General features: G+C 32.8%; 6 protein-coding genes, 2 long non-coding RNA genes and 1 pseudogene across 10 annotated transcripts; 5 read left to right on the top strand and 4 right to left on the bottom strand.

Annotated features, from left to right (window-relative positions):
- The first annotated feature begins 21,906 nt into the window (after window positions 1–21,906).
- Window positions 21,907–23,119, top strand: LOC128291491 (uncharacterized). 2 transcript variants are annotated; one of them, XR_008281295.1, is made up of 3 exons: window positions 21,954–22,273; window positions 22,720–22,780; window positions 22,943–23,119. It is a non-coding gene; the product is annotated as an uncharacterized LOC128291491 (long non-coding RNA). The 2 variants fall into 2 exon arrangements; XR_008281296.1 differs by having other exon boundaries at window positions 21,907–22,273; window positions 22,720–23,119.
- A 13,511-nt stretch (window positions 23,120–36,630) lies between these two features.
- LOC108460954 (protein LNK1-like) lies at window positions 36,631–42,622 on the top strand. 2 transcript variants are annotated; one of them, XM_017760676.2, is made up of 9 exons: window positions 36,632–37,250; window positions 37,795–37,911; window positions 38,893–39,446; window positions 39,677–39,837; window positions 39,961–39,998; window positions 40,408–41,118; window positions 41,242–41,390; window positions 41,840–41,975; window positions 42,057–42,622. In XM_017760676.2, the coding sequence occupies exons 2-9, from the start codon at window positions 37,888–37,890 to the stop codon at window positions 42,168–42,170; spliced, it is 1,887 nt and encodes a 628-aa protein (XP_017616165.1). In that variant the 5' UTR covers window positions 36,632–37,250; window positions 37,795–37,887; the 3' UTR covers window positions 42,171–42,622. The 2 variants fall into 2 exon arrangements, with proteins under 2 accessions (XP_017616164.1, XP_017616165.1); XM_017760675.2 differs by having other exon boundaries at window positions 36,631–37,250; window positions 39,677–39,998.
- A 4,580-nt stretch (window positions 42,623–47,202) lies between these two features.
- On the bottom strand, window positions 47,203–49,497 carry LOC108458071 (uncharacterized). Its single transcript, XM_017757312.2, has 4 exons — window positions 49,198–49,497; window positions 48,771–48,897; window positions 47,992–48,163; window positions 47,203–47,814 (listed from the first exon to the last, which is right to left on the bottom strand). Exons 1-4 carry the CDS (start codon window positions 49,426–49,428, stop codon window positions 47,595–47,597), a joined length of 750 nt encoding a protein of 249 aa, XP_017612801.1. The 5' UTR covers window positions 49,429–49,497; the 3' UTR covers window positions 47,203–47,594.
- A 1,278-nt stretch (window positions 49,498–50,775) lies between these two features.
- Window positions 50,776–52,916, bottom strand: LOC108459509 (dihydroneopterin aldolase 2-like). Its single transcript, XM_017758894.2, has 3 exons — window positions 52,771–52,916; window positions 51,275–51,473; window positions 50,776–51,183 (listed from the first exon to the last, which is right to left on the bottom strand). Exons 1-3 carry the CDS (start codon window positions 52,787–52,789, stop codon window positions 50,979–50,981), a joined length of 423 nt encoding a protein of 140 aa, XP_017614383.1. The 5' UTR covers window positions 52,790–52,916; the 3' UTR covers window positions 50,776–50,978.
- A 4,449-nt stretch (window positions 52,917–57,365) lies between these two features.
- On the top strand, window positions 57,366–58,728 carry LOC108459078 (peroxidase N1-like). Its single transcript, XM_017758442.2, has 3 exons — window positions 57,366–57,835; window positions 57,912–58,077; window positions 58,165–58,728. Exons 1-3 carry the CDS (start codon window positions 57,434–57,436, stop codon window positions 58,584–58,586), a joined length of 990 nt encoding a protein of 329 aa, XP_017613931.1. The 5' UTR covers window positions 57,366–57,433; the 3' UTR covers window positions 58,587–58,728.
- A 2,605-nt stretch (window positions 58,729–61,333) lies between these two features.
- Window positions 61,334–62,260, bottom strand: LOC108459387 (uncharacterized). Its single transcript, XR_001867351.2, has 2 exons — window positions 61,977–62,260; window positions 61,334–61,673 (listed from the first exon to the last, which is right to left on the bottom strand). It is a non-coding gene; the product is annotated as an uncharacterized LOC108459387 (long non-coding RNA).
- Window positions 62,261–69,958: 7,698 nt separating this feature from the next.
- On the top strand, window positions 69,959–71,638 carry LOC108459751 (peroxidase N1-like). The gene is made up of 3 exons (XM_017759155.2): window positions 69,959–70,435; window positions 70,776–70,938; window positions 71,025–71,638. Exons 1-3 carry the CDS (start codon window positions 70,034–70,036, stop codon window positions 71,438–71,440), a joined length of 981 nt encoding a protein of 326 aa, XP_017614644.1. The 5' UTR covers window positions 69,959–70,033; the 3' UTR covers window positions 71,441–71,638.
- Window positions 71,639–72,753: 1,115 nt separating this feature from the next.
- LOC108459077 (chlorophyll a-b binding protein CP24 10A, chloroplastic-like) lies at window positions 72,754–74,485 on the bottom strand (annotated as a pseudogene).
- A 24,838-nt stretch (window positions 74,486–99,323) lies between these two features.
- On the top strand, window positions 99,324–100,961 carry LOC108459356 (non-specific lipid transfer protein GPI-anchored 31-like). The gene is made up of 3 exons (XM_017758716.2): window positions 99,324–99,890; window positions 100,018–100,044; window positions 100,569–100,961. Exons 1-3 carry the CDS (start codon window positions 99,515–99,517, stop codon window positions 100,736–100,738), a joined length of 573 nt encoding a protein of 190 aa, XP_017614205.1. The 5' UTR covers window positions 99,324–99,514; the 3' UTR covers window positions 100,739–100,961.
- The last annotated feature ends 15,831 nt before the right edge of the window (window positions 100,962–116,792 follow it).

The raw sequence follows: 116,792 nt of genomic DNA, 5'->3' as shown, positions 1-116,792 counted from the left end.
AATTGACTAATAGATGAATCAAGAGCTCCAAATTTAATTTTTATTTTCTAATAAACATAATAAATATAATAAAAGTTATAAAAAGTTATTTTAGTAAAAAATTAAAAATAAAATTGTAAATTGTAAAAATTATATTTCAAGAAGTTCTAACTTCAAAGAGGATAATTAGTCACAGCATGCTATTCGGTGAGATTATCCCCCGATGACTTATTTGTGGTTCATGATACGATGGGTGTTAAGTTGATAGATACACTCAAGATCTTCTAGTTAAGTAACTCCCCACAGAGATTTACTTAAGTTAGAAAGATGGTTAAACATTACATGATTATTAGTACATGTGAATGCCTAAGGAATTAGGTTTATGTTATTACTAGTTGATCATTATCATCTCACGGTGGTTTGATTCAATGGGTGTGGGGATTATCGTTGCAAAATGTTTTCAAATATTTGCTTAATACAAAGATATTAATATATGAATATTTTATTTTCAGTTCAAGAATGACACCAACTTCCATATTGAACATACCCACTGAAAACAAACTGAACAAAAATAACTATAAGAAAAGGAAAAGGAACCTGATAATTGTCCTAAGCTATGAGAAACTTAAAACAGTTCTTGATAATAAGTGCCTACCGACTACTCAAGTTGAGGCTAAAAAAATTAGGAGGAGTCTGGTGAGATAGCTTGTTGTTATATGCTGGCAAGTGTGACCAACACCCTATATAAGCAACTGATGAGCTGTAAAAATGCCAAAGTGATTCTTGATAAGCTAAAGGACATGTTTGGAGGCCAAGCTACCTTGGCTCAACAGTCTATCATAACTAGCTTGATAAATGCATGGAAAAAGCTCGGTACTTCGGTAAAAAATCATATGATAACTCTTATGGGATACTTTATTGACGACGCGAAAAATGAGGCCAATTTGGACCAAAACACTCAAATTGAGATAATTTTCAAGAGATTACCCAAGGACTTTGTTGGCTTTCAAGACGCATATAACCTTGGCAACTAAAACCTAATCTTACATAACTCATGAAGGAATTACAATCCTATGAGTTGATGTTGAATGGTGGTCAGTTGGTCCGAAGAACAAAAGCAAATATAACTATTGTTTCTTCCTTAAAAAGGAAAGGAAAGCACACTAAGAAAGACAAAACTAAGGTTTCTAGGCCACCAAAAGTGGAAAGGAAGAGAACCAGAAAGTGAAAAGACTTATCTAAGTTTAAATGCTTTTTCTGCAGAAAGAAAAGGCACTACAATGCGAATTGTAAAGAGTGGAACGAATATTTAGCCACCAAAGGCAAATGTATGAAACTCTTTATGATAGAAACTTGTTTAGTTAATGATTCAATAGACCACCGGGTCATTGGTTTAGGAGCCATTAATCATGTTTGTGTTTCTCTATAGGGGTTCGAGGAGACGAAAGATCTTAAAAATAAGAATCCATCGTTGTGGATTGGAACCGAGACAATTGTGGTAGTTGAAGTAGTGGGAGATGTACATCTTTATTTTGATAATTTTAGGAAGATTATTTTAAAAGACATTTCTATGTACCAAGTTTCAAAAAAAACTTAATATCAGTTGCATGTTTATATAAATACAACTTGGCTGTGACTTTTAATAATAAAATTGCAATATTTAGAAATCACAATCTTATTTGTAATGGATGAATGCTACATAATCTTTATTTTCTCAAACCAAAGATGTACACACTGCTTGAGACTAAAATAACGAATAAAAGACTTAAAACTTCTCACTCTAATGAGGCGTACCTTTGACATTTGAGACTTGATCATATTAACCAAGAAAGAATCATTAGACTTGTGAAAGATGACATCTTAAGTTCACTTAAAGAAATTGATCTTCCATAATATGAATCTTGCTTGGAAGGTAGGACGACCAAGCAATCTTTTAATGCAAAAGGAACGAGGACCATAAAACCCTTAAAACTTGTGCACACTGACGTATGTGGCCCCATGAGCGTCAGTGCAAGAAAAGGTTACAAGTATTATGTAACTTTTATTGATCATTATTCCAGATATAGGTATGTATACCTTATGCACTGCAAAATTGAAACCTTTGATAAATTCAAGGAGTTTCCTGCGAAAGTGGAGAAACAATGAGGTTTACCCATAAAGACACTTTGATTTGATCGATGTGGGAAATATTTATTTGATGAGTTCTTAGAGTACCTTATAGAGAATGAGATTCTATCTTAATTAACCGCATCAGGCACTCCACAATAGAATGGTGTGGCAACGTTGTTAAATATGGTAGGTTTGATGCTAAGTTATTTGAAGCTGCCAATATCTTTTTACGGATATACGGTACAGACAACTTGTTATACTCTGAATGATGCGCCAAGTAAGGCAGCATCAAAAACTCCATATGTAATAGCCCTAATTTGACCCTAGTCGGGAAGTGGTTTCGGAACCACAAAATCGAGTTATAAAAATAATTAAATGTCATATTCTATGTTTTTGATGTGAGTAAATGCATGTGTAAAAGTTTCATGCTTTGATTTGGTCATTTGTATGTGAATTTATTTAATAGGACTTATGTGAGACACTTTTGAAATGTGATAGGCTAATTTTATAATGGTCTATTAATGCATGTATTGAAAGGAATGGTTTTGCATGTCAAATTAACCATTTTAGATAGTGGCCGGCCATGTTATTAGTTAACATATAATATATGAATTTTATATTAGCATTATTTTAATTAAATGGCTTTATATTATAGAATAATAAGAAATAAAAATGGGAAAAAGGGTGAAGAAAACAAGGTGTTCATCCTTGTTCCTTCTTAGCCGATTTTAAAGAAGAAAAGGGGGCAAACCATTCGATGATTTTAAGCCTTAAATAAGGTAAGTAATTCATGTTATCTCTTGGATTTTTAGCATATTTTAAGTTAGGTATTAAGTTCCTTACTTAGCCCATGACAAAATTTTTAGTTGTGTGGTGTTTTGAGCATTCGGCCATGGGAGAAATTGAAGTGAATGGAGTGTTGTTGTTATGGTTTAATGGAATTTGAGCTAGTTAATACTTGATTGTTAGCATTTATATGTGAAAGGGATGAATTTGGACTTGTTGAGTTACATGAATAAATCTTTTGTTTTTTTTTCTTAGTGTTAAATGAGAACAAATACCGTTGGGTGATTGTATGAAATAATTAGAGATTTTCATATCAAGAGGTTCGACTTTGTAAATGAATTTAAGGGTATAAATCTTGAATAATGTTATGTATAGGTTTCGGCTTTGATAGTAATTATATAAGTATAATTAGTCATTTTGATAATATGGTATGAAGCGATAAGTAAAAATATAAGGGTAGCTTAAGTTAAATAACTTTCGCTATGAATTTTCATGTTTAATATTTTTATGTTGATGTTCAAATTGAAAATGGATGTTAGTTGTGTTATAACACTTGCTTAATAATGAAAAGATCATGAGCTTAAGGCTTGAGTGGCATTTGGCTTTGGAGTAAAAAAAATAAAATTAATTAGGAAATGAATTCCAAGTTAGTGAATTATGTGTTAAGAGAGGATTTAGGTTATATATATATATATATATATATATATATATATGTGATTATATTGAATTTAAGAGGCTATGTTAGCTAATTGAAGATTTCGGCCCTAATATTATAGTGAATATTATTTTGAACAAAGGTTTTAAATTATATAATAAAATTGGTGAGAATGTTTTGAGAGAGGTATATACAATTAAGTTTAGTTGGGAAATGATTTCTCAAATGTCTAAATGATATTCGGCTTAGGCTTGTAAACATGTCTAGTCAGTGGAGATTGTTTTTAAAATGGGGAAGGTTATAAGCCGAGTTTAATGTTAAAAGAAATATTTGAACTGATACATATTGCCGAATGTATTCGATTGTGACTTACCAAGTATACAAATTTGATAATGCTATAATAGTAGACTTAATTGGACTTTAGCATTTTGAGTGATGCATTTGACTTGTGTGTCGACCTTGGATGATATGTATTATTATATGAAATTAAGTGGTGTTTATGAAACTCGAAATTTCAAGGTGATTAGCTAGTAATATGTTCGGTTGTAATGAGTGGAGCATATGCATGATGTTAAAATAGTAGTTAATAAGGTCAATTGTACTTTAATTGTACGATATACATGCATTAAATTGAGTTGCTCAATTGATAAATAATTAAATAAATTTATTTGTTTAAATTAAGCTCAAGAGCTAAGAGGATCAAAATCGATAAGGGAAAGCAGATGAAATCGAGTAGCCTATCCAGAATCGTTCAAATATACTCAAGGTAAGTCTTTGAGTAATGAAACTTAGCTTATGATTTGATAAAATCATGGTATATAAGCATAATAAATAAATTGTGACCTATTGGTTCTACTTGAATTACGTAGTGGGATAAATAATTTGTGTATATGACTTGTAGCCGAATGGTTATAGAAATCATGTTGGATAGCGAAACGAAATCGTGCTCTTTGTATGTGGCTATTGAGCCGAAAGTGGAATGGTTGATAAGCACGTTGTGCTTGTGTTCAAGTAATGCAAATAAAATGCTAATGTGTTATGATATATATATATGTGCATGATAATGGAGAATTATATCCGGCTAAGTCCCAAGGCATTCGTCTTTGGTGTTATATCCGGCTAAGTCCCGAAGGCATTCGTCTTTGGTGTTATATCCTGCTAAGCCCCGAAGGCATTTGTGCTGGTGTTATTTCCGTGCTAAGCCCCGAAGGCATTCGTGCTGGTGTTATATCCGGGCTAAGCCCCGAAGGCATTCGTGCTGGTGTTATATCCGGGCTAAGTCCCGAAAGCATTCGTCTTTGGTGTTATATCCGGCTAAGCCCAAGGCACTCGTCTTTGGTGTTATATCCGGCTAAAGTCCCGTAGGCTTTGTGCTGGTATTATATTCGGGCTTAAAGTCCCGCATGCTTTGTGGTGGTGATTGGATTTGGGTTTTAAACCTAGCAGACTTAATGCCGATGATTGGAGTAAGATTATGATTTGAATGTTCGTAGTAAACTACCATTGAATATGTCAAATACATTAAGTTGATCGGTATGTATTATATACTTTTATATGTTAGATTGATCGAATTGAATCATGATTGAGAAATGAGAAGTATATGTGAAAATCTCATATGTGTATGTGTGTATTCAGTTATGGTGAAAGGTTATATGAGATTGATTTGGTGATATACATGTTAAATAATATGAATGCAAGAATGGGTAATAAATCGCTTGGGACAAAGCGATAACGTGATTTCGGAAAATCACCATAAATTGTGGAAGTTGAGTTAGAAGCTGAATAAAATATGTCATGAAATCTTAATGAGTCTAGTTTCTTATAAAAGAAACCATGTGAGCAAAAGAATTCCAATAATGAGATATTTGAAGTGGCGTGGAATAGAGTCAAAATGACTTCGAGGTCCCCTGTTCTGTATTCAGAAAAGCATTATAAATGGTACAAAAATGGTTATAAGATAAAATTTATATCCTTAGACTCTTTAATGAGTCTAGTTTCAAATGAAATAAACGATAACATATTTCGAATTATGTATAATGAGAAAATTGATTCGTAGTGAAGAGTGGTCAGAATAGTCAAATAGTGAAACAGGGGAAACTTCAATAAAAATATGGTATTGATTAGTCAAACCAAAAATTCTGAAAATTTGATGGATGGAAGATATATGAGTCTAATTTCAGGGAAAATTAACGGCACTTGATTTGGAGTTTTTTTATCTCCAGTTATAAATAATTTAGTAACTGTTGCTCAGGAAGACAGCTTGTAGTGAATTTGTGATTTTGTTGCAAACATGGTTAAAACTTGTTAATGAGATGCTTTTCGAGTTCTTATGATCTTATTTGTGATTTCAATATTTGGTTTTAATTGAGTTCAGATTCAAGTGAGGTGAATTTGCTAAATATGCATTATGTTCATGGATACTTGGGCAAAATGGCAATTATCTAGGAATGATTTCTTGAAAATTTGAAATAATCGATCTATACGTAAATTAATTGTTTGCATTGCTTAAAACTTACTAAGCATTGAAGCTTACTCCGTGTTCTCTTTTCCATTTCTTATAGGTTTATACTTTAGCTCGAGTTGGAAGGGCCGGAGATATCATCACACTATCGAGTCATTATGTGAGTTGAGAAGATTGTATATCATCATGGTTTAAGGCATGTATAGGATAGACTATAGGTAGAATGATATTTCGACTTTGTATACATTATAGCCATGCGAAGATGGCTTGCTCATTTTGTATGGCTTGCTCATTTTGTTTAGAGAAGCCTTATAATTGAACTAATGTGGTGATATGTTTTAGTTATAACTTGACAGTAGTTAATTTGTTATTAGATATTCGGTTATGTTTTGATAGTGAGTATCTTTGACCTTATAGAAGTTTTGTTCAGTCAAGTAATACCTCATAACCTTATTCCGGAAACGGATACAGGTTAGGAGTGTTACACCATATGAATTGTGGCATGACAGGAAGTCGAATTTTAATCATTTAAGAATTTGGGGATGTCTGGCTCATGTATTGGACAAAGATGCGAGGAAGTTGGACTTACGGACAAAATTATGCATATTTGTAGGATATCCAAAAGGAGCAAATGGTAGTTTGTTTCATAACCCGAACGACCAAACTATAATAGTGTCAACTCATGCTACTTTCCTTGAAGAAAGTAACATGAATGACTTCAAACCTCGGAGTAAAGAGGTACTCGAGGATATTTCGGGAAATATACAAAACCCTACAGAAACGATTCCAAAACCAACTCCTAATAGTAGACTTGTAAACGATCAGTAGTATAGGGTGCTTCATCACAGTGGGAGGGTCTCTTGTAGACCTGAGTTATTCCAATCTAGCAGAAGTGTTTTTAATATTGAGTCTACTGAACAAGAAGATAATGACCCACTTACGTATAACGAAGCAATACAGAATGTTGATTCCAAGCTTTGAGAAATAACTATGAAAGTTGTGTTGGATTCAATAGATTCCAACTCAATGTGGGAACTTATAGAATTACCGGAAGGGATAATACCTATAGGATGTAAGTGGATCTACAAGAGAAAAGAAATACGGATGAAAAAGTGGAAACTTATAAGGTCAGAATTGTAGTAAAATGTTATACTCAGGAAAAAGGTATCAGTTACAAAGAAACCTTTTCTCCGGTTGCCATGTTCAAGTTAATCCGCATATTGTTATCCATTGCGGTGACTCTTGATTATGAGATCTAGAAAATGGATGTCAAGACAATATTCTTGAACGACTATCTTGAAGTGAGCATCTACATAATGCAACCCATCGAATATAAAACTAAAAGAAATGAGCATAAAGTTTTAAAATTGCTTAGATCTATATATGGAATTAAGTAAGCATCTTGCTTATAGAATCAAAGATTTGATCAAACGATCACGACTTTTGGATTTGAGCAAAACGTAGATGAACCTTATGTTGAGCAAAATGTAGATGAACCTTATGTTTATAAACATTTAGGGGATGAATCTTCGATTTGATCAAGGGTCCTAACTAGGTGAACAACATAATATTGCTCATATTGTAAATGTGCAAGTGATAAATGATGATTGTTTTTGTTAGAGTATGCCCAAAGACCAATCATGAGATGACTATAATCATATACTCGTTTTACCTTGTTTGTTAATATAAGACATTGCCATTGTTATTTAAATTTCTTTTTATGTGTGTGTAAATAACTTGATTAATAATAAAGTCCTAAGAATAATATGATTATTCTTAAAAAATCCTATTCAAGTATTACTGTTGGCTTGAATAATAATGCATTGAGACTAATGTGTAATTGATCGATGGCAAAGTGTTATCATTGACATAGGGATGTCAAAATCAATACATGAGTATGTGTTAGAGAACAACATATTGGGCTGACCCGCTATGAGTATGTTTCTTGGATTATTATGTAATAGTCACAATATCACTCATTGTGAAAACTATGTATACAGTCCTCAGACTTGAGATTATCATTATCCTAACATTGTGAGTCGTATATTTTGATATAGTCAAATATCTACCGTAACGGGTTGAACTATAAAAACTAACGTTGGTTATGTCATAATCTATGTAATGGGATATGATTGATCAATATAATATTTGTCTTTTCTACATAATGGGAGCAATATCTTAGGTTACTTGATAGAGTGAAACTAGAAATGCATGGTCATGCTCAAATAAGTTGATATGAGATATCACTCTTATTTTTTATTATAGTCTTTGTAGAAGCCCAAATTGCCCGGGCCCGATTTCATCAAAACCCAACCAAACCTCTAAACCCACTAAAACCCTTAACTCATGACCCATTTACATCTACCCAAACCCATTACAAAACCTAAACATTAAACCCAATTCAAAAGCCCATTAAGCCCCCCCCAAAAAAACCTAACCAAAAAAAAAAAAAGAAAAAGAAAAAGAAAAACCCCAAAAAAAAAAGAAGAAAAAAGAAAAACCTAACCAAAATAAAAAAAATAAAAAAACCTAGCCACCTAACCACTTTCCCACTTGCCCCATGTTTCCTCCCATTGTCTACCACCACCACCTACAAAATAGAAAAAAAAAAATAGAAAATCATGTAAAAGATGGCTATAAAAAGCCATTCAAAAATCATGTAAGGAGGATTTTACAAAGATTGAAAAAAAAACACAAAAATCCCTTCAAATTTTGAACACAAAAGAAACATCAATAAAAAGGTTGCATCTTTTTCTTTTTTCCTCTTCTTTCGAATCTTTTTTTTCTTTTTTTTTGTGTTGTTTTTTTTTTCTTTCTTTATATATGCATATATTGTTAAAAAAAATTTTTAACTTTTCCGGCCACCGTGGGCGGTGGCCGGCGGTGGCCAACGACGGGCGGCGACCGACGATCGACCGATGACCGGCCCCCCCTTGGCCGGATTTCCTTCCCCCCTTATCTCTTCTTTCCCCCTTCTTTTTTTTAGGTATTTTATATATATTATGTATATATTTTTTAATGCCATTAGTTATATATTTCTTATGTATATATTCTTAAATACTATTATATATACATATATATATATTTTAAATACCATATTGTGTATATATTATTATTACAAATTATTACTATTGCTAGTATTATTATAACTATTATATTAGTGTATATTTTATGTACATATGTATATATATATATATTTGTACATATCATTATTTTATATTATTGTTGTAAATTTTTATGTATATATTTTTATGTACGTTTCCTAATATTTTCTTTTATTGTAGATATTATTATTATTATTACATACTTTTATTATATGCATATATATATATATATGTATTTTATGTACATATTATTTTATATTATTATTACCAAATATATCACTTTTCCTATTTTATTATTAGTACATGATTTGTTTTTATTTTGTAAATATCATTATTATTGTTATTCTAATATTCTAGTATTCCATGTTAATGTTTTTCATTAATGATATCATTTTTTTATGTCCTTTATCTATTTTAATTTCTCACTTTAGGAATAGTTTTTCTCATGTTTTAATTAATTTCAAAAATAAGGCAATGTACCGATTTAATATTAAGCCATCGATTTCATCGCTATGTTGGGTGAAATTAGTGGCTTGTGTTAAAAAACGGACACCCTTTCTAAAAAAATTGAAAATTAAAATTCTCATTTTCAATCGGATCACGATTAAATATTATATTGAACTCGTATTTTTGAAAATCAAGTCAACACATGTTTATGAGATACCAATTTTGGGCGTCGCGAGGGTGCTAATACCTTCCTTGCGCGTAACTGACCCCGAACCCCAATTTTTCTTTGGACTTTCACGTAGACCTAAATTTGGCCTTCTTTTTGTTTTAAAATAATTTTATTAGGTGTCCGATCACACCTATAAAAAAGGATCGGTGGCGACTCCCTTTGTTAATAAAATCGAAAGTTGGTTTTCAAATGTTTAATAAATCGCCACAATTAGCGACCAAGCGAAACTAAAATTTTTTTTTACGTCGCTACAGCTGGCGACTCCACTAGGGACCCTTTTTGAGAGTCGAGTCAAATTAAACTCGCGTTGTCAAAATTTTCAAAGTTCCTTGTTCAAATTAACATTTAGTCGTGATCCTCAAATTTTTGTTTTCAAAAATCATGCATTTGCATCGTGTTGTATATATTCTAACTTGTTTTATCCCATTGTTTTTCAACTTTAAATTTTTGTGATTTTAGTTTTGGTTTAGTTTTTTAAATAAAACGTAAAGGTTTGTAAGTTTCTCCCCACACACCGTGCACATGCATTTTGTAGCATAACATGAGCTCTATACCCGGCTCGTCCCCTGTTAAGTGAAAGTAAACGCTACGCCTTCGTGAGTTAACTCGTTCCTCCGCACAAGCTAGTGAATACTTTCGGGTTACATATGACTTATGCTTTCGTGAGTTAACTTGTCCCTCCGCATAGGCATAAGTAAATGTAATCCCTAGAATTGATCTCGTAAGCCTATGATGGGCCATGGCCGAGGCTCTGTACTAATCTTAGTAGATGACAGTGCAGACGATTCGAGTACTTATCTAGAACCAAAACCGCATATAGTGAACCATACGATCTATCCAACTAGAGCCATGCTGAACCTCCGTCCGTTTAGTAGTCACCAAAATAAGTGCACGGGAGGAACGCCTCTTACCTTTTGCACTTTCGCTTTCTATGCAAGGGAATCGAGTCCATTGGACCAAGTAGCATAATTTGTTAGATTTTCCACAATTTTTCTCTGATCATATGTGTTGTGCTAACCAAGTTTGTTTGTCTGTATTTCTATTTTTCATCATGCATCATAGACATCTTGTTAGGAAGGTGTTGATTAGAGATTGGTTGCCAAAAGGGTTTTCGATGGAGGAGTCAATTACACGAGTGACCAAACGTTGTGTAATAGACTCTTTGATTAAAAATGCCTAAATAGGGGCTATCTTGAAATTAACACCAATTTCTTGCATTTCTTTCATGACTAATATCATTTGACATTCATGCATTCATTTATGCATTCATTCATTCATTGCATATTCCATACTGTCACGAGGTTAAAACATACAATTCGCTAGTTGTACATACCATACGGAAACCGGGGACATTCCACGTAAAACCGCTTAGCCTTTAAGAGAAGAGTTCAAGGACTCATTGATGCGGTATCCTATGATTCGATAGTGCCGAATGTAATCGGGAACCCATTCCCTAACCATACCCGAAAGGGATGTGAGCATAGTAGGGAAAGTGGACGAATGGAAAGTCAGAAGATGTGTTTCGGAAATAAGGACGGCTCTGTAGAAAATTTGGGAGGTACTGGTTAAGAAAGGATTACTTTGTCACCCCGATAGAATTCTCGGAGAAGAAGGTCAAAGTTTTTGCAATTTCCATGGAATTGTGGGACACGACATTCAGTCGTGTGAGGAATTTAAAAGGTTGCTTCAAGACCGGATGGATAATAAGGAGATTAAGGTTCTTAACAAAAGGGAAGAGACTAATGAAAGAGAAGTATGCGCCTCTGATAGCCAGTCATCAGGTCCCCCTTATAGCGCTGATCGACCTGTTAGTAATTTATTACGATGCGACGAAAGAGCCGGTGAAACCATAGTCGAAGTACCGTCTCCTTTCCCTTACAAGGACAATAAAGTAGTACCATGGAAATATGACGTTAATATTGTCACATCTGAAGATGAAAAACCCAAAGCCATGACTGGAAGCGTCGGGGAAGTAGGTCATTTCACTCGTAGTGGAAGATGTTATTCGAATGAGATAAAGAAGAACAGTGACTTGAAACAGAAAGGAAAAGCACCGATGCACGTGACCGATGATGAGCATGAAACTGCGCCTGAACAAGAAGCTAAAAATCCTGTGGACGAGGAAGAAGCACAGGAATTCTTAAAATTTATCAAGCAAAGTGAATACAATGTGGTAGAACAATTGAGTAAGCAGCCAGCGCAAATCTCGGTATTATCTCTGCTGTTGAATTCGAACCACAACGAACGCTCTCACTGAAAGTGTTAAATCAAGCTTATGTGGCAAACAATGTATCCGTTGAAAAACTGGATAGATGGATGAACAACTTGAATGCGAATAATTTCATTTCTTTTAGTGATGATGAAATACCGCCCGATGGTAGAGGTTCAGTGAAAGCATTGCATATCACAACCCGTTGTAAGGGCTATATAATACCGAACGTGTTCATCGACAATGGATCGACACTCAATGTCATGCCTTTGGCCACACTTTCCAGGATGCCGATGGATTTGTCCTATCTAAAGCCCTGCCATTCTACAGAAGGGTATTCGATGGAACAAGACGATAAGTTATGGGAAAAAATCGAGATCCCTCTAGAAGTGGGTCCCTATATATACGATGTTGAGTTTCAAGTCATGGACATTACACCATCATACAATTTTCTCTTGGGAAGACCTTGGATCCATTCTGCTGGAGCAGCCCCATCATCACTCCATCAAAATGTGAAATTTATCATGGATGGTCGTTTGGTCACCGTCGAGGAGAAGAAGACATTGTAGATCTATTTCACGACGCATATATATTGAAATGAGTAAAGACGCTATGGAATGTTCTTTCCGATCTCTTGAATTTGTCAATGCCACATTCGTCGCTGAGGGAAACAGAATTCCCGCGCCAAAATTGTCAAGAAATACCAGGATGGGTGTCAAACTGACTGTAGGAAGGGAAGCTCGAGCGAGAAAAGGTTTAGGGAGATATTTGCAAGGAATAGTCAAGGCTCTAAATCCAGTGCACCACAAGGCCCGATACGGTTTGGGGTTCCAGCCTGACATGCGTCAAAGAAGAAGACAGTGGAAAAAAGATCAGGAAAGAAGGATTGTAAGAACTTTGGGCCGAGAACCAGAATGGGAACCAATAGAGTACCCTCCTTTGTCAAAAACATTTACGTCTGCGGGAATGATGTACCCTGGACAAGATGGTCCACGAAACACGCTATGGTTAATTGAAAAGGGTCTTCAAAATGTCAGTATAAATGTTATTGACAAAGGGGCTGATGTGAGTAAAGACGCCTCGAGGATACTCCTTATCCCCGGGTTTTAAGTTGAACAATTGACCGCCGAGGATCTTCTTGTAGTTTATAAGTCTTCGAGTAATGCTCAAACGTTAACATTCGTTATGTCCTTAGATATAATAGAATTCTTTTATAAGAGCCTACATTCGCTCTTTATCATTTAAATGAATACCAATGAAGATGCATTTCGTCATAATCTTTCACATTATCACTAATTTCATAATCATTTTCTTATGTCATAGCCAATCCTTACATTTGCCTCATCCCATGCCATAACATTTCATTTTTGGTTTCAATACTTGGATGCCCTCTATAGTTCCTTTTCCATTCAACTTTCAGTGCTCGATGTCAACAAAGATGAACAAACCCGTTACGAGTCCTGAAATTGATTTTGAGAAGGCTGTTTGTTTAGGAGAATTCGAAGCCGAAGAAAACGTTGAAGACTATGTCTCATCTCCTGATTTGCTAAGAATGGTGGAACAAGAGGATGAATAGATTTTGCCTCATCAAGAATCTGTTGAAACAATAAATCTGGGAACTGAAGAAAGGAGGCAAGAAGTGAAGATTGAGACTTCTATTTCAGGGGGCACTAGGCATAATTTGATTGCTTTGCTCCGCGAATACAAAGATGTATTCGCATGGTCATATCAGGACATGTCAGGATTGGATGAAGATGTAGCGGTCCATAAGCTCCCATTAAAGCCAGAATGCAAGCCTATTCAACAAAAGCTAAAGACGGATGAGGCCTGAGATGTTGCTGAAGATAAAAGAAGAAGTCAAGAAGCAATTTGATGCTGGCTTCCTACAAGCCTCCAAATATCAAGAATGGGTGGCTAACATAGTCCCGGTACCAAAGAAAGACGGCAAAGTACGAATGTGCGTGGATTATCGTGACCTGAATCGAGCAAGTCCTAAAGATAATTTTCCCTTACCACACATTGATACGTTGGTGGATAACACGGCAAAACATTCATTATTTTCCTTCATGGATGGATTCTCGGGGTACAATCAGATCAAAATGGCCCCGAAAGATATGGAGAAAACTACCTTCATAACGATGTGGGAACATTCGCTACAAGGTGATGCCTTTTGGGTTAAAGAATGCAGGGGCAACATATCAGAGGGCTATGGTGACGTTATTCCATGATATGATGCATAAAGAAATAGAGGTCTATGTCGACGATATGATTGCTAAATCCCGAGGGGAAGAAGAGCATGTAGTGAACCTAAAGAAGTTGTTCGACAGACTGAGAAAGTTCCAGCTAAAGCTCAATCCGGCCAAATGTACTTTTGGAGCTACCTCAGGAAAATTTCTTGGTTTCATTGTCAGCGAGAGAGGTATTGAAGTTGATCCAGATAAAATAAAAGTCATTCAAGAGTTACCACCTCCGCGCACGCAAAAGGAAGTCAGAGGATTTTTAGGGAGATTAAACTACATCGCCCGATTTATTGTTCAACTTACCAACCAATGCGACTCAATCTTTCGACTCTTTCGAAAACATAATCCCGGAGAATGGAACGAGGAGTGCCAAGTGGCTTTTAACAAGATAAAACAGTATTTGTCTAGTCCTCCAGTACTAGTACCGCCAACTCCGGGAAGACCATTAATTTTGTATCCGATGTTGTTCGAAAATTCAATGGGTTGCGTCTCGGGGCAACATGACGAGTCAGGAAAGAAAGAAAAGGCAATCTACTACCTCAAGAAAAGTTCACCAATATGAGGCAAAGTATTCATCCATTGAAAAATATTGTTGTGCTCTAGTTTGGGTAGCTCGGAGGCTCAGGTAATACATGTTGTATCATACGACATGGTTAATTTCAAAGCTAGATCCAATAAAGTACATGATGGAATCACCGCACTCTCGGGAAGAATGGCACGGTGGCGATCTTACTATCGAGTACGGCATCGCCTATGTGAGTCAAAAGTCAATAAAAGGAAGCGCAATAGTGACTTTTGGCGAATTCAACAATGGATGAATATGAGCCATTGAGATTTGAATTCTCGGACGAAGATTTGATGTGCATTATAGAAAAAGAATGCGAGTCACCAAAAGAGAAGTCATGGAAGATAAGCTTTGATGGTGCATCAAACGCATTGGGGCACTGTGGTTGGAGCGCCTTAGTATCACCAGAAGGGAACCATTACCCACTCACTACCAGGTTGAACTTCTTCTGTACTAATAACATAGCGGAATATGAGGCATGTATCATGAGACTCCGTGCAGCTATTGAACAAAACATCGAAGCTTTAGAGGTATACGGAGACTCAGCCTTGCTGATTTACCAAATCCGTGGAGATTGAGAAGTGAGAGACTCGAAACTGGTTAAATACAGAGATCTAGTGGCAGAGTTGATTAAAGAATTCGAAGAAATAACTTTTAATTACCTCCCACGAGAAGAAAACCAATTGGCTGATGCCTTGGCCACTTTGGCGTCAATGTTCAAAGCAAACTGGGAAACTGAAATAATACCTCTTCAAATGAGCATATACGAAGTCCCTGCCCATTGTTTCAGCATTGAAAAGGATCTAGACGGAGGCCATGGTTCCATGATATCTTAGAATATATCAAGAATCAAAAGTATCCTGAACAAGCAAACGAGAATGACAAAAGAACAATCAGAAGAATGGCAGCGGGATTTGTTCTTGATAGGGACATCTGTATAAAAGAGGAAAAGATCGTGCTCTTGAGATGCGTGATCTGCCGTTGAGGCTAGAAAAATACTTGAAGACGCCCATGAGAGAATTTAGGGACGATGCCAATGGTTTCACTATGGCCGAAAGACTATGAGACTCGGTTACTCTTGGTTGACGATGGAAAGCGATCGCATTAGTTTTGCCGAAAATGCCACAAATGTCAAATCTACTACGATAAAATTCATGTAGCCCTTCGCCCTTCACGCCATGACTTCTCCGTGGCCTTTTTCTATGTGGGGCATGGATGTCATAGGCCTATTTTCCAAAGCTTCTAATGGACATCGATTCATTTTTGTGGTCATTGATTACTTCACAAAATGGATAGAAGCCACTTCGTTTGCCAATGTGACCAAGACTGCAGTTTGCAGGTTTTTGAAGAAGGAAATCATTTGTCGATATGGTTTGCCTGAAAGAATCATTTCAGATAATGCCATGAATCTGAATAATAAGATGATGAAGGAAGTATGCGAGCAATTCCAAATAAAGCATCATAACTCATCGCCTTATCGCCCAAAGATGAACGGGGCTGTTGAAGCAGCCAATAAAAATATTAAGAGGATCATTGGGAAAATGACTGAGACGTTTAAAGATTGGCACGAGAAGCTTCCATTTGCTTTGTTTGCATATTGCACATCTGTACGAACATCTACGGGAGCAACTCCTTTCTCTCTGGTTTATAGAATGGAAGCTGTGCTACCTATCGAAGTTGAGATCCCTTCTCTACGAGTCTTAATGGAATCAAAGTTAGAAGAAGCAGAATGGGTACAAGCTCGATATGATCAGCTGAACCTCATTGAATAAAAGCGTCTCAGGGCAATTTGTCACGGGCAAATGTACCAAAAAAGAATGATCGCAGCCCATGACAAGAAGGTACGACAAAGAGAATTCCATGAAGGAGAACTAGTGCTGAGAAAAATTCTCTCAATACAAAAAGATCTGCGAGGAAATGGGCACCAAATCGGGAAGGATCAGACGTCAGAAAGAAGGCATTCTCGGAGGAGCTTTGATCCTCACCGAGATGGATGGGAAAGAGTTGTCGAATCTAGTGAACTCAGATGTTGTGAAAAATACTATGCTTAAGATGAAAACCCGAAAAGGGTATCTTAAAAAAAAAGAGATCAAGGCGAAAACCGAAAAGGCGCCTTGATTAGTACAAAAGATCGGATGAAAACCCGAGAGGCATCCTAATGAAACAAACTCAGCGGTCGAACGATAGGTCAAGCGGTGAGGCTACAAGATTTGAAGTATTTCAAAGCTCGAAATCTTCTACGCAAGAAGCCGCCGAAAAGATTTTTGATTGAGGAACGAGGAAGAGTTTATGTGTTGAATATCTAGAGCATTTGTATCCGCTGAATACGATCCTTTCTTTCTTTTGACATTTTTTACTCTCATTGGTTAACTTGCTTTGTTTGCCACATTTGAAATAGATGAATATGAAATATCATTTTTGTCCCTATCTGACCTTTTTCATGCATCTCATTATGTATTTATTTACATGATAAATGGTGAAATGACATACTCTAAACAAAAGAAATGTTAAGCATTACCTGGATGAAAATTTGATAAGCACAAGAGTCTCAAAGTAAGAACAAAGTTCAATCAAAGCGTAAGAGTGATATCTCGAGAAACGTCGATTATTCGTGAAGCTTGAAGACAGGTATAAGGCCTGAAGAGAAAGTCGAGAATCAAAGCAATGAACACAGATCCTCAACAATCGTGGCTAAATGGACATATGACAAACATGCTTAAGGAGCACTGCATAATCATGTAGGCATAAAAGCATTTAAGACAAACATGTGCATATCATGATAACATCATACATGGCATATACAGGTACTCCAACAGAGCAAGAAATCTTGAATGAGAGTCGAATTGAATAAAAGGAAAAGACACCCGAATTCTACCAAAGGACAGGTTTTGGTATTTTGATGTTTTTAATTCATGCTTTTCAAGGAAAATCAACTCATATTGCGAGAGATGAGTTGAGCCTCAAGACACGTTGAGGTATTTTTAATTTTTGTTTTCAAAATTAACTCATATTGAGAGAAGTGAGTTGAGCCTCGGGGCACGCTGAGGTATTTTTAGTTTATGTTTTAAATTGACTCATATTGCGAGAGGTGAGTTAAGCCTTTTAATTTTTGTTTTTCAAAATCAACTCATATTGCTAGAGGTGAGTTGAGCCTCGGGGCACGCTGAGGTATTTTCAATTTTTGTGTTTTAATTTCAACTCATATTGCGAGAGGTGAGTTGAGCCTCAGGTCACGCTGAGGTATTTTCAATTTCTGTTTTCAATTTACGTTATTCAAGAATCAACTCATATTGCGAGAGGTGGGTTGAACCTTTTAATTTCTACTTTTTCAAAATCAGCTCATATTGCGAGAGGTGAGTTGAGCCTCGGTTCACATGCTGAGGTATTTTCAATTTCGTCTTTCAAAAAAAATTCAACTCATATTATGAGAAATGAGTTGAGCCTCAAGACACGTTGAGGTAATTTCAATTTCTTTTCAAAATTCAACTCATATTATGAGAAATGAGTTGAGCCTCAAGACACATTGAGGTAATTTCAATTTCTGCTCAAAATGAGTTGAGCCTCGGTCCACATGCCGAGGTATTTTCAATTTCGTCTTTCAAAAAAATTCAACTCATATTATGAGAAATGAGTTGAGCCTCAAGACACGTTGAGGTAATTTCAATTTCTATTTTCAAAATTCAACTCATATTGCGATAAATGAGTTGAGCCTCAAGACACGTTGAGTTAATTTCAATTTCTGCTCAAAATGAGTTGAGCCTCAAGACACGCCGAGGTAATTTCAATTTCTTTTCAAAATTCAACTCATATTGCGAGAAATGAGTTGGGCCTCAAGACATGCCGAGATATTTTCAATTTTGTTTTTCAAAGAAATCAACTCATATTGCGAGAGGTGAGTTGAGCCTCGAGACACGTTGAGGTATTTTCAATTTCTTTTTCAAAAAAATCAACTCATATTGCGAGAGGTGAGTTGAGCCTCAGGACACGCTGAGGTAATTTCAATTTCTGTTGTCAAAAAAATCAACTCGTATTGTGAGAGGTGAGTTAAGTCTCAGGTCACACGCCGAGGCATTTTCAATTTCCGTTTTTCAATTTCTGCCTTTCAAAAAAAAAAATCAACTCATATTGCGAGAGGTGAGTTGAGCCTTGGCTCATGCGCTGAGCTATTTTCAATTTCTGTCTTTCAAAAAAATCAACTCATATTGCGAGAGGTGAGTTGAGCTTCAGATCACACATTGAGGTATTTTTTCAATTTATGTTTTTCAAAAAAATCAACTCACATTGCGAGATGTGAGTTGAGCCTCGGGTCACATGTCGAGGTATTTTCAAAATCTGTTTTTCAGATTCTGTTTTCAAAAATCAACTCATATTATGAGAAGTGAGTTGAGCCTTGGCTCACGTCTTTGAGCTATTTTCAATTTTTTTTCAAAAAATTCAACTCATATTGCGAGAGGTGAGTTGAGCTTTTAATTTCGCTAGAGTTGAGTTGAGTCTTTTAATTTCGTTTTTCAAAAATCAACTCATATTGCGAGAGGTGAGTTGAACCTTCATCACATATCGAGGTATTTTCAAAATCGCTTTTCAAGTTAAGTTTCAAAAATCAACTCATATTGCGAGAGGTGAGTTGAGCCTTGGCTCACGTCTTTGAGCTATTTTCAATTTCTGCTTTTAATGTCTGCTTTTAGAGAGTCAATTCATATTGCAAAAATGAGTTGAGCTCAGATCACATGTCGAGTAGAGAATAAAGATTGAAGCCGATTGAAGACGCCGATTCGTCTCTTTAAAGTTGCAAAGGAGTTGATCGAGGTATCGATCTTGCCTTTCCGAGTCGCAGAAGAAAAGACCACAAACCTTATCTCACAAGCGATAAAAAGTAGATTGAAGTTGTAGATCTCACCTTTCGAGTTACAGTAAGTAGATCGAAGCCATACATTTCATATCCTTGAAGTTACATCGAATAAATTGAAGCTACAAGGCGATATCACAAGATGCAAAGGAGTGAACCAAAGCTACAAGATGCGGTGGACTGAAAAGGACTAACTAAACAAGAAGAGTTCTAAAGCAAGTCAAGACCTAGCAAGACCGCAAATTTGGTCTTCCTTGAAAGTCTTTGCTCTATTCTGTTGTACGACAATGAGCAAAGAGGGCAACTGTAGAAGCCCAAATTGCCCAGCCCGATTTTATCAAACCCAACCAAACCTCTAAACCCACTAAAACCCTTAACTCATGACCCATTTACATCTACCCAAACCCATTACAAAACCTAAACATTAAACCCAATTCAAAAGCCCATTAAGCCCCCAAAAAAACCTAACCCAAAAAAAAAAAAAGAAAAAGAAAAACCTAACCCAAAAAAAAAAAGAAAAAAAGAAAACCTAACCAAAATAAAAAATAAAAAACCTAGCCACCTAACCACTTTCCCACTTGCCCCATTTTTCCTCCCATTGTCTACCACCACCACCTACAAAATAGAAAAAAAAAATAATAGAAAATCATGTAAAAGATGGCTATAAAAAGCCATTCAAAAATCATGTAAGGAGGATTTTACAAAGATTGAAAAAAAAAAACACAAAAATCCCTTCAAATTTTGAACACAAAAGAAACATCAATAAAAGGTTGCATCTTTTTCTTTTTCCTCTTCTTTCGAATCTTTTTTTCTTTTTTTGTGTTGTTTTTTTCTTTCTTTATATATGCATATATTGTTAAAAATTTACCTTTTCCGCCACTGTATGGCGGCTGACGGTATTAACGACGGCGGCGACCGACGATCGACCGATGACTGACCCCTTTGGCCTGATTTCCTTCCCCCTTCTCTTTCTTTCCCCTTCTTTTTTAGGTATTTTATATATATTATGTATATATTTTTAATGCCATTAGTTATATATTTCTTATGTATATATTCTTAAATACTATTATATATACATATATATATATATTTTAAATACCATATTGTGTATATATTATTATTACAAATTATTACTATTGCTAGTATTATTATAACTATTATATTAGTGTATATTTTATGTACATATGTATATATATATTTTTGTACATATCATTATTTTATATTATTGTTGTAAATTTTTATGTATATATTTTTTATGTACGCTTCCTAATATTTTCTTTTATTGTAGATATTATTATTATTATTATTACATACTTTTATTATATGCATATATATATATATATGTATTTTTATGTACATATTATTATTTTATATTATTATTACCAAATATATCATTTTTCCTATTTTATTATTAGTACATGATTTGTTTTATTTTGTAAATATCATTATTATTGTTATTCTAATATTCTAGTATTCCATGTTAATATTTTTCATTAATGATATCATTTTTTTAAGGCCTTTATCTATTTTTAATTTCTCACTTTAGGAATATTTTTCTCATGTTTTAATTAATTTCAAAATAAGGCAATGTACCGATTTAATATTAAGCCATCGATTTCATCGCTATGTTGGGTGAAATTAGCTTGGCTTGTGTTAAAAAACGGACACCCTTTCTAAAAAAATTAAAACTAAAATTCTCATTTTTCAATCGGATCACGATTAAATATTATATTGAACTCGTATTTTTGAAAATCAAGTCAACACATGTTTATGAGATACCAATTTTGGGCGTCGCGAGGTGCTAATACCTTCCTCACAGAATCGACTCCGAACCCCAATTTTTCTCTCGACTTTCACGTAGACCTAAATTTGCCCTTCTTTTTGTTTTAAAATAATTTTATTAGGTGTCCGATCACACCTATAAAAAAGGATCGGTGGCGACTCCCTTTGTTAATAAAATCGAAAGTTGGTTTTTAAATGTTTAATAAATCGCCACAATTAGCGACCAAGCGAAACTAAAATTTTTTTTTACGTCGCTACAGTCTTCTCGAAATATCAAGGAATATGAGATTGGACTATACAAATGTGACTATTCAATGACTTGTGTCCAATCTAGATATAAATGATAAAAGGATATACTACATGGAAAGTTTATCACAAAAAGATTATGTCAAATCAAGACTTCTTGTAACTTAGCTAGCAATGATGCATTATTAGATGTCAATAAAAAATCAGGCTAGAAAAAAATTGGAATAGTGGACTAAGAGATTGTCACTCTTTGACTTTTACTTATAAGTTTGTAAAATTATTACAAGAATGATCTATTAGCTTTATGGTTAATGATAAATAAGGAGATAATATAATTGTCTTAGAGACCCGAGTTAAAAAAATCAGATTCTCACTTTATTATCTCCTCCATAGTCGTCCCTCACATCTCCCTTTCTCTCTTAAATTTTCCCCTTTCTTCTTCCTTGTGTTATTGCTTTGCTTATTATTTTGCTGTCATTTTTCTAGCCATATTACCGTTATTTTTAATCTTTAAATCAACCTCTTTGCTGCCCTAAAACTCTCCTCTATGCCACCCAAATCAACCTCCTTTTGTTGTCCATTGCCGTCCACTTTCCCTCATTTGTGGTGATACCGGTTAGTTTTCTTTTCCTACTATTCTCTTTCCTTTTGTTTGTTGATTTTTGCTGCTATTTCTATTTCTAGCCCTAAAAATTGTCCCATTTTCTACCTAAAGATCTCTCTTTGTGTCGCCCAAGTCAGTCTCTTTTCTGCCAACATTTGTGGTGTTGCACTTTTGGAACGCCATTAATTTGGACTGTTGTTTTCTCTTCATCTTTCGCCCCTTTATAGCAGCGAGTTCTTTGATTTTTCCACTAATAAAACAACCCCTAATCTTGCCAATTGATAATGCATCTTGTCCAATCTTTTTCTCAAATCTAGTAACGGTGATAGTGTAAGTGCAGATTTAAGCAAGATCTTGTGTCGATTTGATTCTGTTAATGGTTGTTGTTTTGGTTGAATGCTTTAAGGCCTTAGATTAATTTTTAGTCACTAATTTTAAGTGTTGTTTTTGGATCTAGGCTCATCTAAGGCTTAGAAGCGGAGGTGCGGATTGGTAGTGCTACAATTTTTGAAACTAAGGTGTGGGATTTAATCTAAGTGAATAGTGTCTGCGTGTGTGAGTCTTACCTTTGTTTTAATAGTTATAAATTAACGTTGTATGATGAAAATTGCTAAAATTATGCTTGTTGTTTGTGGCATGGCCGAATGATCAAAAATCAAATAAATGGTGTGCCAAACAAGGTACGTACTTAAATATGTAAGTCGTTTATAAGAGGTTCGGTTTGAGGATTGTTTGATTGTGTATGGGATGTATGCATTGTACGAGTATGTGTCATAATTCTGATTGGTTTATGTAAGTTGTGATATACTTCATAATGTTTACTGTATAATGGATATTAATCATTGACGCGTGGAAAAGCATGCTAAAAACTGTGACACTATTTTCTAGTAGCTTACCTGCGACTTATTGATATTTTCTAGCAGCTCGTCTACACATACTGGCTGTTTATTTGCATTTTTTTGGTTCATCCACATTACCAGTAGCTTGATTGTAAATCGTTATTGGTGGTTTACCCACACTGAGCTACAGCTCCTAAAATTATTTTGGTGATTTGGTAGATGAGTCCTAGGGAACGTGTGGTGTGTAGCGAATGAATAGGTAGGCCTTATTGCATTGTCATTCTTGAGCACGCATATGCATAACTGTTGGAAGCACCATGATTCTGTGAATTTGGTGTACTACTGTAATTACTGATATGTTAGCTTTTGTGCTCAATTTTGTGACGGGTTTTTTGCATGATTTGTAAGCTTTTCATACTCTGTTTACCTTTGATTAAAACTTACACTGGACTTTTTTAAGCTCATCCCATTAGTTTAACATCTTTGAGGTAATCCACAAGCTTAAGACTTAGGACTTAGCATTTGGAGGACTCATCTCGATTTTTATTAAATAATCTATTTAATTTTATATTTTTCTTTATTTGGTTTGAAATAACTAATTTTACGAATTGTGGCATGAGTTTAGATTTTGAGATTTTTTTTTTATTTTTATGTATGAACGTTAAACAATAGGACTGATTTTAATAACTAATCACAATTGAATTATGAATTTATGAATTTGCTAGCAAATTAAGCACATCAGATTTTCCATTGCAAAATAGGTTTAAGCAAGTTTTTGAAACTCCAAATAATAATTTACTGATGGGATATGTTTGTAAAATTAATAAGAAAGCTTTTAATCGGTATTTAATTAAACTTGGCAAAAATATATGTTTTACAAAATAAAAAGAAGCCCACTATCGAATTTCTGAAAATATAATAAAATGATTTAGGAATACTGTCATAACCATTTTTTTGAAAAAAAACGGGAATCGACTTGGATTATGAAAATGAAAACAAAAAAAAAAAAACTGGAGTCGCCACCAATCCTTTTTTGATGAGGTGTGATCGGATCACCCTTGATTAATCATTTTAATAAAATTTAAGATTTACTAAAACGATAATTTTTTGGTCTACGAAAATCAGAAAATGAGTTCGGGAGTCGGTTACGCACGAGGAAGGGTTAGCACCCTCGATACGCCCAAAATTGGTACCTAGTTGATTAATTAGTGTCTCAATGTCGAAAATTTGAAAACTTAAAATACTTTGAAATACGATCCCACTCTTTGTAAAAAGGTTAAAGATCTTCCCGCCTCGCAATAATGAAATACCATGTCCAGTAAGTTAGGACACGATATCTCGAACTTTGAGGCTGAGCTTGCCTTTTATTAATGTATTTTAACCTTTTTTTAAAAATGTTCGGTTAGTTAGTGTGAACGAGGGAAATCGACACCCAGTAAGTTAGGGTACGCTTTCTCAATTCTCAAACACCGAATATCGCTTTTATTTTAAAACAAATTCTTATTTCGAGATGACTAAGTATGATACCCAGTAAGTTAGGGCACAACACTTCGTACCTTCGCGAATAAGTATTTTTAAGACTCAGATATGATTCAAAAGAATATCCCGTTATGTAGGTTAAATGAGAAAATCGAAACCCAGTGAGTTAGGGTACGATTGTCTCGGATTACCAAATACGGAATATTTACTTTGTGAAAGAATTACTATCGGGTTGGATAAAACCTAAATTCGTAATGAAACGAAATAATAAAGAATGCATAACAAATAAAGATTGACAACCATAACAGGATAAACATAAACACAAATAGGAATGATAACGATAAAAACGAAGATAAAATAAATGCGTCAAATGAATAATAAGAAAGGGAAATAATAAACAAGCTAAATGTTTGAAATTATTTTAAGAAAAACTATAAATAAAATAGATGATGAAATAATAATAATGAGAGTAAATGATAAATAAATAAAATAAATGTGCTAAAATACATATATATTAAATTAGTTAATGTAAAAATAATAACATATAATAAATAAAAGGAAATATAATAATAATAATAATAATAATAATAATAATAATACAATAGTAATAATAATAAAAGGTATCGTAATATAATAATAATAATAATGATAGTAGTGATATTAATAATAATAATGGAAAATACTAGTACCTTAATAATAACATATGTTGATAACAATAATAATATATAAAGAATAGGAAATAATAATGCGGTAAAAAGGAATAATATGCTAACAAAATAATAGTAGTAGTAATGATAATTAATGGTAAAAAAATAATAATAATGTAAATAAATACAAAAAAAATATATATATATATATATAGCGTAACAAAATCAATATAAGATTAGTTAGTTTAATAATATGATGATAGCAATAGTAGTACGATGAAAATAATATTATTGGTCAAATCATAAAATTAACAAATTAAATAAGATTGACTAGAAGATGAAATAACATGGAATGTATATGATGAAAATAGGTAAGTATCATGGAAAAAAAATGAATGGAGCAACAATATAGATGAAATGTATACATGAAAAATAGTAAGTAAATAAACAATATAGATGTACGTGATGATGATGGTACAACAAGAAAAAAATAAATAAAAATAAACAAATTTTAAAGCAAAAATACGGGATAATAATAAATAAATGAATAAATAAACTGAAATTAAAATGAAATTTAAAATCTTATATAATAGTAAAATGAGTGATTGGTCAATATATAAATAGGAAAATGAATGAAATAATAAAATAAAAAGAATAAAATATGTAAATAGACAAACTGATGAATAAATGTATATATAAAAAATAAGAAGGCTCAATTATAACTTAAATAAAATTAAGAAAGTAAATTGAAATAAATAAATAATAAAAGGGTTAAAGTGTAAGTAATAAAATAGTTGAAATAGGCTCAAGGACTAAAATGGAGTGCGTGTAAATGCACAAGGGCTGAAAGTGCCAATGTTCCCAACCCCGAAAAAGGCACTCAAGCGGGACTAAATTGGAGTGGCGCAAAAGTTTAGGGCAAAATTAAAGAAATGGAATAGTATTAAATTAGAGGTGGTACAAATGGAAGGGACTGTCTGCAAAATTCCCTTTTAGGTGGAAATGTGCAATTCCAGCCTGTTGAGCAGGTCAACACGCTGGCTCCCACTTCCTTAATTGCATCACTTTAAATTTAATATAGCTTTTATTATACATTCATATTTTTAAAGCTTTCAAAACCACTTTTCTAAGCAAAAACCCCCAAATTCCTTTCTTTTACTCCCAAAATCCTCTTTTCACTAGGATTTCACAAACCCATCATCGCTGCTGCTCACCATGCCGAACGGAGAGGAGGACTCGACGACGAGCCACAAGGTGGATCCGTAAGACTCTCTTCTTCTCTTTTTTTTTTGCCCACTTTCGCTTAATAGATTTGTAAACAAAATAAAAAGAAATAAAAGAAACTAAAGAACAAAATGAAAACCAAGAGAATAAGATCGAAATCAACCTTTTTTGGTTTTTTTTTATTTCTGAAAAATCTTCGGTACAAGAATGGGGATCCCTCCTTTTACAATTTCTTTCGACCTCTATTTTTAGCCAAAAAAAAATCAGATAGAATCCAAAATCCCCCCTCCCCATTTTAATGAACATAAGGCTTTTATATAGCCCAAAATCCAAAGAAAAAAATACAAAGAATTTCATTTTTGGTGTTTTTCTTTGTCTGTCCTTTGTCTTCTTTTGCAGGCATAGAGTGATGGAGGCAAGTGGGTGTCTGGTGGCGACAACCCAGTAGTGGCGGGCCAAGGTGGGCAGCTGCTAGGTTCTTCTCCTCCTTTTGCTGAAAATTGTTTAGGTTTGGGCTGGGCTTAGGGTTTTAGTTTGTTGGGCTAAATTGGGTTTGGTTAGGGTTGGTTTAAGTTGGGCCAAAATTGGGCCTCAACAAATACATTTATGAGAATTGAATCATTTTTACAAGGCCATTTCGGTGGCTAATGTGACCTTCATAATCCGATCATAACTTCTAGGTTGAGCTAGGGAGGTTGCACACTCATTTTTTGTAACATTAGAAATGTTCTAGTATTACTGCTAATGTTATAAGAGCCTATAGAGTCACACCTTATGGTTAAAGTGAACAAAATCGAAACACAGTCGATATTGTGTTTAGCTGTCACATAAATTAAATTAATTATTGAATAATTAATTTGACATTTAAATATTGAATGTATTATATGTACAAACTTGTACACAAATAGAGAACATAGTTAATATATATGAATTTGATTCATATAAAATATTAAATGAATATAGTTTACGAAATTATTAAAATAAATAATTATAATAATAATTTCGGTCAAAGATTAAAATATGAAAGTTTATATTTTCCGAAAAGGATATGATGTTTTAATACTTTTCATACGTTTCTCTAAAGGGATAATTCCTTATCTTTTTTTTTTGTGATATTAAATAAAAGGAATCGAATCTCTAATTTTATGTGGTGTTACCAAGAAAAAAAATATTTAAAATGGTCTAACAGTCAATTTCATCAATTCTCTTTGAGAGGTTCAAAGAAAGTTTATTGTTCGTTTTTTGACTGGTTGAACTACATAAAAATCAATACAATTTTATTGCGGCTTGTGATCGACATCGCACAAGAAGATCAAATAGGAAAGGATATATCTTCAATCCGATTCATTTCTCATACTTGTATTCATAATTGATGATTGTGGAAAAACTTTTTTCCACTACGTCACTTGATGTACCAACGTTCCAACAATCTCATCAAGAATTTATCTGTTAGAGATAATGACTCGCATGTTCCCTAATTTGTTATTGAATAACACCCGTGGTGGGGTTAAGCTGATGGAGCCAATGATGTCATACTTAAGACGGAAGTATTCTAGTGACGGAGGTTATCATGCATGACAATCTAACATTTATCTCGAATCCAAATAACGTGCCTTGTTGCTGCTTTTTGCTTGTTTATGTCAGGTTATTAGCAATGGAGGGGCAAAAACCATAAAGGACCATATTTGATTCCATCAAAGGTAGAATATCAGACAAAGTTGCCTAACTTGAGTCAAATTGATTCAAACGCTTTATATGAATGCTAACTATCAAATTTTCATTTAAGTTACAAACAAATCAAATTATTTGCTATTTTGGGTCTATATTTTCAAACTTTTTTAGTAAAAAGAAAGTCACAATCCAATAAATGAAAGATTGTGAGGGTTGCAAATGATAATATTTAAAATTTAGGTTAAATTTTATTATTAGTCCTAATACTTTGTGAAAGTTTTGAATTTATTCTACATACTTTAATTTGATCTTTAGTCCTTATACTCTTTGAATTCGTCAAATTTTAGTCTTTGTGTTTTTTGGATTTTGAAATTTTAGTCTTAACTCAAACAATAGCAGTTAAATCCATTTAGTTAAATTCAATTACTAGTATTGTAATACGCATACAATTGTAGATTTGGTCAATATTCTTCACTTGGATTATTCTAAACTCCTATGCTTTTTAAAATTTGAAATTTCAATCTTGATAAAAATGACAATCGTTAATCCATTAACTAGATTTCTAGTCAGTAATAAGATGGTATGTCATTACACATATGATAATATGATTGGCACATTAATTTTTTTTTTTTTTGGATAAGTATTTGTATTTTATCCAAGAAGCAAAAAACTTGCTACAAAGAACGAAGAAAAACAGTGTTCTGTACAACAAACCAAAGAATCAAAAAAGAACAAAAATCAGTTCAGCAAATTCCAGTTCAAACAAAGTTACCTATTATAAGGATCCAAAGATAGTATGACATTACACATATGATAAAATGATTGACACATTAAATTTTAGAAATAGCATAACTTAATGAATTTAACGATATTATTTGGTAACGATTGAAATTTTAAAATTTGAAAATACAAGAATTAAAAATGATCAAATTAAAATACAAAGATTAAATTCATAACTTTCATAAAGTATGGGGACTGAAGTACAATTTCACCTAAAATTTAAATTTGTCAAATACCTTAGAAAGATAAGTATATCTTGAGTTAGGCAGATGTTTGCATACCTTTGATGGGAATTTTGTCCCCTTTTGGCAGATGTTTCAACGCTTATGTATGCAGAGTTGGGATTATATCAATTATATATAAGATGCGGTATGGTGATGATTTATTTCATCTCTTAATTATTTGATCAAAAAATTCGATAATAAAAAAGAAATACATTTTGTAACCAATTATTTATTTTCTTAAAAAATATTTATAATGAAAAATTTAATCATTATAATTGGTGATGAATACCCGATTTCTTGAAAAAAAAAATCACAAGCCCTACATTCCATGTATCGATTCGTAGGATGAGTCAAAAGACGAGAAATGCTGTACGTCATCACAAGTCCAATATATATTGCGCGACACATTGTTTTGAGAAAAGCAGTACTACTTCACAGTGGGTGAATAAAATAAAATAAAAGTTAAAAGGTAAATTATTAAAATAATTATTTTTATTATTTCATATTATATTTTAATTTGAAATGTTATATTTTAGTCATTATGATATTATATTGTAATATTTTAGTCATTGAGCCATTAATTTCCGTTAACAGTGTAACGGTAAGCTGATGTAATACGTTAAATAATCATTTTAAATAAAAATTTTAGGTTAATTTATACAATCAGTCTCTATAATTTTTTGTTTTGAGCAATTCAAAATTTTTCTTTTATGCTCTTTTAACTTTCTTTATTTTCTATTCTCTCCTGCTTCTTCCTTTATTTTCCTCCATTCTCTATTTCTTTTAAACGTAATTTTTAATATTTTTATTTGTTAAAACTAGTCTTTATACTTTTATTTTTTTTAAATAATTTAATTTTTTCAAGTGAGGTGAACTTATGGACTAGTTTTAACAAATGAAAATATAGAAAAACTACATTACAAGAAATGAAGAAGGGAGGAAAACAGAGGAAGAAGTAGAAAAGAATGGAAAATAAAGAAAAAAAAAGGAAGTTAAAAGAACATAATAGAAAAAAATTAAATTACTCAAAATGAAAAAAAAAAGGACCAATTGTAGAATTTAACCTAAAATTTTCATCTGAAATAATGATTTAACATGCCACATCAGCATATTGTTACATGTTAACGACAATTAACAGCTCAATAACTAAAATGTTACAACATAATAACGTAAGTGACTAAAATATAACATAATGTAAACAAAAATGATTATCTTAATAGTTTACAACTATCTTTATCCTCGTCCATTTGTTATTCGAGACTAATTCTATTCGGATCAAAAGTGATATTCTATAAATCACTTATTATTATTTTACTAATGTATTATTTAATTTTTGTAAATATTTTATTTTATTTTTATTTGAATTGAAGTTGGATTAACTCATATTATTAAATAATTGTCAACTTTACCAATAGTATAAATAAATTTATAAATATTTTAATTTTATAATTTAAATTAGAAAAAAAGTATAAATGGTCCATTTTTAATATAGATAAATTGATTTTAGCTTTAAAAAGGTTCAGGTTAATTCTATTCGACGTCCTTAAATTGTGTTTGAAATTTTAAAATTAGTCTCAAAACTTTGTAACATTTTAATTAAGTCATCAATGTACCAACATCATATCAATCAAATCCTTCTTAGCTGTTAGACATTAAATTCTGGCTTCAATCTTATGTGGAGCATAAAATACATGAATTAAAATTTTAAAAAATGTTTTTACCTATCGTACGTATATCTTGAATATAACGCGTTATTAAAAAAAAAAAAACTATTCTAAATTGAGTTACATTGCAGTAAAAGTATCATGGGGAGACTATACTAAGTGTCTGTTTGCGTTTTGTCCATTCTGCTAAAAAAATGTCAAATTAGCCATTGCATGTTAAAAAAATATAAATTAATCGTTATGTTAAAAACCACCGTTAAATGATGATGTGAAGGTTAATATCCAAGTTGGAATTAATTTTTTATTTGAAAAAAATAAAATTCAACAAGGCATATTATGGAAGGCCTCTATATTAAGACTTAGATTGTATTTTGCCCCCTCTACTGAGAAATGAGCAAATTAGTCCCTCTAAGTTAGATCAATGAGCAAACTTGTACTTCTATCTAAACTTCCATCCATTTCTACTATCAGGTGTGATTATGGTTGATGGAGCAATCATATAATGACATGTGGCGTGCCATGTGTATCTCATGCTAACGTGACAATATTTAAAAAATCTTAAAAATAAATAAATTTTTTATAGTTATTTAAAAAACACATTCATGATGAACCTAGAAAATAGATGTCCAAAATTAAATGAACTTGAACAATCATTTGACTAGGTTCATCCTTGACAAAATTTTCAAATAATTATAAAATTATTTAAAAATCCAGAAAGAAACATAATTATAAGAAATTATAAATAATTATTAATTTTTTAAAAAATATTTAAAATTACAAAAAAGAATTATATATGCACACATATGGTGTGTTTGAAGAATTCAAATATATATACATATATATGTATCTTCTTAATCGAGTTGATATTTTTAGTTAATAAAATTGACGAGTCCTATTTTACTTTTTTTATAATTCTTGATAATTTTTACAATTTCTTATAATTCAAATAGATACATATTTATAATAGTAAGATTTCATAATAATTTTTATTATTAATTTTTAAGACTTTAATAATTATTTAATAACTATTTAAGAAATAATTCTATTATAAACCTACACAAATGGTTGTGTAACACTCCTTACCCGAGACTGTTTCAGAATCGAGCACAAGGCATTACTAAACTTATTCTATCCCTTAAATAGGTTTAAATTGTTTATTTAAGCATTTTGAATGTGCTGCCATTCTGCGTCAGAGTCGCCTAAAATTCATATCTTGAGTTCAAACTCAAATTAAGATCCATAAATTTTTCCTGAAACTAGACTCATATATCTATCTACTAATTTTTTCATAGATTTTGACTTGGCCAATTAGTACAGTTTATTAGTTAAAGTTTCCCTGTTTCAAAACTCGACTGCACTAACCTCTTGTTACTACGAACCATGTTTCTTCCTGTACAAAATTCATATCACTAAGCCGTTTGTTTCTATTAAAACTAGACTCAACAAGGATTATAACCATATAAAGTATACCTTCTAATTAGTTTTGTACAATTTATGGTGAATTTCCAAAAGTGAAACAGGGGTTCCAGAAATTGCTCTGACCCTGTTTCACTAAAACTCAGATATATAATGAAATATAATACCTTTACCTATTTTTCTTATTCCATAAGAAAATAGACATAATAAGCTTTAATTTCATATATTATTCATCTTCAAACTATGTTTATAAAATTTTTAGTGATTTTTCAAAGTTACGTCATTGCTGTTACTTGAATCTGTTTTTAGGTTACTTTCACATTTTTCATAATTTTCATGTGATAATCACCATTCAATCATACATATTAATAAACATGCATATCATCGGCCATTTTATTAGCTAATCACTAGCAAGTATTTACACATCATTCATTGTTCATATTATACCAAAAGTGGCTAAGTTTCTATACATGCCATACACAAAACAAAACGCCTAATTATACCGAAGTTATTTCTTTGATAGTGTGATCGGCCTCCGACGCTTCCTTCGATCCCGAGTGGCTAGATAAGTACTATAAGAAGAAGAAAATAAAGAGATTAAGCACTAGGCTTAGTAAGCTTACAAGCAAATAAATCACAACATTCAACATAATGGATAATTATGCATAATATCATCTAACATCATAAATTTCTTTACTTCTCAATTTCTATCTTCTTCTTTATTCCCTTACCTTCTTTCTTACCGACCTTTCCTTTTCATAAGTATAATCTACTTTTCCTTTGCTGTTAATTCACTGTAATTTAACTCGATCCTGACCCGTTGAACCACTCGGAATACTAAGGATACTAGGTCGCTCTCTGCTCTATCAATATCTCGCTAATGCCATGTCTTTGACATGGACTTACATGAATTATTCCTGCTCCAATGCCATATATAATATGGACTTACATGGCTCAATCCTGTCTCCAAAGCCATATTTCTAATATGGACTTACATGGCTCATTTCGTTCGTCTCATCCGTCAACCCTAATATCCTAACATTCCTAGGGTTCAACCGGCTTTCTAACACTTTTCCTCTGTCACTTCACCTTAAATTCGACTTTAAATATTTTCATAACATAAATATATAAATGCTGAAATTGACAATAATAATGTAAAATAAAAGAATATTGCATTTATTTACTGTAAACTTACCTCGATACAAAATGTGACTAAACTTTACAATTTAGTCCTTTACTTTTTCTTTTCCCCGATCTACTCTCGAATTTCGCTCTTCTTGATCTATAATAGCAAATTTAGCTTATTTAATATCAACATTTATCAAAACAACCCTTTACTCAAACTTTGGCAAAATTACATTTTGCCCCTAAACTTTCACATATTTGCACTTTTGCCCCAAGGCTCGTAAATTAAACTTCATCCTATTTTCTTATGTTTTATGACATGCTGATCATTTTTCCTTCTATGTCAACATCAAATTCACACACTAACATGTACTTATGACTATTAGGTATTTTTACCGATTAAGCCTTTTACTGTTTTCACTTAAAACCAAGTAGCACAAGTTGTCTAACATAATTTAAAACCTCATATTCCATCATAAAACATCAAAATACACAAATTTCACCTATGGGTATTTTTCCAAATTTGATTCCTAACTTAAATTATTGCTAGCATAAGCTTTATCGAGCTAACGGACTTAAAAACGTAAAGATCATTAAAACGGGCTTGGAATCACTTACTATGAAGCTTGAAAGTTGAATAAACCCCAGCTATGGAGAGAGGTAAGGTTCTTCTGGTAACTTGAAGAAGATGATACAATTTTATCATCTTTTTCACCTTTTTATTAATGTTAATAACCAAATGACCAAAATGCCCTCCTTACTAAACTTTCAAAAATTCCTTCCATGTCCTAATTTTGTCCATGAACTTAAAATTGGTCAAATTACCATTTAAGATCTCCTAATTAATATTCCAAAATAATTTCATACTAAAACTTCTAGAATGCAAGTTTTGCAAATTATTCGATTTAGTCCCTAACCTCAATTTAAGCACTTTATGCATAGAATTTTATCACGAAATTTTCACACAATCATGTAATCATACCATGAACCTCAAAATAATAAAAAATATATATATATATTTTTACCCTAAATTTGTGGTTTCGCAACCAATTTATTCCGCTTAGGCCCTATTTCTAATGTTACAGTTGTCTATGCTCATTATATATATTCTTTTTAATAATTTTTAAATAATGTTAATATTTTTTATAATTTTTAAATAATTTTGTATAATTATTAAAAAATCAGTGGCCAGATGAGCTTAGATAAATGAGTTGTCTAGGTTCATCCTGGACACTGGAATTTAAAAGAAAATTGATCAATTTATTTTTTTATCTAACGTACAAAAACTAATTTGCTTACTTTTTAAGTAAAAGGAGCAAAATGTTATTTGATTTCTAGTACAATGAGCCTTCGTGGTCCTTTTACCTAATCCTACTCATCATTTAATTCCACGCCACTTACATAATTTTTTTTGAAAAAACCAAATCATCACTTACTAGCAAAAATGGATGAAATTTTTAACAGAAGGACCAATTTGCACTTTTTTTAATGTACAGAGGTTGATATTTCAATTTTCTGAATAGATGGGGTAAAATGCAATCCAACTCTTAGTATAATGGGCTCTATGATACTTTTACCATAACGTTGCCTATTTTTAAACATGTCATATCCAAGTTGTCCATGCAAGATGTGTACATACATGTTTAAAGTTTGATCCACATATCTTAAATATACTCCACATTTAGGGATGGTAAAACTCGAATTGTCCAATGAATTTCCAACTAATCAACTCCGAATGGAGAAGATTTGTTTTTTGAAAATGGATACGGGTAGGTTAGGGTGGATTTTTTCTTTTGGATAGTTGGTAGGAAGTGGCTATAGTAATTACTTGCCTCACATTGCTCAACTATATGACATTACCATTTTATCATTGCATATATATAACTATTAAAAGGGTAAAACTGTAATAACTTATTATAGAAAAATCCATATTTTTTACTTTAAATAGATTGAAAATAATAGAGATAAATAACAAATGTAAAATTAAACCAAGTGGGGTGGGGTGAGGATAGATGCATCCAACATTCATTGAGGTAGTAGTGGCTTTCAAGATTATACATCCATAGTGGAGCGGGATGGGTGGTGGAGTAAAGTATGCTAATTGTGGAATGGTGATGAATTTAGCAAATCTACTTCCGCCTCACTCCATTGTTACCTCTATTCATGTCATATTCAAGTTAACATTTAATACTCCAACTAACATTATATTGATGAAAGAACATGATTGATACAATGCCAATTGTTATACCTCTCCCCAACCTAGACATGTGTCAATAAGATAGATGATGTTGACCTTCCTTTTAACTTCACCTGAGAGAACGCTCTTCTTAACCATCCACCCAGATGGGAGGATTGTAAATTTTCCATGCTTACAACCACACACTTGATAGGCCTTTCTAGGCTAGACCTGACTAGGGGTTGGGTAGCCTGTCCAACCTTAGGACGGGCTTGGATAAGGATTTTTGCATCTCAGACTTATCCAGCTCGGCCCGAATTCTATTTAAATAATAAAACATAATTTTATTATTTAAATTTAATTATAAAAATATATAAAATATCAATTAAAAAATATATATTAATATTTTATTAAATTTTGAATAGCGAAATAAGTTTTTTTGGGTGAGTTGAGCTAGCTAGAAAACGGGTCTGAACTTGAAATTTTTTTTGGAATCGAGCCTATACCCAACCTACCATATGGAAAACTCTACTCTTTACAAGCTCTTTTACTTTTCTTAGATGAAAAAAAGTACTCATTTTTTAAGTGTGAACACATTCTTAAAGCAATAAATGACTTACCTAGGCATAACAAGCTCGTACTGACAAAAGGCACAACAAGATGGGCCTATGAGGCACTTGCTTCATGTATTGCATGATGACAACTTCCTTCATAATAATTTGTCACGTCACATTAGCAGATAAGAGTGATATTACACAATCATCTTTTCTCTCAACAATTAACTTGTCTCCTTCTGTTTCTTTCCAACTCTTGGACTCTTTAGGTGAACTTGTCTCCTTAGCACCACCCCTTGCTTCTCTCTACTCTCCTCCTTGTTGTACATTGTATCAACACCAATAATTTAAAAACTCAAATAAAACATTTGAAGTGTAGGAACTAATTTAAAATCTAGACGATATTTGGAATATGTTTAGTGAAACTAACCCAAAAAATTTTCACTGTTCCTTTCATTTTCAGTCAGCAGTTTCTCTGCTACCCACAATAAAATCAATTAATTTGAAAAGCAACCTTCTAAATTTCTTTTATATACTAAAAAAATAGGGAAAAGCTGAAAGGTTGGGGCAAAAAAAAAAAAGTAGTTAAAAATACTCAACGCCACAATAAAAATAAAAATAATAAATGTAGAATTGTGGAACTATCAAAGCAACGCGAACCCACGTGAACGCCACATTTTGAAAATTCTCCTCGCCAAGGTGGTCCCGGGACACTTGTCAAAATTATGGAAGCCAAAACCAACGTGGACCAATCACCTCACTGAAACTGATCGGATCTCATCGCCCTACTCTCATCCACGAATTCTGATATCTACCCGCCGTTGTATTGATCTCCTCGCCACGTGTCAACCTTACAGTCATCCCCTTTAGGTTTTTTAACCTTTCGAGAAATATAATTAATAATAAAATATTCTTTAATCCCTGTTCAAAGAAAAAAAATACGATTTTTTTTTTTTTTTAAATCGAGTGCTCTCTTTGTTCTCTAGAACTTCCCAGGAATCTCTTAGTTTAAATTTAGGGTAAAAAAAGTTCGTACAGTTAACTGTGTGAATAAACCTTTGTACTCTGTGAATTTCGAAGCTTTCGTTTTAGTGAAGTTTTTGCCCTTTCATTGGAAGAAAATCAGTTTTTTTTTTTCTTCTTTGGAGTTTGGAGTATTTGATTTTCCGGTGAAAATAGTCTGTTTCAGGTGAGACTTTGTTACGATAATTTTTTTCCCGTTTTCATTTTTTTTTTTGTTGAAACTTATTTTTTTAGGTTAATTCCTTTTGATTTTTGTCTTGATTGTTGATTTCTTTTTTCGTTTGGTTGCTGAGAAACTGCAGGAAATGAAACGGAATTTTAGATATTTTTTAAAAAAATTGAGACGAAAGAAAAGAAACAAAGTAGTAAAAATCAATCTAAATTTGATGCAAATTTGCGCTTACTGATATTACTTTTTGCTGTTAATGTATTTTCTTCTAAATTCTTCTACCTTTTGTTGACTAGAAAAAATGGTAAGGAAATAGATTTACGCTAGAAAATAATGGATATGAATGTTAGATTACTGTGTATTTACTGCTGAAAAAGGTTATGGATGCGGTTTGGTGCTTTAATGCTGAAAAGTAATTTAGTTGATGTGATTCACAGCTTTTAGGTTTTCAACTTGAACATGTTACGCAAATTTGAAACTTAATTTCTGCTGAATGATTTTTTTTTCTAATTTATTGTGATTATTATGTTTTGTGTTTCAGAAAGCTAAACTAGGCACAAATAGTCCTCCATCGACATGACATCTAATCAAAATATTGGATTTGTGTTTACTGGTGGTTAAGGATCTGGAAGGCATGTCTGACTTGTACATGTATGAGGTAAGTTTCTTAGTATACTTTTTAAGTTTATTCATTTACTTTTATTTTCTAGTGGTGAAGTGCTTCAATTTCAGTAAAGCTTGTGGATGCAATATTTTCAGCTTGAGTTCTGGTTTTATTTTCAGTCGTTTACTAGATTTTATATGTCAACAGAACCTAAAAGTTTGATAGTGTGGATTACCGCCTCTTCTATTTTGATATTAGTGGATGGAGTTATTGAAAATTAGAGGGCGTGATAGATTTTTATGAACAAAGGATCTTAAGTACTTCAATTTGAAGATTTTTAGTTCCTTTATTTTCAGGTTTGCTGTAGCCTGTTTGATTTTGTTGATAATTAGGTCACTAGGGTTCAATTTGCTAATTATCTTTTGGATCTGGCTAGGTCTAAGTCATATTTAATGATTGTTGAATCTTGCTCTTTTGGTAGGAGATTGGACAATCTGATGAGTGTCATTTTACTCCCAAACTCATTTTTATTCTTTTAGTTTAAATCGTTTTTGAATGATTTAATCCAAGCTTGTCAGCAGGAGCCTAGTATCTTCTTTATATTTTATGTTAGGAGAGTATTATCATTGCACCAAATAACTATTCCCGTCTTCTTGGTGGGCTGTTCTGAATAAGATTTTATTCACTTTAAGGACTTGTTATGCTAACATAATATTTTTTTTATATATTGCCAATTTTTGGTGCAAAAAAGGCGATTATTTAGTGCTATGGTAAAAATGTTGTGGTTGAAATGTGCAAGAGCACGGCTTAAGCACAAGATTCCTTTATCAGAACTACCCGGGGTTTATGCTCATGGGATCATAATTGGATGGCTTTTCTTTTGTAGTATTGCTTTTCAGATTTTTGGTTGTATTACTATTTTAAGAATTGTGTTGTGCTAGCGAAGGGATGGAAAACCTATCACCCCTCTAATTTATTTTGAACTTCCTTTGGTGAAGAATGATTATTGTTAAACTTGTATAATTGATTTTACAGCTTGAAGATAATGTTTGGGATGATTTTGGTGCTACTGATGATCATATAGTGCCCCATACTGCTGATGAATATGGAGGTAGAAAAAAACCTCGTTATGAAGTGCTTGGAGTTACTAGTGATGCTGATAGTTGGAAGAAATTTGGTATTTTGAGGGAGAAGGAGAAAGGCTTACATATTTTGACCAAGAACAGAATGTTAGAAAAGGATCCGTGGTCTCGCATTCATGATAGCTTGTTTCCCACTTCAGGTGATAATGACTCACTCAAAGATGGAACAAGCATGGCTTCTGATGATCCCAGGATGTCCAGCCATGGTCTTGAAACTGGAAATATAGATTCAGTTGGAAATGACCTATGTGCCGATGATCCTATCTTGGTTGACAAGTGTGCCCCAGAGGACAATAATGATTACCATTTCCCACTAAATCACATAACTGCAGCTGATGATGATCTTAGGTTTTTTAATAATAATCATGAGGACAAAGAAAATAGTGATCTTTTATATTATGGTTGGGGAGACATTGGGAATTTTGAGGATGTTGACAGGATGTTCAGGTAGTTCTTGAAACCCCATCTTTGATCATTTTTCATGCTGTGCTTTACCATATAAAATGTGACACGTAGCTTTAGTAGGACCTTCCCGTTTGAGTATAATTTGAATATCTACATTTATAAATCCATAACTACCCACATGTATGTACGTGCACCCTGTATGGATGAATGAATATTTGTAGGTTTACAAAATACTACTAATACTTTCTCAACCTTTCATATTTTTCTTGCAGAAGTTGTGATTCAACATTTGGGTTGGGGGGTCTCAGTAATGAAGATGATATGTGCTGGTTTTCATCTTCACAAGTGGCAGAAGGATCTCAAGGTGCATTGAAGGCTGATGCTAAACTGAATGGCTTACAGGAGTGCCCAACTTCTAGGTCAGCCAGTGCAGGTCTGGCAACTGTTGACTCCATCAAGAAAAGTGAATTTCTAAATGAAAAAATAACTTCTGTAAATATGAGCAGTGATAATGTTGGTCTTGCTCACTTGTCTTCTGTGCATGTACCCAATAAAGAATCTGAAAGTAAGGATGGGTCGACACCCAGTGAGCAGGTTAGAAAAATCTTTCTTGCTCCTATATGATTGCTTTCTTCCTGATCTTTTGAATTTCACATTTTGTTTTAGAATATTTAGTTATCGTGTCTATAGCACCTAGAAGCTGTCATCCTTCAAAAATGTTTTAGGCACTTCTTCCTTTCTGAATATGAATTTAATGCTAGAATAAATTAAGGTCAGGAGTAGAAATATAACTATTGTGGCACTCCAAAGGAAAACGTTTCCTTCTATCATCATGAATTACTTTGTTTTTCTAGTGTATGTTCTATTTGATTTGGATAACAATCAACGTGATCAACTCTTTGTCTGATTCAGAATGAAAGGATCATTGTTATAATTTTTCCTTAACGCATTGTCGCCATGTGGACTTTTAATTATGTTGTTTTATTGCATTGCCAAATTACAGATCAGTCCACAAGAAAAGCATTCAAAGCAACATAGAGCATCAGGAGAACGAAAAGATCAACATCTGGAAAATGGTGGTTCTTTTACCCAATATGATAACATCAAGCAGTTTGCAGATGCAAAGCACCCCTTTAGCAATTCATCCTGTCAACTCTTCTCCTCCTTGGATGTTCAGCGGAGCAAACTAAACGATGGACCTGATTCTGTGAATTACAGACAGACAAATATTCCTTATATGCATCTCAGCTATAGTGGTTCTTTGGATCAAGTTTCAATCTGTCCAACTGTTTCTAGTGCCAAATCTGAAAATAATGGCCAATCATCTTCAAAAAACGAGTCATCTTATGCATCAAATCAGGTACATTCGATAGAGAGTTCTCATGGTCCTTTGTTTGAGGCTTCTGCTATTACAAAAAATGAGAAGAGGGGAAAGCTACATAGCCAACAAGATACACAAATCCCACATAACAGGAATGTCAAACAAGCAAAAACTGATACTCGGATGGCATTCTGTGATCCAGTTACTATTCAAAAGCAGGTCTGTATGTCTGAACAGGATGAAGGTCATAGTGAAGTTGAAGGAGTTAGTGTAGGAAATCCAGCAGAACTAGATTCTTCAAATGTAAGGGAGAGCTCTTGTGTAGTTTCTCCTTTTGATGAAGTCTCGCTGGAAGCAACTAGTTTTCGGCAGCTTCAACAAGTCATGGAAAAGGTGTAGTAGATGGAAAGGTTTTCTATGTGCAAGTTGCATGTGTTTTCATGTTGTGCATGTGCGTGTTCTCTTTGGTAATCCATAAAAATGGTAATTGATTAAGTTAAAACTCTGAATCTTCAGCTGGATATCAGGACAAAACTGTGCATACGGGATAGTCTGTATCGTTTGGCTAGGAGTGCCGAACAAAGGCATAATTGCACAAAAACAAAAAGTGGCATCGGTGATGGTAATGATCGAAGTGGTTCATCAGCGTCCGAAGAAACAAACAGGTATGTGTTCATTACTTGAAGGATTTCTTAGCACTTATCATTGTCACTGTTAGTTAAACTATAGCAGGTAGAAATGATTTTAGTATTTCAATGCTTTGGCTTCCTAGAGACCATGGATAATCCAATTATCTTGTGTGAAGGCACCGATAATTTGAAATTTGAACTATTGACCTCTCGGTTAAAAAGGCACTGGTAACGAATTGAACCTGGAAACGTAATCAGTTTAGTTAGGATCTAATAGAAAATTTCAATCTTGAACATATTGCTACAAGCTCTCTGGTTCATGTACATGAAATTTTATGAAGAAAGAAACTTATAGAGTCAAACTTGGTAAGAATCTGCTTGGCTGTACTAAGACTATTTAACTTTGCTTTTCCTTTCGTTTATCTTTGTTCTTAGTTAACTCGATCTTCCGAACAATTCTTAATTCTAAGTTTTGGTATATCCAGGTGCACTGGGTTTATGGATATGGAAACTGACACAAACCCTATAGATAGATCCATAGCACACCTACTATTTCACAGGCCTTCAGATCCATCTCAAAGGCCAGTTACTGATACTGCATTGTTGAAGTCTCATGGCAAGGTAAGCATTCCTTTATTGGCTATGGTTGTTCTTTCTATGTACTCGAAGAAAGTTCATTTTTTTAATGGATTGGGATGACAGATCCATGGCTCTATCACGAATCCACCTCTGGTGATGCCTGAAAAAGTCATTGGTCACGAAGAAACTGATGCCGTTTCAGATAAAAAAGTGCCGACAAACAGTAACAGCAGGTAACTGGGAATTTATTAATATCTTTGTAAAATTTAATCTATTTGTTTATGATAATGTATAATGGTGGTCGTTGTGAGTCCAGCCGACACATAAGATGCAGGTTTCCTTCCCTGTTTTAGACCCTTTTTTTTTTATATCTTAGACACCCCATGGTCTTTTATTAGTCTGTGTTGTTATTAAATCCTTGTAACGGTTTTTGATAAGCTACTTCCGGTTTGCGTTTTCACAAATCAGCCTTCCTGTCACTAATCTCCCGGATTTTCACGTTCTCTCTCTTTTTTTGTTCTTTTATTATAATAAATTTCCCTTTTAAGATTACAAATAGCCAACTAAGTTTTATCTTCATTGGTATCGTTGCTGCTGTAACATCTTGAAAGATGTAAGTTTAAACTCATGTAATAGCTTCCACTTTAAGGATTGGGAGAGTTTATGGTTTAAGAATTATATAAAAGAAAGATTATACATGAAGCTATACTATATAGGCTATAATACTAAAAAGGCCCCATAAGTTATACTGCTTTATTTAAACAAGTTCTTGTATATGTATATGCATATGTATTTACACCTGAATAAGCTATGTTTTTTTTATTTGTAGGACCTTATTTAGGTATAAGTTAAAGCACTTATTAGAATGAAAGTTAAAAGATTAAGGGCTTAGTTAGATGTACAAAAAGTATATGAGTTTTTATCTAAATTAAATGATAAGGTTTAAGGCTTTTTTATTAGTTTAGCCTTTATAAATTACATCATGGTATGGAATTTATACTCCAAAGAAAAAGTAGTTGCAAAAATAACACTTCCTCTTAAGAAAGATAATCAAAATTGTTACAATATTGGTCCGTCTGATTCGCCGAAGCTTAGACTATGTTTTGTAATAAAATTTCGGGAATGAAAAACTACTGAGTGGAATGTAAGATTATTTTATTTAATTCATTTGGTTGGAATGTGTTCTTCATTTGTTTGGTTGATGAAATTTAAAATTATTTAAAAGTAGATTTTATTAAATTGTCTGATATAAATTTTTTTGTTTTTATAAGTTCACCAACATTTTTAGTCTTGGGCTTTCATAAACTTATATTGACTTGATAATTTTTTATTACACCTTGTATGAATTCAATTTAACAACAATTGAACCTAAATATGATGGTTTGTTTATTTATATAATTTATAATTATTTATTTTAAAGATTTTGGTTTACCTTTAATGTTAAAAGATAAGCGAAACTCATAATATAAACTTCAAATTCTATAGTTTGGGGTACCCAATAAGTTTAGAAATTCTGTTGTTTTGACAATTTTATTATAGTTCTGATCACATTTGTCCTTTTGAGGTAATAATTAGAGTTGTTATTCATAGGTTTTTCTCAACCTATGAACAAGAGGATAATGTGTTTCATAAAACTTGAATTTACGTCCTTCTATATTGACAATAATGCTCATACCAATTGAATTAAAGATTCAATCGATAAAAACACCGTTTTTTTATGAACCATATACATTTTTTTTAAAAATTGTTAATGTTTGTGGTAATTTGAGTTTTATTTGGTAATGTAAGCTAGTATAATTTTATTTAAGATAAATAAGAGAATTTTATTTCTAGAAATTAAAACCACCATATAAGTAAATTAGTAACTAAGATTAAGGGTTGAATCATTTTCTAAAGTTGAATGTGGTAAATATTCACAAGTCAGGGTGTTCATCTTAGATTTTCATCTTAGATTTTGAACTGATAATTGTTTCAATATTAGGGCTTGAAATTTTTTTGTTCAAGTCTTGAACTTGAAAATTATTTTTACATTAGGATGTGATATGTTTTTTGTCCAAGTTAATTCTTGAATTGTTTTGGTCCCAATTTGAGGATAAACGTCAAGTACAGGCCTCAATATGAGAATAATTTTAAGTTTAGAAATTAACTTAACAAAAAAAAATTGAGAACTTGCTAAGTTTGAATCTCAAATAATGATTTGACATTTAAGATTAATAAAAGAATTTAGTAAAAGAATTAGTCAAATAAATTCAAGTTTCAAGTTTGTGGTTTTGCCAAACATTAAAATTCAAATAAATGAAGGCAAAAGATAATTTTGTTAAAAAAAATAGATTTTATTCAGAATTTGAGATAACCTAATAAAGAGGTTGAAATGATATCAAATTTATATTATGACATCTTGACACTATATATTTCACACGGCAACAAAAATATTAAAATCTAAATATTATAATCTCATTTCAAAATGTAACATTATTAATGTAATACTCGATGAATCGAATATCTTCTATATATTATTCATTATTGTATTTATTACATAACATGTAATATATTATGTAATACGAATTACAATATATTACTTTATCACATGATTTCTTACTACATACCCAATATATTTGGATATTTCTAGTAAGATTTTGTGATTTTAAAAAAAGTTATCTCAATATTTATCATATTTCCACTCAAAATCCTAGCAATTCTATGGAAAAGTCCAAACTATTAATCCATAATTACCCGTTTCCCAAAGACACAAGTTTTATAACTCATTCAACGGCATTAAGATGAGAAATCAAAGACTAAAAAATGATTTTCAGTGAAAAAATAGTAATAGATTTTTCAATTTTCGAATTTTAACAATTTTATTTTAAAACTCAAATCTTAAGTTTATAAAACCCAATTCGAAGCTTTAAGATATTTTATTTTATATAATGTGTTTAATTGAATTAGTATATAAATACACAAATTTAATTAAAATATAAAATTAAATAAAATTAAAAATATTTAAGTTTTATAATTTATTTTAAAAAACTATTGCTAAAACTTTCATGTAATATAGGCTTCATTCACTATTTAAAAATATTTTTAAAATTTTTAAATTTTTTTAATTAAAAAGAATGTTTGGTAAATAAAAATAAAATTTGATTTCAATAATGACAGCATTAATATATTAATATATGTTAGTCATTTTATATAAAAAAATCACTGATTCGAACTAGATACAAAATATATATTTTAAATTTAGTAATTATATTTCGTGATGTATTTACTATCTTCGATGTCTAAGAATATGTTTGATATAAAGGTAAAACTTAATTGTTAAATAATATAAACAAAAATGATATTACTCATTGACGAGATATGTAATTTTTTTTAATGAAAATGATGTATTAATAAAATAAAGCGTAAATCACTCGATTATTAGAAACTTTATTAGCAGGTCAATCGACTTTAACGTTGACTGATGCAGCTGTTAATTTAATGACTTATTATTTTAATTTTTATTCTTAATACACATCATTTACATATCATATAATAATTAAAAAGAAACTATCTAATACCGATTGAGTTTTAGCTTGATTGATAAGATGATTGGGATTTGAGTGCGCTGAACTGCATTATTCTCCTATTTATAAGTCGGGAAAGAGTTATGGCTTGGATTGGGTGTTTTTGTATTTGGGTTAATTTTTTAATTATTATATGAAATGGAAATGTTGTGTATTAAAATATATGTAAAAAAAACAAGTTATCAATTTATAGCCACATCAACTAATTATTAAGGACTTAAAAAAAATAAAAATAAGTCAAGTGATTATTTTGTAACTTTTAAAATTAGGTAATTTAAAAGAAAATTTTTAATAATTGAGTGACCATTTATGTAATTTACCCTAAAACAAATTAAATGTAGGTAGGACTAGTTCTTTGATGTTGTGGCTTGAAAAGTGTTATTAGTAAAAATACTATAGCAAAATACGGTAAAAAAAGTGATTTGTTAATTTTAAGTATCTAGATTTGCTTTAAAAAAACTGTGGTAAAAATGTTTTTTTTTTTCTTTGGTGACAATGAATAGATCCTATTTTTAGCTGCCATTGAGTTGACCCTGTTCTATATCTAATCCCGATTGTTGATGCAGTGGATGCCTATTTCTCTTTGAAGCATTTGAACATTCTCCATTAAAGGCTGGTGTTGCTCAATTAAATGTTACTCCACTGAAGGTTGATCACTTCTCCACATTGTAAAAGTGGTGGTGTCGACAGTACTCGTTGGGCTAAACTTGTAGGCTCTGTGAACATTGGCCAAGCTTGTTTGGCTAACAGGTGCATTATTCAGGATCTCTGTATTTCTGAAACCAAGGCCTCCATATGAGACGTGTCCCAATTACACACATGCAATTTCCATTGATCCAAACTATGTCTCCATCAGAAGCATTGCAGTATATGATCGATTTTATCGATGCTTTCATTTGGTGCCTTAAAAAGCAAGAAAATAGGTAAATAAGAATAGAGGATAAGATTGATCGGATTAGTGTATGTCTTTCATCACCTGAATTGAAGGTGGAAAATAAAATATTTATTTCAGATATTCTATTAAAAAGTTAAAAATAAATAATTTATATCATATTTAAATAATTTAATAAAATTTTACATCAAATAAAAAATTTAAATACCTCTTGAATGATTAATATAAATTATTAGATTATTTATCAAATTAATGATACATTGAATATTTTTAAAATTATAAAATTTTAATATAAAAGTATTTCTATAATTTTACCTCAAAATCAAAAGCTAAAATGCATAAATTTCCAGCATTTGAGTGAAAAACATTTTGAAAGCAATTTACCAGATATTTTACATTTTTTTGGGATTAAAAACTACTTTTGAAACAAAAAATAATGATAAAATAACCTCATAATCATAAGGCAAAACACTAATATAATTGTTGTCACCACTTAAATGCACAATAGTACCTTAATATAGCTAAGCTATTTAAAAATAAGCAAACCAATTAATCAATTTCAATGCAAACTTAATAATCATTAACTCAAAATGCATAGAGATTTGATTTCGTATAGACATTTGATTTCGTATATTAGAAAAGCTTCGTAGTCAGTTGAGTCTTAACTATAATATACAAAATCTTAGATTTAATATTAAGCTTTGTAGTTAATTGAATCTTAACCCTATTGGCACAAATATTACTGTCAGTAAAACTATAAGTAATTCTAAATATTGTGTAAAAAAATTAAATATGATCAAAACTTATTACGAGATTGTTAAAAAATATATATATTAAGCGCCTCTTCTCCACTTCTGACTTGCAAGGCACAAAGTTGTTGAAAACATATAAAAAAAACCACCAAAGAAAAAGCTGACCAAAACATTAAGCAACAACCCGACCAAAACCACTATAGAAAGAACCAAAGCCCTGGTCGAAACATTGTTAGATCTCAGCTCAACTGCGAAAAACAAGTAAAACACAGTATATAATTTAAACAAAAACAAGTTAGCTATGGTACATCACATTTCGGTACAAAGCTCAATATACCTACAACACAATTCATCGACAAATTCAACGTTCCCTACCAACTGATGGTGTTCATGAACTATATCGGTTGCATAATCCGGTAAACTCTAAAACACCAACATTTTCTGGAAAATCCAACTAGTCAAATTGTTGCCTGAGCTGCATCTCTGTTTCACTCTTCCAGGTTGCATGAGATGACTGACCCTTCATTCTCTTACTTTTCTCTTTGTCTTTGATAGTTGACCCCTTTTTCTTGGAGTCTTTATCGGCATCTGCAAGAGGACGATCTCCACACACCGGACAGACCATTCCTCTAGCACTGGAGTATGTCTTTGGTATTCCACATTGTAGGCACATCCTATAAACATAACAACGATAGGCTAAGATGAAATGCCGACAAAATTTATATGGAAAGAACTCTTTATCAGTGCATCTCATGTTAGACTCAATAAACTACTGCTCAATGTGGGGTACAAGAAAGAAAACAACAGTAAAACACCAGTCTGGATTTATGCTGAAAACAATTACGATGTACCTCAAGAGCTCTGCAGCATCTTCTGCATTTGGATTTGTTGCAGATGCGACCCTCTTTGCTCCATCCTGTTTGGTGCTTGGAACTGCTGAAACAGGAGGCTTGCTACCCTCAATATCACTTCTTACTCGCTCATGGATTCCAACAAGCTGAGCTTTTGCTTCTACCACAGCACCTTTAAACAATGGCAACGGAAATGATAATTAGGTTAGAGATAGGTTGATTAACCCTTAAGACCAATCAACATATGACGACGGCAAAGGAATCTTAATGTAAAATTTTGAAGACAAATGAACAACCAGATGCAAAGTGCCTTCAACAATATAGCCTAGAGAAGAGTATGGTTTAAACTTCAAATTTCTTAAAGAAGCATCACTTAAAGTTACAAGAACAAAAAGTAATATCTACAGTAGAGGCTAACGAACAGAATTGAGCATTGGAAAACCCAACAAATTAATCCATCGACCTTGTTCCACGCCAGAACTGTCAAAATGTAGCATCAACTTTAATCGAACATTTCAATTAATCAAAATCCTGAAGCCAACCACAGGCACCAAAGGAGAAAGATCTAATAGGAAACTTTGCTTTTCTACTCTCAAGGTTCTAACTTGTTACAAACTTCCTTTTCCACCATTTTTAATTAAAATACATATCATAATCAATTGAAGTTCAAAAAGCCCTCAGTTGACAAAATAAACACAATAATTGTAAACCATTTGAGCCCATATCTTAAGTAGAGATTTGTAAATAAACTTTGAAAAGGGGAATAGATTGAAAAATACCAGAAGGCATATCCTTCTTATCTTTGAAATCCTTCCGGTCACTGCGCCTTCCTTGCTGTTGGGCAGCATCACCTGCTGAAATCGGTTCATCAACCGCATGGTTTAAAAACTCTGGTGGCCCTGAAACCTCCAGAAACCAACAAGAGAACAAGTACACTAACAAAATTAGAAAAACCCTAATTCCATCACTATCAATTTCACCACTTCAGTAACATAGAAAAGGAAAAAAAAAGAAAAAAAAAAGAGAGAGCATTTTAAACCTAATTTCAGTTGGTGAGAAAGAAATACTACAACTAAAAAAGCTTTTAATTTTATTTGACAAAAATCTCGATCTTACTTTTTCTTCAAAATTCAAAATTTTCCTCCACATTATTAGCAAAGGTTTTATTTGCCAAGAGATTACGGGCCCAAAAAATAAGTTTTATACCTGCGAAAAAGCGTCGAATGCAGAAGGAAGATCGGATTTACGGGAGGGATCGGGGAAATCAAAGACGAAGGAGTCATATCGCTTGGGAGCGGCGGAATGGTTTTTAATACCACCGCCGCCGCCGTAGTCGTCGTCGTCGTCGTCAGAAGAGTCGCCATAATGAATATGGTCGGGCTCAGCCGGTTCTTCATCTTCGGCTGAAGAATAGCCTTGAAGGAGAGAGAGGCTCATTGCCCTCTTTCTTGTTCAATAGTATAAGGATTTCTTTTGCACCGGCAATGCTTTTTACCTTTTATATTCAGTACCATTTTTATCCCAAATCATATTCAAAATTGCTGTTTTAAAATGGGTAAATTACAAATTTAATCACTTATATATAGTTTAAAGTATATTTTGAATACCAAATTTTAAAATTTACAATATAATCACTAATGTTATTAAAAGTTACAATATGATTACTAATATTACATTTTAATCATTTAACCATTAAATTTCATTAACAACAAAACAAAAAGCTGATGTGAGATGTTATATCATCATTTTAGATAATAAAAAATTAGGTTAAATTGCACAATTATTTCTTATACATTTTCTTTTTCTTTTGAGGAACTTGATTCTACTAGTTATGATTTTTCTATAATTTTTTTATAATTTTTATAAATTTTTCGCTTAATTATTATTGAATTAAATAAAAATAAAAATAAATAATTTAATCAATTCAATCAGTTATTGAATTCTTATAACATTGTATAAAAAACTGCATCTAAGGACTTTAAACTTGTGGCCCATTTCTTTCGCCATTTAATCTAACTGGGTTCCTTTACGACACATTTGATAAATATATCCTTGACTTTTAACCCTTAACCCTTGTTCACTTGAGATCTTTTTCGTGGGAAGGTTAGTGAGTAAAACTCATAATGGTTGAGTCATTCATCCAAATTTGAAGGTTAACTCAAAATGTGTAAGAATTTAGACAAAAATATAAGTCCGAAAAATGGATTTAAACAAAAAATAAGACCCATTTTTTAAACGAGTTGAGCCTCGTGTAAAATTTTTTGCCCGAACTTAACCCAACCTAGCCCAAATAAACTGCTTTGCTACCATTTTGCTGCTGTTTTACTACCACTCGTTATTATATTGTTATTATTTTATTGTTATTGTTTGAATATTGTATAACTCTTGTTTTATTATAAATTAAGTTGCAACTATCTTAGTATTATTTTAGTATTTTAAATTTGTTCAGAAACATTTATTTTAATATTTTTAGTGTATTTAATTTATTATATTTTTAAAATTTATTTTTATATAAAAAATAATCTAAAAAAATTTAATACAAGCAAATCGAGTCAAGTTCGGATTTAGTATTTTTTGTTTGAACCAGGCGTGAGTAGAAATTTAAACTCATTTTTTGAACCATGATAAATTGGAGCTAGATAATGGGCCTGAATTTTACATCGACCTGAAACCAATCCAGCTCATTATCAAGTTTATTAGCGAGTGACTGATAGAGATGGCAAACATGTTCCATTAAGACGTGAAAAAAATGACAAGAATATGGCAAAAATCCACAACACAAAATTATTAGCACATCAAACTTTATAATATAAAAAAAATATACAAATACACCAATTGTCAAGATCTAGTGACCGAAAAACCCGAGAGCCGGGCCAGACCATACCAGGCATCGATGAAGACGATATATTCGTACATACCCTCATTCATACATACATATGTGCAAGCATACATACATGCATGTGTGTCTATATATACATATATGATGGTCAATTAGAAGCATCAATGCTTCTATATCTTATAATCTCAACGCCAAGGTAGTCAAGAGAACCGTGAACAGCAACATGAGGCTTACCAACTTTCACTCTAACAGCCCATATTTGAGAGTGATTTGTAAAGATTTTTGATGCAATCATTTGAGCCACCGATTCCAAAAGATCACGAGATTGCCCTTCCACAACTTCCTTCACTATACTATTATGTAAGTAGCCAAAAATCAAATTATCAAATTAAAACATAAGCTAAAAGGTTCATGCAATGTTTTTAAACATCTTCGGTTACTCACCGGTAAATATCAGTGTAGCTAATGGTATCGGATAAAAGGTCGGATCTACCGGCACTCCGAAGATCCATCCAGGCATCTACATCAACCAAGAACTTCTGACCCAGTTTTTTTTCTTCAGACTTTACCCCATGGAAACCATGAAATTTCAAGCCCCTCAATATGAGTTTATCTCCTGTTGGTATCCCATTTCCAGTTGTCTCTGTTACATATCATTTTCTATTAGCTATTATGCTTCAGGGGCTAAAAAGATAACAAGCAACAAAAACATCAAAAGAATTAACCATATTGGTTCATAAATTAGTCAGCTGTTTTGGTTTTTCCACCCTAAACAACATTGGGGCATTGAATTTCATTGTTTTTGCCCCAAATGTGCTTAAAGAAAGTTGTTTGAGCTTTTTATATTGTTTGAAGTATTCGTGTCTAACAAATATATGGATATAACTATAGAGATATGACCGTCTAAAAAGGTCCAAACACATAGAAAAACTTTTAAAAGTCAAATATATAGGCATGATCCACACAAGGAAATAGAACTACGTTATTATAAAACAGCAAATGTACTCCTATACTAGGAGTTGATCATGCATTATCGTGTACCATGTAGAAGATTCTTTGATAAAGAGAGGAAGCACCAATAAATGTCTTCTATAGAAGATTTTTCGGTGTGGTGCTTTTCCGTGAAAGTTACGTGAATGACACATAATGTGAAGGAGATAGTCTTGACAAAGAGTGTTCTAAACACCTTGACAAAGAGTGTTCTAAACACGAGTTGTTCCAAACATGAGTTATTCTACTAAACAACAGGAGTTTGAACATAAACAAAATTGAATACCAGTTTTTCTTTAACACAAAATGTTCGAAACACGAGCGGATTTGAACAAAACTTTTCTAGTGAAATAACTTTCAGTAAAATGAGATGGTTACTTGTTTTGGGTTGTTTTTGCTATTATTTTCAGAAGTGTAATTTCATGTAAAACAACCAACAAAATAAACCTCAATATGTATACACAGACATACTCATCATCAATAGAAATTTGTATCAGGGTTATAATTTATCACAGGTCTCTGTACTCTTTATAAATTTAGAATTTAATCCTTCTAATTTTCAGATTTCAAAATTCAAGTTCAACCATTAACCAAACAAAATAACAGTGTTAACAATTGCACCTAAATTTTGAATCTGAAAAGAAAGTATAAGGACTAATTTTCAAATCTATGAAAAGTACAGAACCTATACCATATTTTAACCTTGTATCAATGTACCCAAAAGATGAAGAATCTCCGGTGCTTAAATCATAGGATCCTCAAGAAAGCTATTAAACAAAATTTCTCAGAATCTGAGTAAAAAGACTAAACCCCATCTGTTTACTACTACATAATAAAGCTAAATTTCTAAAGACCCAATACTTATTTACAAGCAAACACTCCGTATGTAGTATAAAATCAAATAAAGCAACAGTAGGTCAGAGATAAAGAAATAAATAAAAAGCTCTTACCGCAACTGGGTGCAGCCATTGCAGTGCAGCTGCTTCCAAAACGTGAAATTGCAGAGAAATGGGAGATTGAAAATAATGGAGAATTTGATAGGAAAATATATATGATCAGGTTACAAGAAAATGGGCCAATTCTCCAATTCGGTTTGTTTAGATTTTTATGGCCCAAATTAACATTCCAATAAAAAATCAACCCAAATTAATTAAAATAAATAATAATTAATCATTGTTATTTTAAGGTTAATCTATTTTCTCCGTAATATTTTTGTTTTTTGACTAATAAATGAATTAATTAAATTTATGCTTCAGAGATAACTTCAAGATAAAGATTATTGGGTGCTACGTTATATTATTAGAGAAGCTAATCATGCTGTTGATCGAATTTCTAAAATGGTTTCGACTGATTTGGAAGGGGTACAAATTCCGGCAACAGCTCTTTTAGAATTAATTGAGATTCTTGATAGTGATAAGCTTAGTTGTACTTTCGACATTGTCAACATAGGTTAACTCTCTTATGGTATTAGTTAAAAAAAAAGAAAAGAAAAGAAAAGAAAAAGATTTGGATGTAAAAAAAAGAGGGGCTTAAATTTATGGGTAAATTTTCTAGTTGGTCACTCAATTTTTAGAGTGGTTTTATTTTGATTACTTAAAATGAAATCTTTGTAATTTCATCACTTAATTTTTAAGACGCTTTCATTTTGGTCACTCAACTGTTAAATCTCTAAAGACGGTTAACTATACACACTATATTATATTTACACTTTTATTTTGATCATCCAACTTTTTGATCACTTCCATTTTTGACACCAAAAAAACCAAATATTGTGAATGACATTTTTTTAAATTATACGTTGTTGTCCTTTTAATAGGAAAAGTCTGTTAATTGTTATTCAAACTATAATTTAAATTTTAAAATATTTTAATTAAAATTTAAAATATTAATATTATGTCAATTAATTCTTTTCGTTAATTTAACTATCAAACATTATATAAAAGATGTCACATCATCATAAATTATCATCTATCGATACAATCAAAACCCATTTTATGTACTTATTCTTTTACTGCTTTTTTATATAACTTTAATTAACAAATTTGGAAACATGAGATTTCTTCTTTAACAACAAATTATTTTAATTCTATATGTTTTGCATTTTTGGAATATTTATCATTCCTAAAGAAAATACTATTATGGAATTATCAATATAACAACGAGGACATGTAATTAATAATTCAAGAACTCCTTCGCTACTGTATGGACTATCATTCCAAAGAGAGTCCATTCATTAGAGGAGAGTGCTTCAATAAGGGGTGAAGGCAGTAGCCTTGGCCCCCAAAAATGGAATTTTATTTATTAATCTCTTTAACTTTTAGGAAATTATAAATTAGTATAATCATAAACTTGCATTTACTCCCAAAGGTTTTATGCATTTCTGCCCCCAAAACAATTTCTTGTTTCGCTCTTGGCTTTGGTTACAATCATTTTCTTTGGTTCCTCTTATCCTCATACTATGGCTTAGATTCTAAATGTATTTTTAGATTTTGAAATATTTTAATAGAGTCCTCAAAGTATTAAATATTATATCAATTTGATCCTTCCATTAATGAAGTCATTAGCTTAAGTGCTACACGTAAGCTCACATTTGATGTAAACATGTGGATCAAATTGTAAACATATGTGCATCCGTACAATAGACACTTGGATTTTACATGTTAAAAAAGAAATAACTCTCCTAAATTTAATCGATCATACTACTTCTATTTATTTAACATGTCAAATTCAAGTTGTTCATGTGATAGGGTACATACATGTTTACAATTTTATCCATGTGTTTTAAATATGCTTTTACATTATATTCAAAGCCTAAATTGACAAAAAGACTTAATTGATATAACACTGATAAAATAAATAATAGAAATTAAATAAAAATAAAACGCAACAAAAACAAGCATCACAAAATTAAATTTGAATAAATCAATAAGACAGAAACTCCAATTTCAGGCGCAATTTTGCCACCAGCTTTGATCTGATCTTGAACAATAGATTTTCTCTTCTAATTGATAAATCAATTATAATAATTGAGGAACATCCTCAAATCACCAGCATTCCATATGTTAATTAATTGTGGGAATATCCCGTCAATTAACCCTTAACAAGTGAATAATCCAGCAATTAACTCTTAACAAGAAAATAACTTTAAAATTAGCTTCCACAATTTATTTCCTTGGTAGCCTTGCAAACTAGAAAGACATAGCTCAAATCAATGGCCACAACAGCACGGGTTGTTTAAATTTAATCGTTAACTCCCCTGACGGATCCAATAACTTACTTAATTGGTCACATCAATTTATTTTTTGGTAGACCGAATGCAACAATTACTAATCGTATTGATTCACTAATTGTATGCTGTCCAACATTGAATTGAGGTCCCCCTTTTTGATTTGATGCTAAAATAAAGTTGTAATATGACTGAGTCTATCTCTTAAATCAGAAAAATTAACGAATACCAAAGTGGAGAGTATAAATGCAATTTCAAAACCTCACAATTCAAATACCAAATAAAATATCGACTTAAAAGGTAGAATAAAATTTTAACTACTCATAATTTAAACCACAAGAAAACAAAATAATTGAAAAGTTTTAATCAAAATAAAATAGAAAAAACTAAACAATAGTAATGACGATTGGTCAGGGCGACTCCCCTCCTAATTCAAGCGTTATTAATAATAATAAAGGGTAAATACTAAAATTATACATTAATTTTGGTCCAATATGTAATTTAATATATAAATTTTGATCTGGTGTAATTATATAAATGAAAATTGAACTGTGGTTTATATATATACATAAAACTTTGATTTTAATTTAATTATACACATTTAAAGAAAATTAATATATACATTTATTTTTATATTGAGTAATATAATTGTTTGTGTATGCAATAGATCAACGTAAAACGATGCTAATTTAACAATATTGTTAGTGATTTGTAAAAATTAAATAAAATTAAAATTTTATTTATATAATCGTACAATACCAAAGTTCATGAATGACATTACAAGTTAGATCAAAATTGTATGTAATTTAAATATTTATCAAAATAATAATAACCTAAACCTCAAATTATGGGAGTCTCACGAGTCATGCCTCCCTTTATTTTAATGCTAAATAAAACAAACCCTAAAAATAAATTCAAAGTATAAAATAAAGAAATTTAAGAAAGTTTTTCTTACTCCCACTGATAAATATACTTTAATTCTAATTCGTCTTTTAAACAAATATCTTTGTCAAATGTTCCATGCAACCCACACTTCAACTTGTTTTCTCACACATTAATGGACAATTACCGTATCTACATGGAAAATGACTAATAAAATATAAAATTAACAAAATTCATATCAAAATTAATTAAAATAAATTCTAAAACTATGTCAATTAAGCACGTTATCTAACTATCGGAATTAGTTTTATTATTTACAAAAATAAAGCGAATTCGGATAATGAATATTTGAGAACTAATATCTATATTTACTCCAAATCCGTTACAAATAGTAATTAAAAACTAATTTCAGTTAGCTTTATTTCTAATGATGTCGCATTATAAAACTAAATCCAATTAATTTTATTTTTAATAAAATGACATCATAGTCGAAACTTGGTTAAAGCACTGGTTAAAATTTTTGTCTAATATTTAGGCGACACAAATTTAAACTTTTTTATCCCTCTTCTCCCTATCTCGTTATTGTAATGATAATTCACCAATAATGTATAAAATTACATATAATTTTTATATGACATAGAATTATATATCAATGCTATCGTATATTAATCCTTCTTAACTTGAATTTGTTTTCTAGTCTCAATTTGGACATTTGAATGTTCCTCTTAGCTAGTTTAAATTGATAGTACATGAGGATTAGGGATGTAAATGAGAATTTGGTGTTCACAAGCGATTTGAAAAAGTTTAAATTCGGTTTGGTAATTATCGAGCCAAGCTCGAGCTCAAGCAGCTTAAACTATCATTCAAGTCGAATTCGAACTTTGTAATACTTGATTTGAACTTGCGAGTCTTATTGAGCTTTTTATATTTTTATATTGTTAAATTATATTATTTCCTTTAATATATATTATTAACCCTAAGTTTAATTATTGAGTTGAGCTACACCTTCGTATTAACCCTAAGCAATGAAAGTCCAAGACAAATCGCTAAAGAAAGCTGTACTGGACATCCTCCAAGATTCATATTAAACCTATCATCTTCAATTCGCACAAGTTCCTTGATAACCTTTTCTTCATTTTCGATAACCCGTGAATTAATACCAAATAACTATAAATCTAATATTCCATTCATATATAGTTGTATAGATATTGTAGAGCAAGGCCTTTACTAATGAATAAAATTAGTAGCACAGTATTTGGTTGACGATGACTTTGTTCTAATTGTAAGAAACAAGGAGCATGCATCAAACACGGAGCATGCATCAAACAAAGAGCATGCATGATGCATGCAAGTTGATATATATATATGTATGTGTATATGGTTTTGCCTTTTTCTTATGCCTATAAATACTGCTTTCACAATTGCCAATCCACAAACACAATTCGCAAGCCTTGTTTAGAACACTGTCCCTTAATTCTTCTATTTCTTTTGCTTAATTTACAACAATGGAGGGCAATTGTTTCAATCAAACAGTCTTCTTATTTACCCTATTGCTAGCCATAGCTGCCAGCTCGGTGAGAGGCCATAGCACTCGAGTCGGGTTCTACTCGAGCACATGTCCTCGAGCTGAGTCCATCGTGAAGTCGACCGTCAAATCTCATTTCAAGTTGGATCCGACTATAGCTCCCGGATTGCTCCGTATGCACTTCCATGACTGCTTCGTACGAGGATGCGATGCTTCCATCCTTATTGATGGGCCTAATGCTGAGAAAACTGCACCGGCAAGCCAGTTCTTGAAAGGATACAAAGTCATCGATGATGCCAAGTTTCAACTCGAATGTGAATGCCCCGGAGTTGTTTCGTGCGCCGATATCCTCGCCCTTGCTGCTCGCGATTCCGTAGTTCTGGTAATTATATATATTTTACGATTCTTTTGGGTAGTCGGTGAGAATGTCGTCGTTTGAATTCGTGTCATTTTTACAGACTAAGGGAACTAGTTGGGCAGTTCCTACAGGGCGTAGAGATGGAACAGTCTCAAAAGCATCTGATACTGATGGCAATATGCCAGGCTTCCAGGATACTGTAGATGTGCTAAAGCAAAAATTTGCAGCAAAGGGTCTCAATACTCGAGATCTTGTCACCCTTGTTGGTAAACATTTTATTACAATCAGGTTCGATTTACCCAACGCTACCGTAGATACTCAATTTTGGTTACTAATAGTTAATCTGTTATTAGGAGCACACACAATCGGTACCACTGCCTGCGAAGTCTTCAGCTACAGGCTTTACAACTTCACTTCAACAGGAGCCGATCCTTCGATAAATCCCGCATTCGTTTCCCACCTTCAAGCACTTTGCCCTCAGAACCGTGACGGGTCACGGCAGATCGCACTCGACACTGGCAGCGCTGACAGATTCGACACTTCTTTCTTTGCAAAGTTGAGGGAGGGCAAGGGAATACTTGAATCCGATCAAAGATTATGGACTGACGTTTTGACCAAGACGTTTGTGCAACGTTTCTTGGAGGTTAGAGGGTCGCTTGGATTAAGCTTCAACGTTGAGTTTGGGAAATCCATGGTGAAGATGAGCAACATTGAAGTGAAGACTGGAACTATGGGAGAAATCCGCAAAGTTTGTTCTAAAGTTAATGAGTACTGAACCACTTATGTATGTATGTATGTATGTTTTTACCAGCTTAGCTGATAAAAATTACACCATTTTCAAGATTAAAATAATCTTATTTAGATATAAGGTATTATATATATACAAAATTGACTGATCTGTTTAAGTTGTCACTGAATTTTATAATAAATGGAACAAAGGGTAGCCTTCTCTTTTTATTTTTATTTTATCTTATTAACTAATTTGATAAATTTTAGTCTCTATACTTTTCGAATTTTAAATTTTTAGTCTTAACTCAAACAGTAGCAATTAATTTCATTTGGTTAACTTCAATTACTAATCTTATATTATGCGTACAGTTGTATATTTAGCTCTTATTCTCCAATTGGATCATTCTAAATCTTAATACTTTTTAAATTTTGAAAATTTTATTTTGACGCAAATGACAATAATTAATCTTAAATTAATTTGTAGTTAGCAATATGTAGAAATAATAAGCTGGCATAGCATCACACATATGATAATATGTTTGTCGCATTAAATTTTAGAAATAACAAAATTTAATTTAATAAATTTTATAGTTATCATTTAATGAATACCAAAATTTTCAAATTTAAAAGCATAGGGACTAAAATAACTAAATTAAAGTACTTTTTTTAACAATCTCATTATAGATTCTGATCATATCTGTTTTTTTTTATACAATGCCTAGAATTATCCATAAATAGAAGGATAATACGTTTCAACCCACTCGAACTCACGTCCTCGTACTTTGACAACAATGCTCATGACAATCAAGCTAAGACTCAATTGACCAATTTTAACCCTTTTAAAAATTAAAAATTTAATTTAAACATTTTTAATACAAAACTTTTAACTTTATCCCAAAATTTTAAAATATTATCTTGACCGTTTGTAAATAAAAATATTCACTTCACCCTCAAATTTACTTACAAAATTTAAAAACTCACTGTAATTTATAATTTTTATAGCATAAATTTAGGGTTTTAATTTTAATAAACTTTTCTATTGATTAAACATCACATCAGTCTATAATTGTGAATATAAATAAAGAATACCGACTGAAAACAACCCAATCACCTTCGTCGTTTACATGCAATTTGCGATCGATTTTGCATGGCAATCACAGCTTAACATGGATATCATGTATCTGTCAAATTTAATATAATTTTAAAAGATTTTTGTTGTTCTTTATTATCTAAACAGATTTATATATATATATATATATTAATTTGTTGTCTTGTTTCTTATTTTATTTATATAAATCATAGAAATTTATATCCCATTGATTTGAATTTTTGCGTATTAAAATATTAATTATATAAAATTATGTGTATAAATCCAATTTGATTTTATATTATTAAGAATAGATTCTAAATTTATATTTTGGTCATTTAATTTTAAAATATTATAAATTGGTTATTAAATTATTTGAAAGTTTTCATTTAAATCATTGAGTTGGTAAGATCGCTATTGTATGACATTTTCTATTTGTACCACCTGCACAAATATTTGAAAGTTCTCATTCCCTTTCTCTTCTAAAGTTCAATTTTTTTTTATGAAACAACTGTGGATGTCACAAATTTGCAAGCTAAAATCCAAGTAACTTTTTTTCTCCCGATCTCCTACACTGACTGTCAAATCGACTTAGATATAAAATATGTTTTTTTTACTCGTCAATGGGTTCTAATCCACTGTATCGATCGTCAAGTCATCACTTAGAGTTTGCTAGTTGGACTTAAAAAAAATTTAGCAATTCAGCGACTTAAATAAAAACTTGTGAATAATTCAATGACTTGAATGAAAACTTTCAAATAATCCCGTGACTATTTTGTAACTTTTTTAAATTGAGTGACGGGACATATAACCACATGTATTTCCCCGCTCTTTCCATGTCCATTTTACTCTTTTTTTGCTACTTTAAGCTCTTCCTTACTCTATTATAATTTTTTTTGTGTGTTAATAGTGTTGGAAAAAACACATTAGCGAACAAAAATTTATAAATATAAATAAACAATTATTTATATATATAAAATAAAATAAATTGAATAATGTATATTTGAATTATCGATATGAAAAAAACGTAATAAATAACATAACAAAAAGTAGAAATCAAAAATAAAAAACAAGTTTTACTAGATGTTGAGGCCTATTTTACACAGTTTCCTTAAGACAAATTCAACTGCTCCTACGGTACTTGGAGAAATGTTGGTTGAATGTCTCTCAAGATACAACAACATGATGATTGAAGCAGTAGCACCTCTGCAGTGATTAACGAACAAACGATGCCTTTTTCTATCACCGGACATTGGAAAATATGGAGAGGAAAAGAAAAGAATTTTGGGGAGAAAATAATCTCGGTGTGAGATTGAGCAAAAATTCTGAAGAAGCCTTAACCTTTTTTAGGAATTCAAAGTGGAGGAATTTTGGAAATATCCATGTATAAAGAGAAAAAATCTGAATTAAATGGATAATTAAATCAATTTGATTAGAATCAAATAAAAAATGAGTTTAAACTTGCATCCTTATGTACAAGGTAAGATTCTAAACTTAATCATTCAATCATTGTTTAAGTGTGTTATCATATATATACACATCTCACACTTGGTATTTAACCAATGTGGGATCTAAACTTTTCTTTTCCTCAACAAATATTTCCAAGTAGCTTGCTTTTAGCATCAATTTCTTATTCATCACTCAACCTTTTTGAGCATATGATATATTGTTGTAAAAGTCTCATGGAGTAGAATATGAAACTATAATTTTATGATTCAACTCTCTACCTTTACCTATTGAGAATATTCTTTAAAGTTCCCATAAATTACAATTGTAAGACCCAATTTGTGGCCGGGCTTACACCAAAATAAAACAAAAAAAACTAAATAAAAAAAATAAAACAAAACCAAAATAATAAAGTCCAATGTCCATAGCCCAACAACCAAAAATAATAGACCCAACAAAATACATGGCCCAAAACAACAATTCCTAACCTACTGCCTAGTGCTGCAACATACGCCAGCAGTTTTCGCAGAGTCCCCAGCGACCGTTCACACGCGATGAAGCTTCCATGCGTGCGTAGCCTCCTCTCCACGCCATGCACACCTGTAAAACAGAATAACAGCAGCACAAATGGACAGCAAATAACAGGAAATGACAGTGATGAAATTTGTATTTTTATTTATTTATTTATTTTGTTTTTTCAGCTATAAAAACCGAAGGAAAACAATGTAAATGGGATCTTTTTCCCAGCAATACGCAGGCATATTGAAAAAGAAAGCAATCAAAAATTAAAAAGGTGATTTCCAATACGAGTTTCTTGATACTTTTTAATTTTCTTGCGATTCATTTCCTTCTATCTTTCATCATTGATTTCGAAAATAAAAAAAGGAGAGAGCGAAGTCTTACCTTACGAGGATGCCATGAGTTCCCTTTTGCTTCGTCGAAATCGAAGTTTCAGGGGATCTTGAGGCTAAAAAACACCCTTCAAGGCTTGAATGAACCGATCGCTGTTCATGGAGGTTGATTGGAGCTTGAATCATGGAATTTTGGGAACAGTTGAGGGAGAACAAAGGGACTGGGGTTTAGATTCGGCCGAATAAGAGGAAATGGAGGCTAGGTTTTAGTTGTGATTTTAAATGGCTGATGACTGATTTAGGTTTTTTAATTTTGCTTTATAAAGAGCACAAAACAGTGCCATATAGGCACAAACACGATGACCCTACCCAGATGCAACCAGATTCACGTCTTTGAGGGGTATTTGCGCACATAGTCCCTCCTCTCCTACACTGATCTCTAATTAGGCCTCAATTATGTTTTATTTATTTTTACATTTTCCCTGATATTTGTGCGTTATTGCAATTTAATCTGTGCCTAAACACAATGTTTTGATATTTGGTGTATTTTCTATTTTGGTCCTCAATCATTTGGGCGCATATTATTTTAATCCTCAGCTTAGCTTTAATAATTTGTCTATTTAAAAATTATTCTTCCAATTTTTATTTTATTTTTTATTTCATTTTATTTCAATCAGGTTTATTCTTTGGATTTATTTATTTAGTTATTTATATTATTATTATTATTATTATTATTATTATTATTATTATTATTTTAAATCTATTGTTTTAACATATTATTTTGAACTTTTTTTAATTCCATTTTAGTTTTAGTTTGTTGTTAATTTTCATTTATATATTATTAAATTGTTTTACTATATAAATTGTTATTTTAAATTTTCTTTATGTAAATTTATATTTAAAAGATGTATACAATATTAATTCTCATACATTGATATTTATATATACATATATACATTTTATGTCAAATTACTTACTTGAATTCTTTTTTTGAACACGTTCATATAATTTTTCTTTACAATTTTACCTATATATATACACTATTTGTTTCATTTAAATCCATTTTGGGTGTTATATATATATATATATATTTTGTTTGTTCCAAATATTTTCCTATGTTATTATCCTTTTATATATGCATTGTTTGTACTAGGTTTTTATTCCATGTATATTATTAATTTTATATTATTTTATACATACGATTTCTTTTAAACTTGTTCCTATATTTTGTTATATATATTTTTGGTTTGTTATTCACATACTTGGTGTATATTTGATCATGTTATTTTGAATAAATAGTTTTTTTTAAAAGAGATTTATTTATATAATTATGTTGTTAAAATATATTACGTATATAAAGTTAATTTAATCTTATAATTTATATTTTAAGTCTATGATATTTTATATAATTTCTACTTGTATTTCCTTTCAAATTTATTATATACATAATTTATTCTTTAAAATATATATATTATTATTTCTTTGTTAGTTAAGATTCTTTCATATACATATAGTTTTATTGGATATTAGTTTGTTCATCTTTCATGTATATTGTTTATCCTTTGTTATGGTATTATATCTTCATTATATATTGTTTATTGATTTTTATTATTGTATGTATATTAACACCTTAAAGTATATAGGTTTTGTTTTTAAAATATTCTTGCATGTTATTAGCTCCAAATTACTTCTTTCACAATATTTATTTTCATATTCATTCACATGTTCGTAGTTTTATTTTATATATGTGCATCCTTTCAAACCCAATCATGTGTTGATTCATTTTGTAAGTTTTCATATAGTTAATAGTTTCAAATTATTTCGAATTGTTTTGTGTACTATGTGTCGCTTTAGTTTTCATGTTATTTCATGTATTATTGTTTTATATTGATTATTAGCCTTTTGCACTATTATTTAAATTATGTCAATTTGTTCTTTTGTTTACTTGTATAATATTTCGTATAGTAATTCATGTTTGTAACTTTGATTTTTTTTTGTTGCATCGTGATTCAAATTTCAATATTTTGGTTGATATTAGTTGTTTCGTTGATATTTCAAGAAAAATAAAAGTGTTTGAGCAAATTCTCAATTTTCCTTAGTATTCAAAAATTATGAAATAAGGCAATATCCCATATTTGGGAATTCGAGAAATCGTGCTCAATCGTGCTGGGTATGATTTTTTCGGTGAACTAAATATTTGGATAACCTTCTATAATGTTAGTGTACGAGTTTCTTGAAAGTCAAAAATCGATCGTATTCTTGAAGGTATAAAGGATCGTATCCAATCGTGCTGGGTATGATGCTGCATATCTTTGAAACGAGAGAATTCTGACAGTTAACTTGAACTATTCACACATTGTAAAGAATCATGCTTTGAAAGATCTTTTTTCTTAAAATCTTTGATAAAAGGATAGCATCGGATCAATTTGGTATCAATTTTTGGGCGTAATGAGGGTGCTCGCCCTTCCTCATACGTAACCGGCTCCCGAACCCATTTTTAAATTTTGTGGACCAGAATGGTTTTAAATGTTTTATTAGGTGATCCAATCACACCTAAACAAAAGGTTGGTGGCGACTCCACACTCGGTTTTAAAAGTCGATCCCCGGTTTTTTTTCCTTTCAAACAAAAATGGTTTCGACAACAATTTTTCCAACAAATAGATTTCTTGAAGCATAAGCTTCGTCTCCTAAACACATTTATCTTGTAAGAATCTGAGAGCATTTGAACCGATTTTATCATCCTCAGAGTGTGACTTTTCGTGATCTATCACTAATAATGTGTAAACAAAACTATGGTTCAAACGACAACATTACTAAATGCAAATGTATCTGGTTGGATTTCTATGTTGTACCTTACTCTTCTTCTTTTTTCCCCTTAAAATAATAATAAATTTATGAACGTTATCAATGAAAAAATAAGAATTTCTAATTTTACTATAAAGATAAATGTCCTTTGTTATAATAGAAGTCAATAATAGCAATAGAATGATTGCAAAGCAATAAGAAAAGGAAAAATAAAACACGCGGATTTTATGTGGAAACCCTTTCACGAAAAAAACTATGGGCAAAGGAGGAGAAAGTCACTAATTTTGAAAACTGAATGATATAAGAGGAGTTTCAATTACATCTATTATTTAAAGGTTGAAAAACCCTATTCTAATCAATGTCAAATAGAACAAGTATAGTTCTATATAAATTCTACTTGTGCGGCATGGTTCGTACACCCTTGATTGCAACCCCAGTTATATTTTATTACTAAATTTATTTCTTCAACAAGTGGCGAGATTCAAATCATACAAAATTTTAATATCCTTAATGTTTAATTTTTATCAAAACCAATTGCATGAATCTTTAATACGTTCTCAAATAAGCTGCTAACCTAATTTACACCTAGATAAACCCTTACATAATTCAACCTGTTGTATAAAACAAGGACTAATTTAAAAACAAATCACAACATAAAATGATTTTTAGGTATAATAAAAATATAGAGGACTTACTAAAAAAACTAACCTGATTCAAAACTTCTTGAAAATTTAAGACCTATTTTTCTTTATCTCATGTCAAAATTACAAAGTTTATCTAAAATTGATGAAAAGAAAGACAATCGAGTTTGTTTATGTAGCATTGTACACCAACTTGTCAAAATACATATAAGATCCTAAAATTCAAATTTAGGTATAAAATCTTTTAAAGTTACAAAATATTACAATTATATTTCATAGGTATATATCAATATCAATCATTACAATCACAAACTGAATTCAAATTTGTAATTCATCGGAATAAAATTAGACTAAAATTACACTTGATGAGATTTAAAATTAAAATCTAAAAATTCATAAATTAAAACGATAAAGTGTTATGTTCAACAAAACATTGATGTCACTTGATAAGTTGTTGTTTCATTCCAAAATGCAATCTCTGATGTGGGCAAGGGCGATTCATGATGACATTCAATTTCTGGAGGGTTCATGGTGGTTTTGCCTTGCGAAATGCAGCCCTTCGAGAAGTAAAGCCAATGCTTTAGTTATTCATTGGACTCCACCTCCCACAGGTGGGAGGAGTTCAACGTGGTAGGTGTTGCTAAGGAGGACGAAGCTGGATGTGGTGGGATGTTGGCCGATTAATGCCGTTGGATTGGAAATGGCAGAAGTAATAGCATGTGAAAGTCCCTTTTATTATTGAATCTGGTTCGTGCGTTGCTTTGGAGTAGATGCTGAAAATGAATTCTAGGTCGTGATCTTTGTGGAATCTCTTCATTAATATCGGTCGTTGTATTAAACAATTAGTTCGAATTCACTTCACATTTGTTCATAACGAGTTGAATGTCTCAAGTCGAGAGTGCTTCAATTTAAACGGTTATTTTAGAAATTTTTGTATTCTATTTCTTTTTTGAAAGAGGTTGGTCGGGGAATTATTCAACTTAATAAAATGCAATTTTTTTCTTAGAAAAAACAACTGGAATTATTGTTTTTTGCTTTAATTTTCAAACACGTGCATTGTACTAAAGACTAAAGACAGGTACTAATTAGGTGTCACTCTTTCACTTTTTTCAAGTCAAAAGAAAACACTACAAGCCTGTGTTCATGTTTGGGAAGCCAATCATTTTCATTAATTTTTCAAAATATTAATACACGTGCTCTTTCTATAAGAGATTAGTATGAATCGAAAATTTAATTTCAAAATGTTTTATTATTTTACTCGTGCTTGGTTTGTGGAGTTACAAAATTTTCTGGACGGAATTAAATTATATATTTTATTATATTAAAATATAATTTTATTATTTTAATAGTTTATATTTTTATAAAATTTAAAATGTTAAAATATAATTTTATTATTTTAATATATTAAAATATAATTTTATTATTATTAATTTAAAATTTTATAAATTATAAAAAATTTAAATGAAAAATTTTCATTTTAAGAACAGCTAAGCACTCGCCATCGTAGATCTATCCTTGCTTTGTTGGATTAATACACGTACATATATACATGTTTTATGAATATAGCATTTCATTATATTCTAATAAGCTTAGAATAAAACTTCAATTTAATACCAGAAATGATAATCTTCCTAGCATTTAAAATTCGATTAGAAGTGTTAATGAATTGAATTATATTTATAAATTCAGATAGAATCAAAATATGAGTTGTGAATTTTGTCTAAACTTTTAATAGCGGTAATGCTAGGGGGTTAGTAGGAGTCTCACTCCTTAAAATGGGAAATTTAACTTTTGGTGACCTTTTACAAATTATAAAATTTTAAATTAGTTCTTTAAAAATATAAAAATATAGACTATTAAAATGGTAAAATTAAATTTTAACTTTAAAATATATATAATTTAATTTTGGCCCCAAAAAATTTTTCTGATTTGACCCCTAGTGTATACAATCACCCTTATTTTAAATTTTTTTTGAAATAAATATTATTTTATTAACATTTAATAATTTTATATTTGAACATTTCTTTTACTATCATATATACTTCGGGGGTGTTTAACAAACAAAGTTTTGAGTCTTTTTTAGTTGATTTAGGCATCAATTGAGGATTGAGTAGTCAAATCCTCTAATTGTAGTGTTTGGTGATGGAGATTTACAAGAGTGTGTTGAGCTAAAACTTCCAAAAACAAAAAGCATGGATGCACAAATTTTTCATAGTGATTAAGAATGAGATATGTGGAATGACATGTCTGACCATGTTTACTAAAAAATTACTCACTAATTAATTTCCATAATAGATATTTATTTAAATAATAAATACTTGCATAAATAAAAACTTAAGAACTTTGTTTATTTAAAATTTTAATAATTTTCATAATGGATATTTTATTCCTTAGTAATAGTGTTTTATTTCAATAATTTCATTCAATAAAGACTAAAATATTATAAACAAATAAATACTTATCAATAAAAATCATTTTAAATAAACAATTAATGGAACGGGTTGATCAAATTGATTACTATAATCAACTATCAATAAATTACCAAACAGAGCCATAAAATTATCTAAACCTTTTCAAAATATATCGAAAGCCTTCAAATTTAGATAAAATCTTATTAAGTCTAAATCTAAATTTAATTATTTATTGGGACTTTGTCCATTTAATTATATAATATAATTTTTTATAATTTATATCTTTACAAAATTATAATATATAATAATATTACAATGAAAAAAAAGTCAGAATTTGCCTATGCCAATTAATTAATTATTAATTACGTCCGTTATCACAAACGATAAAAACTCGGTTGTCAAAATCAGCTCCAGTTGGATAATTATTGGATACATAATAAAATATATTTTATTATATTTTATTATATAAAATTTTAAATGAATAAAAGATTTGGATTAGATAAAAGGATTTACATTACGAAAAAATGAAAGCCGGGCGTTTTGCCTGTTTAATTTGTCTCAATTAGCCAGTTGACCTGAATCATGATTATTACAATAACAATGATGAAGCTGAATCAGTAATTATATAAATTTATTGATTGTATATAAAATTGTATTTATACCTTAAAAATAATTTTCATTTCTCTTAAAAAGATGTAGAAATATTATGAAGGTCTTTCTATTAGGAGTAAAACTGCAGTTTGTCCTATTAACCAAAAAATTAAGTAAATTAACATTTGTATGTTAGATTAAAAGATAAACTGATTATGCTGTTAAAAAACATGGCATGCCACCCGTTAAAATTTTTTTATCAATTTCCAATATCAAAAACTAGTATGACTGACGGGATAACCAGACAGTTATACATGACATGCCACGTGTACCTCATACTGACATATAGGGACTAGTTATTAACAATAGAATTAGATGAAATTTTTAACAAAATGACCAGTTTACTTTTTGATCTAATGTACGAAGGCTAATTTATCTATTTTTTTAATAGAGAGGTAAAATAGAATCTAACTCGACCTCCATTATATTTTTCTTTAGCAAAACGATAATATAAACCAAATTATTTCCAAAAACAATAACATCCCATCAATAAACTACAAGTTTAAGTTTAATCTTAAAAATGATTGAAAAGGAAAAAATTCCCACGCAAACTACATAAATTTTTGCAGTATTAATGACCTGGAATGCAACAAATTAAAGCTCCCTAAATGAGACTATACCAAATTTCAATAACTAAACCACTAATTTTAATATTAAATCTTTATTCTTTACGCACTATGCTCTTGTTCTTCTCTCATTTTGGATATTTGAATATTGCACTCTACTTTACAACCACTTCACGTAAACCTAGCTAGAGAACATCAGGACCACTCCTTTACACTAATTAACTCTAATTAACCATCACAAAAAACGTGTCATTTTCTTTATATATACATATGATGATGTTCTTTTTTCACAAAAGCTTCATCTTTCCTGAGGACAAGAGTTAACTCACTCATTTATATGAAACACACAAAAATTATGTAGAATCTTATCAAGTCTACATCAATCTCATCGTCACGTATATAAAAGGTTAACATATTCTATAAGAGACCAACCAAAACAAGACTAGTAAAGATAAATGTCGGGACTTAAGCCAAAGATTAACCATCCATGCTTATAAATAGCCTTCCTTACCCTTGGTGAATCTCTTCTCATACACTTTTAACATTTTACTCAATAATTCTCAATACCTCACCACGGTGTGAACCGAGGTCAAAGTGTTTTCATGCCTTGAGCATGAAAGATACCTCAAAAGCAGCTTGGTGATGTGGATTTTCTACGTAAAGTGTTGTCGTGCTTCAGTTTCGATAACTAAACATTTAATTAATACCATGGATTCATTCATTCACCTTATATATTGTAAAGTAGGTCCGTTACTAAAGCATAATTGGAGATATAGTCAAAAGGTAGTAAGTATCTTTGTTTAATCATCATTATATAATCATCAAAATCGGTGGAAAAGATAATCACTACCACAGTATTTCGTTGACGACGACTTTTGTGTTTTGTCTCATTTGTAAGAAACAAAGCCATGCATGCAAGTTGATAATAATGGTCTTGAAATGCAACCTTTCTTTGCCTATAAATACAACTTCTCAATTACCAAACCCACAATCACAAACCCTTTTAGCTTCTATCTCTTTGTTGCTTTACACCCAATGGAGATGAGTTGTTTCAACCAAAGAGTCTTCTTACTTACCCTATTGCTACCCATAGTTGTCATCTTAGTGGAAGGCCAAGGAACTCGAGTTGGGTTCTACTCGACCTCATGCCCTAAAGTCGAGTCCATCGTAAGCTCAACAGTCCAATCTCATTTCAAGTCCGATCCAACTATTGCTCCGGGGTTGCTTCGCATGCACTTCCATGATTGCTTTGTACAAGGATGTGATGGTTCCATACTGATCGATGGGCCTAATGCCGAGAAAACTGCACCACCGAACCAATTGTTGAGAGGATACGAAGTTATCGATGATGCCAAGACTCAACTTGAATCTGTATGTCCCGGAGTTGTTTCGTGTGCCGATATTCTAGCCCTTGCTGCTCGCGATTCCGTAGTTCTGGTAATTATATATATACATATATTTTATGATTCATTTGGATAGTCGGTGAGAATGTTGTCGTTTCAGTTTGTGTCATCAGGACCGTGCTAAGGGGGCAGGGAGGGGCTGCCCTCAAAATGACAAATTATTAATTTAGTCTCTTAGAAATTTTTATAAGTTAACTTAATGTTAAAAATACACTTTCGCCCTTCAAAGTTTTAAACGCTAAACTAACAAGTATATATAAAGAAAAAATTATATATACTTTGACCCATTTAAAATTTTATATTTTTACCCCGAAAAGTTAAACTTCTGACTTCGTCCTATGTGTCATTAAAAATGATTGTTAACATATATGCAGACCAGTGGAGCGAGTTGGGCAGTGCCTACCGGACGTCGAGACGGAACGGTATCACAATCATCTGATGCTAACAATTTACCGGGCTTCCGTGATACCGTAGATGTGCAAAAGAAAAAATTTGCAGACAAGGGTCTCAACACTCAAGATCTTGTCACCCTTGTTGGTAAACATTTTATTACACAAAGTTTGGTTTATTGAACGCTGTCGTAGATACTCAATTTTGGTTACTAATATTTAATCTGTTGTCAGGAGGACACACAATCGGCACCGCTGCTTGCCAATTTTTCAGCTACAGGCTTTACAACTTCACTTCAACTGGAGCTGATCCTTCGATGAATCCCGCATTTGTTTCCCAGCTTCAAGCACTTTGCCCTCAGAACGGTGACGGGTCACGGCGAATTGGACTCGACAACGGCAGCGCCAACAAGTTCGACACTTCTTTCTTCGCTAATTTAAGGGATGGCAAAGGAATACTTGAATCCGATCAAAGATTATGGACCGACAATTCGACCAAGACGTTTGTGCAACGTTTCTTGGGCGTTAGAGGGTTGCTTGGATTGACCTTCAACGTTGAATTTGGTAAATCCATGGTGAAGATGAGCAACATTGGAGTGAAAACGGGAACTGCTGGTGAAATCCGCAAAGTATGTTCTAAAGTTAATTAAAATGAAAATTGAAGATTAAGAATAATGCTATATACACAATTGGCTGATCAAAGGGAAGTGCTTGAGTGTATACAAGTTTAAGTCTTTGTTTAAAAAAAAAAACACAATCATTTAGGGCAAGATTTGTCTTGTCTCTGGTTAAGTTGTCACTGTCTTAATTATATAATATATGAATCGAGTGAAACTCTTTAAAGTAAAGCATGATTTGCTGGTTGCTGGAATTGTTGACGTTTTGATTTGAAAATCTATGGATTTTGTCTACGTTGATGAATTCGATTCATATACAAACAAAAACATGCAAATTATCAACGGATTTAAGTCAAATATAATCTAATTTTGATTTGATGAATCCAATGCTCATGAACTGTTGATATTATTTTTTTAAAGCGGTAATTGCTAACTATTGTATTGTATTATCAACGGATGGATCTGGGTTCGAATTTTAAAAACGATTTTATTAGGAGGGATAACTACGAACACTAAACATGGGCAGTAAAACGGGCATTAAAAAAATATAAATTTTTGAATGATTTTTTCATTACAGTTTCTAATTATATATGCTCTTTTAAGATAATACTTAGAACTACAATAGCCCCTTTCCGACCCAAAAATAAGAGAATAATGCGTTTCAATGCACTCGAACCCACGTCCTTCTACATTGCTTATTTGTTTTCAAATTTGTGGGTAATTTCAAGAGGGCAGTTTAATAGCTCAATTTTATTTTTCAAATTCCATGTGAATTTTTTAAAATTTCTCATAATTTTATTTAATTTAAGATACATGATCTCACTATAAGATAAAAACTTAAACTTTAAAAATTATTTTTATTTAATTATAATATATATATTTTTAAATGTTATTTTATTAAAACTATTTATGAAGTTTTACATATTCATATTTGGAGAGTAAAGAACAAAGAGCATGAGAAACCAAAGAGAGAGCATATTTTATTGATCAATAGAAATATTTACAAAGCTTCTCTAAAAACTTTATTTGTAGGCATAAGAAGTAAAAATAAAGTAGAGATCTTTTCTAATCACTATTAAAATTTAAAGTACATCAAAACTTATTTTAATATTGATGGACATCCATTTAAAAGATATTAATAATAATATTGAAATTTTATATTATTTATTTTAAAATAAATATTTTTAATTTGTAAAATTCTAATAACCTAATTTTTCTTAAAACAATTATTTATCTAAACAAAACAATTCAAATCCTATCATTCTAAATTGCTAGAATTCTAAAAAATTTAAAATTTTTCATCTAAACCCACTAAAGAAAATTGGGAAAATTAAATAGGCAGTGAATTGCACTTCTAACGTCAATTCATTTTGCTATTATTTATTATTCTATATAAACATTCTTAAACAGTATCCTTTGAACATGTATACTAAAGCCATTGTTTTCCTGTATCATCTTAATTATCTACATTAACTTGCTATATATAACTTTCTTTACAACCCAAGAGCACCGAGGGGTGTCTTTCCTTGACCTGCTTCAAAGTAGAAAATCAACATTGCCAACATAGCAGTTCTCGGCTGTTTTCGACCATGGAGTTGCCCATTCTACGGATTGAGATTTTGGGTTGAAAAAGTCTACCCATCGCTTGCTCTCCACCCAACCCATGAGGAGGAGTTGGGTGCCAAGGAGTGAGCCGAAGGAGAATGGGGCTATTGCACCGGGGTCGGCTCCGGCCTCGAACCATGGTACACCACTCCAGGCTTGGCCTATGAAGATGCCGACCACGGCGGTCATGGCCCAGCGTCCGTGGATCAGCTCTGCTTCTCTGTACCATTTGAGGAAAGTTGGGTCCTTGCCTAGACCTAGTGGGTCGAATCCATAGTCCCCAGGAAGCCTGTGGTTTGAAAATTAACATCAAAGTCAAATTATTGAGGGGGTATTCCATTGATTCCATTAATAGTCCAACGTAAGTTACAGTAATTGAATTCACTGGAGTTATATTAGTATTAATCGAATAAAAATTATTATGAAAAAATTAATAAAATCAAAATAATTCAATTATCGATTTTCATTTAATAAAATAAAATAATAAATTGAGATTTAATTTAATTGATACAGTTATTACAATAATTAAGAAAATGTCTATTCAAGCACTTAAATTCATATTATCCTTCAATTCAAAATTTTGGATATTAAAGACTTTCAAATATTGAATAATACCATACTAAAGTTTAAAACAATTAAATATAAAATATAAAAATTTATTATGACGAGGCTTACAAATAAAGTTTTCTAAATTAGACCGGTAGTTGAGTTGATCAGGACATTCATTCTCGATTTAACTGGTTAGTTTGGTAAGATAAAAAAATTTATTAGAAAAATTATAAAAAAATAAAAACAAAAACAAAAAATATAGATAACCAAATCAATTGTTGGTTCAATTGGTTTTTTACTCCATACCAATTCACAGATCAATTAATTCAATTCCTTTCTCCAAATCTATCGTAATCTGTTCTCAATAATCAGCTAATCTGATCAGATTATCGTAAAAGATAAGCAAAATAACATTCAAATTTTAATCCTATTAAACTTATTAATTTTGTTTAATCAAATCAAATTAATCAAATAATAGAAATTTTCTTAAAATCTCTTATATTAACTGAATTAAAATTATCATGAGTAATAAATTAATCAAACGAATTAAATTTCAAAAAGTGAACTCCTATAGAACTACTAAAACAAATTAAGAGGGGAACGCAAAGATGAGAGGGAGCAACACATACGAGCCATCGAGCCACTCAGGGTCAACTAAGTTGCCACCACCTTTAACAGCAGGGAGCCAAGACTTTTTAGGTGGTGCAGCCGCTACAACAATCAGCTTCCTCTTGCGAGTTGCAGTAGGAGTGGCTACTGTCGGTCCAATACTACTAGCTCCCCAAAGGGCCTGGCTCCTGATTCCTCCGCACAGAAATGAAGAATCTAACCCATTTATTAAAGTCCCAGATGTCGAAGCCATCTTGGGCAGTTGATGTTTTGCTGTTTTTTCCTAGTTGTCTAGTGAAATCTAGAGAGGATATATATGAGAGACTAGATTTCAGACCAATGGGGGGCAGTTAGGGTCCATCTACATCTCCACGTTGCCTCCAACCACGTGGGCTTTCACCTAGCCTCTTCTGTTTTTGTCTTTTGGTTTGATAGGATGTAAAACACGACAGATTTCTGCTGCCACGCTATTCGCTTTCAAAAAATATAAACAAAAAATTGAATTTAGTTACAAATTGAAATTTTTTTGGGTGTTCTGCGTTGCTACAAGTTGGAAAGGAGATTGTATCAACACAGTTCGAATTCTAGCGATTAGGGTGAATTTATCTATTGTTCCTTGTCATCAGTTGAACTGTTTTAATTTTTAAGCTATTAGGGACTAATGCTAATAAAATCTAACGAAATTTTAGTTCGAAGTTTAAAAATAATAATATTTTAATTTTAAAAATTTTAATTAATTATTCAAATCTCTAATGAAATTATTGAAATTTCAAAATTGTTAGAAGAATTTCACAAAAAAAAAAGAATTAAAAAAGAAATAAGATCAAAGATGCAACTCTTGAAAAAAAATTTTTGTGAAAAAAAGAAAGACAATACAATAATTATTTTAGCAATGAGATCAATTTCTATGTTCTCTTCTCAATGAGTATATACCATTTCCCATTGAATCATTAACGACAATATTTGCTGAATACATCAGACAAGTGTTGAATTAGAGGACCTTGAGAAAGCTACTTGAATAATCTCCATATTATCCGTTTGAATCAATATTTTGTCCTAGTTCCTATTATGTAGTACCGTCAAACTATCTAAGATACCCCAAAGCTCAACATTAAATATAGAACAAAGACCTAACCTCCTGTTAAATCCAATGACCTATTCACTGTGGTGATCCCTTAGCACTCCCCTACAACGTCCTCTCCTAAATCAACCTTGACTGTTCCATTAAAGTGTAACTGAATCCAATTACCAGATGAGGAGGAAGATGCTTGTGTAATTAGCTCCAACCTAGAATCTACATTATAAGTAGACTTACATTGCCGAGCCCAACTATAAGAACACCTAATTATTTCATCGACACTCCACGACAAACCTTGAAAGATTGAAGATTTTTGTTGTTCCAAATATGCCAAGTAATTTTCAATAATGGTTTGTGAGCAAGGCTTCTTGGATTTTCTTAGGCAATAATAATGACTAACGAAAGTGATGAATTTAGACAAATAATGAAACCCAAACAAACAACTTAAAGAGATTGAGGAAAAACTCTTAGAATTGTTTTTTTTTTTTTGCTGAAGTACTATGAAATTCACGAAATTCCAATGACAAGAAAACAATTGGAAGAAGAATTTAGTATTAAAATTAGTCAAAAATACAAAATAAGAGAATGAGATGAAAGAACCTAAGAGTTAAGTGAAGAATTCAATCTTTTTTTAGTGCTAAGCAAGTAGACTATTCAAGAATTAATATGATCGATTGATTTTTTAATACTTGATGCTCAAGCTTCTTGTTGAGTAATATTTTCTCGTATGTTATTGATTTGAGTGTCTCGTATTTATACATGTTGTTACAGATGTTATTACAGCTCATAATAGAACCTTACTATTTTTTCTTGACTCCCCTGCCTCTAGTACTGATATTCTCTGGGAACTTCAGGTCTGCTTGGTATGTCCACGGAGTACGCGGTCCTTTTCTGTTCCTGAAACTGACATTCTGGATGGGCTTCGTGCCTGCTGGACACGTGTTTGGATTACCTGCGGAGCATGCGGTCTTTTCTATAAGCTCATTAGGTGTATGCGAGTTGAGACTGAGGCCTTCTCTAGTTTCTTGCAAGTTGGATCTGCGGCCTTGCCTTGTGAGCTGGGTCCTTGGCTTTGCCTTGCAAGCTAGGTCCGCAAGCTCGCTTTTTTGTCTTCTCGTGGTTTGTCTCACATTCAATCTTCTAGTGGGACTTATCTGAGTCACAGGTTAGAGACCCTGATCCCTTTTAGGACTCGGGTTAATGATTACTAATGTATAATACTTCTATTAAATTCTAAAATTTCCTATAACGCCTTAAATTTTATGTTTCTGCTTCTGCTATTAATTGGCACAAGTGTGTATCTGCTTCATTGGTTAGGTGTTTCTAAGTGTGAATGAGAGGTCCCAACTTTAAGCATTGCATTTGGCAAATTTTTGGAATTTTACTAAATAAAGCCTTAACCTTGCCTAGTAGGCTTAAGTTTAATTATTGGTAGAACCATATCAGAATGGGCTTGCTGGTCTGGTGGTTAGAGGGAAGTGTTGGTGTGAGGGAGGTCCTGTGTTCGAGTCTTTGCGAGAGCATTATTTTTGCTCGTCTGCTCTGAAGAGTTTGAGTTAGACTAAAAATCTGAGTAGTGGGTGGTTGAGATAGAGTAAGTAGTGGGATTTGGGTAATCAGTTTCCCAAAAGTCTCTTCCTAGAAAAAAAACTGACATCTTCCCTTTCACATTTTCTACCTCTTTTCTTTTTGCTTCTGCCGAATCTTCACCTTTCTTGCTGTCAATTTCAGTTCTACCTTTGCCATACTACCATTTTTTTGTGTATCTTTACTGCAGTATCTCTAATACATTATCAGTAAGTTTTATAAGTATGATATCCTGTAACGTCCCCCTACCCGAGACCGTTGCCGGAGTCAAGTAATAAACTATCCATCTGCATCACGGTCGCTAAAAAAATCATATCTCAAGTTACGAAACTCGAAATCCAATTCCGTAAATTTTCCCTGAAACTAGACTCATATATCTACTTACTAATTTTTTTCTAGAATTTTTGGTCAGGCCAATTAGTACAGTTTATTAGAAGAAGTCTCCCCTGTTTCAGGGTTCGGCTACTCTGACCCTTGTGTACTACAAATCAAATTTCTTCCTTTACAGAAATCCAATGACTATGCCATTTGTTTCAATTAAAAATAGACTCAATAAGGAATCCATAAAAATAAAGTTTGAGTCCTAATTCTTAATACACAATTTATGGTGAATTTCTAAAGTCAGAACAGGGAATCCAGAAATTGTTCTAACCCTGTTTCACCAAAACGTAAATATCTCATAAAATACAACTCTTTTACCTATTTTGTTTCTTCCATATAAAAATAGATTCATTAAGCTTCAATTACATATTTTATTAATCATCTAATTCACTTTATACTATTTTTGGTATATTTTCAAATTTGGACTACTGTTACTGTCCAAATCTGTTTTAGTATAAAATGTTGATAACTAAGTTTATAACATCTTCATTTCTTCTCTCTACAACATTTACCAACAATTCCTCTTATTACTCTTCACTAACATATCAAAACATACCATACTTAAGGTTTTGGTAACATTTACAAAACATACCAAAATATCATTGTAGCGACGTAAAAAAAAATTTGGTTTCGCTTTCGGTCGCTAATTGAGGTAATTTATTGGAAATTTGAAAAACCGACTTTCGTTTTTTTTTTAAAAGGGGAGTCGCCACCGATCCTTTTTTATAGGTGTGATCGAACACCTAATAAAATTATTTTAAAACAAAAAGAAGGCCAAATTTAGGTCTATGTGAAAGTCTAGAGAAAATTGGGGTTCAGAGTCGATTCTGTGAGGAAGGTATTAGCACCTCGCGACGCCCAAAATTGGTATCTCATAAACATGTGTTGACTTGATTTTCAAAGATACGAGTTCAATATAATATTTAATCGTGATCCGATTGAAAATGAGAATTTTAGTTTTCGATTTTTTAGAAAGAGTGTCCTTTTTTTAACACAAGCCGTTTAATTTCACCCAACATAGCGATGAAATCGATGGCTTAATATTAAATCGGTACATTGTCTTATTTTTAAATTAATTAAAACATGAGAAAAATATTCCTAAAGTGAGAAATTAAAATAGATAAAGGACGAAAAAATGATATCATTAATGAAAAATATTAACATGGAATATTAAAATATTAGAATAACAATAATAATGATATTTACAAAATAAAACAAATCATGTACTAATAATAAAATAGGAAAAATAATATATTTGGTAATAATAATATAAAATAATAATATGTACATAAAAATACATATATATATATGCATATAATAAAAGTATGTAATAATAATAATAATATCTACAATAAAAGAAAATATTAGGAAACGTACATAAAAATATATACATAAAAATTTACAACAATAATATAAAATAATGATATGTACAAATATATATATATATACATATGTACATAAAATATACACTAATATAATAATAGTTATAATAATACTAGCAATAGTAATAATTTGTAATAATAATATATACACAATATGGTATTTAAAATATATATATATATATATATATGTATATATAATAGTATTTAAGAATATATACATAAGAAATATATAACTAATGGCATTAAAAATATATACATAATATATATAAAATACCTAAAAAAGAAGGGGAAAGAAGAGAGAAGAGAGGGGGAAAGGAAATCCGGCCAAGGGGCCGATCACCGCCGATTGTCGGTCGTCGCTTGTCACTGGCGCAACCACCGCCCACGGTGGCGGAAAAAAATTTTAACAATATATGTATATATAAAGAAAGAAAAAAACAACACAAAAAGAAAGAAAAAGATTCGAAAGAAGAGGAAAAAGAAAAATGCAACCTTTTATTGATGTCTTTTTGTGTTCAAAATTTGAAGGAATTTTTTGTTTTTTCCTTTTCAATCTTTCTAAAATCCCCCTTTTTACATGATTTTGAATGGCTTTTTATAGCCATCTTTACATGATTTTCTATTTTTTTTCTATTTTGTAGGTGGTGGTGGTAGACAATGGGAGGAAAAATGGGGCAAGTGGGAAAGTGGTTAGGTGGCTAGGTTTTTTATCTTTTTGTTAGGTTTTTCTTTTTTCTTCTTTTTTTTTTGGGGTTAGGTTTTTTGGGGTAGGTTTTTCTTTTTTTTTTTTTCTTTGTTTTTTTTTGGGTTAGGTTTTTTTGGGGGCTTAATGGGCTTTTGAATTGGGTTTGGGTAGATGTAAATGGGTCATGGGTTAAGGGTTTTAGTGGGTTTAGAGGTTTGGTTGGGTTTTCATATAATTGGGCCGGGCAATTTGGGCTTCTACATTGCCCTCTTTGCTCATTGTCGTACAACGATAATAGAGCAAAGACTTTCAAGAAGACCAAACTTGCCCGATCTTGCTAGGTCTTGACTTGCTTTGGAACTCTTCTTGTTTAGTTAGTCTCTTTTCAGTCCACCGCATCTTGTAGCTTTGGTTCAATCCATCGCAAATTCGGAGATATGCCTTGTAGCTTCAATCTGCTCCAATGTAACTTCAAGGATATGAGATTTGTGGCTTCGATCCGCTTCACTGTAACTCTCGAAATATAAGATCTACAATTTCAATATGCTCTTCTATCGCTTCAAGAGATAAGGTTTTGGTCTTCTCTTCTGCGACTCGAAAAGGCAAGATCGATGCCCTCGATCAACTCCACTGCAACTTTAAGGAGGCGAAATCGGCGCCTTCAATCAGCTTCAATCTTTATTCTCTACTCGGCATGTGATCCTGAGCTCAACTCATTTTTGCAATATGAATTGACTCTCTAAAAAGACATTAAAATAGAAATTGAAAATAGCTCGGTAGCGTGAGCCAAGGCTCAACTCACCTCTCGCAATATGAGTTGATTTTTGAAACTTAACTTGAAAAGCGATTTTGAAAATACCTCGATATGTGATGGGAGGTTCAACTCACCTCTCGCAATATGAGTTGATTTTGAAAAAGAAATTAAAAGACTCAACTCAACTCTCAGAATTAAAAAGCTCAACTCACCTCTCGCAATATGAGTTGAATTTTTGAAAAAAAAACAGAATTGAAAATAGCTCAAGACGTGAGCCAAGGCTCAACTCACTTCTCGCAATATGAGTTGATTTTGAAAATGAATTTGAAAAACAGATTTTGAAAATACCTCGACATGTAACTCGAGGCTCAACTCACATCTCGCAATGTGAGTTGATTTTTTGAAAAATATAAATTGAAAAAATACCTCAGCAGTGTGATCTCAAGCTCAACTCACCTCTCGCAATATGAGTTGATTTTTTGAAAGACGAAATTGAAAAATGAAATTGAAAATACCTCGGCGTGTGACCTAAGGCTCAACTCGCCTCTCACAATACGAGTTGATTTTTTTGACAACAGAAATTGAAATTACCTCAGCGTGTCTTGAGGCTCAACTCACCTCTCGCAATATGAGTTGATTTTTTTTAAAAGGCAGAAATTGAAAAACGGAAATTGAAAATACCTCCGCGTGTGACCTGAGGCTCAACTCGCCACTCGCAATACGAGTTGATTTTTTGAAACTTAACTTGAAAAGCAGATTTTGAAAATACCTCGACATGTGACTCGAGGCTCAACTCACCTCTCGCAGAAATTACAAGCTCAACTCACCTTTCGCAATATAAATTGAAAAAAAATACCACAGTATGTGATCTGAAGCTCAACTCACCTCTCACAATATGAGTTGATTTTTTTTCAGAAATTGAAAATACCTCAGCATGTGAACCGAGGCTCAACTCACCTCTCGCAATATAAGTTGATTTTTTTTTAAAAGGCAGAAATTGAAAATACCTCGGCGTGTGACCTGAGGCTCAACTCGCCACTCGCAATACGAGTTGATTTTTTTGACAACAGAAATTGAAATTACTTCAGCGTGTCCTGAGGCTCAACTCACCTCTCGCAATATGAGTTTTTTTTTTTTGAAAGACAGAAATTGAAAAACGGAAATTGAAAATACCTCGGCGTGTGACCTGAGGCTCAACTCGCCTCTCGCAATACGAGTTGATTCTTTCAAAAACATAACAATGAAAACAGAAATTGAAAATACCTCGGTGTGACCTGAGGCTCAACTCACCTCTCGCAATATGAGTTGATTTTGAAAAACAAAAATTAAAAGGCTTAACTCACCTCTCGCAATATGAGTCAATTTAAAACTAAAAATACCTCAGCGTGCCCCGAGGCTCAACTCACTTCTCGCAATATGAGTTGATTTTGAAAACAAAAATTAAAAATACCTCAAGGTGTCTTGAGGCTCAACTCATCTCTCGCAATATGAGTTGATTTTCCTTGAAAAGCATGAATTAAAAACATAAAAATACCAAAACCTGTCCTTTGGTAGAATTCGGGTGTCTTTTCCTTTGATTCAGTGCGACTCTCATTCAAGATTTCTTACTCTGTTGGAGTACCTGTATATGCCATGTATGATGTTATCATGATATGCACATGTTTGTCTTAAATGCTTTTATGCCTACATGATTATGCAAAGTGCTCCTTAAGCATGTTTGTCGATGTCCATTTAGCCACGGTTGTTGAGGATCTGTGTTCATTGCTTTGATTCTCGACTTTCTCTTTAGGCCTTATACTGCCTTCAAGCTTCACGAGTAATCGACGTTTCTCGATATCATTCTTCTGCCCCCGATTGAACTTTGTTCTTACTTTGAGACTCTTGTGCTTATCAAATTTTCATCCGTAATGCTTAACATTTCTTTTGTTTAGAGAATGTCATTTCACCATTTATCATGTAAATAAACACATAATGAGATGCATGAAAAGGTCGATAGGGACAAAATGATATTTCATATTCATCTATTTCAAATGTGGCAAACAAAGCAAGTTAACCAATGAGAGTAAAAAATGTCAAAAGAAAGAAAGGATCGTATTCAACGGATACAAATGCTCTAGATATTCAACACATGAACTCTTCCTCGTTCCTCAATCAAAAATCTTTTCGAGCGCAGCTTCTTGCGTAGAAGATTTCGAGCTTTCAGAAATGCTTCAAATACTGTAGCCTCACTGCTTGACCTATCGTTCGACCGCCAGGTTTGTTTTATTAGGACGCCCTCTCGGGTTTTCATCCTAATCTTTTTGTACTAATCAAAGCGCCCTTTTCGGGTTTTCGCTCTGATCCCTTCCTCTTTTATTTTATTTTATTTTTTTTAGATGCCATTTTCGGGTTTTCATCTTAAGCATAATATTTCTTCACAGCATCTGAGTTCACTGGATTCGACAACTCTTTCCCATCCATCTCGGTAAGGATCAAAGCTCCTCCCGAGAATGCCTTCTTTACTGACGCACGGTCCTTCCCGCTTTGGTGCCCATTTCCTCGCAGATCTTTTTGTATTAGGAGAATTTTTCTCAGCACGAGTTCTCCTTCATGGAATTCTCTTGGTCGTACCTTCTTGTCATGGGTCGCTATCATTCTTTTTGGTACATCCGCCGTGACAAATTACCCCGAGACGCTTTTCTTCAATGAGGTTCGATTGATCATATCGAGCTTGTACCCATTCTGCTTCTTCTAACTTTGATTCCATTAAGACTCGTAGAGAAAGGATCTCAACCTCGATAGGTAGCACAGCTTCCATTCCATAAACCAGAGAGAAAGGAGTTGCTCCCGTAGATGTTCGTACAGATGTGCGATATGCAAACAAAGCAAATGGAAGCTTCTCGTGCCAATCTTTAAACGTCTCAGTCATTTTCCCAATGATCCTCTTAATATTTTTATTGGCTGCTTCAACAGCCCCGTTCATCTTTGGGCGATAGGACGAGGAGTTATGATGCTTTATTTGGAATTGCTCGCATACTTCCTTCATCATATTGTTATTCAGATTCATGGCGTTATCTGAAATGATTCTTTCAGGCAAACCATATCGACAAATGATTTCCTTCTTCAAAAACCTACAAACTGCAGTCTTGGTCACATTGGCAAACGAAGCGGCTTCTATCCATTTTGTGAAGTAATCAATGACCACAAAAATGAATCGATGTCCATTAGAAGCTTTCGGGAAAATAGGCCCTATGACATCCATGCCCCACATAGAAAAAGGCCACGGAGAAGTCATGACGTGAAGGGGCGAAGGGGCTACATGAATTTTATCGCCGTAGATTTGACATTTGTGGCATTTTCTGGAAAAACTAATGCAGTCGCTTTCCATCGTCAACCAGTAGTAACCGAGTCTCATAATCTTTCTGGCCATACTGAAACCATTGGCATGTGTCCCATGATTCCTTTATGGACATCTTCAAGTATCTTTCGCTTCAACATCATCCACGCATCTCAAAAGTACTTGATCCTTTCCTCTTTTATACAGGATATCCCCATCAAGAACAAATCCCGCTGCCATTCTTCTGATTGTTCTTTTGTCGTTCTCATTCGCTTGTTTGGGATAGCTTTGATTCTTGATATATTCTAAGATATCATGGAACCATGGCCGTCATTCGCCTCTTTCTCAATGCTACAACAAGGTGTGGGGACCTCGATATGCTCATTTTGATGGGCATTATTTCGCTTCTTTACTTGCTTTGAACATTGAAGCCAAAGTGGCGTGGCATCGACCAATTGGTTTTCTTCTCGGGAAGTAATGAAAAGTTATTTCTTTGAATTCTTTGATCAATTCAGCTACTAAATCACTGTACTTAATCAATTTTGGGTTCCTCACTTCCCACTCTCCACGGATTTGGTAAATCACTAGGGCTGAGTCCCCGTACACCTCCAAGATCTTGATGTTTCGTTCGATAGCTGCACGAAGCCCCATGATACAGGCCTCATATTCTGCGATATTATTGGTACAGAAGAAATTCAGTCTTGCAGTGAACGGATAATGATTCCCGTCTGGTGATACCAGGATTGCTCCAATTCCATACCCTAAAGTATTTGACGCACCATCAAAGCACATCTTCCATGACTTCTCTTTGATGACTCAGATTCTATTTCTGTGATGCATATTAAGTCTTCGTCTGGGAAATCGAATCTTAAAGGCTCATATTCCTCTGTCGTTCGAGTTGCTAAGAAGTCAGCTATTGCGCTCCCTTTTATCGACTTTTGACTTACATAGGCAATGTCATATTCCGAAAGGAGGATCTGCCATTGTGCCATTCTTCCTGATAGTGCCGACGATTCCATCATGTATTTTATTGGGTCCAGCTTTGAAATTAGCCATGTCGTGTGATACAACATATATTGTCTGAGTCTCCGAGCTACCCAAACCAAAGCGTAACAATATTTCTCAATGGACGAATATTTTGCCTCATATTCAGTGAACTTTTTGCTGAGGTAGTAGATCGCTTTTTCTTTCTTTCCTGACTCGTCGTGTTGCCCCAGTACGTAACCCATTGAACTTTCGAACACATTCAAATACAATATCAATGGTCTTCCAGGAGTTGGCGGTACTAGCACTGGAGGACTGGACAAATATTGTTTTATCTTATCAAAGGCTACCTGGCATTCCTCGTTCCATTCTTCCGGGTTATGTTTTCGAAGAAGCCGAAAGATTGGGTCACATTGGTTGGTAAATTGAGCGATAAATCGGGCGATGTAGTTTAATCTCCCTAAAAATCCTCTAACTTCCTTTTGCGTGCGCGGAGGTGGTAATTCTTGGATGGCTTTTATTTTATCTGGATCAACTTCGATACCTCTTTCACTGACAATGAAGCCTAGCAACTTTCCCGAGGTAGCCCCAAATGTACATTTGGCTAGATTAAGCTTTAAATTGAAACTTTCTCACCTTCGAACAACTTCTTGAGGTTCACTACATGCTCTTCTTCCCTGGATTTAGCAATCATGTCGTCGACGTAGACCTCTATTTTTTATGCATCATGTCATGGAATAACGTTACCATAGCCCTCGATATGTTGCCCCAAAGATTCTTTAACCCGAATGGCATCACCTTGTAGCGAACGTTCCCCACATTGTTATGAAGGTAGTTTTCTCCATATCCTCGGGGCCATCTTGATCCGATTATACCCGAGAATCCATCCATGAAAGAAAACAATAAATGTTTTGTCAGGTCTGTCCACCAACGATATCAATATGTGGCAAGGAAAATTATCTTTTGGGCTTGCTCGGTTCAGTCACGGTAATCCACGAACATTCGTACTTTGCCATCTTTCTTTGGTACTGGGACTATGTTAGCCACCCATTTTGGATATTTGGAGGCTTGTAGGAAGCCAGCATCAAATTGCTTCTTGACTTCCTCTTTTATTTTCAACAGCATTTCGGGTCTCATCCGTCTTAATTTTTGCTGGATGAGCTTGCATTCTGGCTTTAATGGGAGCTTATGGACCACTAAATCTTCATCTAGCCCTGGCATGTCCTGATATGACCATGCGAATACATCCTTGTACTCATGGAGCAAAGCTATCAAATTATGCCTGGTGCCCCCTGAAATAGAAGTCCCAATCTTCACTTGTTGCTTCCTTTCTTCAGTTCCCAGATTTATTGTTTCAACAGATTCTTGATGAGGCAAAATCTGTTTATCCTCTTGTTTCACCATTCTTAGCAAGTCAGGGGATGAAACATAGTCTTCAGTATTTTCTTCGACTTCAAATTCTCCTAAACAAATAGCCTTCTCAAAATCGATTTCAGGACTCGTAACGGGTTTGTTCATGTTGTTGATATCCGAGCACCTGAAAGTTGAATGGAAAAGGAAACTATAGAGGGGCATCCAAGTATTGGAACCAACAAACGAAATGTTATGGCATGGTATGAGGCAAATGTATAGATAGGCTATGAAATAAGGAGATGATTATGAAATTAGTGATAATGCGAAAGATCGTGATAAAATGCATTTTCATTGATATTCATTTAAATGATAAAGAGTGAATGCAAGCTCTTACAAAAGAATTCTATTATATCTAAGGACACAATAGAATGTTAATGTTTGAGCATTACTCTGAAGACTTATAAACTACAAGAAGGTCCTCGGCAGTCCAATTGTTCAACATAAAACCCGGAGGACAATGGCGTATCGTTGAAACATCTTTAATAGCCTCACTTCCTTTGTCAATAACATTTATACTGACATTCTGAAGACCCCTTTCAATTAATAACAGCGTGCTTTGTATATTATCCTGTCCGGGATATATCATTCCCATAGATGTAAATGTTTTTGACAAAGGAGGGTATGTTATGGGCTCCCATTCTACTTCTCGGCCCAAAGTTCTCGCAATCCTTCTCTCCTGATCTTTTTCCCACTGTTTTCTTCTTTGACGCATGTCCGGCTGGAACCCCAAACCGTATCGGGCCTTGTGGTGCACTGGATTTAGAGCCCTGACTATTCCTTGCAAATATCTCCCTAAACCTTTTCTCGCTCGAGCTCCCCTTCCTACAGTCAGTTTGACACCCATCCTGGTATTTCTTGACAATTTTGGCGCGGAAATTCTGTTTCCCTCAGCGACGAATGTGGCATTGACAAATTCAAGAGATTGGAAGGAACATTCCATAGCGTCTTTACTCACTTCAATATATGGTACGTCGGCAGAAATAGATGCTACAATGTCTTCTTCTCCCTCGATAGTGACCAAACAGCCATCCATGATAAATTTCACCTTTTGATGGAGTGATGATGGGACTGCTCCAGCAGAATGGATCCAAGGTCTTCCTAAGAGAAAATTGTATGATGGTGTAATGTCCATGACTTGAAACTCAACATCGTATATGTAGGGACCCACTTCTAGAGGGATCTCGATTTTTTCCCATAACTTCTCGTCTTGTTCCATCGAATGCCCTTCTGTAGAATGGCAGGGCTTTAGATAGGACAAATCTAACGGCATCCTGGAAAGTGTGGCCAATGGCATAACATTTAACGCTGACCCATTATCGATGAGCACGTTTGGTATTATGTAGCCCTTGCAGCGAGTCGTGATATGCAGCGCTTTCACTGAGCCTCTACCATTGGGCGATATTTCATCATCACTAAAAGAAATGAAATTATCCGCATTCAAGTTGTTCATCCATCTAGCCAGTTTTTCAACGGATACATTGTTTGCCACATAAGCTTGATTTAACACTTTCAGCAGAGCGTTTAGGTGTGGTTCTGAATTCAACAGCAGAGATAATACTGAGATTCGCACTGGCTGCTTACTCAATTATTCTACCACTATGCTTGATAAATTTTAAGAATTCCTGTGCTTCCTCCTCGTCCACAGGATTTTTAGCTTCTTGTTCAAGCGCAGTTTCATGCTCATCATCGGTCACGTGCATCGGTGCTTTTCCTTTCTGTTTCAAGTCACTGTTCTTCTTTATCTCCTTCGAATAACATCTTCCACTAAGAGTGAAATGACCTACTTCCCCGACGTTTCCAGTCATGGCTTTGGGCTTTTCATCTTCAGGTGTGACAATATTAACGTCATATTTCTATGGTACTGCTTTATTGTCCTTGTAAGGGAAAGGAGACGGTACTTTGATTATCATTTTTGGTTTCACCAGCTCTTTCGTCGCATCGTAATAAATTACTAACAGGTCGATCAGCGCTATAAGGGGGACTTGATAACTGGCTATCAGAGGCGCATACTTCTCTTTCATTAGTCTCTTCCCTTTTGTTAAGGACCTTAATCTCCTTATTATCCATCCGGTCTTGAAGCAACCTTTTAAATTCCTCACACGACTGAATGTCGTATCCCACAATTCCATGGAAATTGCAAAAACTTTGACCTTCTTCTCCGAGAATTCTATCGGGTGACAAAGTAATCCTTTCTTAACTAGCACCTCCAGATTCTCTGCAGAGGTGTTTTATTTCAAGAACCCATCTTCGACTTTCCATTCGTCCACTTTCCCCACTATGCTCATATCCCTTTCGGTATGGTTAGGGAATGGGTTCCCGATTGCATTATCGCACTATCGAATCATAGGATACCGCATCAATGAGTCTCGAACTCTTCTCTTAAAGGCTAGGCGGTTTTCGTGGAATGTCCCTGGTTTCCCGTATGGTATGCACAACTAGTGAATTGTATGTTTTAACCTCAGCGAACGAGTATGGAATATGCAATGAATGAATGAATGCATAAATGAATGCATGAATGTTAAATGAATGTCAGTCATGCATGAATATGCAAAAATTTGGTGTTAATTTCAAGATAGCCCCTATTTAGGCATTTTCTTAATCAAAGGAGTATTACACAACGTTTCGATCACTCGTATAATTGACTCCTCCATTAGAAACCCGTTTTTGGCAACCAATCTCTAATCAACACCTTCCTAACAAGATGCCTTCGATGCATGATGAAAAATAAAAATACAGACAAACGACCTTGGTTAGCGCAACACATATAAACAGAGAAAAGTCAGGAAAATCTAACAAATTAAGCTACTTGGTCCAATGGACTCGATTCCTTGCTTAGAAAGCACAAATGTAAAAGAAATAGAAGGTAAGATGTGCTTTTCCCGTGTACTTATTTCGGTGACTACTAAACGAGCGGAGGTTCGGCATGGCTCTAGTTAGGTGGCTCGTATAGTTTATTATATGCGGTTTTGGTCTAGATAGGTACTCGAATTGTCCGTCTTCGTCATCCGCTAAGATTAGTACGAAGCCTCAGTCATAACCCATCACAGGCTCACGAGTTCAATTCGAGGGATTACATTTACTTATGCCTATGCGGAGGGACAAGTTAACTCACGAAAGCATAAGTCATATGTAATCCGAAAGTATTCACTAGCTTTGTCATGGAGGGACGAGTTAACTTACGAAGGCGTAGCGTTTACTTTCACTTAAACGGACGGAGCCGGGTAGAGAGCTCATGTTATGCGAAAATGCAAGTGCACGGTGTGTGGGAAAAACTCATAAACCTTTACGTTTTACTTAAAGAAACTAAACCAAAATTAAAACCATAAAATTGAAAACGAAAAACAACCAAATAACAAGTTAGAAGAAATATTTACAACACGATACAAATGCATGAATTTTGAAAACGAGATTTTCGGATCACGACCAAATATTTACTTTGAACAAGGAAATTTGAAAATTTTGACAAAACGTGTTTAGTTCGACTTGACTCGTAAGTTTTGTCCCCAGTGGAGTCGCCAGCTGTAGCGACGTAAAAAAATTTTTGGTTTCGCTTTCGGTCGCTAATTGAGGTAATTTATTGGAAATTTGAAAAACCGACTTTCGTTTTTTTTTTAAAAGGGGAGTCGCCACTGATCCTTTTTTATAGGTGTGATCGGACACCTAATAAAATTATTTTAAAACAAAAAGAAGGCCAAATTTAGGTCTACATGAAAGTCTAGAGAAAAATTGGGGTTCGGGAGTCAGTTACGCTCGAGGAAGGTATTAGCACCCTCGCGACGCCCAAAATTGGTATCTCATAAACATGTGCTGACTTGATTTTCAAAGATACGAGTTCAATATAATATTTAATCGTGATCCGATTGAAAATGAGAATTTTTAGTTTTCGATTTTTTAGAAAGGGTGTCCTGCTTTTTAACACAAGTTTACTAATTTCACCCAACATAGCGATGAAATTGATGGCTTAATATTAAATCGGTACATTGCCTTATTTTTGAAATTAATTAAAACATGAGAAAAATATTCCTAAAGTGAGAAATTAAAATAGATAAAGGACGAAAAAAATGATATCATTAATGAAAAATATTAACATGGAATACTAAAATATTAGAATAACAATAATAATGATATTTACAAAATAAAAACAAATTATGTACTAATAATAAAATAGGAAAAATGATATATTTGGTAATAATAATATAAAATAATAATATGTACATAAAAATACATATATATATATGCATATAATAAAAGTATGTAATAATAATAATAATATCTACAATAAAAGAAAATATTAGGAAACGTATATAAAAAATATATACATAAAAATTTACAACAATAATATAAAATAATGATATGTACAAATATATATATATATACATATGTACATAAAATATACACTAATATAATAATAGTTATAATAATACTAGCAATAGTAATAATTTGTAATAATAATATATACACAATATGGTATTTAAAATATATATATATATATATATATATATATGTATATATAATAGTATTTAAGAATATATACATAAGAAATAATTAACTAATGGCATTAAAAATATATACATAATATATATAAAATACCTAAAAAAAGAAGGGGAAAGAAGAGAGAGGGAGGGGGAAAGGAAATCCGGCCAAAGGGGGTCGTTCATCGGTCAATCCTCGATCACTTGTCACGTCATGGCGCCAACCACAGCCCACGGTGGCGGAAAAGGTAAAATCAATATATGTATATATAAAGAAAGAAAAATAATAACACAAAAAGAAAGAAAAAAAGATTCGAAGAAGAGAAAAAAAAAAATGCAACCTTTTTATTGATGTTTTTGTGTTCAAAATTTGAAGGATTTTTGTGTTTTTCTTTTTCAATCTTTGTAAATCCCCTCTCTTTTTTACATGATTTTTGAATGGCTTTTATAGCCATCTTTTACATGATTTTCTATTTTTTTTCTATTTTGTAGGTGGTGGTGGTAGACACCGGGAGGAAAAATGGGCAACCGAGAAAGTGGTTAGGTGGCTAGGTTTTTTATCTTTTTTGTTAGATTTTTCTTTTTTCTTCTTTTTTTTTTGGGATTAGGTTTTTTGGGGTAGGTTTTTCTTTTTTTTTTTTTTTCTTTGTTTTTTTTTGGGTTAGGTTTTTTTGGGGGGCTTAATGGGCTTTTGAATTGGGTTTGGGTAGATGTAAATGGGTCATGGGTTAAGGGTTTTAGTGGGTTTAGAGGTTTGGTTGGGTTTTCATATAATTGAGCCCGGGCAATTTGGCCTTGTACAATCATTTAACAACTTAGATACTTTCAAAATAACCAAAAGACATCCTAGGTACAATGCCATTTTCCAAAAGATAGAAACTTCACCAATTTGAGTTTGGGGATCACTTGTATCTTTGAGTCCTTATACTTTAAGACCTAGCTCACATGCGAAACAAACCGTCTGTTGAGAATACTCTCAGTGGTATTTCTATAAACAATAGCTTAATCAACTTTAAAACATGGTAATTCAAAACACATTATTGCTATTATTCAATATCAATCAGTACTTTAATAACCTTTACTTTATTTACCCTTATTAACATAACTCGGACACTGACGGATACATGGATCCAACCCACACTCCGGGATAAGCACATAGTGCTTCATCGAAATAAATCCGAAACTTTAACATTATAGTACACAAAGTACTTCATCGGAACAAATCTGGAACTTTAACAGTAGTTGACACATAGTGTCTCATCGACTCAATGTCGGAATATCCCAATACTTTCAATTCCTATGACATGTCAACTATATCCGACTAGCCCCACACTGTTAATAGGGTATTCAAAATCACATTCATTTCAATATGGTAAAAATACTTACCTCATTCACATTTTCATACAATATAAATATCAAATATAGCAATAACGATTAAGCTCGGTTTATAGAAATACAAACCACTATTTATCGAATTTAATCGATATCTTCGCTTCACTTTCTCTTTTCCCTTCTTTGATGACGTATCCGGTGCTACGTTTGCTACTAACAATCATACAATTAAAATCATCAATATACTAATTCATAAAACACATTTTCACTTTCTATCAAACTTTTACAAAAATCCAATTTCGTCCTTTTTCCATTACTAATCTTTTTTCTTTAACTTAAGCTTCATATTCTCTTTAATCAACTCATTAATAATTTCTAACTCATAAAATTCATTATAAAACATAAATTTTGAGCTCTATTCAACTTAATCTCTATTTAAACCTAACTTAGAATTCTTTTAATAAATCACTCAATTTTCACTTCTAACTTCAATTCCTATCAATTTAACCCATAAAACCTCAATTTATTCAACTAAATCAATATCTAAAAATTTTCTATTTTTCTTCATTTTAACCTCATACATGTAGAACTTTGAATTAGGCATCCATAAACATAAAAATCATAAAAAATGAGCTAAAACAACTTACCAATCAAGCTTTAGGGCCTTAATCCTCAAATTTCCTTTTCTATTTCTTTCTTTCTTTCTTTCTTTCTTTCTTTCTCACGTTTGCTCTCTGTAACTCTTTCTATGTTTCTTTACTCATTATTCTTTATTCATTATACTATATTATATTATTATTAACCTATAAAAATATAAAATTAACATGTGTAATAGCTATAACATAAAATATCTTATAGCTATTACACATATATACCAACTATTACACATGTTATATCATACATTCACACACATGGCACTTAGGGTCTAATTGCTAGATTAGTCCCTTTTACTTCTTTAATCTATAATTAAACTTTTATTCCTTATGCAATTTAATCCTTTAAACTAAATTCAAGCTACTTCACTTAATTAAACACTAAATAACCATTCAACTATAATTCATAAATATTTCTAATAAATATTCATGAATAAATTTCACTGAAACTTGATTTCAAGACTCAATTTCCGATACCGTAACTTTCGGTTCATTACATTTCCTTTTTGGGATGTTGAATTGTTGCTAATGGAGTACTGACTTATGTTTAGGAGAGGGTTAAGGAGTTTGGGTTTTCAATCGGTATTGTGGAAGTGCGAATACGCCATTGTTTCGTTCGGAGGTAAGGGTTGTAGATGGTTTTCGGGATTGTCTGTTCACGAAAATTTGGTTTGATATTGGTTTAAGTGATTGAAGTTTGGGTTTTCTCAATCGATTATAGATTCTAGTTTGCTCGGGATTACTTTTGCTGCGAAAACATACCAGCTGTGTACCCGAAATCACAGAAAACGAGAATTAGTGAAAGTTAAAAAATAAAATTATCGACACCACACGGGCGTGTGGTCGCCCGTGTGGTAGTACACGGGGGTGTGATCGACAAGTCAGGCCGTGCGCACAAGACACGGGCGCATGACACGACCGTGTGAAGGTCGATAAGGCCGTGTACGGGACACAGGCTCAACCAACTGGGTCGTGTGGGCCACACGGGCATGTGGGCCTACACAGAAGTGTGGAAATATGGGTTAGGCCGTGTGATCCACATGGCCAAGGCCAAATTGGGCCATGTGGGCCCACACGGGCAAGTCACATGGGCGTGTGAGCCCATTTTTCTGAAATGCTCAGAAAGGTTGCTCGGGTGGCCCAAGTCGACTGGGACCTACTGTAGGGTTGGTAAGAGTTACTTGACCCCTGATTACGTGATCTGACTATGTGAAATATGTGCTCTAGCATGCTACTCTTAGCATGTAGACCGATTTGTATGTATGATCTGTTAATTGCATGCTTGCATGTCATGTATTGTATGCTGTATTGCATCGGTGTTGGGTTAATGTATATGGAGGAAGTATTCTGAAAGGCTACTAAGCCTGATATCTGGCAGCACAGCTGTAATTTTCTGATTATGTGCCGCATTTTGGTACAGCATGGTGTGTAGGGATGGGTAGGTTGATTTTATCCCTACATGGTGTGTAGGGTTGGATGGAGTTGGTGTGTAGATGATGGTGGGTAGGAATCTATTATTCTGCTCTGTTATGCATGATATATCTAAGATAGGCTGAGGCCAGTTCGTATCTGATTCTGTATCTGAGCGAACTAATGTTCACTCTGGTTCTTTAAAGGGTTCAGGCCCGAATTATCCGATATCTGGATATATGACTGATTTCTGTTGTTGTGTATATTTTTTGTAGGGTTTACACACTGAGTTGCGAAAACTCACCCTTTTTCTGTTTAATCTATGTAGGTAATCCCCAAACTTGACGGGGCGGTATAGCGAAGGACTCAGCGGTGGCTACACGGTTTTCCACTTATACTATTTTCTGTTTACTTATGATTTAATTATTATTTGGGGAAAATTTGATGTAATTACGGCCTTTATAAATTTTTTCTTAATTTGGAATTTTGAAATGTTTTACAGTTTTTACTGCTAGTAATAGGAAAACTCGAGTTTATAAAAGAAATGAATATTTTACAAGATTATCACGCATACAAAAAGGGTTTTAAAAACTTCCACGTAAAAGCATGATTTAAATCAGATCAACCAGAATGCGGTTTCCGAACTAATTATAAGTTAATAAATGGAACGATTTTAAGGTCAGTGCGGTTTCAAAATCACTCTTATGTGACATCGCCAGATGCGACCATAACGTCCAGGCCGGATTTGGGGTGTTACATTTCCAACAAAGAATTTGCAGTTAGATGATAATAATAAGATGGGAAAATAATCAAACAACAAAGATTAAGAATATGGAGAAAAGGTCTTTCAGTCTTGAGAGCAAAATAAGTTTTTATTGTAAGACAAGTAAGCTTGTGGCAAAGGGAGGTTCTCTAATGCATAAAAATTGAAAAATTAAGAATAAGAATAAGACATAAAGATCAATAAACTCCATAATTTACTATGGTTAAACAGAAAATAAAAATAATGTGAATTTGTGGAATGATGAAATTGAATTTGATGAAGATGGACGAATGGTGATGGCTGAATGGATAGATGATCCAATCCCCCTTTGATCAACCCTCCTAATCAAGTAATTGGGCAAGTTGAAGTTATGAAGAATTTCACCAATAATTCTTAACAAGAATTGAGTTACCATGGATATAATTAAAATAAGTGGATCAATTAAAAATTATAAGTGTACTTTGATTCAATGTGAAATTTGATACGTGAACTTTTATTTGGTACAATTATGTACATGAAACTTTGATTGTGGTTCTTATATATAAATGAAACTTTAATTTTGATCAATCATACACATTTAAAGAAATACATATATCAAATTATTTTTATATTGGATAAATATAATTATATGTGTACGTAATATATAAACATAAAATGATGATATATCGATAATCGTGTTAATAATTTGTGAGAATTGGATCAAATCAAAGTTTCATGTATAAAATTGCACAAAATCAAAGTTCATGTATAGAATTGAACATTAGACCAAAGTTCATGTATAGATTTGAGATTTGTCAGTTAAAATAAATAATTGGACTTATAAAATATCATAAATTAAACTTCAAAGTCATCCCAAAGCTTTGAAAATCGTAATTCATATATTGAGCTCATACAAAAAAAATTTGTTGCCACATTTTTCACTAAAACAATTATAACTTGAGCTCTTGAACTTGTTTTGACATGTTTCAAAATGCATTTTGAATATAAGAGACAATTATATAATCCATAAGAAGATAAGTCAACTCAGAAATTCTTAGCTCCCATTCAAAAAAGCGTGGTAAATTGGTTGATATTCCATATTTGAAAAATAGAAGCTTCAGTAAATTTAATTTAATAAATTTCACCTAATCCGTACAAATATCAACTTTGATTAGGACTATAAAGAGTATTTCCTACAAGCAAGTAGAATGCAATTTAGACACATCTACAAGGAAGCTAGTATACTTGGACTACATTGCTAGGATGTGCAACAACACCAAAACATTTAAGGAATTTCTTGCTGAAGAACAAGGAGTTACTCGTTAGAGGTATTGTGTGATGTAATACTATTTTACCAAGGTTGTTATCCTCTTTGCCCACCAAAATATTTGTATGTTTTTTAAAAAAAAAATTGAGAACTAAAAAAAGTAATCTTTCTCGATAAAGTCGGTTGATTAAGAAAAATTATATCCCTAGTAGTTATACAAGTATCTTTTGATGCATAAGATTCAATAAAAATTACGAAAAAAAATTAATGTGTAGATTCCAATCATCTTTAGTTTTTCTAATGTAGCTTTTCTAACTTCAAATCTCTAACGAAAGGACCTTTTCTTACATTTTTTAAATAAAATAAATTTTCTAATGATTTATTTTAATTTAATACTCACCATTAGTTAAATATAATATGAATTTAATTGAACCATTTGAAATATCAAAAAAATATTTTGATAAAGTAAAAGATTTCCGCCGACCTCTTTTGTTGAGTGGCATTGAAACTATTCAACGTTTTAAAAACTCCCACCCAACAAAGCCTAATTTGGTGGATTGAATTGGGGGGACTTGTAAAATGATGTCCCCAGCAAAATTAGAACAATGTTGGAAGAGAATGGTCGACAAAATTTCAAAATTTAAGCATCTTGAAGACAGCTTCAATGATTTCCTTCACTAATATCATAATATCCCATTATTATCTGAAGTAGATCTTGTTTAACATTTCTTACAAAAGTTGGGGTTCAAAAAAAAGTTTGGGTTAAAATATATATTTTAAAATTAAATGAATTATCAAATTAATAAATTATCAATTGAGTTTTAATTTAGTTGACAATACTGCTATTATAATAACTAAAAAAACATGGTTTAAACATTTTAAAATTTTTTATCCGCTATAAAGGTCGAAATTATGGGTAAATGTAGAAATTGTATAAAAACCTGGTAAAACTTTTTACCGTTAAGCAAAGTTTCATTGATTTTTATATCTATATTATTATTTAATATTTTGATTGAATTTTGTTTCACCCATCAAGTCTGCTGTGAATTGAATAAAACCCATTATTTATATAAAGTAATACATATTATTTTGAGTATTTTTTTATTTTTGTATTTTTATAAGAAAAATCTAGAAAATACATGCAAATGAAGGAATATAAACTCAAAATATATAGCATTGCATTTACAGTAAAATAAAACTGTTAACTGTAACATTCATATTTTTCATATTTTCAAATTTAGATCTAATTATTAATATTATTAAATTTTTTGTTAAATTTATTAGTATGATTTTTGAAATAAAAAATATTTATTTAATAGTAATGTAATTAAAAATAACTTGAATTTAATAAAATAATTTTAATAAATAAAAAATTAAAATTTTAAAAATAAATTTAAAGACTTCAAACTTACGAAGAGTAGAAAGAATTATAATTTATTTTAATGATATTGAAAATATAAAAGAGGGAAATGTTGTTTGCTACTTTGTTAGGAGGGTCCCTCTTAAACATGCAACGCGAGCATCTGCAATGATAATCCCCGGTTGGCAATTGCATGCACGCCACTGCCCACACGCAATAAAGTAAAAGGAAAGCGCCGTTTCATCATGGTTTCGCAACAAAAACGAAGAAACGCTTACTATTATTATTTTATTGTTTAATATTTTATTATTGAAAAAAATTAATTTCACAAGTTCAAATATTGATGTTGAGGAAAGTTGATTATTTTTAGAGAAGTTTTCGAAATGCTATCGATAAAGTGGTAGTATATATGCTTTTAAATGTCATATAAGGGACAAGTGTTTAAATCCTATTGAATTCACGATGCTTATGTTTCTTTTGTAAGTGGTCGTACGTTATGTATGGTTTGATTCGATGAGACGTTTCTGCTATGTGAATCTTACTTTCAGCTCAAGTTCTTTGTAGATTTGGGAGGCAAAACTTAATTCGACCTAAGGACAATATTGACCTAATAAAGGGTCTATTAACTTTGAGTGAACAATATTTCGAATATTTCTTCTAAAGAAGCTGAACTCCTCTCAACTATTATCATATATCTCTACTTCTCTTTTAAATATTATTTTACTACATCCTAAAAATAAAAGTGTTGCTTATTTCATGCTGTTTATAATTCGCCCCTAAAATGGAAGAAAATTTTAAATGAAAAATTTAAATTTATAAAAAGTAAAAAATTAAAAATGAAAAACTAAAATTATAAACAATGATTACATATCTCCATTATTATGGGATCACTAAGAAAAGGGTTATTATAATGTTTAAAATATTATCTTGATGTAAAAAAACAAACAAGGCAAGTTACTGAAATCATGAAAGGGCAAGGCAAAGGCACTGCTCATTGCCCTTTTACACATGCTGTAACTTAGCTACATGCAAATGTTTAGGGACCCATTTTAAAGCAAATTAACCCAATCATTATCAACACTACATGCTAGTGTGATCCCATTATTTTATTTTATTTTATTTTCATTGGAGTTCAAAATGATTAGATTTAGAGTAAATTTAGAAATTTTAAACATAATGCAATTATAATATAAAAATTAATAAAATGTGATAAAAATTAATAATGACGGTTAATAAAATATGATGGTCATTGATTCTCATTGATTATTATTGGAGGATGGATGGATTAAACTAAATGCGGATGGGGCGGTGTCATTTAATAATGTGAATGCATCGATTAGAGATGTGTTTAGGGACTCAGATGCAAGGTGGTTATGTGGCTATACTATGTTATCGGGCAAGGATACAATTTTTAAAATTGAAATTAGATCTATCTTAGAAAGCCTTCGCATAGTTTAGGATAAGAGTTTTAGACAAATAGAGTTGAGATGTGATAATGCGTTACTAATTTATTCTCTTTTGGCTAGTAATGCTGTTAATAGTAAAATGGTGGAATTAACAATTGGTTCATGGAATGCTACACCACGAGTGGGAAGTTTGAGTACATCATGTGTTGATATCTCATAATAAAACTGTGAATTACATGACCAAATTAGTTGCCACTCTACTTGCTAATTTACAATTGGTTGTTGCTCCATATTTTAATAGAGGATCGCAATAATCCTTAAAACTATAAAAATGTGTGAATGTAATGGCATAATTATTGTTTAATTTTTAAAAAATTTATGTGTATATCTACAAAATTCTTAATATGAAAAATTTTATATAAATATAATATCTGAAACATAATTATAACTCGTAAATGTTCAAATATAATACAATTATACAAACATATAAATCTAATTTCGAGCTATAATTTCGGCATAAATTTGCTCTTTTGACTTTGTCTGACTTTTATAACATAGATTGAGCTTGAAACCACAATTTATGTAAACTCATCAACAATCCATTTATAGATAGGCTTTTAAATAAATAAAAACAAGAAAAATCCTGATTTTATTTATTTTACTATATTTTAAAGTAAATTTATTAAAATTTCGGGAGTTAAGTGAAATGGTAAGTATATCTTCTATTTTAATTAGTAGTTGATGGTTCAATTCTCACTTTAAGTATAGAACAACTTTAAAACTCGTGACCAACATTTACCTCCTCAATAAATTTTTAAAATGCGGAGAATTAATTACTGAATTTACTCGTATAGTTATTAATTTTTAAATTTATAAAGAAAGTAGAGACACCAATTTTAAATATAAAAAATAAAAATAACTAAATTCACAAAAATCATAAATAAAAAATAATATATCTTTTAAGAAAATTAACAATTTTATTTTCATATTTTTCTCCTTCTCCTTCTCCTTCCACAATAAAACCCCCCTCACTTCTCCTTAATTTAATTCCACCATTAAACCTGTCCATTGTCGTCTCCTTTTCCAAACAATCAAAAGATTCAGAACCCACTCTTTTCGACCATGGCAGTATCAACATTCTCTTTTGCTTTGAGCCTTGCCATTTTCTCAATCTGGGCCGTTGATGCAGCTCACCACCATGCGACAGCGCCGTCCCCTTCTTCTTCTTCTTCATCCTCCTCTTCCTCCACTGTGGACTGCTCGACTCTGATACTGAACATGGCGGATTGTTTGTCGTTCGTGTCAAGTGGGAGCGAGGTGTCGAAACCGGAAGGAAGTTGCTGTTCTGGATTGAAAACCGTGTTGAAAACGGGCCCTGAGTGTTTATGTGAGGCATTTAAGAGCAGTGCTTCAATGGGTGTTTCATTGAATGTCACTAAGGCCTCCACTTTGCCTGCTGCTTGTAAAGTTTCTGCTCCTTCTTCTACTAACTGCGCTGGTAAGTAACTTTGCTACTACTTCATGCATTCATTCATTCAACAAAAGAAAAAAAAAAAAAAAACAGATTTTGGGTTATAGTGTCGAGGACTAATTAGTACTAATATTGTTGTTTGTGTTTTTGATAGCATCTGTCACTCCTGCTGGTGCCCCAGGTACGTGTTCTGATAAATCTGATCTTTAATATATAACTGTATACATATTACAGTATTACGGTGAACAAATTGTTGCGAGAGACAAGAACCTCTAAAGGATTAGTAATAGTATAATAAGCTGGTTTTGAGCAAAACGATTTCATGTTTGAGATCTGATCCTACAAGGGTCTTATAATTTTTTGAGCAAACGTATTTATTTGTGCAGTGATCAAATTGTTAGGAACACTCATTTGTTCAAATTGATTTGTTTAATTCGATTAAATAAATTATTAAAAAAATTTAAAAATAGATTCAATTACTAGTTTAACTGGTTAGTACGGATTTGTGGATCAGTCGAATTATATCTTTCTTCATACTGGTACCTTGGCTGGTCCAGTCGAATTCTCAAAAACAGTTTTTTAACATTTGTTAGCAAAATTTCATAAATGTCGGGTGGATGTTTGGATTTTTTTGTAAGCAATATAAACTTTAGCAGGTTGATGAAGTTCTTTATGACCCTTTATAATTCCTTGGCAAATTTGCAGATGTGGAACCATCAGCAACAGCAGGTGCACCCACAACATTCTCTGCTGCAAATGAGGTAGCACCAACACCAGCTCCCGGAATCTCAGGCTCTGCGGTGCTTTCGGTTTCGGCCGGATCTATTGTCGTAGGCATTATAAGTATGTTCGTCTCGGGCTACGTACTACGTTAAAAACGTTACGGATTATTGGACATGAGAGAGAGAGAGAGAGAGAGAGAGAGATTATTGTTTATTGATGTGTGGTTGTAATAGATTTATGTTTCATTTTGTGGGGTTATTGGAAACTCTTTGAGCTTTGGACCATCCTCTAAAATTTAGTGCTGTAGTGTTCTATATTTGTTTCCCATTTATTTCTCTACTAAATTGAACCCTGAGAAGGTATTTTCCCCCTCAATTTAATATCCATAATTGATTTTTTGTACTAGTGTCACGGGATTATTATTCTCTTTTCCAAAGATTTATTCGAATAGACCTCTTTGTGGGATTTCAATAGTAGATTTGGGTTTGGATTAATGACGAATTTTGACATTTAAATTCTTTTTGGCCGAAAATCAAAAGGAGATTGTGAAAAGTTGAGAGTGGCTTATTGAAATGAGAAGATGGCCTACTATTGTCCCCTTTGACCTAGGAGGAAATAAAATATATATATGGAGATAAAAAGATAAAAATAATCATCAAATAGTCAAGTGTAATGTTAATGTATATTGTATTTTTAAGGGGAGGATTCAAGTTCGAATCTTGAAGATAATATTATTGAGCGGAACAACCACAAACCCTACATATATCATACATATATTATTTTGATAGGTTATTTATATGACATTTTCAAAATAAATATTACCATATTTTACTCACAATTAATTATATGCATTTAAAACTGCTTAAATTAACCTAAAAAAATTATAAACTGATAAAAAAAACCTGAGACAATTATATCTATATATCCATAAAATGGTGAACAATCACCAACTCTGACTCGCGGGAAGTGTTTTGTATTCTTGTAGAAATCGGGTCATCTAGGATCGAAGGTAAGAAGTGGAGTCCACGAGGATCCCATCGACATTCGACTCGTGGTTATGGTTAATCTCTTGTCGGAACATTTCCTCTTTCTGCCACTCTTTCCATCTTTCGTCTAACCTGTCACCCTCCAATATCCTGACAACTTCGGACATCTTTGGTCGTTTTGTTGGGGTGCCTTGAGTGCAAAAAAGAGCTACTTGGATTAGCTGTACTACTTCGTGACCAATGTCATTACCCTTAAGATCGGCATCAACCAACGTTTCTAACCTCTTGTATTTCAGAAGCCTTTTTACCTGAAAAATTTTAGCACCGGGAAAAGTAATGAAGACAAAAATCACTTGGTTCGGTACTAAGCTTAACTTGAGTTTTAATGTAATTACGGTCGATAAAGATGTGAATCTTAGTGGCATAAGAAATCAATATCAAGATTATAGCCAACTTGTTAGTTAAGAGTTGCTGTGAAACAAGCCAAGCCCCGGAAGGAGTGATAAGGGAGTGGACACTCTTTCAACATTGAATGAAAAACAATAAACAAACCGAAGACATCAGATTTGTTTAAGGACTTCTGTTTCCCTAAGTCTATGTAGACTGACTCAGTGACAAATGTCCATTATTTTTAATACTTACAATAAATGATCTTAATCTATACAATACTCAATTTCCTCACCTTTGCAGTTCGAAAAATGATACTCTCGTCATTAAATTCATCCCTTGTGAATTTAGCAAGTAAAACCACAACACACAAAGTTTTACTATCAATATGCACTCATATAATAATGTTCATGACAAAGATAAATTAAGTGATTAATTCTTTTAGTACAATAACCTATATAGTACTCTCAATTATATATAATATTTCGAGACTTCCTAAAATAAGATGATCTATATCAATCCCTATTAAAAAGCAATAGAATAAGCTAAATGCAATATATTAGTGATCCAATTGGATCCATTCTCTAAAATATATTTTCTTAAGTGATATAATTTTCATTCATGAATGAAATATCATCCATATAATCAGCACAACCATAAATCACCCAAATTACAAATATGAAAACTATTTCAAATAACTCGAGTGGGGCCATTCCCTTAACACTTAGTTACCGGTTCATATTTTTCAACTCAACTTATTAGATAATGTAATAGCCAATTTCAGCCTAGGTCCATAAAATAATAAAACCCCAAATAGAAAAAGGGTCCAATGTCCATTTACATAATAATCCTGTGCCTAAAACTATCTCGAGCCCAAATTTTAAAACCCTAATAGCCCATTTGCTTAAAAGATTTCAAGAAGAAACCCTAGCTCCCATCTTGTCTGCCGCTTCTCACCAAGGCCACCATTGGCCACCTTATGACTACCACCACCACTCCCCACGCACGTCCACATGCCTCCATGCACGCTGTCGGTCCTCCATGCCCCAAAAACAACAGACAAGCAAAGCGAAGCAAGAATAGCAAAAAATAATAACAAAGTGTAACAAAATAGGCTATAAAAAGCCGAATGAAACACTGTAAAGGGGTTCTCTTTTAGATTTTTATCAATACAGACATATATTTCAAAAGAGAAACAAAAGCCAGTAGACAGAGCAGGAATCTCATCCGAAACAGATATCAACACACAAAAAAAAAACACCAAATCAGCGCACCAAACACAAAATCGCAAATCGAAAATAGAAGGTGATTTTATATTTGTTGTCATTTTTATTTATTTTCTCACAAATACATATATCAAAAAAATACGAAAAATATACAAAAATATAATATAAAAATATAAGAAATAAAAAAAATTGGAGTTTTTTACCTCTCCGGCCATCGTCTCACGGTGGCCGTGGCCACCTGGCAGGCGAGGCTCGGTGGCCGTCCGGTGATCGCCCCTCACCGAGCTCCTCCTTTCCCCTCTCCTTCCTCCCTTCTCTCTTTTCTCCCTTCTCTTTCTTTTTTTTTCTTCTTTGCTATGCCCAAATGATTTTTTTTAAAAATTTTTTGTCTTATATAGGGGACCAAAACGCACCATTTTGGTCCCCCCCTTAACCCTTAAAATGGCGCCGTTTAGGCCCAGGGTCGGGTCGACCCGACCCGCACCAGGGAGGATCCGCGTGTTTTTCTTTGGAAGGGCTAATTGCACTTTTAGCCCTTCCGCTTTTCTGGGAGTTTACAATCAAGGTTTTTTTTTATTTTTAATTTAGCCCCCATGGTTTTGCCCCGAATTCATCCTGGTCCCCACGTTATGCAGCTGCGTTTAATACCAGATTTATTGCGCTTTTGACCCTCCAAGTTATGCGCGTGTTACAATTAAGTCCCTTTTCTTTGTTTTTATTTTAAATTGGCCCCATAACTTCGTTTTTATTTTAATTTCAGTCCTTTTTCCGTTTATTTTCATATATTTATTAAGTGTCCTTGTTATTTTTATAATTAGTACTGTTATTATTATTATTATTATCGTTGTTACTATATATATTGGCATATACTCTTATTGTATGCGTATGTATGTATGTATTCATATTTAGTTTTTTCTAGTTATTTTATTTTAGTATTTTAATGCTCTACTTGTTTTCATATTTCAATACTATTATTATACTTACTATTAATATTGTTATTATTATGTGTATGCTTAAATATATATATATATACTCTTACATGTAGGTTTATTCCCATTATTTTATTACTTTTATTGTATATGGTGTTTTAATTATATCATATTGTTCTCTTTGTGTCTCAATACTATTACTATTGTAATATATGAGTGTGTGTTTTGTTATATATGTATATATTATGTGTATTCTATATTTATACTACGTACATTACTATTTTTGTATTATGTATATATTAAATATTGTGTTATTTATGTATTTTATTCTATAGGTATATATCTCTTATGTATATATATAAGTACATCTTTATGTAATATTATTACTACTAATATTAATATGTTTTGAACATTGAAATTATGTATACATATATATATATTTTAATTATTTATTACTATGTATATACTTCAATATTATTAATTATTTATTTTATCACTACTAGCTCAAATAATATATGTAGTACATTTCCAACATTATTATTACTTATATATGTGTGTGCAAAATATATTATGTATATATTCTTCATATGATGTATATATATATTCATTGTTTTCTCGTATTCAATATTATTATTACATTTAGTCTTGCATGCACGATTATTGTTTTAATATTTTTGTTATGTTTGTCATTTGCTTCAATATGTATACCTAGTCCTTTCATTTGTTTATTTATTTCTGTATTCATTATGTCTTACACGTTTTAAAAATCACGTTCTTATTTCTAAATTAATTTCGATAATCAAAGGCAACAAATCGGTTTAATACCAAGTCGACGGTTCCATTGCTATGTTGAGTGGAATTTGTCAGGTCGTGTTTAATCGGTATACCCTTCTCAAAAAAGGAAATCAAAAATTGAAAGTTTTCGTCTTTTGAATCGGATCACGATTGAATATTACTTTAAACTCATATTTTTGAAAATCAAGACAACACTTGTCTATGAGATACCAATTTTTGGGCGTCGCGAGGGTGCTAATACCTTTCTCACGCGTAACCGACTCCCGAACCCTAATTTTTCTCTGGCTTTTAACGTAGACCTTAACTCGGCCTTTTTCTCGTTTTTAAAAAAGAGAAATCTAATGGGTGTCCAATCACACCTAGAAAAAAGGATCGGTGGCGACTCCCGGTTTATTTTAAATCAAATTTCAATTTCCAAGTTTTTAATCGCCACAATTAGCGACCCCAAACCAAAATTTTTACGTCGCTACAGCTGGCGACTCCACTGGGGACCCCTTTTTGAGAGTCGTGTCTGGAATTGAACACGTTTTGTCAAAATTTTCAAATTTCCTTGTTCAAAGTAAATATTTGGTCGTGATCCGAAAATCTCGTTTTCAAAATTCCTGCATTTGTATCATGTTGTAAATATTTCTTCTAACTTGCTTATTTGGTTGTTTTTCAGTTTTCAACTTTTATGGTTTTAATTTTGGTTTAGTTCCTTTAAGTAAAACGTAAAGGTTTATGAGTTTTTCCTCACACACCGTGCACTTGCATTTTCGCATAACATGAGCTCTCTACCCGGGCTCCGTCCGTTTAAGTGAAAGTAAATGCTACGCCTTCATGAGTTAACTCGTCCCTCATGACAAAGCTAGTGAATACTTTGGGTTACATATGACTTATGCTTTCGTGAGTTAACTTGTTCCTCCGCATAGGCATAAGTAAATGTAATCCTCGAATTGAACTGTGAGCTGTGATGGGTTATGACCGAGGCTTCGTGCTAATCTTAGCAGATGATAGTACGAGCAATTCGAGTACCTGTCTAGAACCGAGACTGCATATAATAAACCATACGAGCTATCCAATTAGAGCCATGCCGAACCTCTGTCCGCTTATAGTCACCAAAATAAGTACACGGGGAAAATGCCTTTTGCCTTTCATTTACACTGTTTATGCAAAATAATTGGATTGGGTAGTTTAGTTTGTTTTTCAAATTATATTTGTTGTGTGTACTAACCAAGTTTGTTTGTTTTTATTTTTATTTTCATCATGCATCATAGGCATCATATTAGGAAGGTGTTGATTAAAGGTTGGTTGCCAAAAAACGGGTTTCTGATGGAGGAGTCAATTACACAAATAACCGAGAAGAATGCCGTGGTTCGGGACTGGTCTCTAAAAACTCAGAGAGAAAAGGGGATAGTCTAGTGGAAGGTGTGTTGCCAATTTGCCCGAACATATAACGTAAATGTTCGCCAAAATAACTTTGAGGATTTGGTTGAATTTGGAATCGATGGGATTCGGACACTAGAGACATTTTCACCGAGAGGTATGGAGATATAGCCCACCTGATCACCATCCGTGTAGACGAACAGTTGATTCAAGCCATGGTTCGGTTCTGGGATCCAGCTTATCAGTGTTTCACCTTCAATCAAGAAGACATGACTCCAACCATAGAAGGGTATACTGCTTTACTCCGCATCGACAATGTACAATTCGGCAAAATATATGTGAAGGAGCCTAAGCCGATGACCTTCAAGAAAAAGTTAGTGAGACTGACAGACATGACCGATGCATGGGCTGAAAAACAGATAAAGAAGAAGAATGAAACCATTTGTATTCCATGGTCCTCCCTACGAGATTTGGCTCTGAACCATCCCGACATGCTGAAAAGGGTAAATCTATTCGCTTTGGCCATGTATGGTTTGGTCATTTTCCCAAAAGTTCTCGGACATCTCGAAGTTGCAGTAGTTGATTTCTTCGAAAGGTTAAAACAAGGAATCAACCTCATCCCGACCATCCTAGCTGAGACCTTCAGGTCCCTGAGTAGTTGTCGAAGAAAAGGGGAGGGACGATTTTTCGGATGCGCGCAGTTGCTCAATGTTTGGATTTTGAGTCACTTCTGGAAGGTAGAGCGCACTCCGTTCCATATGTTTTTTAAAACATTCTCTCCGCTAGAAGCTTACCTCAAGAAAGAATGGCCGAAGGAAGTCACCGAGCAACATTGGGTATCAGTTTTTCAAAATCTTCGCGCCGAGGATATAACATGGAGAGCACCCTGGATCCGTCCTTCAATTCTGCTATACAAATGTGGAAGCCAAGATTGGGTACCTTTACTTGGGTTATGGGGAGGAGTTGGATATGCTCCGCTATTGGTCCAAAGGCAATTTTCTTCGCGACAATTCCTCCCCGCAACTGGAGGATTAGCACAGTTCGAGTTCACTTTCGCGGGTGAAGGATATATGAAGAGAGTCCGAGACACTGCAAAGTCTTGGAAGGAAATTCATTTCATGGAATTAGCTTTGTATGCTGATACCCTTACCCAAGATTACGACATATGGAGGAAGCAACGGGTAAATAGTCAGCAAATCTCATCAACAAACTACACCATCCAGAATCCTTTCTCAGAGGAAACGCCGTCTGAGCTAGAAATGGCAAGACAAGAATTTGAACGAGAAAAGGCCAAGATGTCTCGGGACCTTAGTGCCCTTCAAGAAGAAAACTATCAATCAAGATTGAAGTTCAAAGGAAAGATCCGAACGAAAAAGTACAAAGAGAAGCCGAGATTGTGAGAAACGACTTAAGGGACCTTCATTTGGAAAACAAGAAATTAAGAAACACTATAAAGAATAGCGGGTTAGGCAAGTCGACAATGAGAATGGAAGGAAGAAATTAGCAATATCAAGGGAGGAATGGAGTTTTGGAAGAGAAAACAAAGAAAGAGGAGGAAAAGGCATGCGTCTTGTGTGATAGAGTTAAGAAGGAAGAACGCCGAGTATGAAATAGTGATCATGAATTGGCGAATAGTCGATCGAACATCAAGAATTAAAAGGAAAACACGAGATCTAGAAAATATCCGCAATCTCGTCAACAACAATTAGATAACCTCCTGAAGGCTCTAGAAGAAAATAGTGAGCAGTACGATAGGGACATTCACGCGTATGAAGGAACTCTTAAAGAAAAAGGAATGCAACTCGACTTCTTGATCAATGAAATTCGCAAAGCGGCTATGCAAGTCGTTCAATTATCAGATGAAGCCGAAGTTCTCAGTTGCCAATTCCCTCCGAGCCAAAGATCGAGCATATCAGAGTTTTTAGAGCAAGTGAAGAAACAAGGCAATGTGGCTAGGAAATTTGTGTAACCGTTGGAAAAATGGAAACTTTGTGTAATAGACTATGTTGATAAATGAAATGCCTAAATATGGGGCTATCTTGAAATTAACACCAATTTTTTGCATTCCTTGCATAACTAACATTTTGACATTCGTGCATTCATTCATGCATTCATCCATACATTGCATATTCCATACTCGGTCGCTAAAGACAAAATATATAATTCGCAGTTGTAATACCACAAGACTGGAACCACGTCATCCGTATAAAACGCGCCTACAAGCTAGAGTGATGGAGGCTGAATTCAATGAGAAAATTGAAAGGTTGGAAAGGGCTCAAAAGGAATTACAAGAGCAACTGGCCAAATCGCAATAAGAAACGAGAGACCTAATGGTAAGATCTCGAGAGGAATCACTCGAGCAAAGAGATCAAATGGCCAAGATGATGCAGATGATGTCAGCTTTAGTTAAAGGAAAAGGACCCATGCGGAGCCCTGACATTGAGGAATCTCGATCAAGAATTCACCACGATCAGGATCTACTCTATCCCCCAAGATTCACTCCACCGCTCGCATATACAACACAAAGAGGGTATACTCAAGGGGAACCCACTGGCTTGGAACATCGACCTATGCTACCTGCTCCACCCACTAATTTGGGGCAAGGAATATTCGCGTCAAACCGGGGGCTAGTCCTGGCGATCCACTAGTTCCAGATCCGGATGACCCAAAGCAGAGGTAGCCAAGTTGAAATTGGATAACCATGACGCAAAATATAGGAGTCTAGAGGAAAGACTCAAAGCGATAGAAGGCATCAAGTCTTCTCCGCACTAGGTGCCAAAGAACTCGCTTTGGTACCGATCCGATTTTGCCCCAAGTTCAAAGTGCCCGATTTTGAGAAGTATGATGGGACAAGATGTCCAAAGCGCATCTGGTCATGTTTTTCCAAAAATGACCGGTTATGTGAACGAGGATAAACTACTCATACATTGCTTTCAAGATAGTCTAACAGGGTCAGCTCTTCGGTGGTACAATCAACTTAGTAGAGAAAAGATTCGATCCTGGAAGGACTTGGCGTCAGCATTTTGCGAGCAGTACAAGCATGTATCGGATATGGTGCCAGACCGTATGACCTTGCAAATGATGGAGAAGAAACCAGCAGAATCCTTTAGACAGTATGCGCAAAGATGGAGAGATATCTCGGCCCAAGTGGAGCCTCCATCGACTAAGACTAAGATAACGATCCTTTTCATCAATACTGAAAGCACCATTCTATGACAAGTGGTGGGAAGTGCTACGAAGGATTTTTCGGATATCGTAATATCCGGTGAACTCATAGAGAATGCCGTCAAGAGCGGTAGAATGGAAGGATCAGAAGGCTCAAGAAAAGCAGCACCCGTAAGGAAGAAAGAGCCAGAAGCCCACATGGTGGGAATTAGGAGTCGTTACATTCCCAATTCATATCCTAACCAACCCCGACCTCGAAATTATCCACCCCCGAATTTCTATTATCCCCTTCAAACCCCTTACTACCAAGCACCACATCTGTCCTACCCCGTATACGCCATGAACAACTAAAGACCCGTCACCACTTTCCAACAAAACACGGTACCCGCCCAAAGCCAACCCAGAAACGAACCGAGATCAGCAAGGCATAATCCCGAGAGACCGCAATTTACCCCCAACCCTGTTGTCGCGACGTAAAAAAAATTTTGGTTTGGGGTCGCTAATTGTGGCAATTTATTGAGAACTTTAAAACTGAAGTTTGATTTTTTTTTGTTTACATAAACTGAAAAAAAAAAAAGAAATAAAGATGGGAGTCGCCACCGATCTTTTTTATAGGTATGATCGGACACCTAATAAATTTATTTTCTTTAAAAAGAAGGACGAGTTTAGGTCTACGTTAAATCGGAGAAAAGTAGGGTTCGGAGTCGATTCTGCGAGGAAGGTATGAGCACCCTCGTGACGCCCAAAATTGGTATCTTTTAAACATGTGTTGTCTTAATTTTCAAAAATGCTAGTTCAATTTAAATTCCAATCGTGATCCAATTTAAAAGACGAGAACTTTCAATTTTTGATTTTTGAGAAGGATATACCGCTTTAACACGAAATGATTTAATTCCATCCAACATAGCGATGAAATTTACGACTTAACGTTAAACCGTGTATTGCCTCAACTAGTAATTAAAACATAAAAATTATTCATGAAATAAGAATTTGAAATAAATCAAATATGCAAACAATGACATTTTCAAATGAAAAATATTAACATAATACTAGAGCAAAGAGTAAAACGATAATAATATTTAAAAGATAAATAAAAACCAAACATAAACAAATATAAAGTACATTTAGTAATAATAATATAAGGTAATATATACATAAGATAATATGCAAAAATATAATATATGATATATATACATGATGTATGAAAATATAATGCCTAATAGACATATATATGCAATATTACTAAATATATACGTACTAGATACAAATACACATAGTATAATTCAACATATACAATAATATTAGAATACTATGGACAAGGAAAATACATTTATACTAATAATAGTAAAAGATATATATACACCAAATAATAATATAATAAGTAGCAATAGGGAAAATAATAAATACAAAATCAATAATGCAACATACACAAATAATACAAATAAGAAAGGTATATGCATACGGACTATAAAATAAATGTATTAAAATTAATAATAAATACAATATGGGTAAAATAAATATATACATGATATATACATAATGTGGTACTAAGAAAATATATATATATATAAATAATAGTATTAGAAATCATATAGTATATATAATCGATAATATTAAAATATATACATAATATTATATATGAATTATTCATATAATATATATTAAAAATTGACTATTAATACGTACTAAAAATATATACGGGGGGTAAGTGGCATACACTAATAAATATAATAATAATAACCATGTAATACAATACCAAAAGGTAAATATAATAAAATGATATTAAAATAAAGGTATTAAAAACAGTAATATACATATGTATACATATAATAATAATAATAATAATAATAATAATAATAATAATAATAATAATAATATTGAAACACAAAACCATTATAATAAAAATATTAAAATAAAGTAATAGAAACATTACTACATATATATATACATACATGAAGATATACACTAATGTATTTCAATAATAATAATAATAATAATAATAATAATAATAATAATAATAATATTGAAATGCAAAAATGTAATATTTAATAAAGAAACAAAACAAATAAAAAGGACTAAAATTGAACTAATAACAAAGTTCTGGGCAAATGTGAAAGGAAATAAAGAGAAAAGGGCTTATTTGAACGCAGCAAAAACAAAGGGGACCGAAACAGTAATTATTCCTCCCATTAAAATGCAGCACATTAGCGAGGACTAAATCGAAAAGCGAAAAATTATGGGGCCAAATTGAAAATAAAAAATGACTTAATTGTAAAACCTTGAAAAGCGGAAGGACCACAGATAAATAACCCATTCAAACAAAACACGCGGATCCTCCTAGCGGGTCGGGTCGGATGGGTTTGGACATGGCGAAAACGACGTCGTTTTGGGGCTTAAGTGTAGCCCCAAAACGACGTCGTTTTGGAGGCTATATAAGGCCTAAAATAACCAAAAAATCATTTGGGGAGAGGAAAGAAAAAAAAGAAGAGAGAGGAAGAGAGAGGAGAGAGAAGGAGGGAATCGGCCAGGCCGGCCATCTGACGACCATCGAGGCTCATGAAAGATGCGGCCAAACCACTGCCATGATGGCGGAAAAAAAAAAAAAAAAAATTTGTATATTTTTTGTATATTTTTTGTATATATTTTTTATGTTTTAATATATATATAGGTTAAGAAAAACTTAAAACCGAATTTAAAATAGAAAGAAAAAGAAATCACCTTAGGTTTTTTTTTTAAGCTTTCAATCCTTTGATCTTGGTATTTTTTATGCTTGAATGCTAGTTCGTATTTAAACGCTGATTGAATCACTATATTGAATCGAGATTGAATGTTTCACTTTCTTGTTTTTGTGCTCATTTCTCTCGCAAAAATGAAAGAAAAAAAATAAGAAGAGTACCCCTTTTACCATCTTTTTTCATTCGGCTTTTATAGCCTTATTTACAAACTATTTTTACTATTTTTACTATTGTTGCATGTTTGCTTCCTTCCTCTGTCTTTGCGGTGTGGTGGGAGTGTGTGATGGTGTTGGTGGCGATGACAGATGGGAGAATGGGAATGGTCTTTGGTGGCAGAAGATGGGAGAGTGGGAAGAGGCAAGTGGGAGTCTAGGGTTTTGGGATTGGGCTTGGATGTTGGGCTAGGTTAATTTTAGGTTTTGGGTTTGAGGATGGGTTAAATGGTTTAATGGGCTCGGTATTTTGTAAACGGGCCAAAATTGGCCTACAACAATGCCCTCTTTGCTTATTGTCGTAACGGAATAGAGCAAAGATACAAAAAAGGCCAATTTTGCCCTGGTCTCGCTAAGTTTTGACTTCTTTTGGTGATCTTCTCATCCGGTGGTCTCTTTCTAGTTCCCGTATCTTGTAGCTTTAGTTCAATCCATTGCATCTTCGATATATGCTTTGTGGCTTCAATCCACTTTAATGTAACTTCAAGGATATAAGATTTGTAGCTTCGATCGCTTTTATGTGACTTGAAATATAAGATTAACGACTTCAATTTGCTCTTCTGCTTTTTAGTCGATAAGGCTTGTGGTCTTCTCTTACGTAACTTTAGAAGGACATCATCTAATATCCTTGATCAGCTCCATCGCAACTTCAAGGAAACAAAATCTGTGTCTTCAATCGGTCCCAATCTTATTCTTTACTCGATATGTGATCCCGAGCTCAACTCACTCAACGTGTCCCAAGCTCAACTCACTTCTCTTAATATGAGTTGATTTTGAACAACAAAAATAAAAAGGCTTAACTCACCTCTTGCAATGTAAATTGAAAAAATACCACAGTGTGATCTGAAGCTCAATTCACCTCTCGCAATATGAGTTGATTTTTTTTTTGAAAGATGAAATTGAGAATACCTCAAGATGTGAATCGAGGCTCAACTCACCTCTCGCAATATAAGTTGATTTTTTTGAAAACAGAAATTGAAAATACCTCAACGTGTCTTGAGGCTCAACTCATTTCTCGCAATATGAGTTGAATTTTGAAAACAGAAATTGAAATTACCTCAACGTGTCTTGAGGCTCAACTCACCTCTCGCAATGAGTTGATTTTGAAAATGAAATTGAAATTACCTCAACGTGTCTTGAGGCTCAACTCACCTCTCGCAATATGAATTGATTTTGACGAACAGAAATTGAAAAACAGAAATTGAAAATACCTCAGCGTGTGAGCTGAGACTCAACTCACCTCTCGCAATATGAGTTGATTTTTTTGATGAACAGAAATTAAAATTACCTCAACGTGTCACGAGGCTCAACTCACCTCTCGCAATATGAGTTGATTTTGACGAATGAAATTGAAAATGAAATTGAAAATACCTCGGTAGCGAGGTGAGACTCAACTCACCTCTCGCAATATGAGTTAATTTTTTTGATGAACAGAAATTAAAATTACCTCAACGTGTCCTGAGGCTCAACTCACCTCTCGCAATATGAGTTGATTTTTTTTTGAAAGACAGAAATTGAGAATACCTCAGCATGTGAACCGAGGCTCAACTCACCTCTCGCAATATAAGTTGATTTTTTGAAAGCAAATTGAAAATACCTCAACGTGTCTTGAGGCTCAACTCATTTCTCGCAATATGAGTTGAATTTTGAAAACAAAATTGAAATTACCTCAACGTGTCTTGAGGCTCAACTCACCTCTCGCAATATGAGTTGATTTTGACGAATGTAAATTGAAAAAGAATTGAAAATACCTCGGCGTGTGAGTGAGACTCAACTCACCTCTCGCAATATGAGTTGATTTTTTGATGAATGTAAATTAAAATTACCTCAACGTGTCACGAGGCTCAACTCACCTCTCGCAATATGAGTTGATTTTGACGAATAGAAATTGAAAAACAGAAATTGGAAATACCTCAGCGTGTGAGCTGAGACTCAACTCACCTCTCGCAATATGAGTTGATTTTTTTGATGAACAGAAATTAAAATTACCTCAACGTGTCCTGAGGCTCAACTCACCTCTCGCAATATGAGTTGATTTTTTGATGAATGTAAATTGAAAAACAGAAATTGAAAATACCTCAGCGCGTGAGCTGAGGCTCAACTCACCTCTCGCAATATGAGTTGATTTTTTTGGTAGAATTTGGGTGTCTTTTCCTTTGATTTAGTGCGACTCTCATTCAAGATTTCTTACTCTGTTGGAGTACCTGTATATGCCATGTATAATGTTATCATGATATGCACATGTTTGTCTTAAATGTTTTTATGCCTACATGATTATGCAGTGCTCCTTAAGCCTATTTATCGTATGTCCATTTAGCCACGATTGTTGAGGATTTATGTTCATTGCTTTAATTCTCGACTTTCTCTTCATGGCTTATACCTGTCTTCAAGCTTCACGAGTAATCGACGTTTCTCAGATATCATTCTTCCGCCTTGATTGAACTTTGTTCTTACTTTGAGACTCTTGTGCTTATCAAATTTTCATCCAGGTAATGTTTAACATTTCTTTTGTTTAGAGTATGTCATTTCACTATTTATCATGTAAATAAACACATAATGAGATGCATGAAAAAGGTCAAGTAGGAACAAAAATAATGTCTCATATTCATTGACTTCAAATGTGGCAAACAAAACAAGTTAACCAACGAGAGTAGAAATGTCAAAAAGAAAGAAAGGATCGTATTCAACAAATGCTCTAGATATTCAACACATGAACTCTTCCACATTCTTCAATCAAGAATCTTTCGAGTATGGCTTCTTGCGTAGAAAATTTCGAGCTTTCAGAAGTGCTTCAAATACTGTAGTCTCATTGTTTGACCCATTGTTCGAAATGCCACGCTCTTCGGGCCAGGTTTACTTCATTAGGACGCCCTCTCGGGTTTTCATCCTAATCTTTTGTGTTAATTAAGACGCCTTTTTCGGTTTTCACCTTGATTTTTTTTTAAGATGCCCTTTTCGGTTTTCATCTTGATTTTTTAGGCATAATATTTCTTCACAAGATCTCGAGTTCATTGGATTCGTAACTCTTTCCCATCCATTTCGGTGAGAATCAAAGCTCCACCCGAGAATGCCTTCTTTCTGACGTATGGTCCTTCCCAATTCGGTGTCCATTTCCTCGCAGTCTCTTTGTATTGGGAGAATATTTCTCAACACGAGTTCTCCTTCGTGGAATTCTCTTAGCCGTACCTTCTTATCATGAGCATGATCATTCTCTTCCGTACATCCGCCTGTGACAAATTGCCCTTAGACGTTTTTCTTCGATGAGGTTCAATTGATCGTGTCGAGCTCGAACCCATTCTCGCTTCTTCTAACTTTGATTCCATTAAGACTCTCAATGAGGGATTTCAACCTCAATAGGTAGCATGCCTTCTATTCCATAGACCGAGAGAAAGGAGTTGCTCCGTAGATGTTCGCACAATTGTGCGATATGCATACAAAGCAAACTGTAGCTTCTCGTGCCAATCTTTATATGTCTCGACCATTTTCCCAATGATCCTCTTGATATTTTTGTTGGTCGCTTCAATGCATCTGTTCATCTTTGGGCGATAGGGCGAGGAGTTATGATGCTTTATTTGGGCGCTCGCATACTTCTTTCATCATCTTATTGTTCAGATTCGTGGCGTTATCTGAAATGATTCTTTCAGGCAAACCATATCGGCAAATGATTTCCTTTTTCAAAAACTTGCAAACTGCAGTCCTCGTCACATTGGCAAATGAAGCGGCTTCTATCCATTTTGTAAAGTAATCGATAACCACAAAAATGAATCGATGTCCATTTGATACTTTTGGAGAAATTGGCCCTATAACATCCATGCCCCACATAGAAAAAGGCCACGGAGAAGTCATGACATGAAGGGGTGAAGGGGCTACATGAATTTTATCGCCGTAGATTTGACATTTGTGGCATTTTCTGGCAAAATTGATGCAGTCACTTTCCATTGTCAGCCAATAATAACCGAGTCTCATGATCTTTCTGGCCATATTGAAACCATTGGCATGCGTTCCGCAAATTCCCTCATGGACCTCTTCAAGTATTTTTCTGGCTTCAACATCATCCACACATCTCAAAAGCGTCTGATCCTTTCCTCTTTTATACAGGATATCCCCATCAAGAACAAATCCCGCTGCCATTCTTCTAATTGTTCTTTTATCGTTCTCATTCGCTTGTTCGGGATACCTTTGATTCTTGATATATTCTAAGATATCATGGAACCAAGGCCGTCTGTCTACTTCTTTCTCAATGTTACAACAGTGTGCAGGGACCTCGTATATGCTCATTTTGAGGGGCATTATTTCTGCTTCTCTACTTGCTTTGAACATTGAAGCCAAAGTGGCCAGGGCATCAGCCAGTTGGTTCTCTTCTCGTGGAAAGTAATGAAAAGTTATTTCTTTGAATTCCTTGATCA

The sequence above is a fragment of the Gossypium arboreum genome, chromosome 4, assembly GCF_025698485.1.
Source record: "Gossypium arboreum isolate Shixiya-1 chromosome 4, ASM2569848v2, whole genome shotgun sequence".
In the NCBI taxonomy this organism is placed as follows: domain Eukaryota; kingdom Viridiplantae; phylum Streptophyta; class Magnoliopsida; order Malvales; family Malvaceae; genus Gossypium; species Gossypium arboreum.
The sequence above is the reverse complement of the archived record's forward strand: the minus strand, read 5'-3'. Positions and strand labels throughout refer to the sequence as shown.

Coding starts and splice junctions, on each gene's coding strand:
- LOC108460954 (XM_017760675.2), top strand. CDS start 37,888: ATGTCTGACTTGTACATGTATGAG. Junction 39,447..39,676: donor GATGTTGACAGGATGTTCAG/GTAGTTCTTGAA, acceptor TTTTTCTTGCAG/AAGTTGTGATTCAACATTTG. Junction 39,999..40,407: donor GGTCGACACCCAGTGAGCAG/GTTAGAAAAATC, acceptor GCCAAATTACAG/ATCAGTCCACAAGAAAAGCA.
- LOC108458071 (XM_017757312.2), bottom strand. CDS start 49,428: ATGAGCCTCTCTCTCCTTCAAGGCTATTCTTCAGCCGAAGATGAAGAA. Junction 48,898..49,197: donor CATTCGACGCTTTTTCGCAG/GTATAAAACTTA, acceptor TGGTTTCTGGAG/GTTTCAGGGCCACCAGAGTT. Junction 47,815..47,991: donor GATGCTGCAGAGCTCTTGAG/GTACATCGTAAT, acceptor TTATGTTTATAG/GATGTGCCTACAATGTGGAA.
- LOC108459509 (XM_017758894.2), bottom strand. Junction 51,184..51,274: donor AGCTACACTGATATTTACCG/GTGAGTAACCGA, acceptor CTTACATAATAG/TATAGTGAAGGAAGTTGTGG.
- LOC108459078 (XM_017758442.2), top strand. CDS start 57,434: ATGGAGGGCAATTGTTTCAATCAAACAGTCTTCTTATTTACCCTATTG. Junction 57,836..57,911: donor CTCGCGATTCCGTAGTTCTG/GTAATTATATAT, acceptor TCATTTTTACAG/ACTAAGGGAACTAGTTGGGC. Junction 58,078..58,164: donor AGATCTTGTCACCCTTGTTG/GTAAACATTTTA, acceptor ATCTGTTATTAG/GAGCACACACAATCGGTACC.
- LOC108459751 (XM_017759155.2), top strand. CDS start 70,034: ATGGAGATGAGTTGTTTCAACCAAAGAGTCTTCTTACTTACCCTATTG. Junction 70,436..70,775: donor CTCGCGATTCCGTAGTTCTG/GTAATTATATAT, acceptor ACATATATGCAG/ACCAGTGGAGCGAGTTGGGC. Junction 70,939..71,024: donor AGATCTTGTCACCCTTGTTG/GTAAACATTTTA, acceptor ATCTGTTGTCAG/GAGGACACACAATCGGCACC.
- LOC108459356 (XM_017758716.2), top strand. CDS start 99,515: ATGGCAGTATCAACATTCTCTTTTGCTTTGAGCCTTGCCATTTTCTCA. Junction 99,891..100,017: donor TTCTTCTACTAACTGCGCTG/GTAAGTAACTTT, acceptor TGTTTTTGATAG/CATCTGTCACTCCTGCTGGT. Junction 100,045..100,568: donor CACTCCTGCTGGTGCCCCAG/GTACGTGTTCTG, acceptor GCAAATTTGCAG/ATGTGGAACCATCAGCAACA.